We start from the raw sequence: 144179 nt of genomic DNA on the forward strand, positions 1-144179 counted from the left end.
TTTCTTTGAATTTCAGCCTTTGAGGAAATGCTTTTTTTTTTTTAGCTTTTGTTAGTGATTCCAACAGTGAAACTATGAAAGAAATGGGGTAATTGCACTATTTCCTATCTAGAGGTGATTTTGATGCAGAGTTTCATTTGGAGGCTGGAAATTAATATTTCAGTTAAGATTCTTGTGATGACCTCATCAGTAACTTGGGTACATCAAGTAAAATACACATGTGATGCTGAGAATACTCCCAGACTTTATGTTACTGAATGCTCTGAAGAAACATCACTGGTCATCTGACAGGACAGGGACGAATTCACTTCAGAAATGGAGTCTGCCTTTCTCTTCGTGACTTCAAAAAATTAGGGAATGTCTATCCTTAGAAGAATTACAGAGTCATAGGAGTAAAGAGGTACAGAAGAATTACATTTCTTCCATTTGTTTATTTGGGATGATGTATCAGATTATGCATTTGCGATACAATATTTTCAAAGCTGGTGTAAGTGGAACTGACAAAAAGAATATCTGTTGTTAAAACTGCATTGTGATATGATAGTATATACTGCCTTAGGGGACTAACTTACCTTTGCACATATTCTTAATGAATGAGAGTTTTTGTATCCTTATATAATATGGTAAGAGAGTCTTTTCTGATTTGAAAGTAGGAAAGCAGCTCAAGCCCTGTTTATGTGTGCCCAGACCAGCAACCATACGTGTAAAGAACAATAAGCAGTGTACTTGATTCTGCTCAGATATTCATTATGATTTTCTTAATAATTAGTTACAATTATTTGTCTCTTTAATTAGATTTTTGTTGAGGATTTTACAGTACAGGGCTAAGCCTTGTGAAATTATGGGGCAAAATGGCACAAAGCTGGAAAGGCAGTTGTTCTATAAAAAACTATAAGGTTTGGCAGAAGAGGAAAGGCTTGGATTGTAAAAGGTCATGTTCCTTAACTCCTGTCATTGCTTAGATTCATCAAGAGCATTTTCTGATTGACAACGTAAACTGTTGTAGTAAAGTCCATGGGCTAAATACAGATTATCCCACTGATACAAAACTGTCAGAGTCATTGCAGTACAGAGCCAACTTGACTAAGAGAATACTGGTAATAGGAAGAGATTAACACTGTTTTCTCCTAGCATCTTGTTTAGTCTGCTTCAAAACTGGCGATCAGAGATTGCATGATAGCTTTGTGAAGTCTTTTGTGTTGCTTGTTGACTGAAATACAGATTGGACTTTTTAGGATGGATAGCACGTTCTTGAAGAATGAATGGGTTGTCCGTAAGTATTAACAGAGGTCGGAGTCAGAGGAAGGGATGCGATTGTTTGCCCTCATGCTTTGCTTTTGTTGTCATTCTCTGCCCATGCTCATTCTTTGCCTAATACTGTCTTGGCTACAAGATGAACTGTACTTTTAATCCCACTTTGTTGTACTCCTTCAATAACAGGACTTGTTACTTCCACATCTCCCTGTGTCAAACCAGGTGGTCCTACACTGGATATTTGGGTGACAGCATCCTGCTTCCCAGCTGTGATAATAAATAAGGGGCATAAGATCTGGCACTTGTAAATGCTTTTATTTTGGAAGCTTCTGTCCAACATCTGGATAAAATTATTCAAAAACATATTCCTCCAAGTGAAATATTTTTATCTAAACAATGGTATGTGCCATGAATGCAGACAAACTAATATTAGTCAGATACACTGATTAACAGCAACAACATGAAAATGAAACTATCTCCCTCCATCAGTTTGTTTGATATACGTGCATGGACTAAACTCATGTAAGTTACTAAATTATGCCTATAATTTGTACCTCATTCTTGTGCAGATATTCTAATCAGACTGAGATTCCTTTTTTGGTACGTTAATAAAACAGACAATAATAAGACAATGAGTATGAGTCAGATAGCTCAAGTGTAGGTATCTAGTGTTATTTTAGGTGCTTTGAGGTATCCCATCTGGTTTCCAGCTGCCGCTATAGAAGGGCAGCTCTTCCAGCTCTTCCATTTGTCATGCGTCAGACCTAGCCAGGCAAAAGTCCTGGATGCCCTAGGGTACCCAAAATGCCACTGGTTGCCACTCTTCAGGCACATGGATTGTTCCAGTGTCTCTTGCTGGCACTGCTGGTTAGTGAGTAAGAATCTGTAGAAAAGGATTGTAAGCGAAGATTTTTTTGTTAGCTGAGCTTCCTACTATGACTGGAAAGTTTAATCCCAAATACAGTATGCATGGCTTTGGCAGCATGTCTGGGCAATAACCTAAAGCAGTTCTACATCTTTTCATACATGCTATAAAGCTGACTTGGCCCAATTGAAGTAAACTGAAAAATTTTTAAGGATCAAATCTGAGAAACACTTTAAATTAAACTTCCATTTATACATAGTCTTTTAATATCTGTTACATGGTTGCCAGATGGACTCCTGTTCTTTTATAACTTATGATATAGTATGTTGTACTTCTGCACTTTCTTATTACGTTGAATTCTCAGCAAGTGATTCTGTTGCAAGAACTATTAATAGGATCTAATCCAAGCAAATATTTTTCAAATATGCGTGTTTTATACCTTTTTTTATATTATTCAAAGTCTGAATACTTTCTGTAATATCAGAGTTTTGTTTGGGCGTAAAAGGGCTTCACCATTATGTCTTAAAATGGAAAGAGAGGCCTAGTTCCCATACACTATTTCTTCCAAGGAGTTTTATGAAAAGGTCGTTTTGATCATTTTGATTGACCATCTTTTAACATGTCCTGAATATTTCCATTTTCTTTATTGACAAGTTTAATGATAAGGTGTATATGTCTGTACCTCTGGTTGATGTCTAACTTTCAGATCCATCTGGTATGATGGAAATAATGTGCGTTACAAGTTCACAGATTGGTCTTGAAGTTAGAGATTTTTAGTGATCAAATCTTGCTTAAATTGGTAAATGCACCTGCCACCTTGCCCATTTATTAATGATTTCCTTCTGAAAATCCTGTAGATTTTTTTGTCACTGCCACTGCCAACTGACTTCCTGTTGTACGTTGTCTTTCTAATGAAGTGATTCAGTTGCAGTTTACTTTGGTTTTCATTAGATTTTTTTCTCATAACAGAAAAATCTTTTTTTGGGGCTAATACTAGACTGCTTTTGTCTTTGCCCTTTTGTTGAGCTAGCGCTCAACATCTTGACAAAGTCTAGATCTTCAAAGTCTATTGTTGCTGTGGAATGGAATGCATATGTTGTATGTCTATATTTTCTAATATTGAAGTTAATGGCAATACCAAACATGATAGCTTAGAGAATACATCATTATTTAATATCAGTCTATATGATTAACCATTCTTTCAAGCCTATGTTTAACTATGCAAGCTCCACTGCAATGATGGCAATAATTTTCATTAGAATATAATAACAATTCAAGATGTTCTATAGTGGTTTGTGTTAGAAGCTCTCCAGGTGCTGGGGAAATCCATGAAGTTTGTGCTGACCGGTAAATGGTATTTGATGCTCTCTTTGATGATTATACTTAGGGTAAAAATCTGGCCAACACATGAAATGCAGCTTGTTCTTGCTTTACTTCAGCTCTAAAAAAAAAAAAAAAAGAAAAAAGTGCTTAAAATGACTTTACTTATGTCCGTAGTTTTGCTCACCTCAATCACTGTTACACTAAGTCACACTCATGTAAGACACTTTTTTTGGTATCTCAATTGCAAGTGTTGTTATACTAAAGGTTTTTCTTGGTCCCATACCATTCCCCCACTGCCTTCACTTTTGCAAATTTTAACTGTTTGTAGGTCTTCCAACCCTCGCTTTGTGATTTGACATGTTTAATGTTTACTTCTGGGAATGTAATTTCTTTGTTGAGTGCCCTGTGATGCTAGTTGAGTTAGTCCTTGGAAAGTGACACTTTTTGTTTTTTCTCTGTGTTAAAGTTTTTTTCTGTTTATCCTTGACAACCTTGCCAGATAGTGAAAACTGGCTAGCTGGGACTTTGTTGAGCTGATAAAGTGATTTACTATTACTTCTTTCAGCAACCACTTCAACTTCCTTGGCAATATTTTCCACATACCTCCTCTTGCCTTTTTACCTCCATTTTTTACTGCCCTGTCCTTTCTTTTATACAGATTTTTTCTCTGCTTTTTATCCAGGAAAAAAATCATCTCCAAAAGTGTTTTTGAAGCGCTGATGCTTGCTTTGGCATGTTTCCTTTCTTTAACATAGTTCCACATAGTGTCTCTTAGCAGGTCTGTAGGTTTATTTGTCTGGGAGCCAGCTGCAATTATATCATGCCTATGATATTGCCACGCAAAAAACACAATGACATATTCATGATGCCTTCTTGTGATGGACTCAGGTCATATAGTATCTGAAATCTGCTCTTCAGTTTAATTTGAAATTGCTGCTCTAATGCTTTTTATTTCAACTTTTTGATAGTGCTTTTTGGTGGAATGGCTTTTCGCTAGTTATGAAACCTAAAAGCAAGTGCAGTTTTGCCAGGCTTTCCACCCTCTGATTTTGAGACTGGTACTCAACTTCATTGTCTCTGTCCCCACCCTTTATTCAAAAATAGGTTATAAAATGCACAGAATTTTGCAATTAAAAATAATTTATTAACTTTCTTGATCAAAGTTATTGCACTGAGAGGATAGCCACACCCTTTTGTTGTGTTCCCACAAAAGGCTGTGGCAGATAATCTTTTATTGAATACTGGCAGTACTTCTGTGGTCATGGTTGTCGCTATTGTTTGTTTAATTGAAATTAAGATGACTGCAGTTTGAGAGTTTGATCTACAAGCCAAGGGACAAAAAAGCCATTTTATTAAGTTTTAGACAAATTGTTTGTCTAGTAAAAAATACAAAAAGGCATGGAGAAAGGGGAGGCAATCTGGTGCTTGCCCTTGCTGTAGCAAGTGTTCTGTGGGGTAAGGATGCCTGGGGCTTGCAGGGAAAAGACCCGGGATTCTCTTCTGCATTGAAACCTGGCAAGTGGCTATAGCCCACCAGTTTGAGTTAACGTGTTTTCATTTGGAGTTTGTTTTAGAAATAGAGTGAGACTTCAGGGATGTGGAGAGACTTTCACCTGGAACATTGTTTTTCCATGTTTTCTTAAAAGGCTGTGTTACTTGGCTAATAGCTACACTCTGGCTTGCAAGGAAGATTAAAACCCGCTTTTGTACTGAGTTGTATGCTTGTCAGTCATTCTATAATATAGACTCTAAGTAAAACACACTAGACAGAATCATTATATGTATGACACTTTCAGTGTACAATACTAAAGATTAAAAATGAGCAACCTATATATCCTCATCATAAAAATAAATATCCTACCCTGACAGATCTTCTGAAATGTAAAAGTGAACATTTTAAAGGGGTTCATTAAGTTGTAATATGCACTGTCAGATATGCTTCTATGCTAAGAAATGACAGCTCATGTCTTTCATTATTCATATAGCTGTACCTTAGCTCTTCATGGTTTCTTTCTGAATATAAAATTGTTTTAGAAATATAATATCAATGGAATATTAAAGTTTTGGCAGCTGTATTTGAGGACTCATAAAGAGGAGATGAGATTCATGGAAGGTAAACATGCCTGTCTTCACAGTGAAATTATTAAAAGAAAATTATACACGAGTCATCCCAAGTTAAAACTCTCAGAAAAATAAAAGGATAAATAATCAGCTAATCTATTTGCATTTACCTAACAGGTAATTAAGTGACTAGAAAGAACAAACATAGAATTTTCAAGATAAATCATATTAAAGCAACCTAATTTTCATCTCTGGAAGGATTCTTTGTGTAGATTAGAAGCAGCTCATGTCACATGCACCTTAGTAAAGCTTTTGTCACTGTCTCAGTTGACATTCGGCTAAGCAAATGAGTACAAGTTGGTGTAGATTAAATTACTACCATGTGAATGCAGAATTTGCTGGAAAGTCATACTCCATGTATCAAATGTTCCCAACAAAATGGAAAAATACGCCAAGTGGAGTTCTTCAGGGGTCTCTCCTGTGTTCATTATTGTTTGTAGTTTCATTAATAACTTGAATGATAGAATAGAATATTTCATTAAAGTTCCTGTGGAGAAAATAATCTTAGATTTAGTAATTTCTTATTAGAATTAGCTGATAATATTAGAATTTTGAAGTATCTTGACCAATCGCAGCAAAGTTTTGAAGTATTTAAACATACAATTCACTCATGATGTGTAAAAACCACTGCATTTAGGTAGGAATAATTGGAGGCCATGTTTTTGTGAGATGAAATATTTAGTGGCAATCTGTACCTAAGATGGATAAACACAGAGTAGGTCTGAGAGAAAGCCTGTCTGAAGTTTTTAAGCACAGGTTAGAAAAACATGAGTGATGGTTTCTGTGTATCTGCTCCTGCCTACTGGCAACGGGGTGGATCAAATAGCCTCCCAAGTTCCCAATCATCTGCTATGGATTCTGTTATCAAATGAACCTGGTATGCTTGGCAGGAGTCAAAGCCGTAGGGTCTGAATCTGATCTAATGTCATTTAGCTGTCTTGAGTGGATGTCTGGTTTACATGAGTATAATCGAGCTGCAAGTTAAGCCCTATGTGTGGGACTTTCAGAAAATCTCGATGTCCATCTAATTTGCTCTGAACACAAGTAGTAAAATGCCCACTGGAGTTACTGTGTCTTGAGATAAACACTTTTGAAACATCTCACTCTGTATTTATCAGATTAATTTCAATTTCATTTATGGATCCACATCACTGAATTTATCAATACCCCCATGGTTTCCACATCCATGACTGGATGTTGGTACGAGCAGGGAAGACCTGCATTATTCTTCAGGATGCTGGTTGCTACGCTCTTTGTTCTGAAGGGTGTTGACAGATGAATTCATTTCCCTCTGTTCTTTTCTTTCTTTAATGGCATACCCAGCTAATTCTTTTTTGCCTGTTACTTTCTTCTTCTATCCTTTGCTTTTCCTCATTGTTTCTTATTCCTCTTTTACTTTCTTGTGTTATTTTTCTTCCTTTAACTGAGCTGCTTCCACTTTCTTCTCACTTCCAAGCTGCATGCTTCCTGATGGGCAAAGAAGATCTGCTGATGGCAATACTCTTGAAATGTTGCTGGTCTTGGTGTGAACAGAAAATAATTATACAGTTTAGTTTCTCAGGTTGCATTAGAGCCAGCACTCTTGTACAAAGGTTCTATTTCTGTATTAGCAGCTCACAAAAACACAGCAAAGCAGAGGAGGAAAGGTTGGGACACGACTCCAGTGCATCCAGAATTTAAAGTGGCTTTGTGATCCATTTTTCCTGTTAGGAAGCTCTCCCCTCAGGTATAAAAAGGGCATTGAACTACAAAAGTTAATTTTATTGGAGCACAAACTAGAACTATGAGCTTCTACCAAGTAGGAAAAAAACCTATCATCATCTGCAGAGTAAGACAGAAAAAAAATGTTTGTATGTGAGTCTTCTTCTCTACACGTATCCTTGCATGAAGTGTCTTTAGGTTTGCTGTTATTTCCGGTAACATGCCATGGCCTGATGTGCTGCAGAGACCTCTGCAGAGTATCCTGCATGTCCTTGGAAAAAGTGTGTGGGAGGATTTCATCACCTCTGAGGCTTGTAACAGTGAAATCACTGTTTGCTCTTGCAGCAGGTTTCTCACTTACTGTGTGTGTGTGGCTTCCTCTCTCTGGCTGCCCCAGACTGCACTCCAGAACCTTTTCTGTGCTGAGCAAGTTTATTATCTGCTCTGGGGGGGAGACACTCTGTCTCTCCTTGACCCAGAGAGCAGCGGCCAGTACAACGGGAACAGGGAGCTTTTCTCCCTGCTGCTCAGCCTCGGCCTTTCAAAGTAACACAGCATACAGTAGCTGTGAACAAAACAGATCCATCCACTCCAGTAATTTTCAAGGATCTATGTACCAATTTATAATCCCTACTGAACATTTGCCTTGAGGATTTAAGTGGACCTGGAGAATCATATCCACCGTTCATCTGTCCTAGATTCCTTCAAACCTGTCATAGCTCTAAAGTCACACAGCCAACAGATTGGGAACAATGTTATGGAATTATTTTCTCAACCTGTGAATTAAAAATTACATGAATCTCTGGCATCTTTCCTAAATTGGTTGACTTTGCATGAGCCTGACTTCTGTAACGTATGTAGAGACACTTCAGAAAAATTGTTGGACTTTGTTCTTTAAGTGGGGAAGAGTCTTTCTGTATTACAAATAACATTTCAGTCTTGCAGTCCACTCCTGCAGCTGGACATGTGATTCTCATCGCTGTGTGTCTTGAAATAGCCATAATGGATGCATATGCATTCAAGTGAAAACCTGCATATTTTTGACAACTACAGCCTTTCCTATTAAGAATTTATGAGATAAACGCCTTCTATATTTGGAATCTAACCTCCTTTTTTTCCTTCTTGAAGAGGTCAGACTTTAGAACATCTGTGCAGTGAAATTTCTAATATTTACAGGAGTACTTACAGATGTTTGCATTAAAATAGAAGCCATAATAATTCAGTTCACACTAACAGCTAGATTATGTCAAAAGTCATATCCTGTGATAGGGAAGGGGGAGAATTGCACAGAAGTGCTTAAGAATCCTCGATTCCCTCCCTTACACTAGACAAGCAGAAACGCGATTGGCAGCAGCTGCAGATTAATACTGTCTTTTCGCAGGTTCCTTAGCACTCAGTACCATATTAAGCGGTACACTAAACATTCTCACATTCCCTTTCTGCTGTGTCCCACTTGCTTCAGTGGAGAATATGTGGACGTATGCTGATAGTTTTCTGTACTGACAGCCCATGAAAGTTCTTCCTGACTTATGTCTTGCTGAAACGTTCAGTTCAATGGGACTTAGCCTGTCGGTTCTGTCAGTTCAAAAATAGAAGAGGAAGTTTGATAGGAAGCAGAAAAATTGGAAGCAAAAATGAATCAGGAATATTTTCAATACCAAAAGTCCAATTGAATTATTTGCAGTAACTGAAATAATTTTTGTTATTTTTAAACTGAAATAGGCTACAGAGTTTGTAATTTGAAAAGGTGAGAGAATTTTAAAATGAAAACTCTATTGAACTATTGTGTGACTTAGAAATTGAGCTAATGTGTGGTGTATGAAGTAATTTCTATTAAAACACTATCAGATCTATTCACTTTATACACATGAGTCATCCTATTTGAAGCATATGGGAAAATTTAGGAGTAAGACCAGCAAATTCTTCTAGTCCATAGTGGGAGGAGCAGCCATAATATCTAAGTTCAAAAGCGCAACCCGTTCTGATGTTTCTTTTACAATTTAAATAGAAAGGACCACAGGCAAGTACACATACACAAGGACCCATTGCCCCCACGTCTGAGGAAGCCATGGGGTTGTGACGGTACCACATGATGTGGAATCGCAGGCTATACCAGTTAGCACTAACATGAGGCTAAAGCTCCCATTGCCCTCTTCCAATGAACTCGTGTTCAAATAAATCTGAGGACTACATGTTATGTCCTCCTCTGAGAAAGCACTACATTTTTTCTTCTTGCAATAATATTTTTACCCTTTTCTGTGAGAAGCTTGGGAAAAAAAAAGATTCTGACTCAAGCTTCAGAGGAACTTGAAAGTAAATGTGAATTTATGTCCCATGATAGTTTTAAAGCAAAAGTTCTGCTTTCCATTTTAAGATAGTTGATTGCTAGTTACGTTGTAGAGTCTAGCTGTGAACTTTGGCTTTGCTTTGGCCTAGACTCATGGCATCTAGCTTGTTTCAGCACAGAATATGTAAAGCATTCAGCTATATAAATCTCTAGTCTCCAAGGAACGATCTCTGCATATCTGACATTAATGAGGTACACCTGCACAGTGCTTGACCATTACACAGATCTCTGTATCACTACATTTATCAGAGCTATCTGAATCTAGCAATACACCATAACTAAGACAATAAAAAAGGAACAGTTTGCTCATTAGGAATGCAAAAGTTTCAGTGTTTTGGCTTTCATTCTTCATAACATCTGTTGTACAGCACTAGGTTTGATCAATGTCTAAATATCTACATACACATTTATGAAAACCATAATGCAAATTAATTTTCCTCTCCAGTCTTGTCACTGGGGAGAGGGGAAGGCACATAATTTCACGTGTAGTCTGAAAGCTGGTAAAAAGAGATGCTGTGTCAACTCTCTGCATTTTATTTAAATTAAAAGCAATTTATTATCTTTGTTTATTTAACCAAGTAAAACACTAAGTTGTTTGACTGAATGTGTGTCCATGTGAGAAAGAAATTCAGAAGAGTCAAAGATAAATTTAAAAAACACAGAAGGAAGAAAGGAACGCAAGACTTACGGAGCCAGCTGGTACGTATCACTTCACCTGCTTTCTGTTAGGGTGAATCTCTATCCTAATGCCTGGCTTTAGACTTCTATTTGGGCAGAAGTACTTTCGTATGGAGCAGAGTGATTCTGGTCTAGATCTTGCAGAACTGAAGACCAGCTAAACATTTCCAAATTACGGAAATGTTTCAGTCCCAATGGGAGACTGAAAACTAGATCAAAGATTCTCAACAGTGAAGGCAAAACTGGGTTAGGGCTCCTCAATAGCACAGGCAAAACTGGGTTAGGGTTCCTCAATAGCGCAAGCAAAGTTCAATTTTGTGGAGATGTGGTTCTGGCAGGAGTGGTGAAAAGCTGTTGGATGAAAAGCAGTTGGATGGGATCAATGGAAGCTGGAGCAGATAAGGAGGGTGCAAATGAGAAGAGTGCCAAAGAGAACAGGGAATTTGAGAAGGAGAGAGAAGGGGGGAGGGGGAGGAAGAGAGAGAGAACTGGTAAAGAATTTGAATGGGCTAAGAAAGCAGGGGCATTTAAAAGGGTTGTGAAAGGCTGTGTAATTGGTTTTTTTCTATCCTGCCTTCCTGAAAGTATGCAGCCTTCCCCGCCCCTTGCATCCATGCTCCTTTTCTGGGGGTTCTACAATCTGTTTTCTTCCAAAAACCCAGAATTCCCTTTTCTCCACTATACTTCATTCCTCCTACTCTACAGAGTTTCCTGTACCTGTGAGGATGAGGGAAGGCCAGAGAGCCACAGTTGCTTCTGCTACCGCTGGGACTGAGGAAGGGGGGCAGAAAGGGAGATCAGCTGCTGCTACTACTAGAAGAGGCAGCCCCTCACTGTAGTAATTGTTGTCCCATAAGAAATAGCTCCCTCCTATAATGGTATCAGTAGCATCAAGTCTGGCTTTCTAGGGCTCCAATGCATGTAAAGTGGGGAACAGGGCTGCAGACTTGACCTTCTTCAGCAGTGTTACTCAAGATCACTGCCTGCTTTGCCTATGAGTAATACTGGATTGCAGAAATGGAATCAGGGGATAGAGGGGAGCAGATTTTGATCCAAGCCACTGTTCTAGAGACTATTATTTGTAAGTGCTCTGGAGCACAGCTTATCGATTGAAATTCTAGAGATGGATACCTGTACAAAGAACTTTAGATCCCACTGAACTAAGGCACATATACTATTTAATTCTGCTAAAAAGAAGTTATAATCACAGATGGACTTTGTCAGTATTCCTTAATTAACCTTCCAGATTTCATTCAACTTTGGTGACTCCAGCAAAAATACTGCCACAATGGACTCTTTGGACCATTTTTTTTTGGGGGGGAGAATCTTTGTAATTGGTTTTGATCCAGTCAAAAGAAGGAAAAACTTTAAAGTGTAGGGGACCACAGAATAGTGAATCACAAGTGCCTATTTGCCTTGAAAGATTCTTATTGTGTTGAATGTACTTCTTACAAGAATGACTCCATCAAGGAGTTCATTAAATCAATTGATTTACTGAAGTGCATTGATGAACTAGAGACTTCGTTGTTTTGTATCAATGGTGTCTGAATTCAGTGTAGTAACATCCCATACACTTGCAGATTGTTGAAAGATGAGATCACAGATTAGAAACCCATTTGTCCTTTAATACAGAGCAATGTAAATGAAGGGTAACCTGGCTTCTTTGGAATTACTATAGAATTTATGTAGGTAGGAAGAATTTAGCTCTTAGAGGCTAATGCTAATAATGTTTGGGTTACTTTCACTACTTACTGTTTTACTTGCAAATGATGTAATTACTATTCTATTTTTTCTGCAAACTTCAGAGATGCATTTTTGTGCTGCTTTTAAACTTCAGTTAAATATTTAAACTCCAAACATATATTATTATCTGACAGCTCCATTCCCCTTGTTTTCTTCTCCAAACTAATGATGTCACAGTCAATATGACTTGTTCTTCACTGTTCTTTGCACTGATATCACTGGGATAGATTTTGCCCAAGAATTGGAAGCTTCACTGGAGTTCATCAAACAGGTGTCCATCAAAGACCAGGATTTATGTTTAAAGGGTAGTACCACTTGTGTGTCAACTTAGAGGTCTTTGTAGAGTAGTCTTCATATATTCTTAACTGTACACTGAAGAGAGATCATGTTTTCCTGTCTTATTTCTACAGCTTCATCTTAACAAAATGACCTTGCCTGTTTATATGTTCATTCACTGAAATTAGTAGGACTTGAAAGGTGCTAATTTCTGTTACATATTCAGCTTTAGATGTTTATGTTTGAGTGGTTTGCATATATTTTGAAGAATTAGGATATGAAAAATATTGAGACTTCTGTGGCCTATACTCAGACTCCTTCAAGATAAACCTCTCAATGTAGATGCAGTGTGTATCCTAAATATAATACTGGGAAGGATTAAAGCATTTTTAGTTTTATTGTTGCTGAAACAACTGTTAATAGATTTGTCCTCATTTTGCGTATAACAGTTTAAAGTATCTGCTGACCCTATTATTAGCTGTGATTTTTCTGGTTGTTTTTCATCAGTACATCTATTCATTAAAAAAATTCACCAAAAAACCCAAAGCAACAGAAAACCTAAAACTGATGTTGCTTGAGAGGCAAGGATGACTATTTATTTTGCATAATACTCCTTTAAGTATTTCTACAGGGAATTAGTAAATAAGTTACATTTCTGTAGAAAAACAGGTAACGTTCAAATGGAAATGTAAATGTCAATGTACACCGCTGCTTTTTGCTTATCAATGTGTTCTACTTAGAGAAAGAAGTAAAGTAATGCCAGGCTGTATGAACCATCAGGGAATTATTATAGCGCTGGATTGCTTTTGAAGAATAATTTAGGCTGACAATGGAAAGCAGCATATTCTCCTTTTATTTCTGTATACTTATCCTTGCCTTCTCACCCTTTTTCAACATGATTTAAATGGTTGTTGTCACTTGCAACAATTTCTTTTATGTACCTTTGCTTGTGCTGCAGTCGTATTTTTTCCAAGGACAAACAGTCATCATTCCCCTTTTAATATGTGCTTGACCTGGTGTGAAATTAAGGGTAGGAACTCCATCTTTATCTCTTGAAGATTCCCATCTACCAGAGAAGTCCCTTCATCAACATTTCTGACTCTTTTCTGCACTTTGGACCACTTGACTTGCACAAAATGAACAGGAAACACAGAGAACTGACTCAACACAGTAGTGATATCCTCTTGACATTTAAAAAATAATATTTTTGCCTCTTAAGCTAGCTATGTGGAAGACAGTCATGTTCAGGAGGTAATGAAGTAGCTGAGGGCATAAGGAAATAAATGTAGAGAAGTGTAACTAGGGAACTTAAGTATGTTTGCACTCACTTTACACCCAAGTGCTAAGTATTGGCCTATAGCCATGCGTAATGGACTGAATGTCATTTATTTATATGTTCCTTTCTCAGACTGCCTTTAATTTTATAGTCTCATTCTTCCTTCCTTGTCTGTATTGACAAACCTCTATGGCATCTGTGGGAGTGGACCGGAGCCCACAGAGGGCCGATATATGGCTCCAGGCTCGCTGCCAAGGTGGATCACAATTACAGTTATTTCCAGTTGAAAGTTCGGGTTTCCCGCCTCCACAGGTAATAACCAGAAGAGTGAGTTCCCTGCCATGTGGCACATCCAAGATACACACAGACACTTGAACTAACAGCAGAGCCAGTAATACACATTCACTCTACTCCAGAGTAATAAGGTCGCTTCTGCATTTTAAGTCTCAGTCTGCAAGCTAAGTATAACTTTTTTTGATATATCAAGTGCTTTGAAACAAAGTAGTTTTGTTTACTCCTGTAGAATTTTTATATCACAGTATTTCACATTAGGTTAAAGAAAAAATTGATGTACTTCTGAAAGGTTCTTGTTCCATTTGTGTTAAACAAAATTGTTTGTCAACAGAGACAGTCACAGGGTTTTTTTGGTGAACTAGAAGCCAGTGAAATGTCTGCCATAAAACAAATATCCCAAAGAGCAAATGAATCCAGCAATAAAACTGTTTCTAATCAGGCAGCAGAGCACGTGGCACAAACCAAAACTCTACTCCAGCAACTATTTGCAACCTCTGCAACACTCAGGAGACTGCTGCTATGTTAGAGCCTCTCTTTCTTGGTAATGTGATCCACAGAATGCAAATCAGAAAATTAAAAGTTAGACAAAATTATGTTACAGCACTTTTATAAAAACTCTGATTGCTTTGGTCAAGGGTCTGTGAGAGGAATTTGTCCAACACTTGTGATCTGCCAGGTCTTGGTGAGGGATTATTTTCAGCAATCGGCTTGAAAGGCAGAGAAAGTGGTTTTGGATATTGAAGGATACCAATGAACATAACCGACAAAATGAAGCTACAAACCAAGTGACAGAAGAGGTATCTACTGTATGAAATGACTAGATCTCTCTGTTAGCAAAATTCTGAGGGTTGTGCAGCAAAATAATGCCTAACTGCTAGTTACCATTCATGGAGATAGTTTTTAATTCAGTTTGTCCCTTGGAACTAAAGGAGAGCTCCTTGAAGCTTCTCAATAGGCTGACAAACCAGGTAGTGCCCCTCTTATTCAGAACAAGTTCTGATGCCATGGGTACACAGTTTTCCAATGTCACTGCATGAGATGATACAAATATGTTACAAATATATTTGTTATAATTCTATAGGAAAATTCAATAGGAAATGGGTAGCTGTGTGCTTAAGGATCTGCTCAGCTGTAATTTATCCAGTCTGGTCATTTTGCTTTAGGTAGCCTACTGACAATTGGTATAGTATTGATTGGTGTAGTACTCATATTTTTATCACAGATTAACAATGTAATTAATTGAATTAATATTAATTTGTACTGCAGCTCTTTCCATCTGTTGAATTTAAGGAGAATTAAAGTGTATTCCCTGGGTCAGTCTGTGTAGCACAGAAGATGGTGTCTTGAATTTCAAACATAACAACCCTGATGGGAATAGTTGGATTTCTCTGATTTCAGCTCTCCTGTTTTAAATAGTAATTTTCCCCAGTAACCTATGATGTGCAGCATTCTCTAAGCATGTTGAAAGTATTATTAATTAAATGTTTGTAGAGGATTCTGTTTAAGAACCAACAGGGTATCAGCAGCATGACCTTAATCTCCTCCCAAGCTTTCATACATCTGACCTTCACAAATTCATTTCCCTTTTTTTCTCATATCATGCAACAGATTTTATTATGCATTCATTGTACTCCTGAAATTTGATAAATATTGTATCATCACCAGCATTGAAATAGGGCTTATAAGCAAGAAAAATTAATTTCAAAGATGTCTTTAAAAAATTTTAAATGTTTCTCTTCAGGAATATATAATGTATAATAGAGGCAGATAAAATAGCAAATTAAATACACTGAGATAATTATCAAAGTAAAAATAAATTACATTATGTTCAGAATCATATGTCAGTAAAAGGTTTTGCCAATTCATTTCCTTACTTAAATTTAGCTGTGTTGTCTCAGCTCATTTATTAAATTTCGTTTTTTCTGGCATCTGTTAGTTAAGAACATAGACCTCAACAATAGCAGATTCAGGAAAACCTCTTGCTCACATGCCACTGACTGCAAAAATGCTTATGCTATATTTGAATTTTTTTCAGGGTGGGTTTTTTTCACTCACAAGACACTAAAAGAAACTGTCATAGATGCAATTTTCAACAATGATTGAATTTTCGGGGGGGAAATGGACTGTTAAAATATCTCCATTCTTTAAGTCGCATATAAGATCATCAAAGGGTTTGACTTTTGCTTTATTACTTGGGAATGAGATTTGGTAATATATTTCTATTGTTCAATTTATATTGTAATCATTCCATTCATCTGCTTTTGACATAAATGATATAAGTTGTATCCTGCCTGTATCCTTATACTCCCTATGAGTGCTTTTTGAATTCCCAAAGTGTTTTTAAAAATAAATTACGTAACGATGTTATCTCAGTGACCTTAGTACCAACTAAATTCTTATTTTCACTATGATCTACCCAATACTGTCATAACCATACTGTCACATGGTTTCCAATATAGTGATACCATGCAAAAAGTGTTTCAGTTTTTTTTTTCCACGGAGTACATAAGTGCTCCAATTTGGATAATAAAAAAATTACCATAACAAGATACTGCACCCTTCTGCAGGAAGGGTGTTGCCACTCTTTGAAATCTGTTCCAATTAAAAGAGACTTTTTACTCTTTTGTTGCATATGAAAGCTGCCAAAAAATATACAAAAATTAAAATTTCTATGTACAAATACAGAAAGAATATTCTATATTTTTAGGTGCTTTGTTATCCCTAATCTAAGAGCATAAGTAACAAACTTTTAAATGTAAAATACAGTTGAAACAGTCTTAAAAGGCATAGAGCAAATACATCTGAAAACAAAAGGCATAAAAAATATAATCTCGATCTTAAACTGGCTCTCTCTTACAAATACATTTGTATATAATGTGATTCCTCTGATTCTACCCACCAGTTTCAGTGAATTTGAAGTGACAGCTAATGCAAGCTCCTTAAGTGATTACCATTATTGAAAGTAAAGTACTTCTACATAATTTTACACCCTCAAATCAAAATAAAATGAAAATTGGAAAACAAACAGAACACAACACTTGAAAGATGAAAAAAATTTGTGTGAATTAGAGTTATTGTGTACTAGCACATGTGCTACAAGTAACATCCCATTAGATAACTGCATGCCCTCCATTGTAATTAATCAACCTCAGTAACCCGTGACTATTTTCAGGGATGACTACGTGAAGAATAATGTTATTCTCAACAGATAAGTTTCATTTGTTTTACTATCAGACAAGTCTACGTACTGTAGTGCCTGGTAGTGCACTTTTGACAAAAATATTAACTTTCTTTTTACTCCTGTTAGGGTTATGTGGTTGGCCCAACAGAGAGAAGCGGATGGGTGCAATACTACCTGCTGCTGTACCAACAGAACGGCTTGTGGTGTTTCAGATGAGAAGAATCGCTTGCCTCAACCTGCTGGTTATTAATTAGGTAGGTATTGGGCTGTATGAACAGTTGGTTCTATGTTGGATTGCAGTTGGATTGCATACATAGTTTCCCAGTGAAAATTTACTGATATTGCAGAAAAAAATCAACCCAGAACAGTTAAAACCAAGGTTGTCTCCACACTGTTGTGATGCCTTTCTTGATCAGGAACATTAAAAACTTCTTATTTCCATTTTCCTTTTTAAAGGGAGAAGCTGAATGATGAAACCAGTGTGGTAACTCAGCTAAAAGACAGACCAATGCCAGAGGTACCGCTGTGATTTTTTTCCAGAGACTTTTGCTCTGTCCCTGAAACAAAGTACTCGCGATAGAATGGTAAGTGCCAAAATTACTAATAATAACACAGAGCTCTTTGAACAGAAGCTCGATGGCTCGCTGGAGGGAAAGTTGCATGCTCTAGTACAGACTTTTACCTAGCATGGTCTCAATGCGTATTTATACTCTCTCACTTATATTTTCCAGTTATAACGTATGTGGGCCTACCTTATTACTGCAGCTGTGCTACCACTTGCAGAGGTTCTGTGATTGAAACTTGACTACAACGGAGTCTGTGCTGTTTTTTCTGTGTGGAGGTATCACTAACTCAGTCAATTCATCTGACCCTATTCAGAAAACAGATGAAAAATTCTTTACAGTAGCAAAGTGCTGATGGCCCGAACAGAGGGATATATGAAAAGTTCACATAACCAGGTTTTCAGGGTGAAAAAGCAAAATTTTTTTTGTGTGGCCTGATCCTTAATTTCTTACTTATGAATAGATTTGCTTTGAAGTAAATGGGGACAGTTTGTAAGAGTAAGAAATACTTCAATGAATAAAGGTCCTGTAACTTTACTACAGAAATTATAGGAATAGGAGATTGTAATATTGGATTAGAGATTTTATTTAGTCATCAGTGAGGCTGAAATTTACTGAAGAAGGTAAATTTGATTTATGAGTTGGGTTCCTGGAACACAGCCTGTATGTGCCTTCTCTGTATATTTCTCTTCCTACATTCTCAGTCTGTCTCCGTTGACATCGACTGAATATCAATGAGACTATGCTGATTTACTTAAACTGAGGACATGACCCTTTTTTCCCTCTCCTTCGAGCTGCTAGCTAAATTCCTATACTTGCTAAAACACTCCTTTCTCCTTGTACCCCCTTCTTTTGCTCCCTGCCCAGCAGAGCACCATTTGCTGTGAACCAGAATGTCTACAGATCTACCAGTTGGTTTGCACCAAGGAAGAAACTTCAATATTTTGCTCCTCTGGGCACTATAAATGGTGCGGTAGTATTTTGACCTATGCAATACTGTAAGGAGTAATTATTCGTATTTTTCCCTCAAATGTTGCCTAAAGGGTTGTTATTTCACTCAGTTTATAAACATAAGTAAAGCCAAAACCTCAGCAAGTAAATGGTTTCTGCTTATTTGTATGTGAAGTATCATGCAAACTTAATGTATTCCAGTATGGAAGTCTTAATTTGATACTTCAGCAGAGAGAAAGTTTGTTTTTAAGTAGACTGAAAATAATGGCACGATGAATTTCAAGTTCCTTGGGAATGTTATTTTCTGTAACTTTTGGGGAATGGTTATTTTAAGAAGTTAATGGATGTTGCACTTATCCAGAAGTAGAATTCAGCACTAAAATGTAATAATAAGTCCAAACTTTAGAAATTATAGTGCTGTAGTTGAGAAAAAACAAACTCTTCTTCCAGTGTGATCCTTATGCCTAAACTTCTGAAACGTCTGTCTTTTTTACCTTTTCTGTAATTAAACTTTATGCTACTTTAGCCATTTTTAGAAGTTGCTCTTACTGGCTATTGAAAATTTTGCACCAGAAAATCCGTTAAAAAAGGAAAGAATCTTTTAATACAGCTTAAATTAAAAATATTCTATATTTTCAAGCAGTTATCATGATGATACTAAAACACTATATTTCTATTTGGCACACTCCCCTATTTAATCTAATCTTCCTGTCTTGGCGTAATAGTTAGTCCTTTTTACTCTGTGTAGCTTTTCTTGCTTTCACATCAGCCAGGATGTGAAATACATTTTCTTTTACTGTTTAGTAAATATTTAGGTTGGTTTAGATCACAAACAGATAATGCATTCAGAATTGATGGCTCCACCTGTTGGTGAAAATATAAACTTTAAAAAGAACCCAGAAATCGAGTAACTGGAGGGTGGCAGAAAGAACTAACAATTTTTACTTTATTTTTTGTATTATTTTCAGATTACAAATTTATTTTAAATTTACAAATTAGACATGCTACAAGAGGGCCACAACGTCTTAGTAAATACTCCTTCTTATGTTAGCATGATAACATGTATTCCATGGTAATTCTCCTCTTTTTGCTGCTTATTATTAGCAGCAAGTAAAAAAATCAAGTGTAGAAGAAATTCAAAATTACCTTAAAGTCAGTGGCTTTCATCCATCACTACTTTGAAATATTTTAAAGCTAAGTCTATAGAGACTTTGCTAACAATATAATGACCAACAATCTGTACTCACTAGGGCTGTCATTCTTCTCTTGAGTTCAGTGGTAATAGGCTCAAGCTGAGAGAATGAACTGATGTCAACATCAAAGAAATTTAACTTCATCCTTCTCCAACAAGTTCCTATCTTACACATTAGGTCTCAATGCATAAAGCACCCTCAGACCTCGTATTTGTTTTCTAACTTGTGTATCATTCAAACAAACTTTCTAGCTCTGGGCATCAACCTGTGAGGGGGATGTTAGGGACAGCAGTCTTGGGGAAGCCTGGGCAATTCTAACTGCAGTATGGCCGGTGAACTGGACACAAAGTCCAAGAGCAATGCCTGGTTCTTAATCTATTTCACTTCAGAATCAAATACATCAGATTAAAGCACATATAGCTTAAGATAACCTGTTGGTCTTTGTACTGGAATGGAGCTGGGGAGAAACATTCGTGCATGCAGGCAGAAAACTTGGTGAGGTGCTATTCTGTTGATGAGTAAAACTAAAGGAATTAGACTTTGCCTTATAAAAGAACTCAGACTAATTTGGACCCAACCACAGAAGGTCAGAAAACTCGTTAAGGCTGTTGGCTCGAGTTAGATCAAAGGAGCAATGCCAAAATGCCCAGAAAGCATTTGGCTGAAGTGCAGGCAGAGGGAAAGAGATGCACCTCCTCTTGCTCTGTAAACAGGTTGCTGAAGTTCTGAAATATGAGTCAATGGTGTCTTGTAATAACCAAAATTGAATTGATGTGATTTTTATTATAAAGCTGTAAGCCTGCAAAATTCTTCCCAAACTGATTGAAACTGGGATTAAAACTTAAGACTGAAAGGAAAGCCACACTTACACTAGTCCAGTTTATTATGCTTGCCTTTTAAAAGCGGAAGGGCATAGCAAAATATCATTGTGCAGTAGCTATGATGTGAAACTACTTGAAGAATGTGGTTTCTATGGCTTTGAACAGCTAATTTGACTGTAAAGATCTTGAAAAGACTAAATCTTTCTCGTACCTCTTTGTTTGTTTGAATTTCTCAGGCAGCTGAGAATTCTCCTTCTGAGGCTGAATTTCTCAGAGATATAGACCAAGTCTGTTGTTCCTACACCACCTGGTTCTGGTCTCCTGACTCAGCAGCAAAAAGTGCAAAAGTCATAAAACTTACTGCTATCTTATGATCCTCGCCTAGCGGAACGGCTTTTGAAATTAGAGCCAACTTGAGGCCGTTTTACTTACATCAGAGGGGTAATTCCCCCTCTCCCCACAATGTACACATGTGTGCACTCTTGTTCTCCTTCAGTGCATTCAAAAGAGCTGGGATTCTCTAAAGGTCTTGTTCCATGTTTCTAGAAGTCTGGAAAACTAATGGGGTGAATTTCCTGTGCTACACAGCCACAACAGGATGTTCAGCTCTATAAATTTAAACTGAATGTCTGGATTGCCTGGAAATGCATCTAGTTTAAAATTCAGTGAACCAATCAAAAATACACTGGAAGATCCTAAAGATGAAGTAATTTTAAAGCAACTTTTGTAAATCATGGTTGACCAGAACATTTTCCCAATAGCTCAGTAATTGTGAACCTCAAATGAGAAGGAACCTTGCTATCCTTGGAATGTAAAAACAAGGGTTTGTATTTTCTAGCTGAACTCTTGCCTACAGTAGGTAAAGATGATGAAGTTGTTTTGCAAAATAACTTCAACTTTGTGATTAGGTGCAGAACTGCTGCAACAAAATGAGCCTTTACTGCTACTGTGTTTTCTGACATTGCCACGCGCTAAGGAATTTCCATCTGCCTAACACCCAAACTCAGGAGTCTGGCTGCAGTCTTCACATCTTGGGCCCCCCAGGAGTAACGCAGCATGGGGCTGCCTCCAGGCAGCAGTCAGACCTTTTCATTGCTTTTGCAATTCACTTACCCTGAACTCAGCTCAGATACGTTACCAGGTTTATAGCACGCTTTTACACATTTTTCCAGCTGGTTTTACTGAGGCATAGGTAGGTCAAATAACTTGATGCAAGGTCATACGGAAAAGTTTACTGATGATTCAGGAGGGTTTAGAAATACTCCATGTAATAAGATAGTCCATCAAATGTTTTTTCTTTTTTAGCAAATACTGATTTAAGCAAAAAAATATTGGAGTGCTGGTCTAGAATTTGTTCTCAGTGACTTGTTCTGCTAATCCTTAACATTCACAGTTCTGAAGTGCACACTACTGATCTTGCTCAAAGTTGTTGAACGTATCTTGATAATGCTGCAAGAAAGTTTATTGCAATTTGTAGTCTTCAAATGGTCTATGTAATAGAGCGAGAGAAGATGCAAAAGAGACACAGATATTCTGTCCTTATTAGTATTTCATTGCAATGCTGAGGAAGGCTTCAGTGATAGTAGAGGATAAAGAAAGCTAGAAATACCCTTACAAGAGGAAACTGAGTATCTGTGTTCAAGACTAGCCCACTTAATATATTTTTATAATCCAAAGAGATGAAAATACTTGCAGAGGCTGAGATTTAACTGATAAGCTAAAACCAAATGAAAGCAATGAATCTCTTTTAACTGATGTTGTTTGGGTTTGATTTAGATGTATGTTTTGGATTTATCGGTAGATTAAGCAGTACCTCCTAGACCAGATATGTTTCTAAACTCTTCTGTGTCCTAGAGAATATCTTACTCAGTTGCTTTCATGTATTTGATGCAGCCTGAAATTTTAAGAATGCTCACCTTTGGGAACAGAGGAGGTACGTAGTCAGAAAACAAGCAGCTAACTGCAAAGTTACATCCTTATTTACTCAGGGAATTATCTTCTTTTATTGCCTGCTAAAGCAGATTTAAAAACCCATTTGTCCAAGTAGCTCTCCTAACTGAATTAATCTCATTGATGTCCCCTATTTTCTGCTGATAAAAAAATTAACCTGGAGGCTACTTCAGATGAATATAATTTTCATGTTATAATAATTAAAATCTCCCATTCAGTCTGCTCACAAACAGCAATGATTTAAGTAGAACTATTGAAAAATAAGATCTTTTGAGTAAACATTAACAATTACAGGGAATAAGAAATTACTCCTTTTCTGCTAACAGTTTTTTGCCATGACTTAAGACTCTTCCAAAGGTGGACACATTTCCTTTTATTCTCCTACATTTTTCTGTATATGTGCCACACATTTTCCAGCATGAAAGTTCTAGGTGGCCTCAAGGACTTTCATGTCACAGATAAACATGTTTTACACCTCTTTGTGTAAGAATAGCCCACCGTAACAACCTCTTGCTATTTTCTCTAATGATTCATCAGATCTGAAGATTCATCATCATTTCCCCTCCTAGCTAGCAAGTAACATTTTTACAGTAAAGCTGAACTGAAGGGAAAAGGATGATTCCTTTAAATCCTCTTTGTGTGTGTATGTGTGTGTTTGGGGTTTTTGTTTGTTTGTGGTTTGGGTTTTTGTTTGTTTGTTTTTTTGTTTTTAATCCAGCTATTGGTGTATTTTTCATATGGTAAAGACAACAATGGGAACTTTTATTCCCTCATATGCCATGTCAGTGGAAGTTCTTTGCTATTTGAATACTTCCTTTTGGAAAATCAAGTCTATGTGATCTGTGACGTTTTCCTCTCAGTGAGGTCATCTCATTCAAGCGGTATCTCAGCCTCAATCTCAGTCTCAGTCCTATCAGAGCTGGCAAAATTGAGATCCTTTTCAGATGGGAAAAGGGACTGAGTTGCTGGACTTGGGTAAAAGACTTGGGTTTCCTGCTGCCAAGGAGAAGAGGAGACTTGGGGAAAGCGACTGCCACTGCTGGAAGGGTCTGTTCCTTCCTCTTGGCAGCAGAGACTTCTGTACATGCTTTCATCCACCCTCCGTCAGGCCACCAGCAATCAAGCTGGTTTTCCAAAGCAAACAGAGGGATCAGAGCTATTTTGCTGTCCCTGTTAGTCAGCAACTCCCTATATATCTACGACTAGAATCAGACTTGGTTAATTTAAAGGTATCAGTTAGGAAACATTTAGCAGAATCTGTTGCGTACTTCCTCAACATTCCTTTCCAAAGCTTGCCTAATTAGAAGCAGTGTGGTAAACTTCTCCTTTTTGTGGTACCATCAGAAAAGTCTTTCCTTGAGGCAACATAAGTAAGAGTTATGAATACAATATCTAATACTACATTGACCTAACAATCCAAAATGAATATTCAAAATTAACAAGCACTGACATATTGTAACTCTGCACCTCGCCACATACAATTTCCAGATCATAGCATCTGTTCTAGTAAAGGAAAAAAAAAGCAGTAAAGCTGTTGATGTTGCTAGTGTGAATAGATCCAACTTCAGCAGCAGAAAGCAGTTCGTACTAAGCAAGAAATAATTCTTATTTATTTATTTTACAGAACCACTTTTCAGAAGGCTACCACACTTTTTTTTTTTTTCCCCATTTGGTTTAGTAATACATGTTTTTGCTGCAGTTGACATTGGCAAATGTGGCTGGGCGTATTGGTGGAGTTGTGCTAATCAATCACCATTAAGATGATGATTTTCAGCTGAGGAACAGGAAATTTTGGATAATTATGATGCTGATAATCAACAACAACAGCAACAACAAAGAATGTAAAAACCACCACAAGGCTTTCAGGACAGAAAATGGAATTGATGCCTTTCTGTTACATACTACAGTTTGGAATATCTGCTGAGCAGAGAATTTTACCTAATCTATTTTTTTTTTTTTGCTGAAGCTGTGTTAATTGTTACAGCTATGTTAATGCCAGAGGCAATCAAACTGACCCTTTGGTAGGTGTGGCCCGACATTGTTTTCTGTGGCTCAAAACAAAGCAGTGAAAGACATTCCCTTTTGCTAATTTTCCAGTGTGGTTCTGGGAAATCAGACCATGAAGTTTGCCTCAAGAAATTGTTTCGATGTGGCTAAGACCCTTGTTTACGTGTTCTCAATTAAGGAATCCTTAATAAGCTATTCCATTTGCACATAGATTGCCCAGAGAGGGTATTTTTACTCTCTTTGGGAAAGTTTGGCAGTAGGTAATGTATTAAATCATTGGTTTATAGTTCAAGGGTAAAACTCTATTGGAACTGAAAGATCTGATATTCAGAAAATATGTATGCTTAACTCCAATTCTGCTTTGTTTTAAAATTAGTTTCTTAGTCTCATTGAGAAATGAGTGCCAGTGTTAGTTTTGTTACCTTTGGACATATTAGAAAAAATGAAATTGAATGTTTATTGGAGCTTTAGTAGAAAACGTTTGAGATCCCTAGGAAAGAGACCTCAAGTATTCTCAGTGTTTCTGCTCCACTGTTCTTGGGAGTGGACATCATTGAATTAGTTGCCTTTGATGTTGGTGTTATCTGTTTATCCTTGAATCAGTTCTGCAAGTTTAGATTTCCTTCTTATATCATCAGTGTGCCAGTGGTGACCTAGCAGCAGCGTGTCTGCAGCTCAGTTTATAACCTTTATCAGAATATTTTACTATTCTGCCTGCAATGGCATCAGTTACAAAGCAGACGTTGGTCCAGTCATGACTGGCAGTCATGACGTGACTGGCAACTTACTAGAGCAAGTCATTAAAATATCCATCTGCTTTTGATTGCTTGCAGGATGTTCTTCATCTGAACTGGGGAATAGTCTCTCATTTTTAGTTTTGAATTGTCTATTTACTGCTGTAGGGGAAGCTGCCATCCCTGAGTGAAAACTGGAGTCAGCCCATGAGGAACCAAGAAACAGATGAGGGATGGACAAATTGAAGGACTAAATCCTTTCCTTCTCCTTGCAACACAGGGTGAAAATGCCCTGGAAGTTAACTCAGCCCAGTCTATATAAGCCTCAGCGCAGAGCTGCTTTCCCATTTAGCAATGTTGCTGCAGGAGCTGCAGCACATCTGAGACGACAGTGATATGGGCCCAAAATCGGTATCGGTGACTGAAGGTCTCCGCACAACCCAGCCTGATATCTGGCCCCTAGCAGATAAGTACATATGTTAAACTCTGGGAGCCAGAGCTCCTGGAATGAATTAGTCCCCTGTCATGGCTACAGCAGAATTAATTTTGGAAGTCTCTCTTCACTTTCCTTACCCACATGGTTACTTTTGTTCAATGTAGAGGGTTAATTCCCTCTCCTCCCTTCTGTGTTGTGTCAATGTGGTGTTTAGGTTATCAAACCAAATTAGCCACTGAGAAGTTTATCTAAGCTGCGTTTTGTGTTTCAGTTTTTTGTGATGTCTGGAATTGGTGGAGATAAAGCATGGGCTTTATTTTCTGGACTTCATTTTACATGGGTGACTTTGGCAGTCTGGAGCTTTAATTGTCTAGCTCTTAAAAATATCTTTCTTAAGAGAACATTTAGGACTGTTAGCTGAATAGCTATAAGATTTCTGTGTAGAATAGTCAGGAAAGAAAAAAAAAAAATCCAGCCTTCCCCCCCCCCACCCCGAGAGCAAGAATTGTCTAAAATGAAGTCATACTGATGATGTAGGACCACCAGAGGGCACTCTGGCTCTTTGATTGCTCGTTATTCTGCTTTTACTGGTAAGGACTGTAAAAATGATAATAAAACTTTAAGAGGAAAAATACTGATTTATTTCTTGTGGAAGAAATTACAAATAGGTATCTCTTTTCTTGCTTAACAATAGTCTTATCACAATCTTGGTATTAACTGTGCATAAAGATGATATCACTGTTTTTGGAATGGATTTGTAGAATGTTAAAATGGGAAGATGCACCATGCATCTTTTCTGACAGTTCGGTTTTGAAGATGATTTGAAAGCAAAAGACTTTTCCAGTATATCTGATATTTTTCTTCACATTGTAAGTCTGATAATTCTACCAAGTAAAATACACATAAACAACAGGTTTGTTTTGTTTTTTTGTTTAGAGACATCTGCCAGTAAGCTCTCATGATTACTTCACTCAAAAAGCAGCCATCTGAGTTGACAGAGAATAGTGTTTAGGATTTGCCTCCATACATATTTGGCCATCTTATTTTTATAGAAGTAGTGTATTAACTGAGAGATCAGAAATGAATACATGAAATGTTCACCCTTGTGCTTTTGTTCCTGTAAGTTTCAATAGGGATGATTTTTGTCTGAGCTAGTGACGTGCTGAATGCTGATCACAATTAGTTTCTTCTAATGGAAAGGTTACTGTAATAATGAACCTTTTATAGCCTTTCTCAATTTCTCTCAGCCAGATTCTTTCATCTCTGCTAACAGTGCTTTCCTTCTGTGAGTTAAACCTTAGCAGATTCCCCAATAATAAAACTTTTGACTTTTTTCTTCCACTGTTTTGCAGTTCCAGTACTGCTCTGTCATTTAAGTGAAGGCAGCTGATTGTTTGGAGTTGACGAAATGACAAAGAAATGTCCCCATTTCATGTGCCTTTGACCACTGTAACTTAAGATCACCACAATCTCATAGCCAAAAGTCGCATAGCTGAAGCATATGACACGTTTTATTTGGCTGTTCCTCCCTTTAAGCAGAGCATTGCCTACACGACAAACAAAGACGGTCTCGGTAACAAATCCTCAGTTGTTGCATGCAGGCTTAGCTTCTCTTAGTGAGGCTCTGACAGGCAGAAGACTCTCAGGCAGTTTCTGACTCAGCCCCAGATCCCATCTTTTGCAGATTATAGGCTCTCTTCCTGGCCAGTCACCAAGAAATCCTTCCCTACAAGCCTGATTCCTATTACTAGCATAGAGGGGCAGAGCCCAGAGCTCTTCATTAACCCGTCCTTGGCCAGAGTACCGTTTGCATATTCCAACACCTTGGTTTATTTTCTTTCAAAGCTTGTGATTAGGAGTATGCACATCTCTGTCTTCATATGTATCAAATGGATACAGCCAAATTACAGGAAGTTTTCTTTAAATTGTTTTGAAAGCGCAGAGCATTGCAGTTTTTGACAGCAGCAGAAAGTTAGAATAGCACTTGTTGAAGAACTGGTTAAAATATATTGTCAGTGCCTTAAGTTCACAAAACACTGTGTAGGAACTGTGGGGTGGGGGAAAGGAGTGTTTTCATGGTCTGTGGAGGGCTGGCAGTTTGAAGTTATTCCCTCTGCATAAATACGGCAACATTTGTAAGCTACTCCAGATCACTTACTGGAATGTAAAGTCAGCAAAATTCTGCACTTTAGAAAATGATTGTACAGTGGGACCCCTGTAGAGGAAGTATTTTGTGCCTCAATAAGACAATATGTTCAGCGGTTTAGTTGCTTTAGTGGTGCTCCTTAAGGCATGAATTGTGGTATATTTCCCTACTTCCTCATAGAAGAGCCTATGTCCTGAGCTGCTTCTCTTTATTGTCACAGCTGATCCATACACAGTGTGGGGAAGGTTGTTATTTCACAGGATGATTCAGTGTTTTTACCATTTGGGAAAAATCATGCCTCCTTCTCAAATTTGGTCTCCTCCCCAGTATTCAGTGGTAGCCAGGAGTCATGGTCAAGACTTGGATTCAGAACCCAGCTGCAAATTAAAGATCAGAGCCAACCTAACAGCTGGTATCTAAACTGGCATCCAAAGCACTGAGCAAGACACTAGCATCCAAAACAGCTACTGTGCTAAGCAGAGAGCTGCCTAGAACTAGCACAGGGAAAAGATAAAGACAGAGTGAATGCTAAATTTGGACCATCAGATGGTTCAATCTGGGCTTCAAGGAGGTTTCTCCACCCCCTTGGGACCTTCACTCAGGACTGCTGTCTTCGGGCATGACACTTGGGCCGTTTCTGGTTTGTGGCTGAAGCACTTGGCTGGGATGTATGGAGACTGGTTCAGTTCCTTTGTCTGCCTGTGAGGATTCAAACTTCTCACCCACATGCCTCAGTTCTTTTGCCTGTCCCGGTCCTGTTCCTGTCTTTTATCCAATGACTGTTTCGTGCAAAATACAGAAGACCATCTGGCAACAAATGCAGTCTCTTCTTGAGCTCTGCTAATTCTGCCAGATGCCTTCCATGGATTCTCCAAACCACAGTAGTTGTAGTTCTCAAAATTCTGATGCTACATAAAGATAGCAGAAAGTAATATAATGTGGTAAATTGCTTTTTGGAGTGATTTCATGTAATACAGAATACTTAAAGATATAAAATGTAATAAAAATGTGTCAGACAAACGAGAACACAGGAAATCTGAGGTAATTTCCCTTTGGGATACTGAAAATGTTATGGGCTATGCCGCTGCAGTGTTCCCCAGGAGGCTACAGTGGCATTTGTGGAACTACTTCTTGGTGCTCTCTTAATTCACACTGCATTGTCTTTTTTGGTGCTGGACACCTTTGTTTTTTCTCCAACACTAGGTGAAATAAACGTGTAAAGTATTCTTGGAGGAGTAATGTCCTGTACAATACTTGAAAGGCTGGCTGTGAGAGAAGTTCCAATTGATATGTATTTGACTTGCACTTGAGGACTCAGATATTCTGGTAACTAGGTCACTTTGGCATCAGTCTTCTGAAACTGTGACAGCTTTTGTGGCTTCTCTGTTCAGTCTCACACTCAACAACTTATATCCTGTATATACATGCCAAACATCTGGGCCTATTACTTTTCTTTGTGTTATTTTGAAAATCTCTCAGTTCTTGACACTAGGGAATCTGGTGAGATCAATTAGTATTCTAGCTATTGGATAAGGACTCTTGACAAAAAAATAGCCCCGACCACTGCTAGTTCAGGTTCATAAATATTGAAAGTATAGTATTCTTCAAAATATTAAGAAGTGCAATCAACTTTGTGGTTATAGCTAAGCTACTGAAACAAGCAGCAAATACTGGCTGCTGCTTTGAGGCTACTGAAGACTGTGTTGCTTTTCACTTCTTCAGTTACTGATATAGAAGACACAGGATAACCTGGGATGAAGGTCACAAAGCAGCTGAACTAAATCTCTATATTTAGACGATTATACAAGATCAAAATGTTAAAATGAGACTTTCAAAGACATCTTTTCTACGCTTCCTGAAGCTCCATCCGTTCTTTCATCACAGGAAGAGAGGAATGCAATCTTAGTCATCTGTAGTCAGAATACAATTATATTGACAATCCTGGTAGATAAATATGGCTCAGGACCTCTTGTAAAAGGGGTTGAAGCCATTTATTATTCTTAGGAAGAGAAGCAGTGTCAAAGACCATCAGTGAAACGTGTAGATACCTTTGTAAGACTTCCAAATTTCAGCAAAATTGTTATACCCTGAATAGATTCAGGCTTTGCCAAAATGCAGCTGGGCAAATCTGTTACTTCCCATATGGAAAGCAACTGTTCAAGTAAGTTATATAATTATACATTATAACATTGCTTCTGTCCAAAACCTAGGGCTGTTGCAGACATAAGCCAAGATTTTTTTTTCTTTTGTTGCTATAACTAGATTTTTTTTGTTTTTTGTTATTCAATTAAAGCCATAAGGGAGTAAACAATTCCATTCTTTTCTCTTTTCACCCTCACCATTCCCGTATCTGATGATTTACCATTCACTATTCTGGAACAAGAGTTGGCAGTTTTGGCCTTGCTGCTGTATGTTGGTTTCCTAGACTTGAGACTAATGAAACAATAAGCATTTTTCTGCTGTAGTAAGCCCTGATTTCCCCATCCCTCACTTCCAAATGTGGATTCTGAAGTTGATGCCATAACTTGAAGGAGTCAACATAAATAAAAGAAAGCAACTTGGAAAACAGACAGATCTTCCTCTCATTTTGAATAAAAAGCTCTAACAGTGTTCAGCACTTAGTGCTTGTCTTTTGAGCCCTTTACAAATACTTGCCTTATGCAACAGAGGTACACATTAAAAACTGACACCTCCAAAAGTGGGGGGAAAATGTCTGTATTTAGAAGAATAGTAGCCTAGTTAACATGGAGCTATACTAGATGCGGTAACCTGAGAAGGTATTTAGCCCTGCAGGACCTGTTCATTCTCTTGCCAAGGTATCTGCACTGCTTTTTAGATGGTGATGGCTGAGAGACCAAAGGACATCTGGATTTTATGTCAACAGATGACTTGCACTTTACCATAGTAGTTTCACCTAAACTTCGATCTGGCATAATTTTGATCTGGGTTAAACATAACCCAGCAAAAAGCTGTGCATGTTTAACCTGGATCACAGATAAATATGTGATTAATCCAGTTAATCATGCTGCAGCCCAAAGACTTGTGCTGGCATGAGGGACGGAGCAGTGCAGGAGTGGACAAGGTGGCCTTTTCCTGTGGCAGGTCCAATTGATGATGGCTTAAAATGCTCATGGAAGTATGAATGAACTTATTTAATTCCAAATTTAAGTTTCCTGAACCTCGGAGAGAGGTAGTAGACAATTTTACATGCTATCAAAAGTTGTCTTTGGCACAGAAAAATAGCCCTGGCTTAGCAGCATTTTAAAGGAGATGAAGAATTGTTGTGCCACATTGCTGTTGCATGGGAACTGCATTATGGAACTGCACGGAGGCAGAAAACGCACAGATCAATACATACATCAGCATAAGATAATTTTATCTATATTCAACAGAAAAAAAATTGTTCAACATAGGTTTAAGCAATGCATTTTCTAACACAGATAATCAAGTATACTATTCTTTACAGTTGCATATCATTCTTGTATTAATCTTGAAATTGAAGGTAGCATGAAGTTGGATACAGAAAACGTGTTTCTCCTTTGCCAGTGAGCTGTTTGATGAAGGGCACAATTTACAGCAGCCCTGTATAACTCTCTGCTAGGGTTGAAACGCCCACAGCATTCTTGCCGATGCTGGCTCCTGGATATATGTTGGTAGAATACATAACACCTTGAGGACCCACAAATAGTCAGTGCCTTGGACGACCTGGTGTGTGAAAGAAACATGTAGCTTTCACAGTGTATGGAAGATGGAAGCACAATACCTTTCCACTTTGTACTTAAATGCTCCTTTGCTACCATGGGATATAGGGAAATGATCTGTGTGAAACAACTGTGGAGTTGTCCAATTTCACAGGTATCTTGCTACTCTGTAGACCTTCAGACGTACTGTGTTTCTGTGTGATATATTTCCATAAGAAATAGAAGACATTGGGTACAGAGTTGAGAGCCAACAAGCTGAGCAAAGTAGTTCAAGACATTGTAGTGGTACTGTGCCAATATAAGGTACCAATGTTGCTGCAGGAAACTTGGAAATCGATTGTTTATCACTGATGACAACATCACTGATTCAAGACATGGCATATAATGCATTTGGAACATGCTAACAAGAAAAAAAGACATTTATTTACTAAAAAGGAGTAAAGTAAATACGACTGCTGTTTACATGTGAATGAGTGAGGTTGTGCTGCTGCAAGTGAGAAGCAGGTAAATGTTGGGCTATGGCATAGATGTGTGAGCTACTTGGAGAGCTATATCAAGGAAGTGTGAGGAGTTAGACATAGCAATTGTTTTCAGCTGGAGGTAGACTTAGTTATTTTCTCCTGACAGAGACCTCACTGGACACATTTGCTCTGAACAGCTGTGGACAGCTGTAATTCCAAAGCCTCTGCTTAGAGATTTGGTGCCTGGGTTTGTCCCAGGGCTCATGTCAGGACATTTACCAAAGTACACAGCCTTTTCATGATGTAAAACGTGGTGGTTCCCTCTGTGGAGCAGGGGATGGTTCCCTCTGCTCCTTTTCTGTTTGGCTTTTCCTGAGCTATGACCAGCTCGGTCTCAACTACAAGGCCTGTGAGAGCTTCACAGTTCCTGGCTGAAGGTACTCAATCAGGTCAAGTTCTCGCTCCAGATTAGGATGAGATAGGGAAATGCGTCACCTTCCCCTCACCTCCTCCCTAGCTTCCCAGGATAGGAGGGAGGTACACTGAGCCCTGGGCTCCTCCCTGGGTGGCCGGGGGAGGCACGGGCGACCAGGAACATGGGGAATGCTGCAGAATACCCTGCACTGCACCCTGAACGTAGAGGCACGCCAGCTCTGCGCGTCTCTGGGGCTGCCCCAGTGCTACCAAGTACACAGCTGTAGAAAACACCCACGAAGCACTATATAGTATTGCTTGCCATTCCTGATCCTTCACCCAGTAAAATCCAAATGGGTAAGCCTGAAGAGGAATTAATGAAGGGTTTATGGCTGATTTATTTACCTTCAGAAACAGAGAAATGAATGTGTTTAGGATTTTTATGAAAACTCCTGTCTTCTCAAATAAGCTTTTGGTTTCAACAATATTATTGAGTTTTTGTGAGGCACAGTTTCCCTCAATTTAAACCACTGTTTTTCATGGGAAATTTAATTAAAAAACATGTATGTCTTACTAAATGGAAGCCTGTACTACAAAAACAGTGGAGGTTTTCTGAAGCCAGTGCTTGTCTGGTTCTGGCATTAGTGAAGGAACTGCTTTTAGAAGAGTTCTCATCGTATGAGAGCAAAACAGAACCAGGACCTAAAAACTTAAAATTTGTTTTAGAACCCAATTATTATTTTCTAAGTGGAATCTAAATTTAACCAACAATGTTCTCTTCCTAGTTATATGCTTAAGCTGCCAGGGCTTTAAAACCATCTCATTGAATGCATTTATGCTGTACATCCCTTTGTAGTAGCTGTTCTCAATAGGACCACTGATGGTCTCCATAGGAGAGCCGCAGAGGCCATCACATGCCTTCAGAGAAGGTGCTGGTGAGGGGACAGGGATGCTCAGCCATGGGCAGGAGAGGGGGACACCCTCAGCTGGTGTTGCTGAAGTTAGTGGAACTGCAACCTCATAGCTTTCTCTCTGTCCCAGCTAAGTCTGCCTGTGGTGCACCACTTTCAAACTCGGGGAGCCCCTCTTTTGAAGTGACGTGGTTGAAGAAAACCCAGGTTTTCTGAGCAGCCGCCATCAGCTACAATATAGGTACTGAAAACAAGATAGCTTGTGTCCAAGGAAATGTTCTAAGTCAACTTAGTCTGCTTCATGTCCTCTTTAGCATGTGTATTTCCCAAAAAATGAGCTTCTACAGTGTTAACAGTGTAGTTATACTTGTTTTATAATGGTTTGATGTTAACTGATATAAGTGACCTTGCTTTATTTTGGAATATATTTTACTTCCTGGTTATTCGTGTGTATTTGGAATGAATTAGACTTCTCAGCTGGAATTTGAATATCAATAGGAAAATGATGCCTCAGACTTTTAAGAATCTTTGAGAATTATTTACCTTTAAGAAACTTTAATTTTTTTTTCTCACTTTTTGTTTGTTATGCTACTATGAACTTACACCTCACATTGCATATTAATCACAGGTTGAGTATTTCCTGAGACTTGATATTACTCATAGCATAGATCTTATTTTCCTGTGTCCCTCTAAAATTACATATGTACATAAAAGAGATTGGAGAAAGAAAGTTTACCTAACAGAAATACACACAGTTGCTGCATAGTTCCCTGACAGCAGGGTCATGTTCGCTCTAATACAGGGGCTTTGAACTGCGATTTCTATGTTAATATATGCTTTCCAGAGGTGCCAGTGGCACATCCTAAAAGTACACAGTATTTCAATTAAATATTTCTGCTCAACCTGGCAAGAACATGGACTTACGGCTTAGGTCTGCCAAACCAGTGATCTTCCTCTGCTTCAGAGAAAACTTAACCTAGTGGACATTTCCTGGGATGCTTCCCACCTTGACTTTAATGCTCAGACATTATCTTATCAATATTACGGGGGCTTCGAACTTTTCTTATGGAAGAAGATTAAAATAACTTCTATATATTTGTATTTATATTTTCCCCTCAAACAACAAAGCCGTTTGTTAGTTTTAGAAGTAAAAGCTTTGTTCTTTTAAAGAAAATTCCATGGTATTTGAAATAAAATATATAAAAGTAGTTGATTTCCCAGCTGCTTAACAGTTCTGAGGGTCAGTTATAAAAAATGACTTTTCCAGTAGCCAAGATCATGAACAGTTTCTTTTCAAGCCTTTGAATTATTCTCTGAGTATTAATCACTTTTAATAAAAATAAAACCTCTTTTTAATTATTGGAACTACAATTTTTATATTTTATTCACTTAAGCAACTGGAAGGCTCCCATGGCTCCCACCAGTGCTGGTTCTTATTTTTCTTTAAGGCAAGTTTTGACACTTAAAAAGGGCCACTGTTTAATAAATTAGGATTTTTATTAAATGGCTTAACAAAATATTAAGTTTTCATAATTTTTAAACCTGCTGTTGAAAAAGAGAGGTGCTAGCGGAAAAAGAGGCTGGCTTAGCACAGACCACCGACTAGCCATGCTAGACTGGATGGGAACACTGTCTCTCTGCCATCATGGCCTATTTAGTGGCTCTTGTTCCTGAAGGAACCTCCTGGAGTTCCCTTTCATCCCTCGACTCCTGTGAGAGGTGCCCATTCCTGAAATTCTGTTTAGTGAAACCTAATTAAATGTTCTGGTATTTCTAATTCCCAGACTTCTCTGTAACTGTCATCACAGTGAAGCTTAAGAACTCACTGAACTGGTGGGTTTAACATGGACACTCTTTTCCCATTCTTCTACAAACTGCTGGATCTTTCAACAAGAACTTTCAAAACATTCTGATCATTATTTCCTTCCTCTCTTCTCCCCAGACCTTCCTGAAAACTTCTATTTAACAGAGGCCCCAATATAGCCCAATACTGCATCTTCCTGACAGTCTTGTCTGTACAAGCTCCTGGTACACGTTCCTTCGGATTTGGTCGAGTTTGAAATTAGATACGTTTATAGTTCTAAATCATTCTGTTGGTTACCTGAATCTGCTATGATAAATCATTTTCCTGTTGAAAACCTCAGGGTATAGTGGGATATGACTGGAATTGTATTGTCTGGAAGTTAGTGCAGCTGAGCAGAAATGACAGGGTAGCACCTTATGGAAATGAAATAGTATATGGAATCTACGCAACAATGAAACAACAAGGAAAGGGGGCTTCAGAGCAAGGAAATAGGGAGCCCTGAAGAAGGGACCTTGCAGAAAGAGGAGTGTGGGCACTCAAAAGGAGTGGGGTATGATAATCTACCATTTCCGTGTCCATCTGTATCATAAACAGTTGTGTTTAAGTAACTGTTTCTCAGTTTCCCTAACATTATGCATCCTCTCCAACTATTGCTTCACATAGTTTTTGTTATTAGCAGGACAGAAATTGCATAACTATTGTACAACTTTAACATCATTACAAATATGTGGTGCTCAACAAATTCATCCTGAGGGTCCCAAAATACAGTATGTGATGAGAGATGTGATCTGTCTGGGGAATCCAAACCATGGAAAGAAAATAAGGACACTAAAACTCTTAAAAACATGAGCAGCTTTTCCAAATCATATTTTTAGTTTGATTTTTTTCACCTAACAGTTCGTTTTCCTTGAGGTTTAAGTTATTTTTTGACATTCTATTCTGTGTATCTGTGTGCAGAAATATAGAAAGTATGTTCAACTCCTTTCTTTCTCCCCTTCCCTATTGTCCTCTTGCAGCTGTAAAGCTGAAACTGGTTATTATGGAATTTATCCCTCCTTAAACACTTAACAAAAAGAATTTCATATAGTCCCCCAAAATCATTGCTACATGGCTAAGTAACAATAATAATTTTGTATGTTAATTTAAATGCTTTCTGATTTCTGTAGTTCTAGGTCTTTTTCCTTACCAAGCTTATCAAGGTCTCGAAAGTTAGTTTAAAAATCCCAAAAGATTTTGATGTAAACCCTCAGTTCCAGAAGCAAGGGCTATGTGCAAAACACTAAATTTTGATCACAAGTTTCACAGGAACATTGGTACAGTTGTCAGTAACTAAAACCTGAATACTTTGATGCTTTCATATCTCATCAAATCCCTGGATTAACTTCTTTTTGGAACTCAGTCCAGGCCCCCTTTCTGCTCATTGCTCCAGTTCTCAATCTGTTGCTGGTTCCTAACAACTCTGCCATTGCCCACCCAATACTGCCTCTGTTTTTCACCAGATTTATTCAGCCATATCCATCACTTGAAGAGTATTGGAGCTCCCAGCAAATACAGGTATAGGGAATTTGAGCTTTGGGATTTTTTAACTACTCGTTGGTTTGAGGTCTGGTGAAGAAGTAGGAGAGAGAGAGAGCTTCAGGCACCATGCAAAACCAAAGAGTACCAAGACCTTTTAAAGTTAAATATAACTAATTTTTTGGATGTCAGATTGTAGTTCTAAGATGAAAATCATTATAGTGATTTTACTGGTAGGTACTTAATGTTTTTTTAGGGTTCTGTGTGTTTGTTTCCAAAAGGGAAATAAAATGTTAAATTAAAACTCTGAAATGCTGTACAAAACAGACAGGGACAGAACATCTATGTTCTCTCATTTTTTCTTCTTCTCTCCCATTACATCATACAGCTTCCTTTCTTGGTAAAAGTTACACTGCTGTCTTACAACTTCACCGTTACGAGCATTAAGCTCTCTCTTCTATACCCCTGGACTTTTCTATGGCAGTTTATCTTAATACTATGAAATCAGCTGTCAAACATTGTTTGGAAATGCCAAGATAAATGGTCTTCCCGCCCCTTATTGATTAATCCATCACTACAACGCAGAACAACCAATGTACATATCATTTAATTATTTACTTCTAATATGTTTGATGAACTATATATTAAAAGCTAGAGACAATACCAAGGAGGAGAATATTTGTGAAACAAAGCCAGAGAATGTAGAAGAAAAGCTTTGACTTGATTCTTACAAAATCCGTATTTAAGGAAGAAGAGACTAGACTGAAAAAGAAACAGGCAGGCTTCTCCCTTCCCAAGAGAGGTATTACATTTTTGAGGTGGTGCATGCAAATTTAATCTTTAAAAATGTTTTTGCTTCTTCAGCTAGTCAAGGTGTTCCTTTAAATGCATGTTGAAGATTAATTCTTTTTTTTCTTTTTAAGGATAAAATGTTTAATGTTTTTATTCTTTGAACCAAAAAGAATTTTTGGTTTCCATAAAATGGAAAGCACTATCAAGTGACCCACCTGAATGTGGGCTGTTGTTGAGAATCACTATAGATAGATAAAGAGGTCACATATAGTTAAAGCAGAGACGTACATGTATTTGTTTGGTCTTAAATTAAGACATCAGCATTCCTCTTTTTAGATTTTATCCTAAAATTCTCAACTGGATAAAAATTGCTCTTGCTATAGCACCAGACTTTATAAATTTGCTCTTACGGAACTTTTGGATAGCATTACTTTGATTAATAGCTAAAAACACAATGTTAGATTAGTAATTAAATTACTATTATGTATCATAAATTCACACAATCAAAATACTTTACAGATTATAATTCATTCTCAAAATGACCTGGTAAAAGAGATAACAGTATTTTGTAGATCAAGCAAATAACTGATTTTACAGAGTAGGAAAAGTTCCTCTAAAGGATTTTTTAGAGCAAAAGATTCCGGAATGCATCAAAGACTGTGAATGTTGAACTCTAGGTACACAAGTTATCACAGACCTTCTCTGGTATGGTGTCAACATTACCTGAGTTTTGAAATTAAGAATTAATTTTGAATTAATCTATGCAGAGCATATATTTTGCCTGGTGCCTGCTGATTATATGAACATCTGATGTATGATTGTGGGATAACTGGTTAATGCTATGTCCATTATCTAACATATTATATGATTCCTCTCCTATTCTGCTCTCCAAATATTTTGCAAGAAGCCACACAGAATCTGTACATTGATGGCTTAGTGACAAAAGATCCTATATCAGAAGTGCAGGAACCATATCAGAAATACAAAAGATATATGACAGGCTTGGTGAAATTCTTATATATAGGTATGGTAGGAAAAGTCAACTGATTTGCCTGCAACCAATGATATGGCACTTTTGCACCTCTGTCAGTCAATCAAATGCATGACAGAACTGTTTCTTTAATCATGTTAATGTTAATTTTATGCAGAGCAACCTGTGAGAGACCTTTGGAATGACTCAAAGTTTGTCTGTGAGCTTAGTTTGTGTTTCTGATGCAACCATATCAAAGGCATCTAAAAAATTAGGTCATCAAGATCTTGCTAGATTACATTAAAATTTCCATGTGATGGAAAAGAGATGTGTTGGTTGCTCTTTTCTGAAAATCGTTGCATATCAGAGAACAGGTCAGATATAGATTGATATTCCAACTGATTTACAAACAAACTCAACCTTATCTTTCTGTAGGAATATGAATTGTCTTCTGGCTTCTTCAAAATGAGTTGAGCACTGGCAGAGAAAAATCCTAATAAAGGGTATCTCCCTGAGTGCATCGTGAGCTTGCAGTCATACTAGCTTACAGCTAAGCAAAGACAGTTGTGGGGCTAGCTATTTCAGTGACTGGTTTGTTCACCAGTCCAAAGAGTTAGTTTTTAAATGCCAGTAATAGTCCATGATTATGGAGGTGAGAGATACTGAAAACTGCCAGCAAGACACTTTTTGATGTGCATAGTATTTAAGAGGTAAGAGCACAGCTGGAGCTGGCATACATATGCGTCAGAATATCATTTTCCCCCGGCAACAAAGAGCAGCTCATCCAACCTGTGCAGACATGGGAACACTGAACCCCTGTTCTACAGACCAGGGCTGTTGAATATGGGGGTCACAGGGCTTCAAAATCTGAGACCGCTCTTCTCAAGGCATCTGATAAATTCTGTGATTTTGCAGTACACAATGAGTTAGTATGGTTTAGTGAATACATGCTGTAAGAAATCTGGGCATTTCTCCATTTCAAATCTATTTGGCTTAGAGCCTCTGGATGGAACATAACCTCCCTATTCCTCTTCCTTCAAAATCACCCAGGTCAACGCTTTCTTTGTGGAGCTTAAATTGCACGATTTAATTACCTCCCTGAATTCAAGGCAGCTCTAGACACAAACCCTTGGGAATAAAACAAAAGGAAAAGCTGTAAAACATGATAAAGAGAAAATATGAAACACATTGTTTGTCTTAAAAACATTCTTAATATGTAAACAATGCAGAGGCTGTTGTGAGTAGTGGCTGCAAGTCTGACAGTTATCCTCTGAGGCCACAGATTCCTCCCAGGCTTCCTGCTAAAACATGAACAGGTTAGAAAGGAGTTCTTTTAGTTCTTAGCATATAATGGTCTATTGCTCCAAATTTCTGTAATCAGTGAGGTGCTTTGTCAAACATATAGCTTTTTCTGACAGATCCAGGAACAAGAAAGTTTAGATTTTCTTTTTTTTTTTCAAATCCTTTTATGGCTGGTGCAAAATGGACCATTTTCCATCCATTTTGCCAAAGCCTATCATTTCTCCACATGTGGATTAACACTTAGGAGACTCCAATCATCTTTTGGTGCAAGAGAGAACATGTGGCCAAAGCACGGATGCTCTAGTGCTCAGAGCAAGTGCCACAGCTGGTGGTTGGGCACTCAGCGTTGCTGTGCTGAAGTGCGGGAGCTGATGATTATTTTTAAGCACTCCACAACAAGGCCTCTTTTCAGTCTTACTGGAACTACTATATATTTAAAGGGCTCTTGAAATTTGTCACTTTCAGTATGTAACGTTTTGCTAAAATGGCTAGTGACACCTTAGACAGCCTTTCCTTTTGCTGTCAATTCCCAGGACTTTGCCCATTATGAAAAATGGTTGTGTCTGAAGTCCTCATTCATGATCTCTTCTGAGTAGCATATGTGCTGGGAGGGAGGAGAGGGGTTAGGAAGTGGAATAAGGCTGCTGTATAGATTACAGTTTTGTAGCAGTCCGTTTCCAGGAACTGGTGATATTCTTAACTCTTCAGATGCATTTAAGATAGATTTTCAGCTCTGTCCTTCTTCACATGTTTCTGTCTCGCCGATTCCAGTTTTGGAAGAAAGCTCATTGCAGTAAACAGCTATACTAAAGCGAGTGAAAAATACCGACTTAAGGATTTGCAAGTTTAGGGCTCTGTATTACAAGAAAAACACCACTTCCTGGTGCTAGCAGGTTATGTAGTAGAAGCTGCCCAATGAAGATCCCACTTCTATAAAGGGGAATGCTAAATCCTAAATCCTGAACTCTTGTTTTCATAGAATCATGGAATCATAGAATCATTTAGGTTCGAAAAGGCCCTTAAGATCAGCAAGTCCAACCGTTAACCTAGCACTGCCAAGTCCACCACTAAACCATGTCCCTAAGTGCCACATCTACACGTCTTTTAAATATCTCCAGGGATGGTGACTCAACCACTTCCCTGGGCAGCCTGTTCCAATGCCTGATAACCCACTTGATACGAAAAAGATTATAGGTGTCGAAAAAGAGGAATCAAAGATGGAAACAGATAAAACCCCTCCATTTTCCAAGCCATTTAATCAATACTACTTTTTAGTGGGTATCAGTCAAATATTTTGTCTGTGCTATCCATCTTTGCAAACAAGACAGTTTGGGGGACTGACTTACTCTCTAGGAGAGTGACCATTGCAGTGGTCTTAGGGACAACTAAACAGTCAGTGGAATCAAACAGAACTCATCATGCCCTCATCAAAGTCTCTTTTCTCGCTCTCTTTTGAGTTCCTGTCATTTTCTTTGCCACCTCCCCTCACCATCCCCAGAGGAACCTGAGAGAAGTCTACAACCATTCTGCTAAGCTTGTGTCATCTGGGCTTCCACCCCGATGAAGGAATTAATTATCCACTGGGGACATCCATCTCGTTTCTACAGAGTGAAAGTGCTGGAACACAGCCCAGAATTGGGGCCAGTGTATCTATTTGGACATAAACATTTACATAGAGATGAAAAGGCAAAACTCATTCCTCCTGTCAGACCACTGAAACCTATGGAAATACAAAGGGATTCAACTGACCTAAGAGTTGCACTGGGGAGAGATGGGGTGAAGAAAAGCTACCAAAATTGAAGATGAAAGTAAAAATCGTCTCTGGGATTCCTTTTCAGATGTTTCCTTTACTCTTTCAAGACTCCTTAAATCATCCCCTTTTGTGGATAGATCAATCAGAAATAACTGTGCTTACCATTTCTGTTCCAACCAAAGCAGTTGAAGGAGCAATCTCAGCCACATTGTCTGGTGAATGGGTTATTTTGGTGTCAGAAATATCATATATTCCAGGTAAGAAATATAAGAAGTTACTAAGAAATCATCAGCAACTAAATAGTGTCACACACTTTGATGCACCATGAAACATGAGTAGGAAAGCTGTTGTGAAAAACTGTCATTTAGGCATAACCTCAAAAAGTGTCATGTTAAGCAAGAGCATGAATTCCTGTCAGTAATGTGTCCTACTTTTATCTAATTCCCAAGGACAGTGAGGGAGAAAAATTGGGAAATATATTCTAGCCTTCATTTTTTGACTATATTGCTAAAGAAATTGTTTTACAAAAGAATTGCAGCATATATTAATTTTGCTTTCCCTATGTTTATTTTATTTATGTGTTTTGTCTTCAGGAGACTAGAGTATCATACCTACAGTCTGGTAAGCAATTGGGAAATAGGGATTTTTTTTTGGCTCCAGTAGTATTATTCTGCTGCTGGTAAATAGCTGCCACCTCTGTTTGTTCATTGTATCTGTAGGAGTGGATGGATCTCATTTGTCAGTCATTGAGGCAGGAAGTGTGAATGACTTTGCAGGAAAAAATAGTATAGGAGAGAAAAGCCTATGTTAGATTCTTCACACAACATCTCTGTCTTCTGTGTTTGGTTAGAAAAAGATGACTGGTCTGCTTCTCTTTCTTGTCAAAAGCCTATGAACTGACTGGGGTTTAGTGTTGCAAAATCTGAAGATTAGAGAGGATCTGCTTAAGGCAAAAATAGTAGACAAGGCCTGGAGTCTGTTACTGCTTTGAACACTAGATGAAAGCAAATGGCATTGTCATCAATAGATTGGGAGGCTATATTATACTTTATTTAACGACAGTGGACTATGAATGCTATTTTGATACATTCTGAAATACTCAGGGGACTAGATCACGGACTGGCATTGATCAGAAAAACCAGAGTTATATCTTTTGTGTTCATGGCTTACAGTTTGGAATTTCTGTTTTAAGTGCAAATAATAGTATTTGGCTTCTTCTAAATGCAGAATATTTTGGATGATAAGTTTGAAGAATGCTGGAAATTTGGTAGTCTGTTTCATGCTTAGATAAAGGAATAAACTTGGAAGAATTCTTAACAAAAATAGTCGAATACACTGGAATGTAATACCTTAGAATTAGCAGGTTAAACATATGTTCCTTGATTCATACCATGGTCTGACTGTAGTGTATATAACCTTTCAAAATCAGATGTAATACGCTGGAACATAAATCCTGTTCTTGAGTATTATATATGTAACTCCAATTGATGTCAATGGAATACAGAATCTGAACCACTCTACCAGAGATGTAAAAAGAAAAAATGAATAATGAAATGAAAATAATGTCTCCCTGAGTTGGCTGTAGATTTCTCCATAAACCATGTGTCTCTTGAAATGATTTGTATGAGGTATTATGGTGTTTTGTGGATTACAAAACCACAAAAGAAGGAGGCCAAAATAGTTAGAGGTGGGGATTTTGAGTACATCTGCCCAACCTGACATGTGGATTTGTTTCTCAGTTGTAGAAAAATCCACAGAAATCTATACATTGTAGGAAATCACTACCGAAATGCCTGTTGGGCAACTATCAGTTGAACCAGTCTAAATCAAGGATTCCCTCTGACTCTTAAGGACTTGTTAACAGGACAGTCTCCTCAACTCAGTTCTTCTTCTCAAGTTTGATCTCCCAAACTAAGTATCAAGTTATACCCATGAGCCAGATTCTGTCTGTGCTCTAGTGAAATTGCTGTCAAAACTCCATTGCTTTCTACTGGCACAACAAATGTCTATTGTCAACTACAGATAATTTTATACATAAGCTGCTGTATATGCAGCTCAAGTTTAAGCCTGAGAAAAACTGAACTGAATGCTTTATAGACTTGTATGTGGATGTCAAGCATTGAAAAGTTTTGTAGATTTGGATAATTAACAGTCCAGTACAGGCAGTGATTAAAATACTTTTGAATCTTTGCCATTTTGATTTTCATTCACATTTTGAGCCCTTCAGCTGGTTTCCTGCTCCAAAAATTAGAAGTTTAGGAGTATATAGTTATACAATTTGTCTTAGGCAAACACTCTAGTCTTAAGGTTTTGTGCCTAATCTACCTAAATGCACAAAATCTTTTCAGAATCATTTACTGGGACATGGATGTGCCAAATGGAAAATAAACCCATAACTTTTCTGTATTTCATCGCTTCTCATATACTTTCTTCATGTGATCCACTATGAAGCTACAGCACTTGAAGTCAAGTCTTAGATAACCGGTGTCCACTCGCCACTGACCATCAGATCAATGGCAATCCAATAAATGTGAATTACTTGAGGTCAACAGGAATTGCAAGCTCTTAGTGCAAATCAGTGCTGTGCAAGCTCATTTCTTGTCAGAAATCCTTTAAATTAATAGAATAAAGAAAACAAAGAGCCAGCTTCTCAACTGCTGCAAATTGACTTAGCTGCATTCACTTCAAAGAAGCATTGCTGCTGCACAAAATACCTGATAAACGCAGGACAAAGCCAAATAGTGAGATTCTTTAGAAAACAGTGCTGAACTGTATATTACAAACTCATCCTGACAGCTTTGATACAGTTGCCTAGACAAAAACCAAAGCAAAACCCTTAGAGCAGTTGCAAGCCATGCTTTCAAACTGAAGGACGTCTCAGCTTCTGGGAAAGGAGGTGGTCTTCTACCACAGTTGTTCCCTGAATAAAATAGAGATTTAGTTTATAGACTCAAAAAAGGTTTGAAGTATGAGCGGTATCTGCTGCTTTACGTTTCCGACTCGAGACAATTTCACGCTTCTATGCCTGCAAGATTGTGGTTATACATGTGAGCACTGTGTCTGGAAGTTCTGAGGCTCTTTATAACCCTGAGAACCTAGTGAATAAAGAAAGGAAACAACATATATTTCTTGAATGAAGTGGCTAAACAGCACTTGTGAGTCATGATATGAAAGGAAATAATTTGAATTAGGTGAGATGTGCATGGCAGCGTAACGGAAAGAAAGTCTCCTCATTTTCATCAGCTAATAATCAAAACAATTTGACACTACTTCCAAAGGAAGCCAAAAATATGGAAACAATTATTTAGAGGAGAATACAGCAAAATGATGTATATGCTTGTATTTTGCATCTTAAGGTAAACTGTACTTTTGAGTTCCCAGATGGATATCCAAGGCAAATATATTGACCCAGAAAAAGAAAAAAGAAAGCGAGGCCTCTGGGTGATGTAAACAATCATATATGTGGAGATATATATATTTTTTAGTCACATACTTAAGTTACCATGTTAATTCCGGTGCTTAGCAATTGTGCTGTGCAATTGAAGAGCAGAAGAAATGTGCTTGTCACGTACATGAAGAAGCTTTTTTAAATGTAAAAATGATCATGACTTCCTTGATGTAATATTTGGTAGCCATTTTGACCTGAACGTTTCTTACTGATACAAGGTTTCAATGTCAATGGCAACATTGTGCAAGTAACAGATTTTAAATATGAATTAGTTTTTTATTCAAAGCAGTGTCACCTGCCAAGATTGAGGTTTAAAAAATCCCAGACATATTTTTTTATCTGAGTAAAAAGAAAAGCATCTTAAACTATGTTGTGATCTGGTAACTTATAAAATGTCTGAATTATATTTTGTCATACTTGGCAAAGATCTTTTCAAGCTCAGACCAAACAAAGCAAGCTTCTGCCCTGAAAAAACTTTTGCCAAAATTATGAACGATTAGAATTGGATTTTTATAAATATGTGTAGTCACATCAACTTTGTATTATTGCTATTTCTTTATTAATAATTATTCATAATTTTTGCTTGTTCACCATTCACTTGTTTGCAAAAACATTTGCTAAATGAATATGGACTTTGAACCGAGCAGGACAGATAGGTAATGTGTTAGTGCTAATTTAATACGACACACTGCAGACAAAATACCATCAGTGCAAAGATACATTTCATATTCCTTCAGGGAACTGAACACAACCCTCAAAGTTAAAGTTCAGTTACTTTTATTACTAGTCCAAATAATATACTTGGTGGTTGCTGAGTCCACATTTTTTCTCTTCCTAGGTTATGGACCATAATAAGAAATGCTTTTGTATATGTTAAGTATCTACAACAAAAGGCAAACATCTAGGTACAGCAACAGTCTTGTATTGATATTGTAAATCATGGGAATGAAGATAATGTTGTAATGAAGAGCAAGGAATCTCTTCTTTTTGCAGAATATCAGATCTAATTTTCTTATGAAACCACCTGAATCGGCAAATGGGACGCTGAAGTCCTTTATCCACAGAACAGAAATGACATGCCAGTGAAAATACTAATATGGAAACAGAAATGAGAGAGTATAAAAGGAGATCGTACGAACACATACGGATGCAATCAGAAAGTCTAAGGCGTAATATAATGTAGAAAGAAGGTACATGATGGGTTACAAGAAGGCATTCTGCAAACACATTAATATTAAGACAAAGACCAAGGACAGAGCTGGTCCACTGCTCAGAGACAAAGAAAAGCTAAAAATAGATGCTACCAAGAAGGTTAAAGAATTCAATGAATTTTTGCTTCAGTCTTCACTAAGAGGATAAGAAAGCTAGCACAATATCAGCAGCAAAGGGAGAAGTACTCAGGTTAGAGAAGGAAGGAAGAAAGAAAAAAAGGAAAAGACGACTGATAGTCAGATTAGCCGTTTTCAGATCATCTGGGAGTGCCAGACTTCCTCCCTGAGTACGTAGATAACTTGATGAGAAGTTTCAGCATCACCAGTGGTTGTCTCCGAGAGCTTGCAGAGGATGAGTGTGATCCAGAAGGCTTCTGAAAGACCATCACAATTCATAAACCCCATGAGTTGCTGCTGACTTCTCTGCTTTATTCTCAGCTGGAGTGGGTATTCTGAGATCTCTCCAGGCTCTTTTTAAAAAAGTTTTTTCCCCTCTTTAGCAAATAAAGTGGTTTTTGGTTTTCAGCCAGCCCTTCTCACTGCCTCTGGAATAACCCAGTTGCACTTGCCCAATTGAGCTTGATGGGAGTCAACCACACCTCATTATCTCTGCTCAGAAAAATTCACCAAATTCCAGGCCATTGTTTGTCTTGGCAGAGGGTGTTTTTTATAAGAGCGGTACTGTGACCAGGGCATGACAGCACCAATCCTGAGGACACCAAACCCCATGTACAGTCAGTCACATTTCACAAGGTGCCAAAGAAAATAATTATAATTTACTTGAAATGATTGGTAGGTAGCATGTAGATTTGCTTCCAAATAACTCTGCCATTTGGCTGTTTCCCTGCAATAGACAGTATATTTATCTGGGAAAACAATACGTAGGGTAAAAAACATAATGGCGATTTTGCTTTGGTTGCACAAAACAGAAACCCACTCACTTAATGTCTTCCTCTTGATACTTCAGGAATGCCCTGTGCATCTATTAATTAATAGAGAGGAGTATTTTTTGCAGTTCATCACTGCTTCAGTGTGTCGTGATAACAGAGTTACAGAGGATTTGTAAGATATGTTTCTTAACATCCTTTACTTCTGACCTTTGGTTTTCCTTGAGCGTGCTGTTCACCTGCTTATGGTAAAATTTAGCTGTATTTTAATTTCTGCTCCTATTAAAAGTGACAATGACATTTTTTGATACAATGCATAATTAATACATTTTACCAGTGCCAAAACCGAACATAATGGTTAACAAGTATCTGCAGCTACACTAACTAACATGAAGTGTGTACATAAACTGTAAAACTCATCATTACATATTTGCAAAGCTAATAGTTCAGAAAAGGATGGAAGTCATATTTGCAATCAATAGCGATATCACATAGGGAAAAATTTATGCAGCAATTTATATTGTTGTGCTTTGGGGCACGAGGCAGTCACTGGCTGGTGGCTGGCTCTTCTAGGTATGGCTTGTACCTACCTTTGAATTAATTTCTGGTAAGAGGATTTAGTACAGCATTTGGGATAAAACTGAGACTTGCTCTCATTTGTGAAGGCTGTTTCTGCAGTATGTCCCTGCCAGAGAATGGCTTGGAAAAGAAGAGATCGCTACTGAGCTCTACACAGTAGTGTAAATGACGGAAGAAGCTTTGTCCTCTAGAGACCAGAATTTAGAAAGAGGGAAATAGATCCTTTCATTTATCATGATCCTTCAGTACTATGAATATTCTGCTTTTTACTTCCTGCGTCTGTTTAAAATGTTCTTTGGGCTCTGAAGTATGATCGTATGTTTCAACATAGACTAACATCAACGCAATTCTTAAATGAAAAATTTCACAGGTAATGAGCATATACATGTATCCTTATTGCACTGATACAAAAACAACCACAAAGATAATTTGTTAACAGACAAGAACTGGATCAGATCTGTTTAACTTTCTGCTGTTTACCTTTTGAAAGTCTACTCCTTTTGCATGAAAAGCTGCGTCTGCCACAGCACTTCCAGTGCTTAGGATTGGGAATGCTTCTCATATTACTTATCAACAGTTTTCATGTCAGATATTGTATCAACCAACCTAGTTAAAGCTTAGGTTTAATAATGTTGCCTTCTGATTTTTCTTTTTACTAACTATAGATTATTTGAGGAGAAAGACCAGTTTAACAACGGTCAAACCATACATAGCTTTCCTGTTTCTTTTGCCCTGTTTCCTCCTGACATTTTTAAGAATTAATTTCCTAACTATATATTTGGAGTCACTTGTTTGCTGAAGTTTTTCTTCCCTGCTTATTCTTGATGATGGCAGTCCGTTAAACTATCCTATTCCCTTCCATATGGAGACGGTTGGCTGTTGAGCAACTGATAAAGCTGAGGTGGAGAAGAGACAGTGAAATTAACCTAGCCTTAATATTTTAAGGAGAAAAAAAGGAGATAGTAAGGAAGGTGCCAGTACAACAGTATTTCTTGCCTCTTTTTATTGACTTTTGAACACATGCTCTTAAAAATGCTGATAAATATAATTGATTTTAATAGTTTTTTACCTTGATCCTGAATAGTTCAAACTAAAAATGTAGCAATTGCTGTTAGCTGCATGTCATTAGTAAAATTTCCACATTCTGTGTCCAAAAAACTCCCAACCTACTTCAGAATAAATTAAATGAAAGAAATATTTAAAATTCCTATTTATCACAGTTTGATGACGTTTTGACAACAATGTTATCACATTTTGCTTATCATTTCTTGAATAGGTTAGCTATTTTACTTTTTGAGTATGTTTTTTTCCTATCATATTTGTTTAACTGTTACTTCTAGGCTTTTAAATTTGTGTGGGCTTTACTGAGATGGGGCTTTGTGAACTACTGTGTTTAACAGTTTCCAGTTTTTCTGCCACTACTAGGATTTTAAGTAGGGGAGTGACTCATACTAGTGGTGGTAGCGTCATGTCATTTGTTTTGCTCAGTGGATTTTTTGTTACGCATGTTCAAAACATTTCTTTAAGATGTATTTTTCTGTTTGCCATTTCTATGTTTATTCTTTAGCCCAGAATAAATTTGCCAAACTGCCTTTGTTTCTCATAAAAAATACTAGACTTATGTTTGATAATTTTGAGTCTATTCGTGCTCCTCTTGAAGCTGAAATACCTGTTGATCTGTTCAGCTCTAGCCTCATTCCTGGCACAGCAGAAGTGTGAACTGGAGCTAACTGAAAAGCGGCACAGACTTCAGTCGGCTTCTTGCTGCTTCACGGTTTCCGAAGACAAAGCTAGTTCTGCCATTTTAATCTCTCTGCCTCTTGGCAGGTCTCAGCTGGTGTAAGTTCTCTTAGTGCCATTAACTTGAGTTAAGCTCTGACAATTTTTGCTAGTGGAGAACTTGTTGTCTGTTCATAACAGACAGAGGTTTCCAACCACTCACCTCTGGTTGTATACTTGTTTGGGCCTTAACTTCACGTGATTTCTTGGGTCCTACTGTGATAAAATAATAATCTGCTCTCAGGTATTACACATACACAAATTAATTCTTTCAGCATCCCACAAGGCAGATGATGGTAACACAAGTCTGGAAGTGCAGAAAATAAGGCAGAAAGGTTGACTTGCTCAGATCATGCAGTGAGTCAGTTATTCATTGTTATCCATGATACCCATTAGCTATTAGTTTTGTTGACTCTCTTCGTCACAACAGGCGAATGTCTCTGCTATTCCTGAAAAAAGGGCTAGCTGTTGTGATGTCTCCCTGGTTGGTTGTAGCAGCATTTTCTAATCAAGGCCATTGGTTGTATAAAATCCTATAGTACTTTCCCATATTCCTTTGATCATTCTGGACAAAGCAGCTATTGCTATTTATTTTGAAATTATTTTTAATTTTTTTGAATGTTTTTCTCATATATTCACTATTGCATAGGCACTGGAACAATTGTGGGATGGAAAGTAGAAGTTTGAACATCCAGGGGAGGCAGCCTGGAAAGCAGAAGACTTACCTTTCTTTTTTGCAGTGTTACTTTTATTCTAGAGAGGAAGTGGCAGTCCATTAAGCTCTCTATTGCAACTTTATCTTGCAATCCATTACCTCTTGATAGGCACATTACAACTTTCTTTTTAAATAGATTCTCCCCAAATATTCAACATCTCTCGAAGTCTTAATTTTGAAACATAGATACAGCAGATAGATAAATCTGCAGTTCTTTATAGCCCTACTGTTTGTGGGCTGCTTTTAGCGGAGTTGGCAATGAAGGGTCAGAACGAAAAGCTTTTAAAAAGAGGGTCTAGACTTAAATTGGACTCTTAATTGGAATGAAAAGAGGAAATAAGCTTCACGTTTGGCAACAGGGCAAACTAAGTTGGTTCTTGATACATTGTCATGAACTGCTCATTTTCTCCTTGCATTGACCATCATCAGGTCTGGCTGTGGGTAATTTGTTTTAAGTAATGGTCTGTTACCAATTTCTGCTGTATGGGTGGTAGTGTGTTACGCTGCAACAGCTAATGAACTTACTGTACTTCCTTCTCTTCCTCTGACATGGTGTGCCACACAAAGACCCACCTCTAGCTCTGAGGTGGTACTATGTGATTTAGCCTCTGCAAAGCAAGAATAGTACGTCTTTCATTTCGCATGTCCCGATTATAGATGTGTGCAGAATAAAAGCTTCAGTTCATGTCTCCTGTTCTAATGTATTTTGTCTGATACAGTAATATATTCTGTCTATAGTAAATAGTAATAGTATTAGTATAGTATAGTAATAGTATGGTAAATAGTAAATAGGTCTGGGGCAGGAGGTTTAAACACCCAGGATGTTTGCCCTGAATGAACAAGCGTTCCTGTTGGAGCATTCCAATACTTAAAAAATGGATTTTAGATGCTTGCTTTTCAATACCTACTGTATTATGCCTCTGAGCATTTTGAATACATGTATCCTACAAGTCTTTAGAGCTGTAAGCCTAGTGCAGACCAGGATGCTTTTAGGTAGGTATTACTGGAGTCAGGCATTTGTGAGATACTATTTCTGATAATTCTGATAATTTCTGATAATTCAGTGAGGTGAGCATGTGTGTGGGAAGGGAGAGGTGAAGAAAGTAAGCAAAGTTAAATAAAGCACATGCTTAACGAGAGGGAACATATTTAATCACCAGTAAAGTTGCTTCAGGTTTTATTGGCCACCATGTACCTAAACCACACTCCAGCAACTGACCCTGGGTTGTTTGATGGCTTCTCCCATTGTGATGGTTAAAGATCTTGTTTAAAATGATTCATTCTTTCTTGTCGCTTGATTTAACGGTTGACTTTGGCTTCAAAATTAGTCCCATATGTTTTGAAATTTGAGTCTGAAAGCTGGTTGAAAGCCCATGTAAATTTGGTACCATGTTGCTCACCTCTGACACGGAGAGGCCACAGAGTGCAGTAAACAGTGCTGAAATGTGGCTGCGTGTGACACGAGTCACTGTACTGTAATTCTAAGTTATGAGACCTGATGAAAAACAACGTGGCCTATATTGAGTGTGCCTAATCTAGCTTTGTTCCCCAAAATGGGTCTTTAAACTTACAACTTCACTGTCCATAAATAACATACATATTCTTAATATAAGCAGAGGCAAATGCATGATACACAGCATATGTTATATTACACACAGCTCTTTTGCCACTGCTGTTAATGTTGCCCAATAAGTATTTATAAGACAGTCTAATAATGGGAAGCATTTTTCATTAGTCTAAATGCTTGCTTTTTAAACAACTGACATTCCAATCCTTAATGTTGTAGCCTCTCCTTTTCCGGTGGTTAGTGTATGCTACCCACCTAAATGGAATGGTGTCTGTTTACTTTAGGATAAGCTTATGCTACACCATTAGATGTTTCTCTTGTCATTAGAACAGGAATACATTTATTTTAATCTGATGCAATAGACGTATTACTATTACTAGTAGTAGCTTTTAATTAGCAGCAGTTCTTATATTATTAGGTAACATATTTTTTTCAATTTAGAGAACTGTTTTATGCAAATTAAGAAGAAAATTAAATTAAGAAGAAAATGAAGAAGAAAATTAAGAACAACACTTGCCTGTGTTGTAAGGTTTGTGGCATCAAGCTTCATCCTCCACAAAAGAGTAAAAGGATGTCACAGCAGCCTGAGTTCTCTCATCTAACTCAGTAGTTCAATGCCAGTGACAAGATTCTAAGAGTAACATGAAGATCCCTGGAGATTACTGGAGGACAGATGAACATGCCTTGTACTGTAAAATTCCACTATAAAAGAGTCTTATTAGCTTTTTAGAGACAAGCTCAAGACCTTGTTCTTCTTGATTCCTTTTCTTCCTAGGCAATGTATAATGTTTTTGGTTTGTATTCTTTCAGCTGAAAAAGTAATCATTCAGAAAGCGGTACAATACAGGGGGTTGAATGCTTATATGACAGAATTTGTAATTTCTTCCTCATCTGTACAAAATCTGAGCAGGGAAAAATTTGTCTTGTTCCTGTTTCTAGAAAGAGCAATATTGGGACAAATATTTTTGTCTTTAAGACATGGATACAGCAAAAGGGAAATACCTCTGGTGGGACAGGGGCTAGAGAAACACCATTTCCTGGACCAGGACTATTAGTACTCACAGATACTTGTAACAATTGTGATTGATAGACAACAAAGGTATGATAAATATGATACCAAAGAACAGTGCTGTAGAGGTAAACTTGCAGCTCATCTGTCATATAATCATGTTCCAAGTGCCAACAACTACTCTTTCCTTCTGTCAGTGAATCTCCAATTTGGTGGTTTTTTTCGTTTGTTTGTTTGTTTGTTTTGCATCATTTTATAGTTGAGTCCATGTCTTGTCAGACAGAGGTAATTTGGGGCCACCCGTGATTTGAAGACACATTTGAGGAGAAAGTCCAGATGATACACAATGAAGTAGACAGACTTTTTCCAAAGTGGGACAAAAGAAAGAAACTGGTTCCCTCTGTGTAGCTCTTCAAGGGTGAAATTTACCCTGACCTGAGGTCTTAAGTGGGATTTAAGTGCTGTCTGAGCCTTGAACTAATATGTTAGAGAAGAGAGAGTTTTCCTCCCTTTTCCCACAAAAAAAAAGCAAAAGAAACAATGTATTATAATTATTTTAAATGCCCAGAGGATACCATGTCTTTGAAAAACAGACAGGCCACAATGAAGATGCCCTCTGCTGACATCTTTTACAACTATTGTAAAGTATCTCTATTAGTAAATGTAATAGTTCAGCTGGAGAAAACTTCAAAGAAGAATGAATAAAATATTAACTAGTTGGGAATGGGGCAACCGAGATAACTTGCTAGGAGATGTATCTCTGTAATTGGCTATGAAATCAGTGTAAAGCCTGGCTGAACTATTTCCAGAAGGAAGAAGAGTGGACTGCTTCACTGAACTATGCTCTGAACAAATCTAACCACAGAGGTCTCTGTGTGTATTAAAGACCAAAAAGAACCTTAAGGCGAACAAATGATTCACCTAAATATCATTATCTCAAATAACTTTTCAAGTATCTGGAGTTTCTTTGAGGTGAAAGCAGAAGAACAAAGCGAATGTCAAAAAATAATAAACAGAACTTAACTTCAAAGTGACATAGAAAAACAAAGACTATCATCGACCAAAGCAGGAATATTAATAACATGCTAGGAGGAAATCTATTCTTAGCCCTCATTTGAAAAAGGGACAGAAAAAGGTTCCAGTTCTAACCAGCATTGAAAATAGGATGAGAAATGTGAAATCTGTGGAAAGAAGCTATAAACCCAAGTGCTGGCTTTATATTTAGTAATGGGCTGAAGAACTCAAAACAATGAAGTGCAGTGTGCTTTGTAGCTGCTTATTTTCACTAAGTTGTATAGGTAAAAGTCTCTGATTTCACCACACTTAATTTTCAAAGACCCCAGAGCCCCATGTTTAATTTAGCAGACTTACAGCTTTTGAATAATCTTTCATATAAAATATCTCCATGGGGCTTGGCAGGAGATGCAGAAAAATGTTCAAAACCAGACGTTATTCTTTAGAAATCAACAGTTATACTCACCAACTAATTACTTTGCTCAAGATAACCTGTTTCCTCAACATGGAGGAAATGAAAATCACAAGGATATTTTTTGTTGATCTATGATCTAATGAGTCAGTTGGCACTCTGAGGGTCTTCACAAATAGATGCTGATAAATAAATCAGGGGCTGATCCAAAGACTACTGAAAGAAATTGAAAAACTCTTCATTTGTTTGATTGCATTTGGATCAGTTTCTAAACCTTTCAGAAGTGAGCTTTTTATTGTTGCATAATAATTCACAAAAAAGGTCTGTCTGCTTTTATGTAACCAACATTTTAGTGGATGTCTGTGTCTTTGATATGTGTATAAGTGAAACTGTTTTAAATCTGTTGATTGGTATTTCAGATGTTGTGAGTGATGCGTCGGATGCTGAGCTGTAAAAAAATGGAAGTCTGCTGAGTCTGATATTTTTATTGGGTCAAGTTGGTAGTGATGTGGAAATATTTAGCATGTAAGACAAAACTTTGATGAGCATTGTCCTGACCTGTAAATTAGGTTGCAGTGATATTCAGCTTACGCGGTCGTAGGAGAAAGCATAAGGTAATAAATAAGTGTTTTAATTTGTCTTAACTGTTTCCCTTGAACCTCCTTTTCACCATAAACTTCTTGCATATAATTTCATGAATGAAATCACAAGACAATGGACTTCATTGTTACATCTGATATGCTGCACTTGAGCCCAATTTATTTTAAGCCACCTGGAAAAAGTTCTATGGATGATTGCATAATAATGTTAATAGTAAAGTTAAGCGATTCTAGTAAAAATACAGGGCTGATGCCATCCCAGGTGTAACTCCTTTAGGTTAACCAGAATTTCTTGAAGGATGAATTTCGTTCCTGTTTTTTTAATAGATTCAAGGGCAGGTTAATATTCTTAAAATACACTTACCCAATATACACATTAATTAAATATATTTACTTTTTTTTCCCCATCCTTACTCAATGGACTAAATTGGACACTATTCAAATTCTTCAGGCTGCTTAATGTAATTATACCTAAGATGTTTTTTGGTCTTTATTTGATTTTTAGTTTTTTTGATGTTGAGTTGAAATATTTAAAGAATAATGGAAGTGTGTTAAAAATAGATGCTTTTGATAAAGAAACCTGGTATTGCAAGCCTTCTAGTTATCAATTTGTTTCAATGTCTGTCTGTCCATCCATGAAAGATTATTTGCAGAGGTACCTCAAGCACTGCGTAACGGAACATCAGAGGGTTCTACTCATGGATTAATACTTTTGGCTTTGGGAGGCGTGATGCAACTACCCCCTTTATTGTCTATTAATCCCAGAAAGAGCTGGCAAACTTTCTTAAAGCGATAATGGAAAGATGTCTGACATGATTGTGTTTCAAATTAGGTGATGCCTAACAATGAGGTAATCTCTCAAGCACTGGAATTCCAAACAGTCCCAGAGCATGTGGGAAGAGTTTCTCCTAATGAGGCAACATTTCCAGCACTTGTCTGTATGCAGGAAGTCCATCTAGCACACGTGCCAGCATCCAAAGACTGCAAATACAGCTGTATATTATAGCATCTGGTTTTAAAAACAAGTAATGATTGTGTTTTAAATATTGTCCCAGACTGATTATGTCATGTGCATATATACTTCTGTGCTGCTAGCCTGACTAAAAGCACGTGGAGCAGCTACCAGTGCTAAATTGTTTGTCAAATATCCACATACCTGTCAATGTGATATGGCTAGCTACACATTTGTTAAATGCCAAGGCAGGTACTACCATGATACGTCGCCGTTTGTGACGCTCCTGTGGTCTTCGGAGGCGATGTAACTAGTTGATGTCAGAATTCGGTGTTGCCTGTGTGAAAATTTCCCTAAATATTTTCAAGAAGTTTGATGTGGTTTCAGCTGTAAGTAGGGAGCTTTTCTTTCTGAATTATGGGTAAGTGAAATGCTCTAAAAATGTCTTCAGCAAACTGATAAATAGGCAAAACAATATTAAAGACTTATCTTGATATGTGCTCAGGAAATAGGCTATCAAGCTGAATTCCCACTGCCTCTGCCCTCTGAAGATTCATGTTATAAAGCTAAAGGGTGTAGAAATCACCCTTAAACTCACACAAGTAATGTAAATTAAATTTGCTACATCTTACTGTCCCATAGGTTTATTTGTTATGCTCCATCATCTTTAATCAAAACAACTGGTTAAGTTTAAATATAATCAGTCGTGATTCCTGGACAGATTTTTAGAGCCCAAAAACCACTATGTAACTGATTGAGAAGCAATGTCATTTGTGTTTTAGAAAATCCTTAACTCCTTGATGCTTCTTTTGTAGTCGGAAGAAGGAAGCATGCATTCAGCTTTTTTCGACTACTAAAGGGATAAAAGGCTGTACATGCATATTAAAAAAAGGAATTCTAGCTACTTTTCAGTAATTGGCAGGCCAAGCACAGTGTGACAGCTGCTGCAGGTAATTTTTTCCTTTAGAAAATGGAGTAGGGTGTAGGAGTTGGTGAGCAGAATTTAAACAGAAATCCTGTTCATTGCTGAAGGAAGGCACACTGTAATTTTGTAAAGTGCAGGTAGTTTCACTTGCTTTTGTGAGCATGAAGCAATGACTTCTCTTATTTTTGCAAAGAATGAGCAAATCCTTCTAAAAGAAAAGAACATCTTGGATAACAGAGTTTTTATTAGGCAATTTTTATCACAGCCATGCACTGAGCCCTTTACTTGGCCTATATTAGAGCAGTCTTATGCCTGCTGTAACTTGTGCAAGTTGTTAAATACTCCTTGGAGATAAGAGTCATTGGGATTTTCTGGATTGGAGGAAACCTTGGCCATTTGTACTTTCCTTTGATTGTGCACTACTCCACCCTGTAACACTGATGAGCCTCTTGTGCCTGGTTATGTTGATTGTAAGACCTTTTATGTCAGCTGTACAAAGTTGTCATAGTGCAACCCCAAACCGGGGCTATTTCACTGAGATAATCTGTGATAATTGACATAACACCTGTTTGTTCCCACTAGAGTCAACAGTTGCATCAGGTTCCAATTACTTCAGAATTTGGCCCCAAGTTTCTGGGAAAATGGTGAGTATTTGTGTATAAACTGCTGTACATTTGTTCATGGGCCGTGTACCTGAAGTATGTTGAAATGTGTTTTTCTTGAAAATCACATTGGAAAGTTTTGATGACTCCTTTTTTGACCACTGCGTGCTGGAGAGACCTGTCAGTGAGAGACGGCGGAGGAGGCCAGCAAAGAGAACTACGATGAGGTTTGCTTGGAGAATGGATGATGCATCCGCTTTGGCTCCGCACTACTTGAGGAATCATGATTAAAAGTTGCTTGGGGAAGCTTGTTACTGGTTTAAGTTGCCAGTGCTGTGGGTTTCCTGTGGAATTGGACTAGTTTTTAGCAACAGCTGTGGTTAATTTTCAGGAGCCAGGGACAGCCATTTTGGGGGCTTTTTTTAATGCTAACGGAGATTTTTGGCTGTCTGGTTGGTGCGGTGGTTTCCATTGTAAATTTTGATTATGTCTCTGAGAGCTGATTAGAGGTTGTGAGCCAGGACTATGCATCAGCGAGCCAGTGCTTGACTCCTCTGTCAAGGGTGCTGGAAGCTCTTCAAGGACAGTGTTTCAAAGCGCCAGTGACAAGCGTAGATGATTGTCTGAAGTACTGAGGGATTTTATAAAGTCTTCTAGCCAGTTAGTACAGCCCCATTGAAATAAAGTGGGACTTTAATTTTCAGCTTGCTTGCAAGTGTTACTAGCAAAAGGGGGGTAACTTTAGAACCCTGGCTTCTAAAGGCATAAAAGCATTTACCAGTGCAGGTAAGAGGCCTCACCACTAACAGAAGACAACAATTAACCATATTAAATATTTAGGTACTTTTAACAGTCTTGTTCAGAATTATTAGTCATCTGGGCATGACTACAAGAAATATTATGATACAACAGTGTGCGTATGGTGAATTTTTTGTCATTCTAATAATTTTTTCTTCTCTCAGCTAGGCTGAGGAGATGGTCCTGTTGGCTTCAGTCCATAATGAACACCAAGAAGCAGTCCCCAACTGAACCTGAGTAGAGTTCACTGTGAATCTTCTCATTTACTGATGGGAAATAATGTTAAGACCATATTGTAGGTAAGAAATTAGTGGATGGTGGCCTTCTTTATGAGGCTGGTGGGAAAAAAAAAAATTATTGGTGAATCCAGGAGGGTTTCAATATTGATGTAAATGCAGAGGAGGTAAAGAGGAAGACTAGACTTGTTCTTGTTGAACTGGCAGATACAGTGGACTCTTTCTACAATAGAGAGAAAATAATACAGCAGGACAAGATAAAGGAAGTGGGTCTGTAAATTGCTGTTCTCTTCTTGGTGGTCGGCAGTAGTGTTTCCAAGTGTAGGCTTAGTGAGAAGACAAGAGAAGGTGGAATAACATTCAGCATTTCCTAAATGTGATTGTTGAGTAGCAGCAACAACAGCAACCACAGCTATAAATACCAGTCTCCAAACTTGCCCTGTACAGGTAATTAGATTCTGCGGAATATAAGAACATTTCTGCATGCTTTCTTCTCAGTCTTGAAAAAGAACACCTTGTTTTCAGTGTTCCTGTTCCTGTTGTGTTGGATTTCCCTTATTATTCAAGAAATTGTGTTCTACCTAGGGGTGCTCATAGAAAACCTGTTTGAAAAACAGTGCAAGCAAGTCCTTGCAGGTAAAGAATACTGCAAGTCCATTGGTACCAGCATAGTCTATATGGTGTGAACTGTATCAGTGATCACAGCAATGACACAAAACTACAAACCAAGAGATGCTGGAGTGTTTTATAAGAGGTGAGACATTGGCTGCTTGTACTATGAGATGGAATTGCTGAAGTCCCTTGGTTCAAGTTAGTGCTCTTGCTACATGATTTAATGAAGTTAAAATAAGTCTAAAACTTGATAGAAATAATAATGATTTGGTGCAAAATGACTTTCCAAAGTATAATGGAAATACATGTAAATTGAATTAAGAAGGAAAGGAAAAGAAAATGTTTCCCCAGTAGAGATAAAGCGCACAATTCTGGGGGTTATTTTCACATACTTCTGGCTGTTAAATTCCATTTTCTTTGGCAGCTTTATCCGGTCCCTTCTGTAAAGCCTGCTAGAAGAAGTTCCTGTGCAGCGTGTACGTTTGAATTCTAGCGAGGCATCTCGAGACAGTTTGGCTGCCTTGTGACAATATTTCAGACTGGTCTCTGATGAATTCCAGAGTGTTACATAAATATCTGGATCACAAATAAAGGTGTGAAGACACTTGGGAGAGCTGTGAAAATAAATCAGTGAGCATTTTGAGACATTTCCATCCATGATGTCTCTGACTTAATACCTAGCAGAAGCAAAGTTCCTCCTTTTCTCTCTGTTTTCAGTTTAAGTCCGTTTGTACATCCTAAGAAATAAAGGGAAATACTTTGATCTTTCTGATATAAGCCAGTCTCTCCTTGATTCCTTAGGGTGTGACCTAGGAAATAACTATTTAAATACATCTTCTCTTTGTTTTATAGTCTTTCATAGTGCCTGTAGCCTCACTATTAGGAAAAAAAAAAAAAGGCAAGATTTTACTCACAGCGGAGAAGCTTCTCTCTTTCTCTCCCTTAGTTTGGATGTGAGATTTTTAATGAGAACACTGGTTCTGAAGGAAAGCTTTCTAGAAAGGATTGTGTAACACATTAAATTTGATCTTTAGTCCAAAATGTCAGATGGAGCCTTACTGGCAAGAAGCTTTCCAGCTGAGGACCCGCTGTCAATTCCCTGTTCCTTATATTGCATAGCCAAAACCTGCGCTGGGCTGGTTACAGACCACAGTAAGTGTGTACATGGGGAGTGAGGTTTGTCATCCAGAGATCTGAGGCAATTCTGTCATTGTCCAGCTCACTACTCATCTGGGGTTTTATTTGTCCCTTTTTTTCCCCTCAAAGTTGTTTTTGTTCGCAAAGAAATAATATTATCTTCCTGATACAGCTGCAGTGATACCAGGATGAGGTGGTATCAACGATCAGTTGGATGATTTTCATGGAACAGGAAGCTGATGTGTTTAAAAGGGCCATAAAAAATAGGAACTGGCAGCTGGCAAAGATGGTTTGGTGTGCTTTTCCTACACCGAATAACTCATCCGTACCTCCACCAACCTTGTCACTGCATCTCCTTCAATTGCTGTGGGAGTCTCGCATGTAATCTTGGAGTGTGATGAGTTACATGAGGCGCAGATTTGCTGTGTCAGTATCATGTGGAATTAGTGTAGATTAGATAAACTAAAATAGCCCCCAGCACAGATACATCTGCGTTTCAAATTAAAGCTCAGCTATTCCTTGTGCACCCACTTCATCTCCGTATGCTTCAGTTACTGTACAGGCCTGCTGACAGCTTTAAAACAGCTTCAGAGGAGGAAAATGACTGATGGCAACACCAAAGCAATGCAAAGCTCTATGATTTTCATTGCAAATTGTGTTGCCTGTGAGCCTTTTAAAAATACGAAAGTGATAGGAAATCAGTCCTTAGGCGAGACTGGCAATGACTGAACGCTACCTGTGGAAGGATTAACTCTCACCAAAAGACTCTGCGGACCTTCGTAGTATACTTAGGGGTAGCTTGCTGCATGTCCTGCTTAAATCCTGCCCTAGTTGGAGAGAGAGGATTTGCTCATTGGTGAGGTAGATCCCTGCCATCTATACAGGCATCCTCTCTATAGATGGAGTCACAGTTTTGCAAGCCGATTTCCTGCTTCCCAACCACTGAATTGTACTGACTGAGCTACTGCGTTTTTCCTTCTGCTCTCCAAATGATTTACCCAGGGGAGGAGTGTATAGGCCCCGTACGCTGATGAGTGGGGACAGGGCAGATGGAAAGATGTAATTCAGGGGGAGGCTGCCCAGTTTCTTTCACATACCACCAAATCACCAAAAGCTTCTTTCCTTCTGCCAAGCACTTCCCTCTCACCCATGCTTTCTTCCCTACATGTGTATTTTGTTTCAGTCTGTTGGCATTATTAGCAAAGAGTCATTCAGTCTCTGCATATTGGTCTGAATCCACATTAAATATATAAAAGGTATGTTCAGTTAAAGTTAAGCAGCACTGTGCCTAGTGAAAATGAATAGAGTGAATCATCCTCTGACAGATTTGAAGACACAGTACGGGAATCCTTTTACATGATTGTTTTAACATACGTATAAAAGGAAGGAAAAATAACACCACACTGGAGCCCGATGCAAGGAATTTCTGTTAAATCAATAATGTGTTTACATTTAAATCTCTTGCACCAGTGGCTGAATTTGCTTATGGCTTTAAGATGCTCAAAAGAATGTAATTGTTAATTAGACAGTATAGTGGCGTGGGGGGGTGTGTGTTTTTTCAAAGTGGGATCGCTTCCATTTTATAGCATTCTCCAATAAACATTATTCCTGAGTCTGCTATATGGACAGCCTGGTTTCCTCATTAGGAAAAAAAAAACCACTCAAAAGGTAGTATCTTCATATCTATCTGTATCTGTATATACACATATATACCCCTTTTATATATACACACCTCTTGTTCCAGTTATTTATAATAATAATATTAATGTTCATTAAAGTGATTTGATATTCGTAGCTCCTTACAGGTTTCTATCAGGTAAACAAAGCAGGAGGTGCAACGTGATTTTACGGGAATGGAAAATGATTCAGAGCTCAAGAGATCCTATGTTGTTGTCACCACAAGCATGATTTGCACAGGAAATTTTTATTTTAAAAGCATATTAAAAGAGGTGAAAGTTGTCTGGCTTCAAAAGTGCCTACTCATTGGCATTAGGTCAGTTCCAAGGTTCTCCGAATTGTTTGTTTAGGAAGTCATTGTTTCAGTTTTTTAGGAAGTTACTGTTTCAAGTTTTGGTTCCTTGCTGTAATTTTTTTGAATATAGATTCCTGCTGAGACTACGGCATCACTATCTTCAGCCTGTAAATAAGTGCAAAACTTCCATGAATTAATTTTTAGGGATGCTACGGAGTCCCTTCTGTGTGTGCTGTGCAATCAATTTCAGAATAGTTTTGGTATTTGTATGTGAATACAAAGGTACTGGATGCTAGTGGTTATTGCCTCAGTCTCACTCCAAAGAGTGCAAAGCGTCTGCAAAATGCCGCTTATGCTGCTTAAGCATCCCATCAAGCTCTGGGGAAAAGCTCAGAACTCAATTTTCATTAATGAAATATGACTCATTAGAATTATTGTGATATAGATCATAGCCGTGAAAGAATTTTTAAATTTCTACCATAGAGGGCATTTGCTGTTGCTTCTTTCTCTGTGAAGTCTGAATTCTCTAAAGAGAATTTAGGAAGCAGATTGATAGGACAACTACTGTAAAATTCCATTCATCTTTTTGACTGAACAAGAACATCCCCTTTCTTGTAATTGCTGCCTTAGTCTTAGCTGCAGACTTAGCAGTTTAGAAAAATACTCTATACTTTTCTGTATAATCAGAAAGTTAGATGTATATATATGTATAAGCTGTTGAACCATGCTATTAAGCCGGAGATGTTTTTCCTGTAATTCAGGCTTACCAGCTTTTCATACATTAATGACCATCTTACATAACCAAGAGCCTTGATGCACTGTGTTTTTTCTCGTGGTTTTCTTGCTTTTTCTTGGCATCTTATACTACATTTGCTAGTGCAAAACTGGGGAAGGACCCTGGCTTGCTTATTGAGTGATTATTGTATTTTGCATTGCTGTTAGCATTAAAAAGTTACCAACTTTTATTTATTTTTTTACGTGTTCAGACAGGAGATCTCCAGTAGATCTAGCTGTAGTGCTTTAAAAGCGGAGTATCTCCGGCTGTCTGCTGCATTTCTCTGCTGAAGGGTGCCCACCTGCATGGAGCAAGAACAGTCAGCTGCTCCCCCTCATAGCCAGGTAAGACCTCATGTAAAAGTAATGTGCCATCAGCTGCATTGGCAGTTTGAAGCAAATATTTTGGCTGTGAACTAATGTAGGGGAGGAATGGTTCCCTTCTGCTCTTCCTGCTCTGGATGGCGTAATGTCTGGCAGAGAGGTGCGCCAGAGAGCTGGAGCTCTTCATGTCCTGAACCACCGCAAGTAGGTTCCGAAGAGAGCTTCTTCTGGGATGCTGAATTTTTGCTTTGGACCAAATTTTTATAGGATAATCAGTTGGTGAGTTTGGCTGTTTTAGAGCATCACAGTAGGGAGTGGGCAGTTTCTGAACGAGACTTCAGTAATGTAGAACTGCTGAAATACACAAAATCACAAGGATAAAGAAGCTGCGTGATTATATTTTGATAAAACTGAATAAAAATATTTGACAGACTCTTACATTGCATATATGCCCTACTTTTCTACTTTAACAGACAAAGATTCATATAGTCGTAAATTTGATTTTAAGAGTGTGAAGGAAATTATTTTTTTGTATGTTGTGAGGATCATAAATCCTTTCTGAGCCTGTGATTAAATTAGGCCGGTGTTTGCATTTTATTTTGAATGACTTATCTCTTTTCATCATTTAGATCTACTCAATCACTCATTTGGTAATAAATTCTTCAACTTCAGGAATACTGCATGATTTTAATTCATACACTTCCATTTGGTAATCAGTTATCCCGTACTGATGTGGACCATCAGCTTTTCAAATTACTGTAGTGAAACTGAAAAATACATAATGAATTCATTAATGCAATGACCTATTTGTTTTCCAGCATTTTCTATGTTCCTGAACCAAATGTTTAAACCATCACATCTTAACCTTCTTACTTCTAATGGCTACACTTTTTTCTGTGATCAGAAACCAAAAATGAAAATGCCTTAGTATATTCCCATCTCTTTTCTCACAAGAAAGTAGCAGAACATGTAATCATTTAGAACAGGGAAAAAGTTGTGTTGAGCTTGAAACCCTACACCCCCCAAGTTGGGAAAATTTTCACTTAGTGTGCAGGTTTCGCCACTCAGGCCCATCTTTAGACATCATAAAACTTTACCGTCTTTCACTTTTATGACACAATTATGAATATAAAAGCAGGGATGTTAATGCGAGGCAAGGAAAATGGTTTGCCAGACTCTGTTATCAATGACAAAACACTTGGAGAAGGCAGTAAAAGCGAAGAGCCAGTAGGTGAAGTTGAGGTGTGATGACATTTGGGAATATGGATCTGGCCTAACAAAGGGAAAGGGAGACAGCAAGAAATGGTGCCTCTTCCTCTGTGCTGAAAGAGGGAGCTGGAGTCGTTGACATGGTTTCCTTGGAAAGAGTTAAATCTATTCTGCAGTATCTTTCCTTTTTAAAGACAGACTCTCTGTTGTACGGTAGATGTGCTCTCACAGTTTCCATCCCACCGCAAGCAGCATCAGGGGTCTTCTGAGTAGCAGCTGTACTGAATGCAACCTGAGGAACAGGAAAACAGAGGAGAAAAAGAAAATAGGAAGAAGTTGTTGAAAAGAGACTCAATGTAGTATTTTGTACAAAGTATTTATTATATTTATATCAGGATGTGTTTTATTAGCTCATAAAACTCAGTCATATGGATAATTTGAGCAATTAAACTGACTAGGTCCCCTGTATTTGTTAGCATTGTAGTAGCACAAAACTTATTTCCACAGGTGTTTCAAAAGACCCACAGAGGTTGCATGACTGAAACATTAACATATTATTCTAATAATATGATGCTGCTCTGTCTGACTCCGAGCTTTTAACTTTAATAATTTCCAGGTTATTCAATAGCCAAAATGTGTTTTCCGTACATACTTTCACACTGGTGCATTTTCTTTAATATAAAGTAGTGATATAACGAATAAATTATATCCAGATGAAAGCCCGTCATTTGATACTTCATCACAGGATCGTGATGGCATATGGCAAAGTAAACATTTCCCAACAACGTGCTATCTATATGAAGGACAGGGACCTAGATGGCGGGCTGAAGCGCCATTTGATACAAGGAGGAATGAAAAAGCCTGGCTGGACAAGCAAATAAATTACTGACGTGGGAGCCAGAGATCAACCTTGTATCTTCTGGGCTGGGACTGATGAGGGGTTACTTACAGATCTGTGGTTTAGATTATTTCTTAAGAAAATGAGGACTTTAAGTGAAGTGTCTGCATGAGTCCACGCCACTGAGTTATCTAGAAGATGATTCAAGTTGGTGGTAAGTCATATGGCTGTAGTGGGCATCCTAGTTGAAGACAAACACGAAGGAGCGTTTTTGTTGCTGGGTCTTTGCTGGCTGCAGGCGCAGCTCCCAGCCCCCCCGGAGGAGAGTTTTCAACAGACACGGTGGGAGTTCTCGAAGCCATATATCCGACCCGCACACTGCATTTGATTCAGATACGTCTGTAACGCTTATTGTAACTGATGAATAATTATCCCCACTGCCAAGATAATTTCAGCCAGTGTGATGAGGGCTGATGAAGGAGGTGTGAGCTGGGAAATCTTACTTGAGTTGGAAATCTTGCAAAGTTCTAATGACCGTGAGGTCGGGGTGCCTCACTGCTTTCACACCTGGTGCCAGATATTTGGTTTTGCATTTGCCAGCGAGCTAGCTGCAGCCAAGGTTTTCTTAATCTTTTTTTTCTTGCAAAGACCACCCGTAACTTCTGCTAAGGGAGAAAAAGATTTTGCTAGTAACAGTTTTGTCAGCATTGTATTTTCCATATATTTCAAAGGCCAATCGGCTTGTCTCTTTCTTAGTATTGTGTAATGCACTAAAGACTGCCTGGGTGCTACTACGTTCTTTTTGAGCAGTTAGTAATCTTCTCTGCTATTTTGCCCAGAAAGACTGGTGGAAGTTTTCTATGGTAGGAAAAAAAATGCATCATCAGGTGGGACTCAGTGCTGTGTTCTTACATGTCATGAATATGTGCCTACTTTCAGAATTTGTGTCTGTGAGCATAAAAAGATTTTCAGTTGCCCAGATGAGACAGCTTCACGTGCAGGTGCTTAAAAATGTCATAAATGCAAAATTTAGGAATTGCAACTCTGTCAAATGTCAACCTCCAACTATGTGCCTAGAAAACTATAAAGCAACAGCTAAGTTTTAAATCTCTTCAAATCTATTTGACAGAAACCTTCTCAAACATCTGTTCCTACTGGTAATAAGGTGGTGCAGCCTTTTAGACATTTGTCTGAAAGGCTGAGCAGTAATAGGTATTTTATGACTATTTTTAACTTTTTAGAGACATGGAGAGCAAGCAGAGTTAGCACTTGAGCATTGCCACATAGTCACTCCTCCCCCTATCTAGAGAACAGTTGTTTGATCCCGATTAGAGAAATAGACAATGAATCTTAAAAGTAGTTAAAAAAAATATACAGAGCACATGTCAGTGAAAATAGTATACCAGAACGGTAGTTTAATGTCAAACATTAGTATTGCATTGTTTGTTGATGGTTTATACTTTTAGACTGAAACCAACCAAATTTTATCTATGAACACATATCTGGAGAAAAAGTTTTTATGAACTATATGAAAAACATAAGAAAACCTTTAGGGATGTGACTTAAAGAATTCTAAAAAGTGCGTTGATAAACCTAAAATATCCCCCCTGGTTATTGTGAGAACAGCACTTCTGAAAGGATTGCTTTTATTTCCTTACAATTTTCAACAAAGGAAAAAACGCCACGGTTTTAAACAATTCTAGTAGTTGAAGTACCATTTCTACAAAAATAAACATGGTGAAAAATCAAATACTGTAAAAGGATCCCTGTCAACAATGAAATATGGAATTAAGAAAGTTTCCTAATTACAGGTGAAAAAAATCTGTGCATATTACGATACCATGGTATTTAGTACAGAACAGTACTGTATTATTAGAAATAGTGGAGTTGTTTCAGCTTTTATTCAAGATGAGTTCTTAATTCAGTATTTAAACACACTGAGCATTCTCTCTGAAATAGTAGATTATGACCTAAGTGAAGTTTCATTACCTGTGATAAGTTTTATTCAAATAAAATATATTTTTGCTCTCACAGATTGTCGTCGTCTCCTTTCAGAGGAAGGATGCTCAAATACTCTGTAATTACTTACTATCTCATCTGATAGGCTTTAAGCTTAAAAGGCTATGAAATTGTAGTATTTCTTCCCAGAAGATAGGAGGAAATGGTTGTCTTGTAGTTTTTCAAGTGGAAAAATCAATCGTGCCCCAAATGATCATTAATGAAAAATGTAACTTTTACATGTTTTGTGTGCTCAGCAGGCTCATTAACAGATCTCTGGGCTAATTCAGATTATCTTTATGAAATAAAGCCTCAGGAAGTCACAGCAGCGAGGGGTTATGGGGATAGTTATGGTCCACAGTCAGAGTAGAGGTAGTTAAGACACTTGATTAAATTATCAGGAATGCTTGATCTAATCTAGAGGCTCACATGACAAAGACAGGGACAACTATTGTTGGATGTTGCCATGAGGGTCACAGTAAATATAAAACTGCTGTTTTGCAAATCCTCTTGAGGCCGTATAATTCTTAATTTACTAAAGGGAAATGGAGGCACCAAGCAGGCAGATTGTGTACCTGCTCTGCCATTTCTAAATTAGCAGTGACATTTTAAAAAACAATTGAAATTCAATAGCAGAGACCCTAAAAGTGAGAAGATTTGTCTTTATTACTTGTGGAAGAAAGACACTGCACTAACATAAATGTAGGATGCTGCACCATCAGCTGAGGCTATCGAACAAACACCTCATGTACTGTGCAGCCAGAAAATCGTATTTTTACCAACAGAGAATAAAGGTGAGAAAAATCCAGAGGAAAAGATGGGGATGCACACTATATTTAGGAGTTGTTAATGTAGGTATGGTTTTAAATGAGCTGATGCAGTATCACTTGTATCTAGAGCAGTGCTACAGTTTAAAAGCTAAATCATAGCAAATTTCTCATTTGGAGAAATGTAATTTGGCTTGAATCAATAAATTTATGATCTGTCTGGCTCTTCATTGAGAGGAGAATTGAAAGGTCCATGTGACACATGCAAACTGCAAGCATATGCTGCAAACTGCAACTGGTCAGCTGGGGCCTGATCAAGGAAAAAAGATCCTCTGGCCGGCCAGCCTGGGCATGGGCATTTCGTAGCAGGAAGGCAGTTGGGTTTGCTTGAGCCACTGCTCTGAACCAGAGTTTCACTGGAAGGGTACCAGTGCTGGGTATAAGTGGTATTTAGCAAATGAAATATTCTGTTGGATCCATTCTCTTATTCCTTATTTTGTTAGAAGCAGATGGATTTAATTTTCATGCACTTTCTGTTTGTCGAGAATGATCACTCCTAATTTACTACTCAGGAAGTGAAAAGACAAAAACCAAACCCACACAAACCTCTGTAACTGCCTGGACAATGAAATGTAACTGCCTGGACAATGAAATGTAGAGCTATTACTCTGCTGTCTTGGCTGGATGGCCCAAATAGTCTGATCCTCTGAGATTAGCAAATGTCAGTCTTTATTCTTTGTCAGGGCATGTCCCCATAAATGGGGCTTCCTCAGCGAGGCTGAGACTCCACATTAAAAACTCACTGAGGGTAGAGCTGCTTTCAGAGTCCCTGCCCCTGTTGACTCATTTCTGTGTCTTGCTGGTAGTATGTGCCCCCTCAATTTTGCCAACTGGACTTCAGTCCTCGGAAGATGTACGATCAGTTTAAGCCAAGCTAAAAATGTTTTGCCGTCCAAAGGAGTAACTTCACCACCTCTGAGTCCCTTAGCTGTCCTCATCCTCCCTGCTGCCCATACAATGGGTTAGGACTAGTGACTGGGACTGCAGCATGAGCCACTGGGTGTCTGAAAACTGCTTGTTGTTGCAGATTTTTTTTTTTTTTGGTGGAGTTACTGTTGTTGGTGAAAATGCAAGAGCGACAGTGGGCATGTGGGCATATGGTAGGAGTCACATGAGTAGACTACCCACTGGGAAAGCAGTACTGTCTTGTGTTGGCTTAAGCTATTGCCATTTCCCACCCATATCCTCATCTTTGAAATAATGTGGTTTAAAAGACAGAAAAAGAATAAACCCAAAAGCATGTTACCTCGCATCTTAGCCAGTCATAAACCAACTTGAATTGCTACAGCTAAGGAAGCAGTAATCTCTTGAGTGTCTTGGCATACCTGGAGGTGGAAGCGTCTTAAAATGGCTTTGCCACTTGAAAGATGTGTAATGCAGAACCACATCCTGAGGTGCTTGTGCCATTGATCTCCCTTCAAACTTCAAAAGCAATAACACAATTCTCCAGAAGATTTTCCCATTGTTTCCCTTTTGTTTGTCTGTATAGATATTTAAGTCAGGATTGAAAAACTGGCCCAAACTACAGCTCCTCAATCCTTTTTTTGAGTACTTAAAAACAAGCCTGACTTTCAGAAACGCTGAGTGTGCCACAGCTCCTGTTTAAACTCAGATGCAGCAGTGCCTGGCTGTGGTGTGTAATGAGCCACCTAGAAAGAAAAAAAAAACACGGACAGAGCTCTGGGCTATTTAAAACTCTGTCTGCTTGGCTGAACGACAGTATTGCTGGACATGCCAAGACCTGTTAGTTTATATCTACTCTTTTCATCTGTTAAAGCAATATGAATAACAGAAAGAGTTAGATTCCTATAATCGCTAGTCATTAATTTTTCACCGTGGATGGATATTAAGCCTGCCACCAGCCACTTCACTCAGTGCAAGAGCAATCTGAGTGCCCTGTTATCATCAGTTATCTGAGAAGATGACAATAACACCCACCATATGCATGTACTAGCTGTCCATCGCTCGGAGGGTTTATCTGTAATACGTAATCTCAACCAGAGGATATGCTTGCATTAATAACGAACCTTCATCTTGGTCCTTCCCCCCCTTCTAGCCCCCCACCCTCCAGGAGAACTGTAAGCTTTCAGAGACTGAAAGGGTTCTTGCTAGAAGACAGGTTGAGGTAGAAAAGACAAATGGAGTAAAACTAAGAGAAATCTAGCAGTAAGAAAATCCTGGGGTGTGTTTTTGTTGTTTGTTTTTTTTAAAGTCTCACGTGTTGGTACAGTTTGTACTTCATCATGATTCAAGTTTATACTCTTACATCTCAAGAGTACAGAAATGTTAGCAAAATAAGAGCTCATGTTCCATTTGGGCTCTAGATTCAAGGCTCTTGAAGAAAAAACCCCTCTTTTTTACAAAGAGAACGTTCTTCAGCAGTGAATAAACCTTTAAACCTATCCTTCTTTTCTGGGGCTTTCACTGGAAACGTCTGGCCTAAGTCTAAATATAAACAGAGCCCCTTGATCATCATTTGTGTGACCATCTCCATGCAGCTCCTTAACTGGCACCAGGAGAGCTAGGGGTGTGGTTGTAAAGTGTGGCTCCACTGTGGCGGCCATATGAGGCCCGAAAGCCTGCGAGGTAGGAAGAACAGCATGGAGTATTTTACAATAGAGATGGGCATAAAATCTTTAAGTAGGTTTGGTTTTTTCTTTCTTTCTATGAAACTTTTAATGGCTTCATTCATTGAAATTCTAATTGCGTTAAGAACTTTTTCCACGCTGACTTTTTGTGATGCATCAATCGGAGAAGGATACGTTCAGAGGTTGTTTTCGGGACTGAAAGGGTTGAAAAAAGTGTCCTGAACTACTAGTTCACACTGTTTAGCTCTGTAAATAACCCTCTCTTCCTTGCCCCTGTAAAATTAAGTTTTTTACATTATAAAGATTATAACATTGTAAAGATTACAACTTTGAGCATTTAAATGTTAGGAAATGTCACAGTTGAGGGAGATGGCAGAGCTTTAATTTGGTCCTTTTCTGAGCAGGCATTATAGTGCTGTTTTTAATCATACTGTCACATATGTTGGTTATGCCATTGTTTAATTTCAGGTCCCTGTTCCAAAATGTGAGGTCAAGAGATTTTTGAAGACAAATGCATAGCAGCAAGATTTCATTCAAAACACGAGTTGGAAAAAATTACATGTAAGTTAAATGGATGTTTATAATGAAGTGTCTGGAGAAACTTCATTAGAAAGCATTACCTAGCTTAGGGAAGGCCTGTAATGGCATAAGATAGGAGTAGAGCACACCTGGAAAACATGGGTTAAATTCTTTTCCTAGCAGGCTGGTGATGCAGTCCTCCTCTCTTGCTAAATTCTACACTGAAGTTGTACATTGGGTATACCTTTTCAGTAAGGTCTATTGACTTCTGCTCTTTGTCTTCCCACTATAAAGATCCAGCAGCTATTAGTGAAAATGTTGGCAATATCCTAAATCCATGAGGATAAAAAACCTGGAAACCACCAATGTTACTGTTTTATCAGAAAACTTGGTGATAGCAAGTATTTCTAAAAAAATTCCTCAGTGATAGTCAGTGCAAGTGCAAGTCAGTGCAAACAGTTCTGCAGGGCAAGGCGACTTTCATGAGCAGTCATTTGTAAAATTGAGTGAAAAATACTTAAATTCAGTTTTACGAGAGTAGTGTAAAATCATTATTTATTTAATTTAGTAAATCTAATGCAAAGGGAATGGAAAGACCTAGATAGATACCATTGGTTTTTTTCTTGCTTGCTTTTTTCCCCAGTAACCTCTTTCTTGGACCTTCTACCTTACGAAAAATACACAGTGTATGCGTACTGTATATAAATATGCCTTCATGACATCAAAGAGTTTGGGTCTGCTGCTTGGGTAATCTATAAGATTATACCGACCATAACGTAGCAAGCACATGCCAGACACTTGACCCCTGAAAGGCAGTCACAGGCCATGCCATATTTAAACACGGCTAGTAGCGTAGTTAGCAGCCAGCATGCAGTTGAACAAATGTGCATTGTTGTTACAATTGAAACCACATGCTGAGTAATATAACATAGGTGCAACTTTCTTGAGAATGTGTGGACAGTTGGAAACGTGAACGTATTTTTTTATTTATGTTATGTCTGTGCGTCTCAGGGCTCCCTTACTTTGTTTTCTTAGCAAAACTCAGACAGATCAGACACGTAGGATTGATGGAGCTGGGCACTGACAGACCAGCTCTGTTCCAGCTGCAGTGACTGTGGAAGAATTGGATCCGGACTCTCTTAACCAGTCCTCCAAGAGTAAGATTTCAGTTACCAAGACTGGTCGCCAAGGACTATTTTATTTTAACCCACGTCAAATCTGAGCTTACCTATGGGGCTAAACCACAGCCTGCTGAGCCAAGTGTATCTGAATACAAACTCATTTCACTGGCTGTTTGTTATTTTTCGGAAAATTCAGCCACATACAGTTGTATGGAACAATCTCCACCAAACTAAACTTTTCAAGCTTCATTGCATTTGAAACACTGCATGCTCCTTCCTCCCAGCTTACAGTCAGTGCATCAGTTCCTTGTTTATTAGAAAATGAAATGAACAGGAGTTAGATATATATTGAATTTTCTCTTTGGGATAAACAAGATGAAAAGATGGATTTAATGCTTTGACTGCCCTTTACTCTGTAAACCATAAGGGCTTGTGAGTGGTCTCAACTTATGTTTACTTGGGATACTTCCAGTTGGTGATGTTTTTGAAGTCCATAAAGGTATCTTTTTATTGACTGTTGTGCAATAATAACCAAGTCAGGGTGCTGCTGAATTAAGATAATTTTTTCTATCCAGAAAAACACTTTCTTAAAAAAATTTCTTTCATTTGGTGGTGATGTAATTACAATAATGGTGATGATGATTGTGATGGGGAATAAACTGAGTGAGAAGGTTCTCCTTAAATCTGTTGATGTGCACTGTAACAAGCAAGTCAAGCAGAAAAGCAAGCAAGAAGGAAGCAGCATTTGTGCTAGTAATCTTCTTGACATTAACTGCATGTGTTGGAGCTGCCCATGGTGTGGCCAAACAGCAGGCAGGGTGAATAGTCCCTGAGATGTACGGTCTTCTCACTGGGGGAACCACACGAACTGTTCAAACAGTCAGTTTTCTGTGTACTTTTGGCTTCATAGAATATTTTTGTTGTTACATGGCTGTGAATATAAGTACGTTACAGCGATTGCATACCATCACCAGCCGTTGACTGAAAGAAAGCAACCTGCCCTTCTACCACACAATACGGAGTTTAAGGACACCTAGCAAGGTGAACGACGCTTTTTGTGTGCCTGACCCTCCTTGCCCTTTCACAGCTGTGCCAGCCCCTTCCCTCTGCAGCTCTCTGGGCCTGCTACCTCTGCTCTGGCATCGTCCGCTCTTTCTCATGTGTCAAATCCAGAGGGAGGGTAAAGGGAGCTTTGCAGGGGTAGAGCTCTGAATTCTAATCAGCTTCAGGGGAATCTGATGTGTCAGTGTGTTGAAAAGTCTTGGCATTTGGTTCATGCTGCATGAACCATCATCAGCGTGCTCCTCTCTGGGTAGGACACAGCCAGCCTTTTGAAAAATTGGTAGTGATTATAGAGCATGGGTAGGAGCACTTCTCTCTTGCATAAGCCCCAGTCGAAGCTCAGAAGAGAACTTTTTAATCTTGAAAGTTGAGAATAAGTGTTACTTTTTTTTTTTATGTTGTTAAGAGGCCACAAAACAAAGAACACAGCACACCATTCTTTTGTGCTACAAGGACAAATCTGTCCCCTACAAGAGAAATATATATATATAGATGAAATTGTTTCTGCACATGTAAAAGTGTATTTGCACCAAGTGATTAGCAATAATGGACTTTGTTCCTTGATGATCTCAAATCTCTTGTGTGTGTGTCAATAGCTGGTTTTTTTATTCTCCTAATTTTGGCTTTTATAAGTTTTTATGTGCCTGATCAGCCATTCATTTGCCATTATGTTTGGTACTGTTAAATGAAAAAATATTCCTATAAAAAAAAGGAGAAAAGCTGAAGTGCCCTGATGGAAATGCACTAAATAAACCACCACTACAGGTTTGTAGCCTACATATTTCTTCGCCCTTGAGCCCACACCCACGGTTTGGAAGAGAGGCCAAGCTAACTGGAGGGGAGGCCAAGCTACCATACTTCTTACTTGCTACGGTAAGGAGTGGAAGGAATGAGGATTTTAGGCTGGTTGCAGTTACTTTAATGTTTTTTTTTCCTTTGTTTTTGTCTTTGCTTCTGGTTCCAGAAGCAGCTGAGAGAGAGATGAGCTTTCCTCAAAATGCTTATTTGCTTTTTCCGGACTTTGCTGGTTAGCTGCTGGGCTGAATTCCTGGGGCTAGGCAGTTCTCAGTGATCAGCAATCGGGCAGGAAGAATATTCTGTGGAGGCAGCAATTATTTGTCAAGTACTGACAATGTACTTGGCATGCTATGAGGCACTGACAGGAAAGCTTTACCTGTTCTGGAGAGCTGCAGTTTAGGTTACAGACCAAAACAGAAAGATAGATTGCACAGGAAGCTACCATGGATATTTTTTAATACTTTAATGTGGTGTTTTCCAGGAGTTAAGGTTTGCATGAAGAGAGAACAGGTCTTTATGTAGCGGGACTGTGTGGTTGCTAGCTAGACAGGCCTAGCCACAGAGCAAACAAGAAGAGAAGAATGGGAGAAAGAAACTCTGAGAGAACTGGAGACGTGGGCATTACTAGAGAAGAGTGGGAAAAGATTGGGGTGTTATAAGAGGGAAGTCTAATATGCACAGAGTTGTGCACAACATGGAAGGTATAAAGAAGTATTTCCATTTGATGACTAAGAGTAGAGCTACCGAACATTCCAAAGGTGCAGCAATACAGCCTGTGAGCCAAGAAGACAGTTGAGCTGCAGCAGTTTAGAATTGCAAGGGCCGTTATGAAGCTTTTAGGCAGTTAAGAGAAAGTGAGATTAGTGGAGAATTTATGTCATGGGTAAACAACTTGGGTATTAGAAAGCAAGGGTTATCTTTCAGAAGGTCAAGACAAAATGAATTGAGATGCTGAGGAGAAGAGGTGCAATGAGTGAGAAGATTTTGACAGGATTTAGGAGGAAAACTGATCAGAATATTTAACTGGTTTTTAATCAGGCGAGAATTAAATTTTACAAAATCAAACCACCTCTTTTTCTTTTTCTCTCATCTCCTCCCCTCTCCTTCCCCCTTCATGTGCTAAATGACTGTGGTGGAACTGTGCTGAAGGTACAGCATATTGTGATTAAATACTCTGTAATGCGCTCCGAGATACAGTGGACCAAAGAGTATAAATAGAATGCCAATTGCATAAAATAAATCTCTGAATTCTTGCTGCACCATGGTGAGGTAGCTCAGTTACAGCTTCGACCACCCATGAATGCTAAGCACACAGTAGGGGGACTTTTGGACTCGTATCTCACCTATTATCTTGGTAGTAGGGTATGAATCTTTGAATGTGAAAGCCTGGTTTTGTTTAAGTGAAGAACATAAGAAAAGGCTCTTTCCTTAATTTTTTTTTTTTTTCTTCCTTGAGCAGATGAAAGGTGGATAGAAGTGACCATAAATTTTAGGAAGGAAAGAAGTGGAAAAAGGCTAATGCTTACTGAGCAGGAATTGTATTTTTCCAGCCATGCCCCTGAACTATCCAAATGTTAAGACTCTCCTGTACAAAAGTGTCACTATTTGGTCTATATAAATTCACTGTCAGAACAAAAGACACTTTTTGGACGGGAAACAAGACTGTGTTATACCATTCAGCAACTAAGAGAAGAAAGAGAATAGCCACTTCCTGCCAACACTCATATTCTGAAGATGTGTGCACGAGGTGGTAGGTGAGCATTCAGTTCTTACTACAGCTGACTCTTAGTGGTGATTTATCCAGCTTGTAGATTAACTTTATAAAACACTCAAGAGACATAAAAGTGTGGGGCTGGCTGGTTAGCTTAAGGAGAGCGATACTGACAATGACTGTAGGGGTCACCTGGAAGCAACTGAGTTGCTCGCATGCAGCATGGGGCAAGCAGACCTGCGCTTTCTGAGTAGAGCCAATGTGGCTGCTGCAAGAGCAAACTACCATTGCTGGAAAAATGGGAATATACTTCAAAGACCTTATCTAGGTCCAACGAAACCAGCTAAGCTAGGAACCACGTGCTGGTTCACACTGACTCTTGCCACTTCCTTAGGTGACGCTATGCGAGTGTAATTTCTCAAGGCTGCAGAGAGCACAGCAGCAACAGAAACAACTGCTCAGATCCAGGCTGCGCTCAAATGAATGACCCCGCCACCGAGGCGGGCTACTGGCAAACATGGCTTCTCTGGCAGAATCCCATCTCTTCCTCCCCACCCCAGATGTGGGCTTACTGGCTCCCCTGTAGTACTGACTATGCAGGACCCAGACTACCTCACTCAGAGCACTCAAGGTGACAAGCTATCTTTTTTCAAACTTTCTTTTTTTTTTTTCATTTTTCCATTTTCCAGGCTTAGTTCCCCACTACTTGGTTTCTGTTTCTGTTACTCTGATTTCTTTCTGTGTGGCTTTTTCTTTTCTTCTAATGGAAATTTTGTTGCTTCTTTACCTACCCCTCCTGGCCCTCTTTACCTTCCCAGTGGAGAACTGTTCTTACCACCAGTACAGGGGTTTCCACTTCCCCAGCAGCTTGATACAACATGTTCCTTGCTGTAATGTCCTCTCCAGTCACAGCAGCTGATTGCCTGCCTCACACTAACTCTGCTGACTGAACAGGTGGCATAGCACAACATGTGGCACAATGACTTCACATTCTTGCTGTACTCAAGAGTTGTAGTACTCCAAGGTACTACTATGGATATTTTCTATGGAGAGCTTAAGGGATGGGAACTGCATGTGGGAACTATTTCACTACCCCCTCCCTTGCCTATCTGCTGATGCTGAAGTTTCTCTTAGTCTCTTATTCACTAATCTCCTGAGAGATTAGTGCTGAACATGTCATCATCCCCTGTTTCCTGAGGATTTGGGATACCCTGGCCCAAACTAATTTAATGAGAACAATAATTGCCTCATCTCCCACCACATAAGATCTCAATCCTCTTCTTGGCACAGGTATGCCATGTAGCAAATGTTTCTATAGAAGACTTAAACTGTTCTGCTCTTTGGAGCTCTGGCATTGCTGGCTGTTCATTGCTGCAATAATTAAAAATTTTCTTAGTAAAATATGTTTAACCGGAGTGTAATTTGATACACTGCCTGGTCTACGCTGTGGAAAATGGACAAAGTTTCTTCCTTTCAGCTAGAAGAATAAAACAGATACCTAACAGTTTTTTGCTACTTTGTGGATGCTGCACAAACTGTCAGAAGGATCCGTCTTTGCAGTGTGAATTACAGGCTGTGTGATTTGGAAAGCTGCTCCTATGCTGCTGGTTATGTCCTTTCATCTCAGCCAACTGACTGCGGTTGTCAGTCCCATTCACCTCCTGTGCTCTGCTTCTTGTGATGCCTGTTTGGCTTCTTTATTATCTGCATTTTTAGCTGCCTCCTGTTTTCTCCTTTCTGGCCTTTAATTTCATCTGCTGTGCTGCAGAAAGGCTAGTTCTATTTCTTTGGACTATTTCAGCTTGAGGCCGACTTCTGGCATCGTCAAGACACGGAGAGTTTTTACATTGTGCTGCGGCACATGGTATAAGTCTCTCCCCTCTTCACAACGTCGTTTCAATTTCTATTGCCATTTCATGTCCCATGAGACCCCTGAAATACAGAGTCATTGTCTTGCCACATGCCCAAGAGCTCTCCTGGCCGCCAGTGGTCACCCAAAGACACATTTTCCATATAAGCTCCTCTTGCCAGCTCTCAAGCAGAGTCTGTCGCACGCAGACGCAGAACCATGTGCGTGTATGGGAGCACGCAGGGCCTGGTGGTCACCTCGCAGATATCTAAGGCGCAGTTTTTCAGGATGGCCATACCCAAGGAAAGGAACGCCTTAGGGCTCAGCCCTCCCTGGAATAACTCCTAACAAAAGTTAAGCTAAAAGTAAGTATTTATTTACAAATCCTGAACAGATGGCACATATGCAAACTTGTAGATACATATGAACAGAAGAGGAATAAAAAAAAAACCAACCCACACACTCCCTAAGCAGCACTTAATTCAGATCTGATGGTTTCCTTTACTCCATATGACTCAACTGACAAGTTGGCAAATGCCTGGCAGCATTTATAACCAAGGTCTCTGGTGTTCACTAAGTCTTTATGTCTTCAGGTTACATTCACTGAACGGAGCCTGAAGCTGACGGATTCCTTTTCCGTGTTTGGTCCCTATTCACCTTTTGAATCATTTCAACTGAAAGATTTCCCCCCCGACCTGCTGATTTATCGTTCATTAACTCAAGCAAGAAGGGTTTTTGCCTTTCTTCCTACCAAGACATTGCTTGCTGCCTTATGCTTTGGAGGTGCTAATTTCTCTTCTGCATCACTTGGAGACTTCTTAGTTGCCCATACAGACAGGTAATAACCTTCTCCATACTGACGTCATTAACTCTTTAGGGTGTAACCCGCTTCATCCTGGAGCTTGGAATATCCAAATCCCAGATGGAAACTTTTTCACTTAGTTTTCTGCCCATATTTTATAGAATCCCATAATTGTAATTGATTCACACAGCTTGTTACTAGCTCTTTCTGAAATCAAGCCTGAAGGTAATCAATAACTCCGAGGTATTAATAGATGTGAGGTGCCTTGTCTCCCTACTGCCTCTAAATTTAGGCTTTTGAGAAACACCCTAACAAATTCCTATCCCTTTTTTTTTTTGGCATGCTAATAACTCTTCCTCTGTCATCTAGTGCTCTTTCCTTTCCTGCCCTCACTTCTTTATTCTCTTTCTTCTTCCCTACTTCTTGCCTTCTTTTTCCTAATCTATTCCCCCCTGGACTCCAATTCATGATTCCTGTGAGCATTGGCTGAGGAGAAGTGGGGGAGGCCATCTCTTTAGTCACTGCAGTTAACTCCAACAGGGATTGTGAATCAGAGCTTTCTGCTGCTGTACTTCAGTCTTACATAGCAACGTAAACCGGAGCTGATGGCAACTGCATTAAGACGACAGCCTGAACTGCTTCAGCTGAGGAGCAGACGTACCACCTGTTCTGCCACTTCTGTGGTGGGGATGGTAACTTCTGGCAGAGTAAAGGAATAGATAGCCACGCGTCATCCTCCCTGCCCTCCACGAATTGCTAGAGCTTGAGAGTCAGGGTCCTTGGACTTCCCATTCTTTCTTGTCTTCAAAAATTTCTTCTACAGCCTCTTCAAAATTAACATTCCTTGCACAATCTCATAGTCCAAGACCGCTAACTTAAAAAGTCCAGTCTCACCTCAAACCACCCTATCTGAGTGAGACAAAAATAAACTCATTGGCTGAAGTCTATTGCCTTGTACCTCCAGGGATGGAAAAGAAAACCAAGCAAATTTCTATCTGCACCTAATTAAGGGCTATTGTTACACTCCTCTTTTCCCTTCATATAAAAAGGAACCACAGCTCTCAGGGATATTCTTTTCATGTCAATGGAGCCATGACAGCCTTGATTTGTGTGTCACTCCGGCCAGCTGCTCATATGAACTGTGTTTTCTCCTCACATTAAGGTCCTAATTCATTCGAAAGGAGGAGTAGAATGAACAGTTGGCTCCTACGTGCCCAAAGAGCATGGGATCAAGTTCTGCTCTTTCCTTCCGTCTTCTCCAGAGACACAGCACTCTATGCAAACCAAATCAAAGCTCTCATTTGGTACCGTTTCCCCCTTTAGCCAAATTAATCCCTGCTCTGACAGAGTGATGATACATTAAATACCTTGCATTGATTTTATTACCCCTTTTTATTATTCTCATCTGGGTTCAGATGAAGGATTTCTTCACTTGAAATATTCTTACGGTATCTGTAAGCCACCTTTTTGTGTTAGTGGGCTAAAGACTCACTTGGAGCTGGGTAAGAACAAACAAATCTATTCAGACTGACCTCTGAAACTGAAATTTAGAAACATGCAGTTTTGTTACTGTAAAATGTTCAAGGTGTTTAAAAAGTGGTCTGAAAAAATGAGATAAAGCTTTAAAGTCAGTAAGGGCAAAATGCCTCATCTGTATGTCTAGACTCAATGTTGTCAGCACGCAATTCCCTTGCAGTAGAAGGATGGGTGGTATTTATGCTAAAGCAGAGTTTCTGTCTAGTAAATTCTGCAACTTAAAGATGTCAGGCTAGATGTCAGTATATGCGTGTTCAGGAAGGTCACACAGTCTGTCTGGTTGTGCCTCCAGGTATGATCTAGCAGAAGACTCAGTTTTCCAATTCAAGAGGCTGGCTGCAACGTGCTGCGACTCTTCTCGCCTGTATGTCAGGCGCTCTTTCCTGTGGAAAACATGGCAGGAGGATAGAGGGGGGTGAAAAGTGTCCTGAAATGTTCTTGTCCTCCTTCCTCTGCAAGACTTTAGCTCTCTGTGCTGAAGGCCAGTTCTCCAGTAAGAGCCGTTGAGAATATAGAACTGGAAGACGGCTCAGGTGTGGCTCCCAGCTCCTTTGCGGAGGAGCAGAGCTGCGCGCCCTTGATCCCTCCCTGTGCCGCGCTCCAGCTGCGCCACAGCAGTGTCTGTGAGTGGCCTCGCACCCCTCTGATCCTGAGCCGCGTCCTGGCCCTCTGACTTGGGCTGGCCTCACCTCTGCCTACTTGGCAGCTCATGGCCGCACTTCTGACCAGCGCTGCGGACACTCAGGGCCCGGCCCCGCTCCTCCCGCCGCTGCGGGGCCGGGGCCTTGTCAGCGAGGGTCCAGCCTAGGCTCGACCCCCAGCTCTGACCCGCCTGACCTGCGTGCTCAGGCGGCCCGGGGCCAGCGGTGGCGGCGGGCCGCGGTTACGGGCTTTGCTGGGCAGCGGTGCAGAGGCCCGGGCAGCAGCACAACCGCCACACCACCCCGCCACTGCCCAGGTGGGCGGGGGGAGCTCCAACTCTCGCGAGACGGGACACGACGCGACGGGTGGGGGCGGAGCGTCGCCGCCGAAAGGGGGCGGAGCGGCCGGCGCGTGCGGCGGTGGCGGTGAGCACGAGCGCGGCGGTTGCTGGCCGGCGGTCGTTGAGGCGGGCGCGTGGCGTTGCTGGCCGGCGGCCGTTGAGGCGGGCGCGTGCTCCGGCGAGCGGCAGCTGTGGCGCGCGCGAGGTGAGTGGCCGTTGGTCGGGCCGGGCGGTCTCGTGCACTGGTGGGAAGGGTTCGTTCGATTCGGGCGGGCGGGGGAGCCTTGCTCCCAGGCGGCCGGCGCTGGGTTGCAGGTTGGTTGGCCGTCTGCCCGCTCCCCGGGGAGCGCCGGGACGCGGGGGCTGTGGGCGGTTGGTGGGGCAGGGGCCCGGGGCGCTGCTCGGGTCCCAGCTGCCGTCGGTGCTTGCGGCTCGCGCCGCAGGTTCGTTCTCTGGCTGTCCTTCACCCACTTCAGCGGGTGTGAGGGGAGAGCTGTGTGGCTGCCCCGCGGGTCCCCAGCAGCAGCTCTCGGAAGCAGTGGCTTGCACAGGTAGGGCACTGTGCTGTGCGTTACCTGCCCCAGAGCAAAGTCCGCGGCGCCAACTGGAGCACCTGCCCTTGGCATGATAGGGGCTTCTACTCAGACCAGGCTTCCAAGGGAGGAGGCATCTTTCCAGGTCTGGGGCAGCAGAGATGCCTGCTGCCTCATCCTGGGGCTGGAGCAGGGGAGAGGTAGGAGGTGTGTGCTGGGTGAGAAGCTGTGTTGGCAAGTTAAGGAGCTGCAGGAGTGGGTGAGCAAACTGTGCAGCATCAGGGATGATAAAAAGAGCTTGATGGGGCCTTCACAGAGACCCTTCAGCAAAGAGAGCCTCAACCCCCAAATTGTGCAGAAGGAGGGGCAGCTGGAGACTGAGGTCTCATGTGAGGTAAATGAGGGAGCCTGGAAGCATGTGACTTCTGGCAAGAGAAGGCAGGCTCTTCACCTGCACGTCTAACTGCAGAATGGTTATGATGCCCTGGTAGCAGACAAGGGGGGCTGAAGCTGTGTTAGCCACTTGTTAGACCACATCTAGAATACTATGTCCAGTTTTGAGCAATATGAGAAAGCCATTAATAAGTGGGAGCCAGCAGAGGCCCACTGAAATGACCAGGCAGTGGAAACACTTGCTTTGTTAGGAGAGACTGAGGGAGCTGCCGCCTTCTGCATGGAAAAGAGACAGCTTTGAGGCAACCTTCTAGTACATACAAGGAGGTTATTGGGGAGATGGAGCCAGACTTTTTACAGTGGCATAAACAGGCATAAATTGAAATGAGAGGTTCAGACTGGGTATAAGGAACAACTTTTTCATCCTGAGGACAGTCAGGCAGCAGAACAGGCTGCTCGGAGAGTCTTCATCCTTGGGGGTTTTCGGGACTTGGCTGGATCAACCTGGTCTGACCTCAGAGCTGACCCTGCTTTGAACAGGAGGTTGGATTAGAGACCTCCTGAGGTACCTTCCAACCTGAATTTTCCTACAATTCTTGTGTCTCCTGTTGTTCTAGTAGACTGCTACCTTTTGCTCACCATATCAAGTTAAGAGGGAATAATAAATTAAAGAACAAATGGTTTACTTCGAAGAAAGGAAGTGGCAAGAAGGGGAGATTGAATATGTCCCATTATTTGGTTTGCTTATTAATGGAATCTGCCATTTTTCTTTTGAATCTTTGTGACTGTATTAGAGAGCTGGGGAAAAAAGTAAAAAGAAAATTTGAATAATTTGATTTTGTTCCTTAGCACGTATTCAAACAGCTTTTTACATGTGTCTTTTCCTAGATACGATTTGTACAAATTGGCTGATGTCCTTTGAATTCTTTTATGAATTAATGCTTTTACGAATTAAACCAAAAGTAAATGGTATTTTAGTTTATTTTGTGCTTTGTTATGTGTGGTGGCAGATAGAGGAAGCCTAGTTAGGATATGGTCAGTGTTCAGCATGCTTAACTTCTTTGTAGTTGTTTTGTTTTTTAAGATTCTCCCCTTACTCTTAGCTATCATTATTTCTGCTACTTTGGCAGAAAAATGAGATGATTCAGCCCCCCTTTTATTTAGTCAGACACATCTGGGTATTTAATTTTCTGAAGAAGAAGAAAGAGAAAGTACCAAGAATTAAGTACAGATGACAGACGTTTATGTGGCTAAACTTTCGGTTTGGTTTAAATAACATAGTAAGGAGTAGGAAGGAATGTAACCTTTTAAGCTTTTCTTTGTTTACAGCTACGAAGAGAGAGAACAGTAAATAAGTCCGAGTTCTAGTATGCCTTTTAAAAAAATCGCATGATATATCACCACCATATGGAAGCTTGCATGCCCTTTCCCATAGGGATATGCCACTGAGAAGGGATTTATAGGCTGCTAGCTCATAATACAGTAATATTTATGATGGGTTACCAACTTTGCCTGTAACCGTTCCTAAAATTCCCTTTGGAACAGCACCCATGGCTATCCAAGGACGGCACCAGTTGTGCTGCTTGGCAGTTAGTTATTCAGCATCTCGGTCCTTAAGAAGATACCCAGTTTGCTGAGCACAGGACTCCAGTTAGCACAGGAATAATTCAAATCCTGCAAGGGATCATACCACACCTGTGAAACAGGAGTTGTTGTATATTTACTTTAATGGCTGTTTCTGAGAAACATGAACTATAAACAAATTCTCTGTATTGTAAACACTAGAAGAAAGCAAGGTGAGGTGGGACTGAGTGAAGGCCTTGGCTGTGAGATAGTGAACAGCATATGATCTAATGGCAGGTGTTTGGAGTGTACTTTTGTAGGGAAAATGTACTTTTTAGGTCTGCTGTAGCATTTGATTTAAGATTCAAAATGTCAGTCCTCACTGGCAGTGAGATAAAATGTTTAGTGTCATTGCATTTTAGGAACAACTAATTTTGACAAATTGATCACTGCTTATTTGCCAAGAAAGTTATTAGGACTTGGTTGAGGAGCCAAGAGCATATCTATTCCTTTCATGACACAACGTCCAAATGATTTAGGTATTTTACTTGTGTGTTAATGGTTAAGTCATGTCTTGCATTACAGGAAATGATACTTTTGCTATCAAGCTTTCAAATTACAATTCTATTTCTTAGCTAACAAAATTATCTCTGATAAAGAACATGGGAGGGTTTAAAGAAGAACCCAGGACAAGAATCTGAACTGCAACAGCTGAAACTTGAAACAAAAGCTAAGTTATAACAGTTAAATAAGTTGTTTGTACAATGCACGTATAGTAAATCAGTTTGGTAAAATAAATGATAATAAATACTGTCCCAATTTTCCTTGTGATGTGGCCTTTATATTAACTAGTGATGTGGAGTGTTTTCTTTTGCTAGACACTGTTTTGGGATCCAAATTTTCTGTTTTTAAGAGGCATCATCTATATTGGTGTTTTTAGGTTTATTTACTTGACTCCTGTAGGCCTCGTTCTGCAACGTACTTAGCTTTCTGCCTGTGATTAGACCGATTTCTACAAAATATATGTTACTTGAAGCATGTGTGTAACTATTTACAGTAAGGTTCAAGTTTGAGTTTTGTTAAAGGGATTGATAAAGGGACAAAAACAAGGCGAGTACATTACACACCTAAGTCTAAACTGCAGGTTCTCCTTTTTTATAGCTGCTTCCTAAGGTCATTAGTGCCTAATGCTATAAACAAAACCTTGTTAGTGTGTAAGTTTTTGTGGCTCTAATGCTTTTATATGCTATGTAGACTGCTACATGAAAAGTTTGATAAAATCCTGCTTATTTATTAAGCAATTATTATATATTAGTTACTTTTAATGCTTAAGTTAGAAGAAGGCCAGCTTCAGAAATGATGAAATTGGTGGCTAAATTACGTGCTTGGGCTAATCCTCCTTCATTATCCAAGTCTAGATTTGAAGTCTATTCAATCTATGTAGGTTTAAGTGAATGTAAAAAATACCTAGATGTGTAGGTCAGGAGGCCAGGTTTGCAGGCGGAGGTAGTAGTTTGGGTGATAAAACTAGAAAAAGCAGACAAGTGTGAGAGGTCAGAGTCTTTTCATCTGTGCCTGAAAACTTTTCTGGTTCTCTGAGTTTGTCAAATGGTCTTGTAAAATACAAATCTCTCTACAGAACGTGACTCCTAGCTCTCTAATGAGAACCAATTTCAACCTTAAAATAATCAGGCTAAATTTACATTGGACTCTTTTTGTGGTGGTGATGGTTTCTGTGATGGTGAAAATGCTGCTTGAGCCAAGTTATGATCTCGTGGGTGCAGGAGCAATTTCCCTGAAGTGGAGAAGTTTGTACCTGACTAGATTTGGCCTACCTTTTTGATAGGATATAGGATCTACCTTTTTGGTTTGCAATTTAACAGGTTTTTGTTTTTTTTTCCCCGTACTAAGAGTTGCTACTCTTACTGTTTTCCTTACCACACTTGTTCTACAGACAAATACAGATGGCCAGATAATTAACATTCTTGGCTTTTAATTCTTTTTGCATTTTAAGTTTGGTCATGATGTACTGTCTAAGTGATGGTAATACTTCTAAGTGCTGGAGAAATCTCTTAGCGGTAACTGTTGGAAGTGGGAGAGGGAAAGGGGGAGAGTTCCTGCTGAACTGCTTCAGAAGGAGAATGAAGATAAAGATTACTTCATAAATGGGAGAATAGCAGGGAAGAAGGACTTTGGTGCATAGCAAGAAAGAGCTATACATGGTCATTTGAGATAGATGTGTATACAGAAGAAATTGAAAAAAGGTATGTGTAATATTTTATACGGAGTAAGACAAATTAATCAGCAACAAAATAAGCTAGATGACTGCCATTTTGTATACATACATTTCAAACCTATAACTGTGGATGAAGCCCTTTTGGCTTTATGAATAAAACTTTACAGTGAGCTCAGTGGCATCAGGACAGAAGGCCAAGTGTGATGGCAGTGCAGTGAATTGCTTTATATGGCAGAAAATAAAGCTCTAGCTTTAGAGAGCATTTTCAGAGACCCATGCAAGAAGGAGCTACCTAGTTTGTGATCTGATGAAGAAAGGATGATTATGTAGCTGTGTAGTGTTTCCTGAGCAAAACTTTCTGACCGAACTTCAGCAGCTGTGAAGGAAGTCAATATATTTTAGTGATCCAGAGTGCTGATTTAGCCATCAAAGGTAATTCCTGATAGCATTTCTGCTATTGGTAATGAATACCTACACTTGCCAAGAGACCCAAAACATGATCATGTAATTTTCTCCAGTTAGGAAAAGCCTGTGAATACTCAGGTAGAGGTACCTGTTGAAAGACTGGGTTTGATTCATGATTGTGACATGTGAGCATTCATGGAGCCAGATTAATTTTAGCTTTCTTCTCAATAGGGTTGTGGGTTTCAGTCTCCATGGCCTGCTGGGGAGGCTGTGCAGCCCTTGGATGTGTGGGCTGGAAACAATGCAATGCAAATGAGCCTGGTAAAGCTGGTTTGGGGCTCAGATTAAACAGTTCAGATGATTTTAATGTAGAGTCCAGTAACTAAAGAGTCTGAAGTCAATCACTTCAGCACCATTAAAATGCTAATATATTTTCTTTGTGCTGCTGAGAGATGAGGAAATTTTCTTTTGGGGAGTAAGAGGTAAATCCTCTGGAAAAAGAGGGCATCCATTCAAATTTGATTTAAAAGAAACCAAAAAACTCATTTGATTTTTTTTCCCTGTGGCACCCCTCCACCCCAAGCGTGTAATCTTGATTTTTTTTTTTCCTCCTTTTTGAACAGATCTGATCTTCATTATACGCAGTCTATAAACAATTTTAGCATTAGAACTTATTTCCTAGGTTCATTTAATGAAGGTATTCATTCATCCTCTAAAATACAAAACAACTGTGTGCTGTGTGATTCTAATAGAAATTGTAAGTGCTGATGGCTGGCAGCCATTTTTCACTTGCCTATCAGTTTCTTTAAGGAGAAGCTTTCTGTGGTGCTACAAACAGCTCGATTAGACATCAGCTTCTGACAGAGAACACCCTTGACCGCTGTGCGTTCCTCAGATCATAGTGAAGAAAAGTTGGATATCTTGCCTTGGACTTAGTGTGATTTTTTTTTTTTAAAACTTTTGAACAGTGATGCCCTTGTTATCACAGAGTGAGGAGGAGGAGTAATAATATATAGCCTATAGATCTTGTATGTGACTTATACTCACTCGCTGCAGTCTGACTTCAGAATTTTGACTGGAGCTGCTCGGTGGAGCAGTCATTAGCGAGGCTAGGCCCAGGCTCTGGTGCCAGCTACTGAAATAGGGGAAATCCTCCTCGTAAATTCTGTGCAGTGCTGCATTTCTGCCGCTGCGATGGTGCAGAGGAATGTTAAACAGGGCTTGGCAGGCATTCGCCTTCCTCACGTAGAATGCAGCAGGACATTAGTTCTACCCTTCAGCAGTGCTTGAAGGAAGCATATTCTTAGCCAGATTTTAAATTTAATAAAGATGGAGTTGGGTGTTTTCTAGCTGTCAGGTTACAGTGAGCAATTACAATGGGGAACTCCTTAGTTTACAGAAAACAAAGAGTAAAAAAGATGAGAGTATTAGGTGGTTTCTAATACTTTCATTTCTTCTTTAGACCTTTATGTTGATGATGCCCATGAAAAAGAACCAAACAAACTGTGATATTTTTTTTTTTAGTCATGAAAGCTAACTGGTAGAGGCTGGGACTCTAATGTAAATTTAATAACAGAAAGGCTTCTGAGGTGGAAGATATTCTGGTTTTTTGCAAATGAAAGCCTCATGCTTCAAACTGTCTGGAACTGTAATGGCTAGATCGCTTTATTTTCCAGAGTTTTAGTAAAGTATCAGATTGTGAGTTGGAGAGGAACTTCAGGGTGATTCTGAGGTACTCGTTCTATGGTGTCTTAATCTATAAGCCTTGAAGTCACTGGAGGGAATGAAGAGAAGCCTCAACCCCCACTATTTTCTCATATCCAGCTGCAATGGGGGTTTGGAGTATTCTTCTATTCTTCTAGGGTCTAGTAAGGCAAAATTTGGAAATGAGCCTATTAGTTTTTATTATGAGTTTATTACACAGTATTAACTGTGTTTTTCAATGCTCTTGGGAAATTTCATTCTTAGGGTATAAGGGAATGGTTAGTCTCTAACTCAGTCTAGACAGCCAAGAGTGCATGTTTTGTCATCCTTCCTGCCAGTCCATGACGTTTATAATGCATTCATCACAAGATGACATGAATAATACTTTCTTTCAGATTTTCAATCTGTCTTGGACTTGACCTATACTGTTCTTGGTTTTTGTACAGGATTAGTAACCTCTGTTTCGGTAAGATAGGCAAATGTTTCACATTAATGCATAGAGGTGTGTTTTTCTCTAGAATTTCTAGTTCAATTTACATGGTGGAGCTTAGCTTGGATTTAGATGCTGAACTTGTGTGTGCTTATAAAGACTTTTTTTGTTTTAACTTCACAGCTGTACTTGTCATCAGAGACTGTCAGTCAAGTCTATCTGTTTTGATTTCTCTGAAATGAGTCTTGTTTGAGTTTGTCAGTGGATTCAGTGAAGTTGAGTTGAAAATCCTGGATTTGTCTGTTTGGAAGGCTGTGCTTCCATGAGATGGTAAATCTGTTTCTAGGGCAGCCCTGTTTGTGTAGGTTTTCTTGTTTGTTTGTTTTTAAAAGCCACAGTCACATGATACAATGTATCAGTCTAGTAAAATTCAAACTTTTCCAACAATTTTGAAGGGCTAACTTTTGTCTTGAAAGAACTTTTGCTGGATCAAGTATATTTCAGCTACCCCCAGGCAGCATAAAGAATGACCTGAATAATGTGAAGTGATTTCTGGATTAATATAAATAGGATTGTACACTCGTGTACTATGTGGGTTATTAGGTACATAGAACTGCTAGCAATAGATCTTAGATCACTGTCTAAGTCATGCAGGCTGAAAGCAGAGAAAAGTCATACCAAGAAGGAAATGCATTAGAAGGATGGAAGTGTGTTTTCCGTTGTGATATTTTTCTTTCTACTTTCACAATTTTCAGGCTCGGCACACGTCACCCAAGTCAAGCAGTTAAATCCAAGCTGAACGTATTATGACCTGTTTCTTGGAGCTGTAGAAAGAATGCCCAAAGTTGGTTATGAAATGTCATATGAAGTGTGAAAAGTCACTAGAAAAAAATGAAATGTTCAGTAGAATTCCAGACTTTGCCATTTGTAAGGAGAGCAGGAGAGGATGCTGCAGTGGTTGCCAAACCAATTGCTTGGTATATTCACCAGGGATAACTTAAGTATGCTTTAGGCAAATCTGCTATAGGGTATCACTACTGTCCTTCTTCATACAGCATGCTTCATGAGCTCTTACTGCTTTTCCTACAAAATGCATTTATGATTTTAGCCCATCTGCTACACACTTCTCTAAGTTAGCTCTTTCATATACATTCAGACTTTCTCATTTGGGTCTTAACTGTTTCTTTCCTGTGTTTGCTGGGCCGTGATGAAGTAATGGCTTCTTTTTTCTAACCTGTGTCGGTGATGTATGCTTCCAAAAATAACTTTGTTCCTGTCTTATTTTCTTTACCTTTTGAGGTTTTGTGCTGTGAAACTTTCCTTGGATATTTCCTGGAGCTAGCTTCACGGGACCTGTTTGTGGCAAGGGGTCCTTCCTGCCATGTAATGAATGTAACCAGTAACTGAATATGCTTGGCCTTGCACCAGAGCAGCTCTCTTCTCTCAGCTTTATTTAACAGAACATGATGTTGATGGTGTGCGATCTAGTGCATTGTTTAAGTCTCATAACTTCACTTCCAAAAGGCCTCAGGCTATAGACTGCAGACTTCAGTGAACAGTTAATTGCAGCACAGGAGAATGTCAGATAGATACACATCCTAGAATGTGTTTCAAAGCATGTATTTTGCTTGTGCATGATCTTACAGTCTGAGAGGATGTAGACTGCTGGATTTTCTTGTGGAGCTTAAGCATCCTTGTCTCAAGAAATACTACGTGTGCTTGTGGTAGTATTACCTGGCATCTTACCTGCTGGAGGCCTGTTCAAATTCAGGGAATAGCTCCGTGAACAAGTTATTGCCTGGTTAGCTACAGCAGGAGCTGTTCTGTACTGTGAACTGTGTAAGAGGTACTGTACCTCTTCTCCTTTGCAAGGTTTGCTCTTTTAAACAACTGCATTTTGCATGGGGTAAAAACATGTGTATGATCAATTTTCACTGAGCAGCTTACATAGTAGCTTGTGTGTGTGTATCCCAAGTCTGTGAGTTTAACCCTCTTTCAGTTGAATCAAATTGCATGAATTTTTGATGCAGTCTTTAGAGTCATGATTAGATGGAGAAATGGAGTGGGCAGTAAAATGTCTCTGAATTAAAACCATAACTTTTATGGGGGAGTAAACTATTTGCCAGACAGTTTATAGACAGGGCAGTTACTTTTAGTGAGTAGGACACATGCAATCAATATTAGTATCTGTACTTACATGTGCTGTATTTACAGTGTTTAGTGACGTCACCAATAAGTAATGTGAGTGATTAGTTGTGGATTATGCAAATGTATGGTTTTATTGTTTTAATTTTAAAGCTAATAAGATTATAGAACTTCCAAGGGTGATAAGGCTCAAATGGCTTTACCTACCATTGGAAATGTGAATGCTCTCTTAACTTGTGGAAAGTACAGTGCCTTGTGGAGTAAAAGCCTAACTAAAGTAACCTAGGTAGAACACATTAAGTACCTCCAAATTCAGAAGGTGTTGACTAAACAGAACTAACACAGATTCTACCAATGCAGGCAGGGCATTTGACTTCGGTAAATTGCCAACAAGTGTAAAGTTATCAATTTCTTTTAGGATTTCTAGACTTCTTAATGTGGCTTCAGTCTTATTGCAGTTATTTTTCTTTCTCTAAACGAGCAGTAGGGCACCACTTTGAAGTTAGTGTGTTGCAAAACTGAACTGAAAATCCTGCTTTTGGCTGTGTTGTACTCTAATTGCCATTGCACAGCCTTTTTACCTTGGAGAAATTGCTTTGATTCAACAGAAGGCTGATTATAGTCCTAAAGCTTTGAATGGTGCCTGTAATAGTTCCGTTTTGGTAGGGGAGGTCAGTGCTGATTCTGGTGATGGCTGATATTTCTCCATTTTCACCACAGCTTTTAAGTATAAATTAGTGTTGGATGATGATGAATTTCCAGAGTAGTTGTATAGCTTTCAGTGTTTTTATTTGTCATGCACGTTTTCATTGAAATCTGGCAGGGACCAGGAATGAAAGGTCAGAATGCTGTGAAGAAGACTTCCCAGCTCAGGTTGCCTTCACTGGCTTTGGTTGGGTCAGCATACTGTCTTAGCACCAATGAAATCTCACTTCTCTCCTGCATTAAGCTTTGTGAGAGCCTTTCCTGACTTACAGGTCCCCTGCTTCCCCTTGGATTCTCTGTTTTGTGTTTGGGCATTTCTCACTTCCCAAACATGAATGTCTGAGAATAAACTCTCTCACCAAAGCTTCAGGCAATTTCCTTAGCATAAAAACGGTTCATTCAAATTAGTCGTCACTGCTAATGACTCTGTGTCCCTCCTGCTTACTGTGAAGCTTCTCAGCAGAGGTGGAACAGCCAACAGTTTTCATAACTTTATAAATGGTGCATGACCTTGTAGCCCAAGGCATGTTAATGTTCTGTATATTTTTCCCTGACTTCGCTGTGCCTGTTTAAAGTACTGAGCAATCTGTTGCAAGATTGTGATGCTGGAGGTATTAACTGGGAAGGCAGTCTTAAACAGATCTCAGGCTGGAATTTCACCTTCAAAGGCACAAAAGGGAGCCAATAGTTGTAGCCAGACATTTGCAGGTTGTATTTTCAGTCACATTGCTGCATTTTTTCTGTTTCAGTAGACGAATCCAAATTAGGATGTTGCTCTCTTTAAATGTGTATTTTTATTTTTCTCCATTATGTGTTGCTGTTACATGGGAGGATAAGCATCTTTTTGTATAATCTCTCAGCCCAGCTAAACCTGTCAATCTTGAAAAAGATTGTGTACAAAGAAAATAATGTTGCGTACAGCTGCTAAGTGACCACAAAGTGTTGCTGTAGTACTAAAATCGTAGAGCAGTTAATAGACTGGAGCGATCCCCAAACTGGCTGTTGCCTCTCTTTGCTGAAGTCTGACAACACATCCAAAAAGAGCAGAGAGCAGCGGTGTTACCCTGCAAAATACTGCTCACACTCATTCTTTCAAAATTATCTTGATACCCTTGGTTAAAGAATACTTTTGCCAATGATAGGAAATTTTCGAAGTTTTTGTGTACTTTCCTTTTCCACAGGATATCTTTTTGCTTTGGAGCTTTCCTGAAGCCAAGAGTCAGGTAATGTCAATTTTCTGTGACTTTGTCACAGTCTTGTCATGTTGGTCTTCTATTTCCCCTGCAGAAATGCATGGTTTTTGTGGTAAGGAATTCCAAGCATAAGTCTTCTGTCTCTTTCCAGTCATCTCAGAGGTATGGTTTTGAAAAATCCTCTGTGTTGTGTTGTTTCTCAAACAAACAGTTAGACAATGGTGCCAGGTATGTTGGATTTCTTGATATCATTTTCCTTTCTTTCCTTTCTATTGAAATAAATAGAAGGGATGTTTTGGAATGAAAATGCATTGTTCATTATGTAGACCATCATAGCTCCTTGGACTTGAGCCATGCTTCTTTACTGGTGTAATTTCCATGCCCCACAGGATATGGTCACATATCCTCTCTTTATTTTGAAAACCTTCATTGTAAATGTATGATTAAACTGGATGTACATAGTGGCAGAGGTGAGATCAAAGCACAGGCAGGGAAATGTTAGTGCATTGTTTGAGATCTGCTTATATTAGGTTGGTGATTAGTTTGTGTTTGTATGTAATAAACCAGAGGCTGCAACTGCAATGGCTCTAGTGTGATTATTGATCAACTGAATATCATTTAGACATAATGAGCTTAATGAAAGCATACTGGCAATTTATGATGCAGACAGCACTGTTTTGAGGCTTGTGGGGTGATGGGGGGGGGGGCATTTTTACAGGGTATATGGTCTGGCCTTTAGCTTCAACCTGAAGTATGACCTCTGTGATCTGACTTGTAAGACAATAGTGAGAGATCAGTGATATTAAGGAGAGGGACATCACATGCACGATGATGATTATCAGTAACTTTTCAACTTTTAAGAGGGTGTGGAAGAAGCATTTTTACTTACCTTCTGTGGGTATTGCTGGGCAATGTAGAACAGTACATAGAGTCAGGCTCCAGTTTAGCAAAACTATGATTGTTCATGTATTTGTATTCTAGTTGATATCTATTAACCTGTAATTCTAATAGAATAGAAATTAGGTATGATTTAGAGTCAGAAAAAAGGTTATACAACTTCATAAACAGTGCAGGTGATACTGCTACACAGAAATTGCTGTTACTTAGGTTGACCTGGAGTTTACGGTTCCCCAGATTTTTTTGCAAAAGTCAATGGATATGTTGTACGCACAAGGTACCTAATTCAGCTATTTAGCTGGTCTTTTCTAGTGATTCATGCAAAATTCTGTTTCCAGGGGTCTCTGAGACCAGCTGCAGTGGTATGTTGTGTGTGAGAATCGTGTATGTTTTCTGTTTGCTAATTTTAGGACATTTCTAATATATGTGATATTGTAAGGGTGCTAGAAATATAGATAAATGCAGCAAGGTGAGACGAATAGAGATTGCACTGAAATGTAACTGGGAAAAATAATTTGTAATATGATAGGTTTTTGAAAACATCTAACATTTTTCATTAACAAAAAGCTGTGGTATAAATTTAGAACTATGTATAAATATATACGTATGATAAAGGTACTTTTTATTTCAGAATATACGTAGCTTTTATTCTGTGAAAAAGGTAAAGCAAGGAAGTTTTCCTTTTGCCTTGGTTTGCATGGAAATGAAATTGTTAGTTATGCTTGAAGGGAGCTTTACTGTAGTCCACAGGCCCGTACGCCCTGTGGCAGAGTATATCTGCCCTGTGATCTGGAAGTGGTCTTGTTTACATGTATTTAAAAAGTCTTGTGTTTCTGCCATACAGATAAAACCTCTTCATTCTAGGGGCCTAAAGGCAGGCTTTTTTACCCGTGTAGGAATTAATTTTTCATTGTAGTAAATCAGCCAAGGACCAAGGAACTCTCCTGTTAGAGCTTGATGGTTCATCTATTACCTTCTAGAGCTCGAGTCAGTGTCTGTCAAGATGCTGAATTTGAGGCCTGGGCTTGTTTTTTTGTTTTGTTTTGTTCTTTCCCCCCCCGCCCCGTCAAGTGCCTGAACAAATTGTGTACAAATTGATGCCAAGTACCAATTAGAAGCATGAAGCAGACTTCAGAGTTTTAGGCATGTGAGACTAGAGTCAGGTTGTGAACCTGTGTATCGTTCATGTACTTGTGTCTGGAGTTGAGCTCAACTTTGAGCTTTAACCCTGAGTTGATATGACAGCATTCATGGAGGCAATAGCTGCGGTTCTTTGCAAGTCAGTTGGCTCCCCACCCCCCCGCCCCAGCTTTTAACTGTGATGTTTGAAACTGATTCCAGCATCCAGTTATGAAAAGGCTGTATTGGCTGTTAGTTTTATTGTACAGGTGAGAAAGCTTAAGCTCTGAGCAAGTGACGTTTTGTTTTCTCACAGCTTTCTTGCTCAAGCCAGAAATAAGCTCCCATGTCCTAACTCAAAGACATGAGAACAATCAGGAAAATCTATGACCTAGTTGCATTTAAAAGCTATTATTTTCACCTTCCAGAAGCAGTTTTCACTTATCACTAATAAGCAGCTAACTTAAAGTACAATAAAAAGTTTGATGAGAGCAGAGATAAACTGTTATGTTTCAGTGGTGATGGATTTAGCAAGTTCTTGTTTGAAACTTTTCCTCAAAGACTATCACAGTAATGAAGTACCATCAGGCCACAACAATTCTGAATCTATTGCCTTCCCCATCAGGAGTACACTGAGAAAACAGGTACGTGCCCATCCTTGCTGTTGAAACTAGTGGTTAGCTATTGCCAATTCCTTTTCCTCCTGTTCATTCCAGGAGAACTCAAAATTTCTCTGGCAGATAGAAGTTGGAAATGCGTCTGACATTTAATCCTTTCCCAGTCTAAGTCCAATCCAAAAAAACCTCTCACAAGACACTAATTAGATCACAAATTTAGAAGTCTAACAGAATGTACAATCTAGTAAAGACAAATTAACCCAGTCTTTGATGCTGCCTCGGAGTAACTTTCACATGGACAAACACCTGTGAGGTGTGATACCTTGCCTGCATTACATGCTTTTATTGGTCTAGGTGAGAATGGGAATGTGTTGTTGTACCCTAAGAAGGTACCTTTCACAGTACTCTCATTTTACAGTAAAAATGTGCAAAATACCATATCCTTTTCCCTCAATCTGTGAATGGAAACATGTTTTATTATTGTACTTGGTAATGGTTATGTTCTCTGAGAATGAATTAGTTCACATAGATTGCTGTAGGAGTTGAAGTTTTAAGAGGCAAGCTTCTGCTTTATTATCCTACTTCTAAAAGGTGTTGCAATGTATTCAAGGTAGTAAAAGTCCTTTTGTGATCACATTTTATTGTAGATTACCTGCACAGGCCCCTCTACTCATTCAAGGCTCATGACTCCAGGGAGTCATGTCTTTATCCTCACTTGTTCTCAGTTGGCTTCTTTCTTTCTTCAGTTTCTTTCTTTGTCTCTTCAGTGTACCTTCTTCCTGTTTCTTATTCCTTCTCCTTATTTTTTCCTCTAACTATTATGTTTGATCTGCATATTTTAAAATTCTTTCATTTTGATTTATCCAAAGGGTCGAGTGGAAAAACTCTTAGTTTTGTGGGACAGATTAAGTATGCGAAAGGTTAACAAATGACTTAAGTTATGCTCATAGGACTACCTGGGGGCAGAGAGTAGAATATACAATCTCAATAATGAGCAAATTGGCCAAAGAAATCCAATGACACATCATTTTTAAAGAGGAAATAATTAAGGAAAGAATGACTTTCTATGCTGATCTCATTCTGCCAAAGTTCAGCCTAGGGTTAAAAAGTGTCTCAGTTGTTTAGTGGTGTGTTTGGTAATATCAGTTCAGTCTGATACTCAGTTTCAACAGAGAGGTGTTTACTTCCATTTTGTTTGATAGCTATGGCTTCCCACTGTACACTGGATACGTTATAACTATACCAAGAGAACTGATTTGCAGAGTAGAGCTGGCATCTTGGTGTCCCAGTTCGATGCTTGAATTTATAGCCTGTAAAAGATGATGGAGTATGGACTGATTGCAAGAGTGATTTGAAGAAGTCTGTCTGATTGTTGCATATAAGGTCAACAATTAAATAAGTATCACCCATCACTAGTCATTAACTTCATATTTAGGTCAGAGAATTGTCTGAAAAAAGTTGGGAACTATATGCTGTATGCATGTTACTAATGTGGGTATAATGACTAGGAATACCTGTGGTAAACTTCACCAGTAAGTGAAGAGTTGCCCTCTATTAATCAGTATACCTACACTGAAGAGTCTGCAAGCAGCTTCACGTAACGAGTGAAGAATTTCTGCTCTGTTATTAACCATTAGGAAAAGAAAATCAGGCATAAAGTAAGATTTGATCCAAATGAGTTTTTCTAGTGTTTTGAATGGATTCATAACAAACTGTTTGGCAAAAATTGACTTGCTGAACAAACACAACTGGTTTCTAGCTGACACACAGGATTTTATGAAGTGATTGATCACAGCTGTCAATTGCCATGGTCAGTGGGATGTTCCATATTGGCAGTCCCCGTAGTATGTGCATAGATCAGTCTGAAAAAGGGGGGAGGGAGGGAAGGGAGTGACAATGGGGGAGGAAAGTAGTTCTCAGTTCAGTTAATGTGATTTTAAAAGTATCCTAAATGCAAAACTGTCTGCTTTGTAAAATTAAGTCCAAGACAGGCTTTATGTGTTGGTCAGACTTCCATTGTATCTTGGTTTTTTTTGTGTGTGTGTTTTCGTGTTGAGTTTTCCAAGTAAACATCAGAAGCCTGGTCAAGGAATGGGAAGAGAAATATGCGATGACTGTTGTGTGCATTTTTTTCACCATTATTTCTAAGTGAAAGATGGTCATTAAACTTTCATGATTTGTCAGCTTCTCTAGGGAAGCTGGTGGGAGGAAAGAAACCAGGGATTTAATCTTGCTTTTGCTGAACTCAATGGGAGTTTACCATTAATTTCTGTTGGAGAAGGATCATGCCCTAAGTCAGCAGATGAAATAAATAATGCTTAAGTCTTCAGCTTGCTATTAATTCATGATTGTTTTTCTTATCATTAAATGGGTGGGAGATTGGCAGTTCAGATGTTTTATTCCCAAGCATTGCTGTGGATCTGCAGCAAAAAACTTGAGCAACTTAATTCTTCTCTCTGTGATCCCGTTTACCCCCTGTAAAACAGAGAAAACCATGTCCTCTTAAGAGCAGCACTGAAGAGCAAGATCTCAAAGTAAGCTCTAATCCTCATACTTGGAAAAAGAGCCTTCAGAAGATGCAGATATTTGGGGATGTTGCAAGATAGGATGGGAATGCCCAGGTTTTGAGAGTTATGTGGTGGCCCAGGTAGATTTAATCATTGGAAGGGCAGACAAATAAGGAAGATATAGAAAGAGATAATTGAAAGGATAAATTTGACCTTTGTTAGCTGGTATAAAAATGTGCCCCTTAGGTGAAATTTGGAGATGTGTTAATATTACCAGTAGTGATCTAATGTAGTTTCAGGGTTTTGAGTAATGACCCACTCATAGGGACACTTTCAGTTATTCAGTATACTGTGGTGCATCCATTTAGTTTACAGCAATTTATGAAATGAGGTTGCAAACCTCTCTCTGAATTTGTTCCGACATTAAATGGGCTGAATATTTTCTGTCCTCTGCCTGGAATCCTTTGATATGACAAAAGCGAGGTCTTCTGTGAGAACATTGGTGCCTTTTCTACCCAACTATGTGTAAGGCAGTTAGATGAATACATTGTGTCTTGCACTGATGCTATGTTTAAAATGAGGAAGGAAAACAGAATTTAACTCAAAGCGGGAGCATGTCCTTTAATGGTAACTCATAAACCCAGGCCATAGCATCAGTTCAAAGTGCTTTTGAAAGCCATGAAAACCATTTTGAGTGTAATTGTGGAGCAAACCATGCAATACTTTGTGAGAAGGAAAGAAGTGGCAAAACCACAGGTCTCAAGTACAGACCTCAAAGTGATGTTTCTGTCAGAACCACACAACACTTGCTGCACCCCTGGCTTTACAAGTGGGAAGCTTAAAAGGGCAGGCTTTGAATAATAAATGTGCTTATGACATCTTTCCAAGTGGAAGATGATGACCTGCACATGTTGACTCTGAACTGGAAGTACTTCTAGCTCTGTGATCATAGTCAAAGGTGAGCTCACAGAAAGGAGGCTTTGTCTGCTGAGATGAGCAAGTGATAGAACAAATGTTCATTAAGGGTTGCTGATGATTTTATAATAGTATTTGTAAGTATCTGTATATGTCTAGGTATGTCCTTTTCACTGATGACATGCTCAGTGGACACAGGAAGCTTGACATTATTTTCACTGATTTGAGTCATGTTTATTATGCTTATGGCCTCATTCAGTGCTAATTGAAGAGTCCATTGGTAGGCTTTGCTATAAGTAGAATGGAAAAGTCAAATGAAGTAGTGATAAAACTATAAAGAAGTAATTTTTACTTCTTCACAGTAATTTCTTGAACTGGAAGACGTTTGTACTGTGGTTCCCAGATACCTCATACTCCACATTATATCTTGGGTCTCAGTAATTCCTGCAGGAACCAGGATCCAAAACTTTAGGAAACTCCCTACACACTTAGAAAACATCCAATATTTAACAGTTATTAAAGCACTTCGAGTTCTCAAGGTCCCCAGCATTAAAATACTCACAGCAAAATACATTTTATTAGGAACAGAGCTATTTGTACTTCTGGCCTTAAACTGAGAGCCTTGGTGAACTGTACATAAGGCTAGGAACTGGCTAACATGAAAAAATCCTGACATTTGAGATCCTGCAATTTTGCATCAGCTGAGAACGTGCCTGTCTGTTTATACAGAAAACTGGGATGAAGGAAAAGTAGTAGTCCAGGCTCTTGTGCCTGTTCTTTGGGCATAGTTGGGAATAGAAGGATGGCAGTTGTGTGTCATTGCTGGCACTTGAGTAATAGCTGCTGGTAGACAGTGTTGCAACTCCCTCTTCTTTTAAGGGCTTGATCCAGATACTGGAGAGGCCTGGAGCCTTTGCAGTACTTAAACGGGCCAGTTGGTAACTAGCAAAAACATAAGGTGCAAACTAGTCATTTACTAACAGAACCTCCTCATTCTTTGTTCCTGTGGTGTGAAACATTTCATGCTGAAGCATTTTCACATACGAGATACTAATGACTTTCATTCCAGATTGGCACAAAAATAACTTTTGTTTTTGTGGAAGATCAGCAAAAGCATAAAGCTGGAACTGAGCAACGCTTCTGTTTGGCATGTCTGAAGGCTCAGGAAGTAGGTGATGGTTCAGAAAGGTTTTTCTTTTTTCTGAGCTGATCCAGTAACTATGATTTTTTTTTTTCCTATGAGCAGTGAGCTGTTGAGTGGTTATGCCACTAAGAACCAGCCCATGCTGCTTGTGAACACCAGAATTTTCTGTAACCCTTCTCAGCTGACTTATGATCATAGCAGTATAAAATTACTCTTTACCTAGAATTGCTTTTTATTTTTTCAAAAAGCAGACAACCCTCCCTACCTGAACCGTACAGTTATTCAACAGAATTTACTCTGAAGGGAGGGCAGGAGAACCCCTGAAGGAAAAGGAAAATTTTAAGTGGTCAGGGTAGAAGCACATGATATATGTAGACCTTGTTCTATAGGGACTCTATGCTGGCCTGCCAAAATCAAGCAGGAAATGGAAACAGAGAGGAGAAATTCTTGGCTTCTGAGTCAGACTCAAGGGTCAAGCCACGGATGCCCTCTAAATCTTTCTAGGTAGGATCGTGGAAATTGTATGTGATGGAACAGAGCTCTTGGTCAATGGGAAGTCCTGATCGAGAGTCATGTGAGGTTCACTTGCATGTTTTATCTAAAAGGCTTGTCCAAAATAGTGGTGTTTCTCCTATTGCAAGCTGAACTGTAGGAATTTTGCTTTAGTTGAGGTTATTGAAACCCAGAGGGAAAGCTGCTTTAGAGACCCCTTACAGGATAATGTTCTGAGAAAATTGTTCTTTTGATGCCTTGATTTGAAACTCATGCTTCTCATTAACACAAGCTGCAGGGTGCCTGGAGATCTGTCACTGACAAGGGTCTGCATTAGCTGGAAAACAGTGTGAATCCACCACATGAGTGTACAGGGTTAAAAAGCAAAGTAGGAAAAGAAAGGAGAGACTCAAATTAGGTATCTGTTAGCAATTTGAGAGCCACATGATTTAACAAAAAATCTGTACTGAGCTGATTTTCAGGAAACCAGCTATCCTGACAGACTGACCAATGGAGTGTGACATGAGAACACCGCCACCTAATACTTTCATTTAGGGAAATATTTTTCTTTCCAATTGAACATCAGCATTCCCATGAAACCTGTCAGTTGAAGAATGAGAAACCATTGCACAGAAGACCCTAATTTTTTTCCGGAGGGAACTCTTAAGGGGTTTTTCTCTCTGTATTGGACGTGCAGGGCAGTGTTGTACTACTGAAGATGGGAATCCTCCGAGCTGGAGGCTTCTGATCTTGCCTGTCTGTAGAAGAGCTGCTGGAGGCTTTTTTGAGTTACCTCTGATCATGTTTAGTCTGACAGCCATGATTCTCATATTCAGAGACAGAATAGAGAGTAAAGTGAACACAGTGTTGTTGTGTTTCACTTCTAATGCTGACCTAGAATATCCTGTTTTACTGACTAGCTTAAGTGTATATTTCTTCTGTTTATTTTTGGGTAGCATTTCCTTTCTTGGTGACATATTATAGTTTCTGGGTAGAGGAAGGAGATAAAATAGCAGAATTCCTGAGTCCTATGGTACCAGTATTATACAGTGTAATGTGTCAGTTGATGTATTGCTCACTGCAGCAGGTCTGGATAAATTCTAAGATCTGTGTGAAACTTAGAGCAATGTGCTCTCATATACCTAGGTCAGATTTTGTTAGAAGAAAACACGTCATAATTTGACAAATGAAAAGAGAGTAGCCAAATAACGTGCAACAAAGTTTCAGTAGGCTTAAAAGGTTCAGTAATTTTTCTGACTTCCTTTAGAGATTGTTTGCTGCCTTATTCATCTTCTAGAAGAACATGAAATGATCCATTTGTGTTCTGAAATTATTGTAACTCTTAAATTAGTGCTCTTTGCACTGATTAAGTATTTCTTTAACATCAGTTCAGTGCATTTTCAGTCTTAGAGAATTTGACCTACAAAGGATGTTATAGTACCCTATCAAAAAAAAGCCCCTTCAAGTTTTTGAGTACCTTTTGCAAAATAATTCTAGTGATAAATGCGTGTATTTGCCTACCTCATTCTCCAGACCTAGCAGAAAAGGCTATTCTTAACTTGTGGTTGCTAACATAAGGTTACTTGTGGTTTTACTGTCATAGAGTAAAATCCTAGTGAAAAGAAAGCATATTAGCAGATTAAGAGGAGAAGACAGGGAACTGTTTACTGAGATTTTACTTGGTGCTGATTTATGTTTACTAGTTTGAATTAGAACTATAACTGTAGTATTCCTGAAGACAAGGCCTTATAAAGAAGCTTATTGCCTTATGAAAATCACCTTTGTTAGTTTAGAGTAACTTGGTCTAATTCCTTATAGTTCATTAGCTTTTTGTTTTGCATGTAGTAGAGTGAAAGAACGTATGAGTTCTTATTACCAGATAGTTCAGAATGATGTCTCTGTCTGGTGTCTTCTCTCTGAACTCATAGAATCATTTAGGTTGGAAAAGACCTTTAAGATCATCAAGTCCAACCGTTAACCTAGCACTGCCAAGTCCACCACTAAACCATGTCCCTAAGTGCCACATCTACACTTTTTTAAAATACCTCCAGGGACGGTGACTCCACCACTTCCCTGGGCAGCCTGTTGCAATGCTTGACAACCCTTTTGGTGAAGAAATTTTCGTAATATCCAATCTAAACCTCCCCTGGCACAACTTGAGGCCATTTCTTCTTGTCCTATCCCTTGTTACTTGGGAAGAGAGACTGACATCCACTTCGCTACAACCTCCTTTCAGATAGTTGTAGAGAGTGATAAGGTCTCCCCTGAGCCTCCTTTTCTCCAGGCTAAACAACCCCAGTTCCCTCAGCCGCTCCTCACAGGACTTGTGCTCTAGACCCTTCACCAGCTTTGTTGCCCTTCTTTGGACACACTTCAGCACCTCAATGTCTTTCTTATAGTGAGGGGCCCAAAACTGAACACTGCATATGAGGTGTGGCCTCCATCAGTGTCAAGTACAGGGGGGCGATCACTTCCCTAGTCCTGCTGGCCACGCTATTTCTGATACAAGCCACGATGCTATCGGCCTTCTTGGCTACCTGGGCACACCGCTGGCTCATTCAGCCGGCTGTCGACCAACACCCCCAGGTCCTTTTCCGCCGGGCAGCTTTCCAGCCACTCTTTCCCAAGCCTGTAGTGTTGCATGGGGTTGTTGTGAGTCAAGTGCAGGAGCCGGCACTGAGACTTGTTGAATCTCATACAGTTGGCCTCAGCCCATCAATCCAGCCTGTCCAGATCAATCATATATAAAGTTTAAAATTCCTACCAAGTATGTGAAACCTCTTCATTGCTGCGTTTTTGTGTGTGTGTTCTGGGCGCCTACTTGCTTCTTGAGCAGACCCCATTAATAATGCTGTGCACAAATGCCTTTTGTAGTTGTTACATAATGAATATATGCCTGTACTAATGAAGAATTTTGTGTGCATCTGGAGTCTGCTGCATCTCAAAGCAATCAGTAATTGGCTGTATTTTTCATGAATTTTAATTATTAGCATAATTACGCTGATGTTGTGTCTTTTGATATGTGTGTGATCAGAGAACAACTCCAAAGGGACCTGGCTTGTTCATATAATGTTCCTGAAGTCAGTGTGGCTACAGACTATTATACAGCTAAAACAGTAACTTGCTTTCTTTACTTAACATCTGCAATACTTAGTATGTGATTAATCCTACTGATGGCAGCTTTTCCAACTGGACTCTCTCTTGAAGACACATTAAAAGATGTAGAAAAATGAAGTTGTTATGAACATGCCCATCCAGAAACAGAGGCAACAAAACTTCACATATTGTCGTGGTTTAACCTCAGTCAGCAACTAAGCACCATGCAGCCGCTTCCCCCTCGCCACTCCCAGTGGGGTGAGGAGGAGGAAAGGGGAAAAAAAGTAAAACTCGTGGGTTGAGATAAGAACAGTTTAATGACTAAAGTAAAATATAATACTAACAATAGTAATAATGAAATATAATAATAATAGTAATGAAAAGGCATATAACAAAAAAAGGCGGGGAGGGGGGGAAGGAAAAAAACCCAGTGATGCACAATGCAATTGCTCACCACCTGCTGACCGATGCCAGAGCTGCGATCTGCCCCTCCCGGCCAACTCCCCCCTGTTTATATACTGGGCATGATGTTCCATGGTAATGAATACCCCTTTGGCTAGTTCAGGTCAGCTGCCCCGGCTCTGCTCCCTCCCAGCTTCTTGCACACCTGCTTGCTGGCAGAGCATGGGAAACTGAAAAGTCCTTGGCTTAAGATAAGCACTACTTAGCAACAACTAAAACATCAGAGTGTTATCAACATCATTCTCACACTAAATCCAAAACCCAGCACTGTACCAGCTACTAAGAAGAGAGATAACTCTGTTCCAGCCAAAACCAGGACACATGTTCCTACTGTTTCTTTCCTTGGCTAATGTGGTAATACTGTCTATTCCCAGATATGAGTTGTTTCTGACTGGGATAGTGAGGAGCTAATAATACATGAAGTGCCATGTGTATGTTAAGGTGTGAAGGGAAAGGTAGTAGCTAATGTTAAATCAACTGATATAATTGCAGAAAATCTCACAACAACAAGCTTGTCAGCCTTCCTTATTACTTTTGCAACGCTACAGTTTGGTCTAATCAAAGAGATTACCTCTTCACGCAAATCTTGCTTTATGTTTTTCCTCAGACTCTTGTGGCTACGCCACCACTGTGGCTACATAGTGGAATGACAAATGCATAATCTTAGTTTGGTTCATTACTTGCAAAGTTATTTCCAGTGTTCTCACTGCTCACTGCATTTCTTAGTTCTTACACAAGCACCCCATGTGTTTGTTGAAATCTGATAGTAAAAATGAGTTAATCAGGAACTCAACTGAGATCAGAACCTGAATGAAGCATATTAGTATACTTGTCTTGTGCAAGGAAAAGACTAATGGGCTGCTGAAATCCTGTTTTTTTTCTACATTGCTGACTTGAATACATTAAAAACAAACAAACAAAAAAGCCCCCCCCCCCCCCCCCCCCCCCCCCCCCCCCCCCCCCCCCCCCCCCCCCCCCAACAAGCCTACCTATCCTTTTATAACTTTGCTCAAAGCTTTGGTACTCCTCACTTCAGCAAGTTACTAGTTGTTCCTCTTAAAAACATTCATTTTGGCTTGATTAGTTTTGAACAATCTGAATATTTTTCAGAGCTGTATGCAAACACTTTTGCTCTTCTCTAGAATTTAAGAAAATTTTGCCTTGAAATGATTATGACCAGTTGGACATGTAACTGGCTGTGCAGCAACATTATCCTCTCACTATAAGGTGAATGATGTGGTCTTGTAGTTGCTAGGGCGATAGGCTCATCAGTACAAGTCTACCCTTAGTCTGCACAAAGTATCAGGTGAGAGATTTTACTGTGCAATGATAGTATTTGTGGTTTAGTTTAGGTCTTATTTATCTTGCCTGAATAACCATGGACTGTGTTTTGTACCCCTACTGTGATAACATAGGTTAATGACCTAAATTATGGTTATCTAAATAGAAGGAAATATACCTAAATATAAGTACCCGTCATGTACAATCTTGTAGCTATTTGAGAGAGCTGCTGCTTTTGCACCCCAAGTTACAAGGTTTGGCTCTAATAGTCTGAAGTTCTCATCTGCCCCACATCTTGTAGATACCTTTGTACATCTCGGTACAGAGCGTATTCCCTTAATTAAGACATGCTGCTGAGCAAATGTAAAAAAATCAGCATCGTGCAAGTGTAAGGTTTCGTTTTCATTTCTCTAGCTTTGAACTCTACACAGCTAGAATTGTGATTTAAATTAATCCAATGCATTTCAGGCATGCCAGAAAGAGAAGAAATATATATTTCAAACTAAAAATATCCATCTCAAGTTCAGTTTTTGGTTGAAAAAAAGAAAAATTCGTCCTGATACTCAAAGCACACAGTTTATTCAAGTACACTTCAGTGGTAGTGCTATGCAGTCTGTAAAAATTAAACAGGAATAGGGACAAAACTGATTTTGAATAAAAGACTATTCCTCAGATCAACTCTGAGTCACTTGTTCTCTAATACTTCTGTTTTGAACCTCAGTGGAAGCCCTTGTTTTTCATGTAACCTGTATGAGGTACTTAAGACCTCCAGCATCCCTGGAACGTTGGGTGGGTGGGGGGAAGTGCAGTGAGTGAAACAAATGAAAGGGATCACTTCATAATTTTATAGCCTTCTCTATATAAGCTGAATTTATAAAGCTTTTAATTGGATGATTCTGCATTCTCATGAGGATTTGTTTAATAATTGAACCTCCCCCCCCGCCCCAAGGTAGGGCTATGTAAAAGTGATCTTAAGAAGATCTGTGCCCTGTCTTAGGGTATGAGCCTAATTTCCTGAACTGATGCACTTGCATTCTCCATCCGTCATCTTGTTCTGTTCCATTTCCACGTTAGAGTTATCTAGTTTGGGTCAGAGCTGGCCCTCACCATGAGAAATGTGATAAAGTGAAGCTACTGAATATACATGTGGAGTAGTTCTAGAGAAATCTTAGATGCTTTTGATTAAGAAAGGAACATGTTTTCATGTACAAATTTGAAGTGATTATCCCTTGCCTGCAAGTGCTGTTAGAATTTTTTTTTTTAAATTTTGCTGAGAAAAGACAAGTGCTAAGAAAGTGATTAGGTACCATACCATTCTAAAAGATACACGGCCCAATGCAGCAGTTGAGAGAAAAGTAGTTGTTAGGGTAGAAACACAGGAATTCTCAACACTGCATACCCAAAGACCTCTAAATATCTTAAAAGTTAGTAAAAGAACTACTCCCCTATGTAAAACTTAGGAGAAAAAGATACTCAGATGTTTTGTAAATACAAAATGGAGAGGAGAAAGTTCCACAAAACTCTTGCTTAATCAGAAAACATCAAAACCATCAACAAAATGAATCAACCAGAAAGGCTACATGTTCCTGTTTCAGAGACCAAAGTTTCCAGACTAGACTTAAAGACTGCTGATTATTTCCATCTCATCCCACCCGTGTGCAGAACAGTTAGAGATGTCCTCAAAGTTAGTCTGGGTTCTCAAAATCAGAAATAAATGAGTGAGGGTTCCAGTTTTCCCCCCAGTGTATTCCAGTGCCTTGTCCTGTCTGATTAACTGCTGCTTCTAGCTGTGTAGAGTGGGTTTTGTATTTTGAATGTAAAAGCTCTGATTGTCGTTTACATTTGTGGCAGGTGTAAAAGTATCTAAGAAATATGAAGGAGATGACAACTCTAAGCAAAAGAATTATCATCGTCCTATGTCTAAATTCTGTATCCTACAATCTCCTAATGTTTGTCTTTGGGTGCTCCTTGACTTACTAGTGACATCCTCTGAATATGTTCTTCCATGGAGCATCCTTCTGCGTTGCCCAGGAGCAAATAGGATATGTGTCTTTCCCAGATACACTCTCTGTTCCATTTGATTTACTTGCATTGACTTGTAGCTGGATGGCTTGTACCCAGTCTACTGGATTAAGAAAGTAGCCCCTTGGCCTTTTCTACTGTATTCTGGAAAAAGTGATTTTATTGTCGTCCTCATCACCATGAGGCTTGTTCCTATGATATGTTTCCTGTTCCATGAAGTATGATAAACTTTTATAAAGTCTTTTTCATTTTCCAGAAGTACTTTGAGAGAGGGACAGCTATAGCTGTATGGATATTAAGTTGTATACTATACATACTAGGTTGATGGTTAGGAGATGTATAATGAAGTCTCTGATCTCACCTCTGCTTTACAGATGCAAAGGTTTGTGCTATGTGTATTTTAATCTTGATTTTAAAAAGGTAGAAGAAAATTCCTTAGACTGCCAACTTAAACCTGGGACTACCAGGTACCAAGTATACTTGAATGTGTAAGGACTTGCTGACTCTACTATCAGCTGAGCTGAAGGGAGCAAGCACTTGATGCTGCTTTTTTTTTTTTCCTTATGATGTTCTTTCTGTTGGGTGTTTGAATGAGATTTTTTTTTCCTTAGGATTATGACCCGATTACTTCAGATGAGAGAAACTGTTTATTGTGAAAGCTGCATCAGAATTGGTATAGCTTTGCCCATGATTTACCTTAACCAAATGGTTGGGAGTTTGCAAAAGAGGTTTAATTGAAATTTCCTGTCTGGATCTGCATGTGTAGAACAATACAAGCACAAAGTCCCTAGTGGCAAATAACACAGGGTGATTATCTTGCTGCTAGGTAAGATTGTTTCAACCTCTGGCATATTTATTTTAAATAACCGTATTAATAGAGACCCCCATGTCATTCTGCTTGGCAAAAGTTAACCTAAGCTGATGAATGCCTATGTATTCTTTTGGGCAGAATTAAAGATAACTTGCTGGATGACTTTGTATTCTTTGCTAGGTGCAAAGTGTAGCGCTGGTAGTCTCTTTCAGGTCTGAATGATCTCCTTTTGTAAACTGAGCAGTTCTCGTGCAATGGAAAGAAAATTTGAGCCAACTCCTAAAACACCCTAAATAGAGATACACAGAAAGAAAACAGACACTGTATGATGAGTGATGCATACAAGTACCTTCAAAGAAACAGAATATTTTACTACCTATTTCAGTGACATAAAGGCTTAAAAAATTGTGGGTTTGCTTTCAAATATCTATCACCAAATCAAAATTACATTTCAAGTGATGTAACGTTGCTTCTGCTAAATATGTTTTCTTATGTGACCTGGATATCTTTGAGGACCATTTTTCATCTAGTCTGAATCCTTATTTACTTGCATGGCTTCTGATGGGACTTGAAAAAGGTAAGGAAAAATGAGGAATGGCTTCTGAAAGAAATATTTATAAGCCTATACCTGGAAATATGCAGCTATTCTTTGACTCTGGTAAAAGAGAGGAGCTTGCTTGTGTGACACAGGCTCAGAATAGAGGTAGCTTAGTTATTTTGAGAATTGCTTCTGTCTCTCTTGGTTTGGACAAGACTTTCTTTCCATTGAGGAGAGTATTAGGTGCTTGGCTGGTAGTTCTTAAAGTTCCTACTCAAAAAAATATTCTTATGAACATAGAACAACTACTTGAGAGTGTTTGATTAACCAAAAGAGTAATGATCAGGTTTACAACATCTCTTGGAACCTCATTCACAACAAGCATATGAAGACTGCTTATTGTAAGTTCTCATGTGCTTTTTGTTAAGTAGGTAGCAAGTTATGTGGTTTTATGAAATCTCTAAACTGTGAGGAAAATGCTTTCTTCTAAGGTACGCTTCCAAGGTAGCCATACAAAAATAACTTCCTATGATAGAAAATTCAGAGTGAAGTCATAAAGTGCTTTAACCTTCTACAATTGCCAATGAAAACAAGAACTGTAAAATTGCTTTCTCTGACCTACTGTCTCGCAGGCAATATTACACTCATTTATTCTGGAGTAACTTTTGTAAAGCAATTATGCTTGGTGAAATGCACATGGAGATTGAGGCCCCCTTTAAGCATCCTGACTTGATCCAACTTTGCCTATCTTGTTCTTAGCCCTCCTCCTCTATCCTCCCTCCAGCCCTGACACACATACCCAAAGAGCCCCTCAGTGCTTTGCAGCTGGCTGTTTAGAAATAGCTTTGAAAAAGAAAATGCTAACAATTAAAATAATCATATAGCATTTTGTTTGATAAAGCCTGGAACTGTACGTCTTGCACAATGAGGCCTAAAAATCAATATGGCAGTGCCAAGTTTTCTGCTGACAGGGTATTTTGGCTGTCCCCTGGGCAGTGTCTAACAGCAACAATACCACAATTACGAAGTGCAAGACCTGTGTAGCTAAACTTTTACCTCACTGACAACAAAGAATGTGCCAGTTGCAATGTATTAGGCTTTCCTTTGACAAGCTTAAGGCGCAATAATGAGATGGTTGCATGGGAAAGACTGGTGAAGTAATCAATCAAATCTGTGTTTTAGTCTGTTCATGCTTTTAGCTAAGAAAGTGAGACTAAAGGGACGGGGGAAAAAAGATGATGGGTCATAGCTTTTATATCTCCTCTTTTTAATCATAGTGCTTTACTAGGTTAGGAGACTGACCTCCAGGCAGCGGAGAGGGGAGAGGCTCCTATGCAGAGCCTCAAGACTCACTCCCCTGGGTTTCCCTTTTCCCTGAAGCTTTGGAAGCATTTTACTGCAAGGCTTACAGCCGTACAAGCTGCTCTGTATTTGCCAGCCTGACTCCTATTTAATTCCTCTAACATTCAACAGTTGTTCTTGCTCTTTTTCTTGGTCCCCATTTCATCTTTCTTCTGAATTTCATGTAGCCATTTACCTTTGTTTCCACTAAGGTACACCAAATGAGAATAATAATATTTTATCTCCAATACAGGTCAGTGAGGAATTGAGCTCTGTTTGTGATATTCTAAGTTATTTCTGTTTGTGAGACAATTTTGCCTTTCTTTATAAAAGCAGATTGTGCACTATATTCAGATGTCTTTTAGTGGAATAATTAACTGTTGCAATCTTAATTTACCCTTCTATCTCTCAAAAAATATCTTGAATACATTTGGATAATTAAATATTTAATCAATATCGTATTTTTATTTACTTTTGATACACTGCTCTATAATAGAGGGAACTGGACTGTACAGCAGAAATCAAACTATTACTAGTAATAAGCATTAGTACTATTAAGAGCGGTGAGGAATCTTGAGATACAAAGAATGTCAAACAAAAAAGGTTGTACAGATGTTGAAGAAATCTTATATGGCATGAGGGACTGAGAAACTCATGATTTCATTTGGTCTACACTGGTGTTGGCAAGAACCCTTGCAAAAATTACACGTCCATTTAAACATTATTTCGTCCTTACTGGAATTCAGTTCTTAGTGGTTTTCCTAGATGGATCGTGGTTGGTGTGTGAAACTTTCAATGATGTAGTCTAATCAATATCATCAGTGTCAAGATACTTTCCTCATGCCTCTTATGTTTCAAGTGAGGTCTAAGATTATTAATGGGTACAATTTCTTGGAAACAACTTGATATTTATTTTCTAAAACTTCCATGTGATATGGCCACTTCTGAGCTGCATTAACATTTTCATTTCATTAATCATTGTGACCTAAGATGGGTGGGTCCTTATGTGGTTTCCTAATTTTTTCCCTTTTTTTGCCCCTCTCAAGTACTTGATTTTGAGAAGCAGACACACATAAGCAGCTTGCATGTTAATCAAAATTGGCTTACTTTCTCCAGGGATTGTAACAAATTCAAACTAAAGCTTTATTTTTAATCTTCTCCACTAATGAGGACTTTTATTTGTATAACTTCAAACAATGTGTTAGTTCCGCACTGATACTTTGTGTACACAGTTGCTGCCTAGGAGCAATTTTTTAATGCGTGATATCTGAAGAAATGCTGTTGTACACTCCTAATTCTAAACATAAAAGAAATTTTCAGATGGCAGAGTGGTTTTATTAAGGAAAATAACTTTGACTACTTGGAGTGCATGGGTGGGGGAGTAACTGAAAATTTGAAAAATGGTAAGCTATCTTGTAACATACTTCAGAAGCAAAATTTTCTAAACAATGTTTATATATCTTAGGGATTGTAGTCTCCATTAGGCATAGGAGCCCTCTCATGCCAAACTCTTGTTGGAGTTCATGTCCAAAGTAGAAGAGTTAGGAGTTCCTAGTTTTAGTGAAGTGATGAAGAATAATTTGTAAGATAAAACTGAAACTGAAGTTCCAATGCAAGTGATATATGGAGACAGAGAACAAAATAATGCTTTTGAAGCAGAAATGTTTGTGGGGACAGTGAGGAAAAACTTCCTTTGCTATAGATGTTTCTTTAGAATTCTTATTCTGTAGGCTTTCTTGTAATACAAATGAATTCTTATTATTTATCATAAAAATATTCCCCAACACTCACAGAAACAGCTTTAAGGTTTGATTGTAAAATGAAGTGAATTGAGAACTTGGAATGGCAAACCTGGCCCTCTTCTGTGTTACGATACAGTTTTTAATTATATGATAGCATATCATTTTTTCTGTTAACTGCTTCTTCAGTTAATTCACTTATGAAGTAGTGTTTGTATGGTATTCTTTCTATAAATTCAGTAATCTTTCTCCAGACTATTTTTACATCTTCCCAAATTTATTTATTTACATGCGCCCCCCTCAGTCACCCCCCCCAACTTATGAGTGTTAAGTAGATCAAAACTAAAAGCAACAATACATGGTCTTATGTTAGCTAACGTATTAATTGTCTATTTTAATTTCTCTGACAGCTACTTTGCTTTGAGCAGATGTTTTCACTGAAGAATTCAGTAATGCCTAAACCCCTTTAATAGTCATGTGAGTCCTCATTTAGTTTCATTCTTTTCAATATACATTCACTTGTCTCTCTAGACTGAATGTTGTTCACATCTTCATTTTTAGCTCTTCTAGAAACTCTTGAGTTTTTCAGTTTGGTTTTTTTTCTCCCCCAAATCACATGCCAAGTTTGAAACACTTTATTTTGCTAGCTTATATGTTATTGTCAGATAACCTACTTGTCAAGTAGGTGGTTGGAGCATCCAAGTATTAAACCTTATCTGTGCTGCAGTTACCTTTTATCATGAATCATTTATCCGTAATCTATTTATACTAACACCAGTTAATTTGGGCTCTTGCAGTTTGCTAAAAGGGTCTACTAAACACCAAGTTGTATCTTGGGAATAAATAGTTCTAAAGAGCTTGGTATAATATAAAGCTTATCAGTAACTGTTTCCCAGGACAAAGAATCTTGCATGTTATCCATGCTTCCAAAGCCTCTTGCTGTGTGTTGAGTGTTTTTAATGCATTAAGAAAAAAAGGGAAGAAAATTTGTCTTCCTCACACTTGGAAACTGTATGTGTCTGAGAGTGTCCATAGCGAGTGAAGGGAAAGCTTGTTGTTTTGTTAACTCTTCTTTCAATTCATGGAAGATGATCTGAGCCAGTATAACTTTGAAGCAAATGATGTTACCCCAAAGGACAAGTTACCTCCAACCTGATTTCTTTACTCAGATTCTTCTTCATACAATTCCTCTACCCCAACCTTAGAACAAGGATGTGCTCTGTACCCTTCTGTTTGACTCCTAACAGCAAAGACTACTTAGGAAATGCTTTAACGTGATTTTCCAAGCACGTGTACCAGGACCAGAAAGTGTTGCTGGTAAATGCATGATTTCTGCTTCTCGGCCTATAGGAACACAGAAAAGAGCATGAATGACATTTGCAAGTGAAACTAAGGAGGAAAGCGTTTAAGAAAACTTGGTAGTAAAAAAAAAAAAAATCTCAACTAAAAAAATTTAGAGGAAAAATCTTTATTGGCTATCTATGATTTTCAGATATTTAAGGTGTTTAAATTCAGGTTTTTAGGATTCATAGAAAGTTTATGTTAGACAGGAAAGATCCAGTGAGGGGAATTGCAGAACAGGAGTTATGACTTACATTGAGATAAACCACCAGTATCACTCATGAGTATTTATCCTCATTTGATGGTAAGGCTCAAATGACTCTTCATGGTGGAAAATGCAATTCAGACCAGACCTTCTAAAGCTTGTCAAGGCTAGTTCACTGTTAACTATTTCAAAGCCAGTCGATGCATCTAAAATCACTAGTTTGTTTCATTTGCCAAGGTACTCGTGCCATCACTGTGCCTGTGCTGGGCAAAATACCAAAATGAGGGGGATTGTCAAGGAAATACCTGTAAAATGTGATATTATTTGGGGTGCTCAAACTTTGTCACTTTGGTTTCAAGCCTTAGTGATGCAATTGTTCTGTGGAACAAGCAGCCCATATTGAGGAGGAGAGGTTGGATGATCAGAAGGAGGGAGGGCTCAGCTGTAGTTACCTGTGAGGTGGCTTCTGAATGGAGGGCTGACATCACAGGTGGGATCCCTTAATCCATGCTGGTGGGGCAGGAGGACTAATCAGCTGGTGATAAAAGGGAACAAGGATTTGTCTTTGTGGGAAAGGGAGAATTTTGCCTTAAGGGTTGCTGTGCTCTTGGGTTGATTGTCCTAACAGAGACAGCTCTCTCCCATTGCCCTTCCCCAAGCTTTTTATGATACTGAGCTTCTTAGCTTTTAGGTTTGAAGGATACTGGACAGACGATTTCTTGTTTTTTGTTCCCCCCCCCACCCCTGCAGAAAGGCAACGTGATGCAGGGATGCAAGCTTTTGCTGCTTATGATACTGACTCTTAGCTGAGGTGGCTTCTATGTTTTGAATTGTACTTCCTCTCTTCAACTTAATCTGTGGCTGCCTGACAATCAGCTGATGTTGACATCCATGCAGAGCAGCAGATAGTGAAATTGCTCGTGAGCACCAAGAACCTCCTGAGCAGACGTCTACCAATTGGTTCCTTAAGTGATGGGGGCATATTTTTCTCCCAAGAGCTTACTCATTGGTACTGTATCTCCCCATGAGGTTTCTCTGGTCACAAGTTTTGTTGGTTCTGATTTACCCTTGCACCTCCAGACCTTGTATAAATTGATAAAAATGCAAGAAGTGAAAGCTGATTTACTTTTTTTTTTCCTAGATGTGTTTTTGCTGCTATAATAGGGGATATGCTGACTTTATTCTGAGCAGCTCTACTGCAAAGGGTGATTCTTCACAGCGCAAAATACTTAGGTTTGCAACCAAGCAGGAGTGGCCAGATGAGTCCATCTGCCTGTCATCCAGAACAGTTTGCCATAGTAGAAACTGGTATAGCCACCTCCTGTACTACCAGTGCAGCTCTGGGAGAAGATTCCAAAACAAGTCCAAAGGAGAGTTATTTCCTTTCTTACTGAGGTCTTGGTCTAATCCTGGCCTGAAACTGTGGTCTTTTTGTTATGCTATGTTTCTTAAATGGGTTAAGATTGGCAAAAACTGCCTGCCTGTCTTTGTTGCAGCATTTTTCTTCAAATTATCAGTTGCTTTGGCAGTTTTGTACTGTGCAGGAATTAAACTTTTACATGAAGAAAAATTGCTGTTCCCAGTTGATACTTGCACAAGAAGGTTAATCTTGTGCTATTTATTCTTTTCTATTTATATCTGTGGAAGGGTGATTCTTGCATCTGTTTTTAACAATTCCGTCTGAATCACCATCTTTAAAATATTAGGACAATTGAGAAAGTACACTGAAAGATTTACCATTTTAAATTACTATGTTTTAAAACCGGAGATAATGGAATATGTGATAAGCTTATATAGGAATATTTTTCCAGTTAACTATATAAGCAATAATATAACAATTTTTCAGGTTTCTACTAATTTCTAAGGGGTTATCTGCAGTTATTTGTTTTGTCTAACTCAGGCAAGTGTGTGATAATAAAGTGCAGAAGTTGCTGGTATCAGAGAATCAAACCCTTGTCCCTAGCACTGCAGGTCTTGTTACAGTGCATTTTTTTTTTTTTTCCTCCCCTCTTCCTGCTCCAAAATGACAGTCATACACTGAATGACCTTGAAAAATACCGAGTGTAAACAGAGCTCTGGTCTTGGATGCCTCCTGCATGTGGTAGGCAATAACAGCTGTACAGAGGCATACATTCAGAATTTCTGAATTTTACCCATGATGTGCAGAAAACAAATGCACTGTTAATTAATCAAATGCACATATGTGTTTTTAACCTGATGGGGACATGCTACTGATTACAGCTACAGTTGTTGTGACTGCTGTGAGAAATTATTTAAAAAAATATTAAGAATACAAAAACAAAAGGCACCAAAGTGAAGTTAATCATCTTAGTCCCTTGGTCAGGGGACTTCCAGCTACCATTTCAGAGCAGGTGAAATAATACAAAACAGAGCAATTAAAGTTAAGCTGTACCTAGAGTATTTTACTAAATATGAAACTGAAAGGGAAAGGATGTACAGACCCATTTGACTTTTTGGAACTCTCTTAATGTGATATAATGCATCCATTTTGCATTCTTTTGGAGGACAGAAAAAGGCAGGATTTTACTAGTGTGTCCAGCTCAAAGGGAGGAGATACGAGGTGGTGATTGAACGTCTTCAAACTCAGCCAGTGCTGCCTTGTCTTCCAATAGAAATTTTGCAGCAGAGGTGCCAAGAATACATGCCTGGTCTCTGCGACCCATCATGATGCTTTTCGCATTCAGGATCATGCAAATGTTACATAAATCAGTTCACAAGAACACTACTACGCCACCTGTGTAGTTCACCATATACTCCTCTGGCACCAATTTACAAGGAGAGGCATGTACCCAAACATCCGTCAGTAATGTCACCATAATTACCTTTGAAATTACCAGTTACCTGTCATCACAGGTCTTCCTGCTATTAAGACTGGCAAAGAAGAAATTGAAATCTTAAGTCACCTCTTTGTTTATTTTAAATATTGTTAAATTACTTGTCAAGTAACACTGGCTCCTGTAGCACTGGCCCATCCAGTGCCTTTTGAAGGAACAAAAATACTCAAATCTCTTTGCCCAGATGGAATGTGAGTTGAAACATGCTGCACTAGTGGGGAGCTGAAACAGCTGTTTGCTGTGTGTGGGTAAAAGGAAGACTTGAGTCTCTGGGCTTTTAATTCTAGGTCTGTTACTAGCATTACATAGGAAAAGGTAGGCTCAAAACTGAAATGTAGTAACTTAGTCATAGATCCTAATTGTGTAACATGTAACTGAGCAGGCAGGGTGCCTCACCCATGTGAAGTCCCAGGGAATTAAAAGCTCCAAAGTATTTTCTAGAAATCAGTCATTTCCTTTGGAAAAGAAAAAAAGGAGGAGGAAGAATCTCAGTGCTCCATTGTATCTTGTGGATAGATGACACAGTGATACATGAGACCAGCCCTGCTTTTGCTATTATAAATTCCCAGCAGTCGCAGGGAACTGGAATGCGCTCTCCACAGGCAGGCAGTCTGCCCACACTTGAGGCCACAAAGGATTGTGCCCAGAGTGGTGTTTTTGCTACAGAGCTTCTACAGTTCTCTTTTGTCTCAAAATATTTTCTTCACACACCAAAAAAAACTTGTAAATAAAATCTGAGCTAGGCTACAGTAAAAAATGTGCCTTTAAGATGACCAATGATCCCCTTCCTTTAAATTTAAGATGATGAGAAGACTTTAGGTGGGAAGATTTTGATTGATGATCCAAGGTGTGTGTGAGTAGGGATAAGTAATAAAGAACCAGAAACGAAAAAAGAAGGAAATTATGAAAAGGAAATTAAAGGTGAGATCTGGCAGATATGTTGGGAGAGATGGAAGAAACAGACTTTGGAGATGTAGAGGATGGAAGGAAAGGGAAAATGGATTGCGAAGAAAGGGAAAATAAGAAAGAAAAAAACAAACCCGAAAGGTTCATAGACTTCTCTGGAACAAGTAGCTTCAGTGCAAAATCGAGCTCCTAACTGCATAGAAACAGTGATGACAATATATGTCGTGGGGTATGGAAGTGGGATGCTGGAAGTGGAACTGGCTGTTCTGGAAGGGGAGAAGAATGCACATGAAACTGTGAACAGTGATGTTTGAAGTGAATCACTTCAGAAATTTTGAGTGGGTTTTTTTGTGGTGTTTCCTTTCCTGTTCAGGGCCCTGTTTTGGGGGGAGTGGTCAGGATCTGATGCTATAGCTTTTTGTGTGTGTCCCTAATCCATTGCAGTTTGATGTGGATGGGCATAGCTATAATACAGATGATGATGTGTACTTAATGTGCTTTCGTTTCTTATCAGTGCCACGTACATATTATCCTCCCTTTTCCTTTTCACTGTTCTTGTTAGACATCTCATTAATTCTTTTTGGCATGTTAGTAAAGTCTTGTTGAGTTGATTATCTACGGTTTCTAGATGCTTTTGAGTATTGCAGTCCCTCCTACAGGGGTAACTTGTAATCCTTGATACAGACTTGGAGTTTGTCTGTACTAAGAAGCATCCTATGTAAATAGTTTCATCCTCACTAAGAAATTTAGATTTTCTTGTCTATCCTATTCTCACTATTATTTAAATTTTGTCTATTTTAAGTCACTCATGTTATTTTGCTTTATAGGTGCCTCATCAGACTTTTCCTCTGCTTATATCATTTAGAGTTGTCACTGAAGATGATTAGGTATAGTCTAGTAATGCTGGTGGAGAGCCTAGGAAAATACAACTCTACTCTAAAATATCTATTTTTTTTCTGAAATAAAAAAGATTTAAGGAAGTGGTGAATAATGTAATAAATCATGAGCTATTAACGAGACTGTTTTACTGTCAAAATCCCCATTAGACACACATACCACTAACAGGATTGGTAAATTAGGAACTGTGTAAACTGAGATCCTACTTTCATTCAGTGGAAAAGACAGGCACACTGAAGCCAACTTGACGTTGGCAATGCATACTGCATCATGTAATAATTATTGTACTCAAAGCTCCACTTAAAAAAAAAAAAATCTAGTCTGGTTAGCCTGTTGTGTGTAGTGACTGACTATACTTCAACAGCTCTTACCTTAAAAGGAAAGCATGCGGTAAGACGCTTTGCTGTTATTTCAGGCTAATATTTCAAGGAGGGATGTGAGCTTATGCCAGACTAGATTTTCATAAATCCTCTTTATTAAATAAAATGTGGGATAGATGTTTTATCTCTTCGGCAAGGTGTCTTTCAAGAGCTCCAGGATCTCCGTGGCAGTACTGTTCCGTAGAAGACTGTTTGGAGACAAAGTGCTTGCCTGCCTTGTGGGCCTTTGGGTTTGGGAAGCCCAAACTGTTTGGTGTCAAGCCTGGGAACTGCAGGTGATCCAGCAGCACCTCCTGGGGAGCAGAGTTTTGCTTCCACTGCTGTGTCCTTTCATCTTTGATAGCTTTGTTCTGTGTAAATTCCCCTCCTTCCAATGTGTGGTCTCTGAAACCTACTGTAACAAAGAAGAAAATTTGTAGAAGTTGAGCAAAATTGGGTTTGGTTTGAACTGTCGAAAGAACTTAATGATTTAATCTTTATCACTTACCTAGAGGGTGTATATCTTAGAAAATCTGCTGTGAAATTCCAGGGGCAAATGCTACAGATTTATGTCCCAGTCTTCCACTCATCGCTTTGGAAATGAAAGCCTAACTTTGCGTTTTTGTTTTCATCACAACGTATTGGTCACATTTACCTAGCGTAAGACTAAAGTCTAAGTGAAATTCGTTATTAAAGGCTATGGCCAGTGGTACGGAATTCTGTAATCTCTTTGCTATGTAGAGGGATGCATTGTTATGGTAATAGAGCTAGTCTGTGATTTAATTCAGAATTAATTAATGATGACCAATACCACAGATATTTTCTGTTTTACATACCATTGGAGCAGGTGGGTTGGGTGGTCTTGGGAAGACGGTGAGGAAGGAGGCAATCCTGCCTTTAGTTTCAAGATCTGTCCCCCCGTTGTGCTGACAACTGTTTCTCATCTCCACTCCTCTATTTAATGGAACTGTATTGTACAAGGGCAAATGATTTTAATGTAGGAAATGGAGGACCATTTCCCAGGGGCAGGGCCAAACCTGTGAAGTTTTCCAGCTGATCCACTTCTTGGACTAGGTCCTTGCCCTAAGACAAATAAGACAATGTGTTAGAAACGAAATGGATTGTTTTGTTAAAGGGATGAGACTAGACGTAGCAGGTGCTTGCTGTGTTGTGTGGAGAATTGTTGGAAGATGCTCAGATGCTTCAAAGATGGAAGGAGAGGATGCCAGATAAGAACAGCTAGGTGATCTAAAGGCTGTTATGGGGTGACTGGGGCCAGTGTGTAATTTTTCTTTTCATGCAGTCAGTCTGTGAACAATATTTTCTTGAATATAAAAATCTTGATAAATAAAGATTTTAGTGCAGTTGTGTGGGATGGAGGAGAAAAGTGAGTAGTCAGCATGTTGGCAGGAAAAAAACAAAAACTGAGCTATATGTTGATAGAAGGTACAGTCAAGTGCTCAGGACCACTCACTATTTTTTTTTCTCCTTTGATTTATTCAATTTTAGGAACCACACTATCTGATGAGATTTATACCTTAAATAACTTCATTTCAAGGCAAATTCATAGCTGCATAGCAGAGGTCAGGAATCTCCCCCCTAAATAACTGAGTGGTCTAACAAGTGAGATCTCCCCTCCGCTGCACATGTATGTGCTTCCCATTTTGCATGGTGGTATTTGGCTGGCTGAGTTCAAAAGCAGCTAACTGAGTTCAAAAGATCAGCAGGGAATAGTGAAGAAGTTCGTGTAGCCAAAAAATGATGTATTAAGATAGGACTAAAAGAACAGAGAAACATCAAAAAGGTATGAAAGTTCTTGGGAATTTTAGGGGACTGTTGGAAGAAGTTGAGGATCACAGTTTCTGGGGAATACAGAAGTGGGAGGAAGAGGAAGGAGCTGTGAGCCACTTAGCCCAGGACTCCTACCTAAAAGAACAGCCAAGAGGTCTGTACCCTGGCCTAAGGACTTGGCATTTGAGTGCCTTCCAGAAGAGCATCCTACTGAAAGAAGGATCTGGTCCCTACTGATGACCCTGTGGGAATGCCATCTTCTCCCCTGCCCTCTCTCACAGATAGAAAATACAGCTCCTGTTGGTGGGATTGGGCAGGGCCCCAGCTAGAGCTGTGAACTCCGCAGTGAACAGCTATTAAGAAGGTCCCTGCCCACAGAGCTCTCCACTTGAAATGAAGGATGGGAGAGAAACAGAGAAAGAAGGTGAAACGATGTACTGAAATTTGTTCTGGATTTCTGAGACAGAGCTGGGAACAGCTCACGTTCTTCCCTTCTGGTGGTGCCTGGCCTGATGGACTGTGTTGTGTCATAGGACAGGAGACTGTGTTGCACTTGTCTATGTGGGGTGGGAGTGGCAGGCAGTCAGAAACTGAAGTGACTACTTGGAGCCCCAATATCTGGAGTAGCATGAGGAGTATTAGGCTAAATTTAGGTTATGGTGCAAGAGTGGCTGTGAGTGGGTGGGAGAAAGAAGAGGCTCTATGGCTTAGTGGCTGCTCAGAGGTCCCACAAGTCTAACACGAGCTCTTGTTATGGGCTAGTAGCAGAAAATCACAGAGATGTCACAGGGGCTGATGTAATGTATTAGGCAATCAGTTGATGATTGCCTAAAGGATCTGTGGGAGAGTGAATGTCTGTGAAGCATAGGAGGATTTCTATAAGAGACATGCTTGTAGATCTTGGGTAGTAGCACACAGCAGAACATCATCCCTGTGGATGCTGGGATAGGTTTAGGTCTTGCACCTGAAAGTGCAGTTCATGATGGGACAGCTCTGACTATAGTAAAATGTCTGTCTTCATCCTCATGCTTTGAAAGGCATTGCTTACACTATGGCAGCAGTTACTAGGGGCTGCCATATGAGCTCAGTATGGCAACTCCTCAAACCTCCTGTAGGAAATTAGAAGGGCAGCTCATTCCAAGGGACTGTAATCCCCTATTCAGGCACCAGGAAATGGTATCTTCTTTAAAAGGTTTTAGTCCAGAAGGTTATTGCATGTACTTTATACTGCGTAGGTTTGTTATTCTCCACCCTAGATGGGCTCCGGCTCAGAGCTGACTGAAGGTGGGATGATGACTGGGAATGTGGGGGGAGAGGAGAGGATTTAAGGTCTGGCTGTGACTCTCCTTCATCCATACTTTCGCTGTTCAATGCAGTATGAAATCCTAATGCTGATCTGCTCTGTTGATGCTTTGATTCGAACAGCAGAAATGTGCATAGTGTAAAATAGGCATACCAAGAGCTTTAAACAAATAAAATAACGTGGCTTGTGTTGCATACGGGATGCCTGTTTTCTCATAGTTTGTTTTCTTTCTTGGTCTCACTGAGTGAAGCTAAAAGATAATATGCAGAGGGATGAATGAAGTAAGAACACTGGGAAACAGAAGAATAGGACCATTTTACATGCCTTGCACGTGGTACTCCTGTTATTGAATTCTGATACAGCAGGAGGGTTTTGGGCTTTTTTGCCTCTCAGGAGGCTGAGATTACTGATTGTTTGATCTCGTGGGTTCTAATCCCATTGCCCACAATGTCTGCAGTTTGGATCATGTGTTACCGTGAGCTGCTGGTTACTGCACCCAAGGCGGTGCCTGCAGAGCTCCTGCCAGGTGTAGTCTGCACCTCTTTGGAGTGAGCTCTCTGCAATTACTCCATTGCAAGTTGGATTTTATACACTACAAAACGTAAGCCTGGTTTGAAGTTACAGTGAGCAATAGTTTCAGACTTTCTATTGTAGTTATTCTGTTCAAGTATTTTTTTCCCTTCAAGGAGATGCAGTAGAGTCTGAAGAGTTTTCTGTTTGTTGAAATGAAATGAATGGCTTGATTCTGCTTCCCCTAAGCCAAGTAATATTTCCACTGGAGTTAATAAGAGGTTTTTCTGAGTAGCATGTGAGGATGAAGCTCTCTGTTTGCAAAAGCATCATTCATCACTTACTGCAATCTGAGGATCAGAGACCGCTGCTATGTACTGGAGTGAAAGTAAATGGATTAACACTTACTGAGCTTAAAGTCTTGACCCTAAATCCTTTAACCTTATGCTAAAATACATGCAGTTCTCCTTCCTAACAAATTCAGTAATCCTTGTTTTGGTTTCTGTGTGCTCATTGCATGGATACATCACCACGTTAACCATGTTATAATAATAATTCAAATGACAGTCCTTCTGCTTCATTTAGGTAACAGACATCCCCGTAGAAGAAAGATACAGGCTTTTATAATTGCAATACAGAAGAGCACTTTCTGAAGTCATCAGGGCAAGTTGTAATTAACTTAACCAACCATCAAGGTTACCTTCTCTTGGCAAAACTCTGTGGAAAAGCAATCTGAGGAATATACAGGGAATTAGTGACTTCAGAGATTTTGCCCCAGGGATAAAAATTCTATTGTCAGGTGAATGTCTGTGTGCTCCCCTTCAGCATCCCTATGGGAAAAATATATCCCCGTGCTTTGAACTATTAACCTCTCCTCTATTTGTAAAGACCTTGGGTGGCTGACTTTATAAGAGAAGATGGAACAGTTAGCAAAACAAGCTAAGCTTATTTTTCCAATGTAAGAAAAAATTAGAACTGTTGTCTGCAGTTTTACCAAAGGCTCTCATGTGTCTGTTTATGTGAGATTCTCCAAACTTGTGTGGTTTCAGTTGAACAAAAAAGGACCCGAGATTTTTAGATTTCTTTCAGCCAAAGAATATGTTAGACATCCACAGGGGCAGGGGAGCAAGCCATGAAAAATAAGCTGCTGTGAGGCTTGGAAGCCTAACATAATTTTTCCCTGTCAGAACCTTTGGGCTGAATTCTGCTTTGACTTGCACCCAGTAGAATCCCACTGATTTTAGTTAGGATGCTTCCAGTGTAAGCCACATCAGAGTGTGGCCATTTACTTTCAAGCTGGCGATAGGTTTGAAAATACTCAATACTGAAGAAACTGGAGATGCTGTGATTTTGAATGATTGTGTTACTGATACTCCAGGAACTGCTACATTTCATCAAGTCTGCTTAGGGGATAAGAAAATGAACTCCATTATTTTTAGGAAAATGCCAGATGTTGTCATAATATGTCACGCACTTCTGTCAGTGAAATGTTTTTTAACAACAGTACTAATGTGTGGTATTATGCTGATGTTGTACAAATAGCTAGATGTCAACCTTCATATCCTCAGCAAACTTCTTTTATATCTGTGTGTCTGCTTAGATATTAAAGTTATTAAAAAAATAATTTTTTTTTTAAAAGGAAGTGGAAATAGGGACTTGCTGAGGAAGCACAGGTTGCAGTGTTCTCTTGGTTTGAATTAGCAGGGTGAAATGTGGAAAACCAGAACAAGGAAGGAAATCCTTTCTATGAGGAATGAAAGAACACAAGCATGCCTTTTCAAAAGCTGCTGCTCTGTGTGTGTACATAAGTATGCACACATAGATCCAGATGATTACCAATATTTGGTACGTAAACACTTTTCTGGTGTTTACTAAACTGGTGAGAGAAAACTGCCATCATTGTGATTTCAAATTTATATAAATTTTATCTGATCACTTGAAAGTTTGTAAAATGGGCATGTAAGATGCATCAGTTTTTCTTTCAGGAGCAAATTGGCCATAACCTCATAAATGGAACATACGACATTTAGAGCTGTATATATTGTAATACTGGCACATAGAATATATTTAAATACTCTTGGACACAGAATTATTAGATGATTCATTCCTGCAAAAGAGATTCCACCCTGTTTTTTACCATTGTTGCTACAGCCATTGTGCTGAGGGTTGCTCTTACACAACTGACTTTTCTTCCCTTGAGGATTGAGTACTTGCACAGAAAAGTAGTGCTGTTTATTTAGCTAGTCTGGGTGAAAACCTTCATTTGGAATGACATTTTTGGAAGGTAGTAGTTTGCTGTACTGAGAATTTTTGGTGGGGAACTTGGCATAACCATTACAAATAGCAATGGACTGTTACTCTATGGAATCACCTGAACGGAAGACTTAGTTTTGATTTGAAGAGGTAGATCTGTGAAAATATTGAGAAGTAATACTTCTCTTGAAATCACTGGAAATTGTGTCTTTGTTCCATTGTGCAGCTGATCCTAGCAGAATGGTAGAAAGAAAAAAGGAATTCAGGAGGAGGCAGAAGGAGAACATGGGAAGTAAATTAGTGAAGGAAGGAAGAAGCTCAAGTGCCTACTTTCCCTGGAACCCTGGCAGCTCTTTGCTATCCCATAACAGTGCTTACTCTGCTACATGTTGGATACTTCATGTATCATCTTTTTACTTTTGTCAGATACATTGACTGTGCTGGTGTAATCTCTTGCACTACTTCATGCATGTTCCTGCATGCTGTCACTTGTCTTAAACATTTTCTATAAGATCCTCAGAGCAATGATTAGTCTTTTCTATTTTTAACTTCTCACACAGAACCTGAGGCAGTGGAGCCTCACTCTTAATAGGCCTTCATTGCACCATAGGGAAACAGTGGGGGACAACTCCTTTTCCTATTTCTGCCCAAACTTCTGAACATCATGTCCTAGACAATCAATGAATTAAAAAGAATCAAGCCTTTTGTCCAGCACTAGAGATGTAAGTTAATGATCTCGGATGAAAGTTAGCTTTTTAGTACAAATTCCAAGATTTGTGGTCTATAGCTAAGTAGCCAAACCGCATTTTAAGGCCTAATTGTAATTTAAGTAGTCCAATCCTGATGACATACTTTTGTGGATAGCAATCATGTTAATGGTTGCTTTCATGAAGTGTTTGCATCAAGGAAAACTCATGTGGGAATTCTGTTTTTTAGAGGCTGAGTTGTAAATAAATTATATAGTATTTTCCAAAATAACTTGGTTAATCATATCTTAGCTAGATTATAGGAGAAATACTATTCACTTGGGGGAAAACAAAAAGGATCTCAGAAGTGGAAATCAAGGTAAACTTAAACCAAGATCACGTTACGAGTTGTTTTTGGCTTGAAAGTTGTAATGTAAGAAAAACAAAGGAGACACAGCCTTGGAGCTTGCCTAGATAACTGACAAATCTCAGCAAGTGACATTTTGATTTAATTGAATCCATATAATTTGAGAAACTCCTGCTTTGCACTCATCTCCCTGGAGATGATCTCTTTACAGTGGATTCCCCTTTGAATTTAATGTAAAAAAAAACCCCACAGATTCGAGCTAAACAGATACACTCAGGCTAGATGGGCTACTTGCATATTTTAGGTACTTACAGTGAGGTGCAACTTAGGTGCTCAGGTAGTGTTTTACTTGTGATGAAGCCAAGCTTCCTGAATAATGCCAAGAAAGAATTGCAGTTTCATATTTGTTTTCCTTGTTCATTTTTTTCGTTTTCCAGAATGCACATTTTAATCGCTTTGGTGTACTTTGAGAGCTGCTAAAACATTTGAACTTCAGCTTTTCTTGGTTTGCCAGGCCTCACTTAAAAAATAATGTGGTGAGCTCATTGGCATCGCTGATTTCTTGTCAGCCCATTCTGTTTCTTCCTAACTAAACTGACTGGGTTTTTAGGTTTTTTTTTTGAGGGAGAGATTGTTTTTGTATGTATGGGTGTGATTTTTTTGTTGTTTTTTTTCCTCCCCCCCCCATGTTATTCTAGGCCGGTTAGTTTTTAATTGTGGTTTCCTTGTTTCTGCTGCAAAATTTGTTAGCAATGTTGCATGAAAAACAGTGTTGTGATTGAGACTCTTCATGGAGGGCTTATGCATTGCTTCTCTTGTAGCTTGTCCGCATCCATGTTCATGCTGCAGCTATGAATGTGTCTGAGCACTAAAGACAGGGAGAGAGTAGTGAGGGAACTGCTCACCGGAGAGAATTCCTAAGGAGTCTTGGCTTGAGAACAGTTTTGCTGGTTCTGCCTTGCTCAGGGTGACTGCTGGCACAGCAGAGCAGGAAAACTCCAGCTTTCAGACTTCCTTCTCACGGCTGCTCCTTGGCCAGAGCCCTTGATCCCTGTGCAGATCTCTGCAACGCTATGTCTCCACACCTAATGCATAGCAGAAGATCACACAATTTAAATGTTATTTAGGTCTGGGTACATTCAGTACACTTACAGATCCTGCTGTGTTTCTTCTGGCTCTTCCTCGGATCTGGCCACCAACATTTTTTAGACCTCTCTGACAGACTGGAAGATGCTGAGGGAAAGTAAAAAACCCCAGCAAAAACCTTCACGTTTTGGGAGACTGGAGAAGTACTGTCACATCAGATTTTGTTAGAAATATTACTTCTGCCACTGGAAACCTAACATTTCCATTGTGAAAAGATATTTTCTCTAGTGAAGATGACAGCAATGATAGTTCAAATTGAACTTCAGAAACTTTGCTAGCTTGGCACAGTTCCACTCTTGGACTGCCTTTCATTTTATGATTCGCTTGTAGCTCAGCATGAACTCCTCTCAGAGACAACAGGCATTTGGAAAATGCGCTGTTACTATCACGATTGATTTATGTAATTTCTTATATTATTGAGATGATGTTGCACTTAGGGCTGGACAGCCTTCACAACCAAGAATAGTAAAGTCGGGTTGACTATATAATAATGGAAGGCAGTGGTGTGAAGTCACTTACAATAGCTACAGTAGGACTGTACTTTGAAAGAAATGCCTTCTTCCCCCTCCCCAAATCAAACCCATTCCCCCCAGAAAGAAGATATGTAGTCATGTAACATTAACATCTATTATAGTGTCTTTGTTCTAGTCTTGTACCATCTCTGTGCTGCTGTATTACCACCTGATTTCACACACAGGCTAAAACGAATCATCTAGTGATTATTTTATAGCAGTTCTGCTGTTACTTCCTACTGTAATGTTAGCAGTGACCCTGGAGCGTCGTGATCTCCCATGTGTGTTTGAGCCCAGTCTGACAGTTGGGCAATTTGAAGCAATAATGATTGCTAGTCATTGGCATGCTCACCTTCAAGCATATGTAATCTTGACATTTCATGCCTCCTTTGTTACTTCTCTTACAAATACTCTGTTCTTCTCATGTGTTGCTCTGTACACCGGGAATTTTTCTCTGATCCTGTAGGCCATCTTATTTTCCTGATTTATTTTCCATATGTGTCCTTAAAACTTTTCAAATTGCCCATTCGTTTGTGCATATATCAAATTATGGGGATTAAACAGGCTTACTTTGTTTAAAAAAAAAAAAAAAATTCCTGAAAGCTAAAAATTTTCCATTTAAAAGTTGGTTTTTTCCCCTGAATTTGTAGTTGGAAAACAAGTATTTTGTCTTAGACTAAGACTTGAATCAGAATGAAATGTTTAGTTTGAACCAATAAAAATGTGTTGGTTTGGCTTGATTTGATATAAATTCAGTACCTCGAGGGACTGTAGTTTGGAACTTGCCCCCACCATCTTTTTCGTCAGAGTTTAGGGACCACAGAGAAGAATACAGGCATGGGGTCCTTCAATTGCAATTTGCCCAGTCAGGGCAAAACAGAGTTCCCCTGAAGTGAGAATTCAAGCTGTTGCTGTGCTCCTTTCACAGGGACACAGTGAGGATTTGGCAGCATGTTATCTGTGTTTCTGTTCCCAACTGGTGAATTCTTCCTTTTCTTTTCCAGAATTCACTGATAGCTTGTGAACATTAAAAGGTTTCTGAGTCTTAGTCAAGAGGCAGTTAACTTACGAAGTATTTCCTCCACGCTTTTAAAGTTTTTGAAAGACCTTCTACTGCTCTGTCATCACCATGAAGACGAACGGTTTTGTGGCCTACTCGAACAATACTGGACCTTCCAGAAAGAGTAGCTATATTTGCCAGGAAGTCTAGCATGTAGGACACAGCTGTAGGTCCATTTTTCGGGGTCAGCACTTTCAACCACAAGATCAGCAGTCGGTTTCTGCAGTATGAAGCCTTAAGCAACTTTTAACTTTACGGAAGGGAGTGCTATCTAGCTATATACTGTAGAGATCATGCATGATTTCAGCTGAACAAATGAGAAGTAGAGTCCACAGTGGAACAAAGGTTTAAGCTGGGGGGAAAAAAAGTATGTAGTAGCTGTTGCAAACCCTGCTATTAGTGGCTCTTCTGACAAGGTACCATACAGGGGCCAAACCACAAAGTGGGCAGAAATGAAGAACCATGTATGGAAGGATTATTCTGTTTGACTCCCCCTGTGTTTGTTTTTTTTTTTTCTCTACCCAGATGCTTTGACAGGAATTTGTGTGCTACTTGCATTACAATTGTGCATGACTACTAGGAGACAGTGTTAGGTTTTTTTTTAATGTGGTGTTTCTACAAGATTGCTACATTCCTACACTGGGGTGTAAACTTTTTTAAAAACATATTTATGTGTATCTTTCTCCGTTTTTAGTCCTTACCTCACTCAAGTTCAAGTTTGAAAGCTTATCTTCTCTTGTCCAACTTTAAATGAGCAGGGAAGCAATGGTCAGCAGAATCTTGAACGGTGTTATAGTGTCAGTAACAACTTGTAAGCAGTAGATGGCACTGGAGAGGTAAGAATGAACTGAGAACAGCCACTTCATACAAGTTTCTGCCTGTATCTTTAAGCAGTTTAAGAATACAAATAACCAAATTAGGAAGGTTTGTATCTAGCTTGTAGAGTGGCTATTATGCTTGTTAACTTGATCTTTTATCCTAGATTAACTGAAGTCTTTGAACTGTAAGTATAATACCTTTTCACGGTGGGATAGAAAATGAGTTTTCTCTTTACATTGTACCGTCTGGTAAATGAAAAATAGACACTGTATATGCATGTAATAAAACTTATAGGAATCATATGCTTATGCACTTTCCACCTTTCATGATTTTCCCCGTGAATAGATGCTGCATTCTTGTAGCTGTTGTCAGGAAACAAATCTCATGAGCATAAACTTTACACTAGTTTGTGCTTTGTAGCTCCCAACATAATGATCAAAAGCTTTTCTCAGTTCATGTGCCATATAACGTATGTCACAGGAAGTTATTAGGTATTTGCTAAAGACAAAAATACTTGTTTTATTTCCTTTGATTGAAGAGTGAAAGATTACAGTGTAAACAAGACTCCAGGTACTGGGCTAATGATCACAAAAATACCTCCGTCTGTTTCTTAGAGCAGACTTTTTTATTTTTTGCCTTTTCATTTGTGCAGGGGAAAAGCTTCAGATGGAAGGTCCTGGAAGGGAGAGACCACAAGGGAGCATGGTCTGTCAGTTTGTGAAGGGTCAGGAGCAGGGAACTCATCTCACTTCTGCTATGGACTTGATGTGTGACCTTGGGCAAACCACGTTTCCTCTGTGGACCTCACTCCTCCTTGCCTTTCACTGTGTGTCATTCAAAATAGTGTAAAATGCTGCTGTTCTGATTTAATACCCTTTTCTATTCATTCACTGTGTTGCCTAGGTGTAGAGAAGAGTCAGATCCTGTTTGCTTTCTTTTGTTTATATGTTGTGGGGGTGATTTCTTGCTACTGTTGGTACAGCCCTAGTAGATGATGGAAAAAAAAAAGTTGACTTTTTGTCTCACTTTCCTGTTTACTCTATCTTCAAATAAGTTATCCCATGATAAATGAGAAACAGATTAGACTTGCATTATTACCTGTTTCCACGGGCACAATATACACCTTCATATCAGTGTATTTCTTTGGCTGATGTAACTACAAAAAGCAAGACAGGCTTACTAAAATGAAAAGAAGAGAGGAGGGAATTTTTCAGCCCAAAGCACAAAGATGCACGTTCACCTTGATTCTGCAATGGGAATTGTAGCAGACAGTGAATTAACCACAGAGCTTTGGCAGTATGGTATCAGTTAAAGTGAAGAAAAACATAGTTTCAAAATGAAACTTTGCATTGAATTACCTTGTATAAATGATACTGCTATTGCTTATTGCAGAGATTACTTATCTTAACATAGGCGGCTGGGTGACAGTGAGCCTGCCCTAAGCCCAGAGGAGTCACTGGGGTATACTCTGTGACAATACCTATAGATCATGTCCTTTGCCCACTGCTGCCAAAACAGCTATTCAAAGCTATTACCAATACGTTGTAATTTAGTGCTTTCCAAAGCAACGTGTTCTAGCTCACTGATGTAGAGTGGGAGAGGGTATCAAATGAAAACCTTTGCATCCCTACAAACAAGCAGCCAGAGCGGTGGGGTTGTTGGCTACTCTGAGCTTCTGAGGAGGTGACTGAGTAACCTAAGAAAGTAATAATCTTATATTTTACATTTCTGAAATGTTTTTTTTTTTATTCGAGTCTGGATTTTACTGTAGGCTGTGAGCATCTCTCTGTTCTTGCAGAATCTCTCTGATTTAGGGACTAGGTAAAAAGTCAATAGGTGGTTTGTTGTTTCTGCTTTGTTTCAGTTGTGTGTCTCAGGAAAACCCTCTAACATCACCTCCATGTTACTTAAATGATCTGCACGTGTCAGGATTTGACCACATTTATGCTCTTCTCAGCCTTTTATGTTTTGCTGTTACTGAGGCACAGTTTCGCTTGCCTAGATTTTTTTTTCTTGACTTCATTAGTCTCTGCTCACACTAGTAACAAAATCCTGAACGTATACATTATCCTGCAATATCCTTTCCTACAATTAAAGATTGGCGCTTAATTATACAACTAAGTACACTTTTAGTTTTTAATATTACCTGCTCTTAATTTTAAGTAGTGCTGGCATTTTTGAAAGTTTGTTTCATCTAACATAGGCAGCAGGTTAAAGTTTCACCCAATGCACAAATTAATTAAAAAAACCCCTGAGAATGCAGGAGGTTTTCTCATCTCCACTGTGCTTTTAAAGTTAAACAAGTACCAGTTCTCTTATGCCGTAAGAGGAACGAAAGGCCTTAAATTCTTTTGATGTTTACAGCAAAAAGAGTGTTTTGTGAGTGTAAGGGAATACAGAAACAAGGCACAGCATTTCAAATTTCTTGTGTACCAAAAGAAACTTAAAAAAACCCCCCAAACCCTAAATCAAACCAACCAAAACATCCCCCCCCCCCCCCCCCAAATGCTAGCAGAGGGAATGTGGAGGAGATGGAAAGATATTTCCAGATTTTACAAAGGTTTAAAATGGGCTCTGTTTTCTTCTGTCAGTGGGATACACAGACTAATCTGTAAATAGTGTCTGTTTATCATTAATTGCTGTGGCTCTGGGATTCCTACCTCCCACTAGGACTTCCATGAAAAATAAGATGCTCTTGGCCAAACAAAATTCCATGGGGGAGGAGGGGGAAAGTAAACAATTAGCAACGGGGTAGGGCACCAGTATTTAAAAAAAAAAAAAGTAAACAGTAATGGAAAAGAATGTCCTGAAATACTGTATAAGAGCAAATCGTTTGTTGCAGCAGAAACTGATTAAAGGCTGTATAGTAATTCCAATATTCTAGGTGGTTTTCAGAATGCCATTTTAAATGGCAATATTGGTGAAACTAGGGTGAAATTCCTCTTAGTGGCAGATGGAAAGAGCTGTCCTGTCTGAGAGAGCCTGTCTGTCTGGTAGTAGAAGCAATCACCTACCCTGTGTTTGCTGAGAGAGGTCTGGTTTCCTTGCTTCCTTACATGTTGTCTTGCTTCTCTATGGCTCATGCTTTTGAACTGTAAGCCTTAGCCATATTGCCGTATTTGGTTGAAAAACAGTTGAGATCAAACATGGTAGATGTTTTATGTCAAAATAGTAATGCCAGTTGATACGCTGGGACACTGGTTTCTATACAATTGCATTTGTAGCATCAAGTGATCAAGCATATTATGATAAAAAGCCTTTCAGAATGAACTTTGTACAGTTGGCTGACACTTTTTTCCACGTCTTCTGATTTTTTTTTTTTTTAACACGGGGTGAAAAAAAGAAGCTGGGTGAGAATAACCCTCAGACTTTTATTTTAGTCATGTTTGAGTATTAGGAAAAATACAGGGAATCAAATTCCTGAACGAGATTGACTGATATGTGTGTTTTGGTTTTCCTTATATGTTATTTCACCAAGACTAAGGGGAGATACTTGGCCAAGTTCAATCATTTAAAACAGTCCCATAGAAGTGTAGCAGAGTTACAGACACAGTGTGTTTTAAACATTTCCAGTCAAAGTGCTTTGACTGTAGCCTCTTCTTGGATGTCTATAGTCTATTATAAATTGATTTTTCTCTTGTGTCTAGTAGCTTTGATGCTGAGCTAGTAGTGTTGTCCTGAACTAAATCTAGTAAGAGAGAGAGTCCTAAGAGCCAGTCCTGCTTTTATACGCCTAGCAATTGTTCCTCTGCTTCCCTGCATGTTACATCTATTCCCATTTACTGTAATGCCCCCACGTAACCATTAATAGGCGAGGGTCAAAATCTGGATTCTGGAAAATTCAGATTGACTCAAGCTATCAGCTATAAAGGGAAATAGTGTGCAAATGAAGCCTATGTTTCTACCCTGTTCTATTTTGTCCCTACAGCCCTTTTCATCAGCAAACTTCAAAGCAAGTTGCAAATTTCTAGAGAACTTCAGCTGACGTGTACATAGTGACACAAAGTAATATGGTGAAGATGGTGCCCATTATCTGTGACAGTGGTGGAAACAGACCACAGTTCTCTTGGCTCGGCTGTCTAATTCAATGATGGTGGTTCTCCGCACGGGACTGGCGATGCTGGGTCAGACCAAGAGTTCACCCATCTACTGTGCTGTGCCTGACTGGTATTTCTGGAGACTTAAGGAAAGAAAAAATAAATTCTGTCCCCACTCGCCCAGCTTCCAACAGTTTTCTGTTTAAAGACTTACTGAGTTAGAAATCTCATCTGGTTCTTTGTATTTCATAACTACCAACAGACCAATTCTCTGTGAATTTCTTGTCTCCCTTTTGAATCTATTTATGTATTTGGCTTTTCCACCATCCTGTGGCAGTCAGTTCCGCTGTTTGTGTTGTCTGAAAAGTGCTTTCTTCTGTTTGTTTTAAACCAGGTGTGTGATGATTGCATGAAGTGCCCCCTAGTTCTCATTTTATGAGAAAGTGAGTAATTGCACCCTATGACTTTCTTTACACCATTTTTACAGACTTGGGTCGTGATTCAGCAAAGAGCTGTCTGTATTCCATACTAATGAGTCCTTATTTTTCATAGCCTCTCCTCTGATGGGGAAGCCATTTCCTACCTCTGATTCACAAGGCCACAGTTCTCTATGCTTTTTGTACTGGATGAAGTAACCAAAGTGACTCCACGTTCTGCTTCGTGATTAGGAATGGCTGATTTAGAGCCCGTTATTAGGGGCATACAGTTTATGTTGTTTTTTATTTCCTGTGCATTAATTTGCACTTCTCTGGCATGTAACTCAGGATTATGAGCTTTTTCCTGTCAGCATTCTCAGTTAGCTTTAGTTCTGGAAAATGTTTGTTTATTTTGTTAATATGCTTACCTGTAATGTGCAAACCTCATTGTTTTTCCCCTCGTTGATACCATATTGAGCAGTGAAAGTCCCAATTGCTATCACAAGGAAGTCCCTACAGTTTACCTCTACTTGTTATGAAATCTGAGCATTTATACCTATTGTTTATCCTTAATGTTTTGTCAGGAATCGGTCTGGGAGAGTGCATTCTCTCTTACTCCATTGCCTTTGGTGTAACATTTTTAAATTAAAAAAAAAATCCTGGAAATTAAAAATTCTATCTACTGTATGACCCTTGCACACACACTCATGTATCCTTGAAAAACCTCTAGATTTTATCTTGCATATTCCACAATATATCACATTTATTCATTATTTTTTATTCTTTATTACTGTTTCCATAAATATAGTATGGAAGTCAGACTTACTAGCCTGTAAGTCATAATTTCTCTGATACTGAAGTTGATGTCCTGTTACTGAAGATCAATGTCCTTTACTTCTTGACTGAGCTGGTACAGCACAGGCCTTGGAAAAGGAAACTCCCACTTCACCTGGTCAATATACTTCAGCTTTGAAGTGGTGGAAAAGTGGGTATTGTCTCAAACGTCCATCTTGTCTTCTCAATCTTCGTGTCTTGCATTTAGTACCAAACTTCATGTTGACTTTCATCAAAAGCAGCAGTATTAGAACTGTCAAGCTATTTCAGTAAAGCCATTGATGTTATTACTTGAAAACTGTTGTGGTACAGAGGGACTGATGTGTTCTTTTCTCAGAGAGCCCAAAAATGAAGGTAGTTCTTGGAATAATTTTAAATGAAAGTAATACTTTTATGCTGGAATGGTTTTTGAGTAAGGATAGGTAAGCTAGAAAGTTACAATACTGTATCTGCTCACATAATCATAAGAATAAAAAATACCAGGGATGATAATAGAAGTGGAACACATGAAAATAAATTATTTTTTTTTTTTAGCTGAAGAAGCAATTTGCTTTTGCTTGTCCTCCATTTGGCTGTAGATGAGAGGCATTGCTGAAAATGCTTCATTATCTGTTAGCTAGTAAAGCTCTTCTTTCATCAAATAACACTCACTTGATGGCGGAAAAAATATTTCCCTACTTTGAAGAAGACAGCAACATACTGTCATATGGCTTCAGAAAGCGACAGTGCTGACATAATGGGTTTTTTCTCTAGCATACAGCAGCATTTGAAACAAATAGTTCTGTTCTTGTATATACAGACAAATTAAGTTCTTATTTGGATGCCAAATCAGAGGCAGCAATTAGGGGTATTATCCAGAGGTGCTACAAATATGCAGAGTACATTGGTTGGAGTGTTTTTGGATGCTGGAGGAGTAAAATGATTCTGGCAAGGGTGAGCGCAGGCATGGAGGAACAAGAAGTTCTGTAATGTGTAACTTGCAGTACGGCTGTTTATTACACTGGCTATAGCCAAGACACTTGCTTCAATCAAATGCTAGTCAACCCTTTTTCTTGGCCATCCTTGCTCTTTCTCTTTGTCCTTGTATTCACATATAATCAGAAAGTTTTATTCCAGCTTTGTAATGAGTTCATTAAGTTCCTATTCTGGAACCTTATCCCTGTCAGCACATAACAGAAGTTGCACAATTAAAAATATTTACTAATGGGTGTGGAATTGTGGAAGGATCTAAACATACCAGGCTTGACTTTCAAGAGCTGACTGTCTAAGAAAGAGGAAAGAATTATTTCTTTATTAAAAAAACCTAATCAACCAACAAAAAAAATCACTTGAGCTGTTACTATGATGACAAAAGTGCTTTTGGCATTTGCTCAATATGCAGTACAAAAGATTGATATTCACCTTGTGTTCCACTCATGTTTTCTACCTGAAAATGTAGAGACATTGGAGATATGGGAGACAGTCCTGAATCATCTAACATATTGTGGAATGCATCTGTTTTGGATCACCAGATGATTACAAAAAATCAAACTGTTATGGTAACTAAATATCTCAGACGAAAACTTCTGAGGTTTTTGCTGCTTGTTTTCCTCAATGCTGGAGTGTCTTAATTTGCTGACTTCTCTTAAATAGCTGTGTATACTTAGAACCTGTTAAGTCCAAACTTACTTTCAAGTTATATCAGATAGAGAGTATTGTGACATCGGTACTATGAGAATATTTTGGTCTGTTCAAATGGAATTGTGTAGAAATTAAAGAATTGTACTCATTTGTCTGCTATTGAAGAAAACTATTCATTTTCTGTCCCATGTAGGCCTAAGTAGGTCTGTGGTTCCACCTGGGTCTTGAAGGTAGTGATATTTTTCAGAGGGCACACTTTGCAATGTCTGTGGCCATACTGCAGGAGGGATAGAAATTCTAAAATCCATCTGCAGCCAGGTCTTGACTTTCCAGATTGGGCAAACAAAGATTTATTGTCATGGGGGTGGGGGTAGTTTGAATAAACAGAAAGAAAACAAAGCAGTCCAATTAGAACAAAAAATGTCACTAACCTTTGAATCAAAAATGAGCAGGTCCCATTATTTGTAACCCTCAAGGAATTGCCTTCCTGAGGCGTCCTGCCCTGCTTCCCTTGTTAGTCTAGCCAGCTTCCTACGGAGGAACAACCTTCTCTCCTTCCTCTTGGCTGGATCCCTGTTGAAGGCTTTCAGCTGGAAATCCTGGGGTGGTTGAAATTAATATACTCAACATGGCTAGTCATAGCATCTAATGTCTTTCTGCCTAAAACCAGCATGGCCTTAGTTTTGGATCTCATCTGTTTAGGCAGGAGAGCACTGCTCAGATCTCTGGAGGGGGCTTGCCTAGCCAAGATGAACACTTTTGCAGCTGACTGGAAAGATAAGCACGTATGTACATCAGAACGCGTGTATGTACGTATGGATGTGATATGGATGTTAGCTGCCAGTGCAGAAAGTGAAACGTAGTGAGCAGTGTTCTCAGTTTTAGTCTTTCATGGAACAGATTTTCAGGGGAAAAAGTATAAAATAACTCCATTTTCAAAAACTAGTTTGAGTTAGCAGCAGTGGACTTGCTTAATTATTGTCAGTTTGGAAGCATCCCTATCCTGTGTTTTTGAGCGTAGAAAAAATTTCTGAATTCTGTCATGAAGTTCTGATTATATTAAAATTTCAGCTTTTAATTTAAAAAGAAGGGGGGGTTTATGGCCTGCTGTTGTTTGTTTGTTTATAGTAATAATCTTTGACCTTTTCATCTAGGTTATATTTGTTTTCACTGCTAGCTGAAGGGAGATTGTTAAAACAATTGCATTCAAAGTAGCTGTATAAAAATTGCAGGGAAAATAATTCATGCCTACAGGGTTTGTGCCAACATTAAATAACAATTCCATCAATTTTCATTTTGTGTGTTGAGGTAGGTAAGCTGGCTGCGTAAACTTTAAACCTCGCATTGTTGAGTCGTCTTTTCCCTTCAGGCTTGAGCTCAAAGGAAGGAGAACTACATAAACTCTGTGCGGCTTCTCCACTCCCCGTTGAGAGTGGATACAAGCTTTTTTGCTCCCTTCTCTTGAAGAATCAGCGCTTCTCTACTACTCCCTTTTTTGATTGTGATGATAGTCTTTCCTCCTGCATTTAATTTAGCTAATGGCAGAATGTATCCTGATAAGTAGTGAAGACTGCTATTGACTGTTGGTTTTGATTCATTTCCTGAGAGGATGAGCCTACATCTTAGGTACTTGTTTTTTTTAAAACCAGCCAATTAACATGGAAGCTGTGTGGGAACTGGAACATCCATACTGTGGAAATTTTCATGTTTCCAACTGATTTTTCTTTGCAAATCTGAGCTCAGGATGTCTGCCAAGAGGACTGCCCCCTTGGGAGCTTGCCTGTGGGTGGGCTCGCTAGTCTTCTGTATGTGGTTTTCATTGAAAGATGTTTGACAGTGTCAGTTCCTGTAGAAATTTGTTTCTACAAATCAGCATTTTTCCATTGGAAAAAAAGAAGTTTCTTTCTAAAATTTCTGACTATAATGAAAAACAAACATAGAAGGGAAACTGAGGAATTTTATGACCTCACCTGGCAATGTCCTCTAAATATACAGTAGGAGAATAGCCTGTATCTGAATGGTCCAACTGGCAGGCTGTAAGCCTAGCGCTGCCTGCAAGCTGATTTCTTTTGACCTGCCAAAGTAGATGACTAGAGAAAGTGCCTTCCTAGTCTTACTTCAGGGTAGTAGAATATGTTGCAGTAAGAAAAGAGGAAAAAAAAAAAAAAGAGTGGGAAGAGGTGATTGAGCTCCATTTTGCTCACCCAGATCACCAGCTGCTGTGTATAGCATTGGTCTTGGCAAGGTTTCTCATGTGAAGTGGGGAAATACTAGTCCCTGCTGTCTTCCCCCCCCCCCCCCCCCCCGCCATCCTGTGGCATGTAAGCAAAAAGTCAGTGCTGCTGGGGAGGGAATAGCTCTGCCTTTAGGAGGAGGTACCTGGCCTCAAGGTAGAGGTGTGTTCTTGAGTGTCCAGTTAGGCAGTTTAAAAATGGTGGAAGTTGGCAGTTCAGTCCTGCTCGTCCTGACCGCTCCTGTGTGATGGGGCTGTGAAATTGCTGCTCATTTCTGCCATCAGCCTACGGAGATGCCTTCGAACTGGCATTTGGCTCCACCACCAAAAAGACTTGGGCCATTCTGTAGTTTCCCGCTCCTAGTAGGAGTGTTGCGGGTCACTTTTGCTCTCCTGCTGGAAAACAAAAGTTAATAAGACAGCAAAGAGCTTTTATTTGTAAGGTTAGAAGATACGAAGGTGGGAAGAAGTGACAATTTTTAAGACCAGTAGGTTAAAAGAAACTTTTGGATCCATCATGAATATCAGTACAAAGTGACCTAATAGAAATAGTTCGATTACCATTCAATCTGTCAGAAAAACATGTTTGTATTTTTAATTAATCTTTTTATTTTTCAGTTTTGGTCCATGTATGTTTAAAAACACCAAGCACTGGAAGAACAGTAACTGGACACAATCTCTCCTCTTGCTTGTTAAATAAATGTAAACTGCACGTTTCTTTGACTTCCATAGCCCTATAATAAATTACTAGCTTGTGAAGGATCAGATCCAATGTATTCTTCATCAATGAAATCTCCACAAGTGCCCCAAAACATAATATATTTTCATGCTGTTGCACTTGGACCAAGTCAAGCTGTGCTGGTAAAGCTGTCTTTGGCTGAGCGCAAGCCTCATAATCCATAGGTTATGATTCTGCCAAGTCTAATGGGACTTGGGCACAGCATGAAAACATACTGTTCCAGCATATGCCTGGCTGTAAGCAGGGAGCCCAGCTCCACAGGTCCTGCCCAGTAAACATTTGGAGCAGATTGCAGCACCCTTTATCACTGTGTTAGTGAGAATCATCAGGAGCTGTCAAGAACTCATTAATTATATTTTTCTGAGCATAGTGTTTTGGCATTTTGAGTACAGCTAATTACATGCAGATCTTAATATCATAGGTTTTTTTCTTGTAATTAATTATTTCTTCATTATCTTTAAAGTATTTGACTAAGCAGTTTACATCCTGCTCTTGCTTCTTTAGCAGATGTCTTGAGAAAACAGATGTTTCTGTTTTCAAGAGAGGAGGCTCATCCTTTTCTAGATGGAAGAAAGCTCTGCAGTTCAATTGGTAGCACTGAAAATGTAAGCGAACAAGCACATTGTTCTTTTGTGCTGAGCTAAAAATCTAATGCTGTCTAATACTATGACTGGAATATATATATAAATACGTATATATAAAATGCATATTCCAGTCATATATATGTATTTTTATATATGTATATATAAAATATATAAAAAAATACATACCTGGAAGTTTTTTGCCTGCTCTGAGTTCTTAAATATTTTGACTAGGGTTTTAAAAAAAGATATGTAAACGTTTGTTAATCTAGTCTCACTGAAGCTGGTGGCATGCTTGAGAGTCTGGAAACATTTCTGAATTGAGTAATTTGTTTGGAATCTTCAAGTGTTGTTTAGATAGTGTTAGACCATGTGCCTGGTGAATGGTATTTTATTCTTAGTCCACTTGATAATTGAAGATGGAGTTAACTTTTAAAGAAGATTTTCTTAAAAAAGATGTTGCCTACAAATCATTTCTGATCTCATTATTTAAAACTGCTTTTACTGACAAATTAGCTTCTGTAGCCAAAAGATAACTTAGATTAGTCTTTAATAGATATTTGGAGATAATCTTTGTTAATTAGGATTTATTAGCCTTTAGGCAGATTCCAGTGTATGATTAATCTAAGGTAATTAAACTCTTTTAAATCTGTCTGACTAATCAAGAAGAGCAGTCCTATCTAAAGCTGTAGTTCTTCATGACTGAAATCAATGGGAAGTTAGCCTGCCTGTGGATTTCTGGATTGAATCCAATTAATTGAAATTCACTTGTGTAGATTTTGGGTATTTGGATAGCAAAGGCATCAGGTGTGCTGTGGTAAGTTCTGTTTCCATTTGCCCTGTTTTGTGAGGCTATGACAATACTATAGATTAGTCCAGTTGCTGACTTGACACACAATGAAAACATTTTCATTAAAACCTATCGCAATATGGAGTAAAGATTATGCAATTATGAAAGCAAAGCAGCAGTTGAGTGGAGTGCATTGGGACACGATGAATCAGAAGGATGGGTATTTTCTTGTCATCCTCAATGAAAAAAAAAAAAGCTTTGACTGCTGTCTTCTGTTAAATGGAGGATGAAATGTACCCAAACACTGACAATACTCCATTCTGGTGTACGTGTTGTATATACATTTTACAAGTTTGGGTATTAGCAGTGATTCAGGTTCCCAGTGGTACCAGGTACGTGTGACTCCTCTGACTCCTAACTCAATATGAATAATGTGTTTAAACGCCTTAGTAGCTTTTGAGTTTCCCTTTTGAATTTTAGAGAAGTTTTGATGATGCTACTGCACAGTTCATAACTTCAGTGGGATATCTCAAGAGATAAATCGCCCTACTTCTGGAGCTCATATAGAATCTACAAGAAGTTCCTTTGCCCAAAGTACGTACCACAGGGATTGTCACTAGCAATGGCATCACCTCTAGAGCATGCCTCCCTTTTAAACGTGTGGTATCTGGCAGATAATGCATGGATGGTTCTGTGAATGGTCCTCCTGGTGTGCAGTACGTACTCTAGCAGAGTGTTCAGGGGTTAGTGCTGTTAAGCTCTCTTTGTTTTTCTCTTTTCCCTTCTCTTTTGCAGGCCTTTCAGTATGATTAAAGACTTCTTATTTGTGCATGTTTCTCATACCACACTTGTCTAATCTATGTAAATAGTATCAGAGCAGAATTCAGTTGGTGGGACAATGGAATTGGATATTCCACTTTAATGCATTGTTTTGTTTTTGCCTGTTCCACTAGGAAATGTTTTCCAGGCTTTTAATTTGTGAAACACTTGCATAGAGATGAAGCAGGGAGTTTGCATTTAGAAAGTCCCAAATTAGTTTCTGTTTATAGAGTATTAAGGAATGAATAACTTTGAGAAATTGCCTGGGACTTCTACTGAGAGCCAGGCCTTAACGTAAGGCTTGCAGCCACCTGGACAGTAGTCCCTCCTTCTCAGGCTCTCTTAAAAATGGGAAGGTGGATGTATGCAATCCTATTGGATAAGGTTATTGATAGCACTCATGACCTTAGGTGCTTTGCTGGGTTGAGACTGATGCTGATGAGGCCTGCAGCTCTCAAAATGCTCTGAGAAGTATCTGTCTAAAAGGTTAGAGAGAAGAATTGCTGCCAGAACGGGGAGAGAGTGCTCCTCAGAAGGAATGTGTACACACAGATGTTTGGCTCTCACTGAAAGTTCACTTGATTTAGTACTAAAATGTGGTGTTAATAAACCGAGATGAGAGTTGTAACTGATGTGTTGGCCAACAGGTGGCCTAATATGATCCTAATTAGCAAGGTCTGTCATCAAATAAATGTGGCTAGGTTTATTCTGATGTATCAGTTCTATCATCAGAGACCAGAGAGATCTTTTCCTGATACTGTAGATGTGCAAAACTTGTCTGAGCTTGCCTCAAATGAAATTGTTTTATGTGGGTCTGTGCTGGTTGGTGCTGCTCTTAAGCACAGTGGAAAAATACATGGCATGCTTTTATAAGGATCATATGTTTGTTTTTACTATGACCCCTCTCTAAAGCAATTTGAGCAGATTCCTCCTTTCCAGACTTTCAGCTGGAAATGTTATTAGGTCATTTTGTTTGTTGCTGTTATAATTATCTAAAAATGAATGAAGAGGAATGAAAGAGTTGTGAAGAACTTACTGGCATCACGAAATTGTGGCTTACATTTACAAGTCATTTAGGTAAATCTTATAAAGTTAAAAGGAGAGTATTTTTAAAGTGTTCTTTATTCTTAAAGACTGACTGACTAATTAAAAAAAAACTTGTTTTTTGCTCCACATTGACTGAAGATATTTAACTGCATAAAATAAGCATAGGCCACTTGTTCTCTTGTGGTATCAAGTCCTGTTGCTGCTGCTTTTTCCTTATGTGCTACAGGAATGCTTCTGTTTTAAGTTGCAAATTAAAATCAGAGTTTTTTGAAATTAATAGTTAAAAATCAATTAAACATTTTCACTAGATTTTTATGGACTAGGCTGTATTCCTTTATTGGCTCTTAAGCCTGATATTTCATTGCTGTCTTCTCAGACTCCAAGGGAACATACCATTTTTTTTCCTTAAACAACCATATCGGAAGACAGGAGTCTGGATTACGAAGAAAGCAAACCCTGTATTTACTCAGCATTGCAAATTGTCATCTCTTACAGTTTGAAAGAATGTGGCTAATGCTGTATTAATTACAGATCTACCTTTTGTCCTCTGCTTCCGTTTTTATTGACACCTGCAGTTTGACATCTGTTAACATTTTGGATATGTTTTGCAGAACTCAGACTTAAAAGCTGAAAAAACCCTCAAATTTTTTGTGCCTTTTTTTTATTCTGGGAAAATGAAACAAAGCATGAGAAATTGAGAGGGGACTCGGCTCAAGTTCAGGAAATGGAGTAGGAGTTCTGAATCCTGGAGTTTACATTCTCATTTGGGGCAAAACTTCTATAGCTGAGGTCAGTTTTTCTGGTTAGAGTTAAACACTACATCCCTACTGCTCTTGCCTTGTGTTCTGGTTTGCAGGTTAACTCCATTACTGTGGCTCATCTCCCTTACATTAATGACTGAAAGAAATTGAGAGATATTGGAATAGCTTCATATATGAGCCTTCTGTGTGATAACTTTGAAAACCACCCAGATGAATAGTAGCAGAGTATTGTTTTCACCTGAAGACAGGATACTGTGATATATGAAACCAAATGAATAAAGTTCAAGGCAAAGGTTGATGTTTTGAGAGTTCTGTTCTTCACAGACAATTAACCTTCACTTGGTATTTATATTTTGTGTCTAAGGACTTGTATCTGGTTAAATGGAATCCAGACTTGATGTGAAGCCCATCCAGGGAGGCCTCCATTGCTTCCCTTGACAGTTTGTTCCACTAATTCAAAAATACTTATTGCCTTCCTTTTCTTTTTGTTAATCTTACCAATTGATATTCGTGCTCTCAATGTAGAGAGAAGGACTGAATGTTCCCATGAAATGAAAAGCGACCCTTCCAAATCTAGGTGCAGCATATCTGAATAGAGCATTACTGTTGATCATCCTGTGCCTGTTGTGTTGGGAAACAGAGGAATCGTACTTGCTGCTTTTGCTCTCGCATTCTTTGTGAGTAATAATCTGAAAAATAGATAATTAGAAATCCCGAAGTAATATAAATGCCACAGAGGCGCATGCTAGAAACAGTGAATGACATACTCAAAGCTGGAAGCATCTTGTATTTTAAAACATGGTTTTCCTGGAAAAAGAAAACAAAGAATCAGTTCTGAAGGCTATGAGTTACGGTTATGGCTAAAGTTTATAGTTTTTAATATTTTTGAGATTTTCAATATATTGCCTTACTTCAGAAAAAACCCTGATCTCAAGATTCTGCATATGAGGATCTCTCCTGAGATGGAAATGTAGAAACATTATTCTCATACTGGAATAAAGTTCTAGGTCTATGATTCTTCTTCCAGAGAGAGGCTGCACATTCATTTGTTTTTGAGGAAATTGACAATTCACCGAAATATATAATATTTCATTAAATTAGAAAATACTTTCTTTGAGTTCCTGTTGCAATTTGATATGCAGCACAAACCTGTCAAAGGTAACATCTCCTCTTTCAGTTGCTTTCAAAAATGTTTCTTGCTTTCTGTCAAAAGATCTAAGGAAATTAGTTTAACCAAACACTACCTCCTTTGTTTAATTCAGTTAATTAACTAATAGTTTATTTATGTTGAAGATAACCTTTTTTTTTGTTTAAGTAAGTGAAAACATTATTCATTATCACCTTAGAAAACAGTAAGTTTTAATCTTCTGTGCTCAAAGAGATGTTTTGGAAGGCCATGCTGCCTATCCGCGTTCTATATTAAATAGAATTAACATGACTGGGGCATAATTCTTCTTATGGTATTAATACTGCTTGTTACAGCTGGCACTAGATGGTGCAGAGGTTATACCTCTAAGTTCACTACAGAGCCTTTTTTTTCTTCTTTGTTTTGTTTTTGGGGGGGTGTTGGTGTTTTCTTTTGTCTGGTGGTGGTGTTTTTGTTGTTTTTTTTTTTTTTTTTTTGTTCTTGACTTGGTTGACAGTAACTCTTGAGACCTGCCGGATTGCTTAAGGAAATGAGTAGAAAAAAGGAGCCCACAGTGCTTGGCTTGAACTAATTTATTCAAGTCTGTATTCATTATGTTCAGGCACATAATATTATCTGGTATGTAAGGAATAAATAAATTAATAAACCAAGGTTATGCTTTGGAAAAGCATTTTAAAAATACAGGAAGTTATCTCTCAGGTTTCACTATTTTTGTATATAGTATCTCATTAACAGTAAACAGCCCGATTCCCTTCTGTGAAATTCCAGTTAAACTGCTCTAATGGCATTGGCCTACCATACAATTAACAGCAGTTTGCATAAAAGATCAGGCCTTAAAATAGCATGAAACAGAACTATCTGAAGGTATTGGTCAGCATGTGACTCAAGTATTTAGTCATAGGCTGAGGATAAAGGAATTTTAGTAAAACCGCATTTCTGATTGAGAGTTTGTATTTGTTTAGAAGATGTTGCAGTATTTACC

Source organism: Gymnogyps californianus, chromosome 4, assembly GCF_018139145.2.
Source record: "Gymnogyps californianus isolate 813 chromosome 4, ASM1813914v2, whole genome shotgun sequence".
NCBI classification, from domain to species: domain Eukaryota; kingdom Metazoa; phylum Chordata; class Aves; order Accipitriformes; family Cathartidae; genus Gymnogyps; species Gymnogyps californianus.